This window comes from Erpetoichthys calabaricus, chromosome 1 (assembly GCF_900747795.2).
Source record: "Erpetoichthys calabaricus chromosome 1, fErpCal1.3, whole genome shotgun sequence".
Taxonomy (NCBI): Eukaryota; Metazoa; Chordata; class Cladistia; order Polypteriformes; family Polypteridae; genus Erpetoichthys; species Erpetoichthys calabaricus.
Genome location: NC_041394.2, coordinates 50942115 through 51076621, shown reverse-complemented (window position 1 = coordinate 51076621; position 134507 = coordinate 50942115). Strand labels below are relative to the sequence as shown.

Sequence of the window (134507 nt, the reverse complement as noted above, 5' to 3'; positions counted from 1 at the left end):
TCAAAAAAATTAAGGAAACACTTAAATCACACATTGGCTCTCGATAAAATACTGAAGTGGAAAATCTTTACTGAATAATAATGTGGAATTCATTGAGAACAAAATGATGTGAAAATGGTCAATGGAAGCCAAAATCACCAACCCTTTGAGGGCCAGATTCAACATAAAAGCAAAGTCAAAAATCAAAATCACAGGCTGATCCAACTTGTGTAAACTCCATCACGGAACCTCATCACATGACTCAGTAGTGTGTATGGCCCCCACATGACTAGATGCACTCCTGCCAACGTCTGGGCATGCTCCTGATGAGACGGTAAATGGTGTCCTAATGGATCTCCACCCACATCTGGATCAGGGCATCACTGAGCTCCTGGACAGTCTGTGGTACTACTTGGTGCCATTTGATGGACCGATACGTAACATCCCAGAAGTTCTTAATTGAAGTCAAGTCTGGGAACTGTGCAAGCCAGTCAATGTCATCAATGCCTTTGTTATCCAGGAACTGCCTACACACTTTGGCCAAATGAGGCCAGGCGATGTCCTGCACCAGCAAAAGGTCTGACATTGCCTCTGTGGATCTCGTCAGGGTGCTGTTGCCTAGCACATGGAGGTCTATGCAACCCTCCAATGTATGCCTCCTCAGACCATCACTAACCCACCACCAAACTGGTCATAATAGAAGATGTTGCATGCTGTATAACATTCGCCACTGTTGTCACTGTTGACTCTTTCACATCTGTCACTTGTGCTCTCATCTGTGAAGAGAATAGGGTGCCGATGGTGGACCTGCCAATTGTGATGTTCTCTGGTGAATACCAATGAAGCTTGATGGTGATAGATAGGCTGTGAGCACAGGTTCCACTACAGGGCATCAGGCTCTTGTGCCACCATTGTGGAGTCTGTTGCTTACAGTTTGGTCAGAAACTTGCACTGCAGTAGCCAGCTGGAGGTCATTTTGTAGTGCTGTGGCAGTGCTCTTCCTGTTCCTCCTTGCCCAAAGGAGCAGATACAGGTCCTGCAGCAGGGTTGATGTCCATCTATGGCCCAGATGGCCCTGTCCAGCTCTCCTTGTGTAACAACCTGTTTCCTGGTATCTCCTCCACTCACTTGAGACTGTGCCAGGGAGACACTGCAAACCTTCTTGAGAGGACACATATTAATGCGCCATCCTGGAGGAGCTGAACTACCTTTGCAACCTGAATTAGCTGCAGGTACCACCTCGTGCTACCAGTAGTGACAAGGATACTAGCAAAACTAGAGAAGAATCAGTCAGGAAGGATAAGAAGAAATCAATTGTCTGCGGCCACCACCTGCAAAACCATTCCCATTTTTGGGGGTGTCTTGCTGTAGCCCCTCCATTGCACCTGTTGTCAGTTTGATTTGCACCAAAGCAGGTGAAGTTGATTCCCAATTGCGTGTGCTTCCTAACTGGACAGATTAATTGACTTGGTGTTAGACTGTGATGTTGAAGTGTTCCCTTAATTTTTTTGAGCAGTGTAGTTTTATGTTACTAACATGTTGTAGTTTTTAGTAATGGTGATAAAAAAATTTAATCTTATATTTTCATACATTAATGGAGAACATTGATGGATATAACAATGTTTCTGGCATAAGGGGTTCTCTGGTGACCAATACTGGAAAACCACAAACAATGTCAAAAAGCTAACATTACTTGTGCCACCTATTCCATATGTTAGGTCATCCCGTTGTATGCTCATAAAGTCTCAAAATACTTGTATTTTACTAAAATATTGCTAGATAGATACTTTATTAATCCCAATGGGAAATTCACATTCTTCAGCAGCAGCATACTGATACAATAAATAATATTAAATTAAAGAATGATAATAATACAGGTGAAAAAACAGACAATAACTGTGTATAATGTTAAATATTAACGTTTACCCCCCCGGGTGGAATTAAAGAGTCGCATAGTTTGGGGGAGGAACGATCTCCTCAATCTGTCAGTGGAGCAGGACGGTGACAGCAGTCTGTCGCTGAAGCTGCTCTTCTGTCTGGAGATGATACTGTTCAGTGGATGCAGTGGATTCTCCATAATTGATAGGAGCCTGCTGAGCGCCTGTCGCTCTGCCACAGATGTTAAACTGTCCAGCTCCATGCCAACAATAGAGCCTGCCTTCCTCACCAGTTTGTCCAGGCATGAGGCGTCTTTCCTCTTAATGCTGCCTCCCCAGCACACCACTGCGTAGAAGAGGGCGCTCGCCACAACTGTCTGATAGAACATCAGCAGCATCTTATTGCAGATGTTGAAGGACGCCAGCCTTCTAAGGTAGTATAGTCGGCTCTGTCCTTTCTTACACAGCGCATCAGTATTGGCAGTCCAGTCTAATTTATCATCCAGCTGTACTCCCAGATATTTATAGGTCTGCACCATCTGCACACAGTCACCTTTGATGATCACTGGGTCTATGAGGGGTCTGGGCCTCCTAAAATCCACCACCAGCTCTTTGGTTTTGCTGGTGTTCAGGTGTAGGTGGTTTGAGTCACACCATTTAACAAAGTCATTGATTAGGTCCCTATACTCCTCCTCCAGCCCATTCCTGATGCAGCCCACGATAGCAGTGTCATCAGCGAACTTTTGCACATGGCAGGACTCCGAGTTGTATTGGAAGTCTGATGTATATTGGCTGAACAGGACCGGAGAGAGTACAGTCCCCTGTGGCGCTCCTGTGTTGCTGACCACAATGTCAGACGTGCAGTTCCCAAGACGCACATACTGAGGTCTGTCTTTAAGATAGTCCATGATCCATGCCACTAGGTATGAATCTACTCCCATCTCTGTCAGCTTGTCCCTAAGGAGCAGAGGTTGGATTGTGTTGAAGGCGCTAGAGAAGTCTAGAAACATAATTCTTACAGCACCACTGCCTCTGTCCAAGTGAGAGAGGGATCGGTGTAGCATATAGATGATGGCATCTTCCGCTCCCACCTTCTCCTGATATGCAAACTGCAGAGGGTCAAGGGCGTGTTGAACCTGTGGCCTAAGGTGGTGAATCAGCAGCCTCTGAAGCAGTTAAACAACCTCTAGGAGATGCTGTTGTGATGGTTTAAAAAAAATCACAGGTACAGGCCATTCTTCTTTCTCACTGCCCTACTTTCAACTACTATTTCCCATTTGGTCATATGCATTTTACATTTCAGTGTGTAAACAGAAGTTTTAAAATATTGGTGTAATATTTACACTTTACCAGTTTCCATGTGTGCTATGCATTCTTGTTAAAGAATTAATTTTGGAGTAAATCCACCATGCTAACTTGCTTCATAAAGTTTATCATGTCCGCTCTGTGCCTTTTAGCTCATAGACTACGGTTCCGAATTCAGATTATTTGTTCTTCTATTGACTTATTTAATGCTTTATGCCCTTTTTCTGATATGGAGATTATAACAAATAGTACTCTAGATGTGTCCTAACAAGTAAAATGTGCTGTTCATGTTAAGCCTAACCTCCCCTAATCTGCACAATATAACAAGACTGCTGTTAGCCTTTTGAATTACATTGGCCCCCTACAATTTGGGATGACTTTTCATAAGATATACTTTCTTCCACAGAAGCTGCCATTATGTAATTTATGGCTGTTTTTCATTACTGTGTGTAGATTTTTGTTCACAGTAAACTTCATTTGTCATAAAGTGTGTTCAGGTCTTTGTGTAGGAATTTTTTCATACCTTGATATCTTCAAGTTCATCTATACATACTGAATTAACATATTTGAATTAAAAAGGGGAAAAAGCCCAGCACTGGTACCTGCTGTGTTCCACCTCTTATCTTATTTGATCCTCACTGCTCAACTCCTTGTATTCTTCACTTAAACTAATTCTCTCCATGTCTCCACACTTTACCCCGAATTCCTAATATTTTTAGCCTAATTTGTCTGTCATGAGCACTTTAGTGTGAGATTTCTGAAAATCAAATAGGCCATAGCAAATGCCCTACTGCCACCCAATATTTCTATTGGTAATTTTGGGATAATAGCAAAACATTAAACCTCGTGTTCTGCATAAAATGTCCCTCTTTTCTTGTACAGTTTATTCATTGTTTCATTCTCCACCACTTATCTGAGACCAGGTCGCAGGGAAACAGTCAACAGCAATGAGGTCCAAATCAGTGATATCTCTCTATTATAAAAGAAACTCTTGAGACAAGACTTTTGCCAAGAGATTTTTTTTCAAGTCACATTCTCTTCTCAACCATTTACAATTAATGACCCATGCCCACGGTCCACTCACCTGTCATTCATGTGAATGTTTTTGTCAGAAACAGTTCCCGTGCTCTCGGCTCTTATAAATTTTTACATTTTCCTCACTTTAAGTTCCCAATGAAAGAAGACTTATGTCCAAAACTTATTGATGAATTTCATCCCGAAGGGTTATCAACAGAAGAAATGAGGACACGAGCAATCCTAGAAACGATGGGAGTCAAACAAATTGTTGATCGGTTACACGGCAAATTGGTTAAATACGTAGGAATAGAAATGCTGAAACAGTTGGTGGAGATTGTGTGGAAGATGAAAACATCAACTTACAATATCCTGAAGAATATCTACAACCGTTAACACCGTCCGTTCTTCCACCGCCTGAATTACTGTTGAAAGAAGGATGTACCCAAGAAAGGTAATGCAGTACATCTTCAGGGCATAACATTAGACAGCAAAGGAGATCTTGATATGCCATTTGTATTAAAACATTTTGCAGGATTTTTTTGTATAATAGAGAGAGAAGACATGAAGCAGATTTATTATGACCAGATACAAAGGTCCAATACATTAAAGATGAAATACATATCACAATTACAAAAGATATAATCATATATTTTTCCTCTGTCCATCATTTGAAATATGAATTGCATTCGCTGAAAATGTAATAATGTCAGCTGTCACATTTACAACCCCAATTCCAAAAAAACTAGAACGCTGTGTGAAATGTAAATAAAAACAGAATGCAATGATTTGCAAAGCTCATAAACAGATATTTTATTCACAATAGAATACAGAAAACATATCAAAGTCAGTTGACGGATTGGGAGAGCATGGGTTGGGGGGTCGTGAGGTCGCTGGAAAGAGGTGACTGATGTTCCCAGTATCTCTGTAAAAGGTTGAAGGTCCAAGTCTTTAAAGTTTGGGGCTTCCTGTTTTACTATATGGTTTCAAGACATGGACGCTATCCAGTGACCTGAGATGAAGACTGGACTCCTTCTGTATTGTGTCACTTCAGAGAATCCTTGGGAACCACTGGTTCAAATGAGTGATTGCTCACGGTGTCCCAAATGAGGCACATCACCTGCATTGTGAGGCAGTATCAGTTACAACATTACAGCCATGTGGTACAATTCTCTGAGGGTGATTTGGCTCGCAGGATCCTCACTGTTGACCAGGCCAAGGGGATGCCCACCTAACACCTGGCTGCAGCAGATAGATGGACATTGCTGGGTTAGACCGTGTGTCTGCCTGGGGGTTGCCAACTGGGATCTTGTGCTGTTTCATCATGCGGTGGGTGTGGCAACATGCTGTACCAGCGCATGCTCCCCAACCAGACCTGACCTGACACTGATGGTGCCAACAGTATGAACCTGTGTTGTGTCAACAGTCAAGGCTGCTGCTGTGGGTGTAATGATGGTGGGAAGGTTTGTTTTTTTTTTTGCCATACTTTGGATCTGTTGATACCAATCAATCACAGCTTGAATGCCACGGCGTGTTTGAGTGTTGTTGCAGACCATATGTGTCCCTTCATGGTTAAAATATTCCCCTTCTTCTAATCGCTACTTCCAGCATAATATCTTGTCACAAAGCAAAAGTCCTCTCAAACTGGTTTCATGAACATGGCAAGAAGTTCAGTGTTCTTCAGTGACCTACTCTGAAGCCAATAGAACAATTGTGGGATGTGGTAGAACAGGAGATTCACAGTATGAATGTGCTGCTGAGAAATCTACAAAAAAGGGTGATTCAGTCATGTCAACATGGTCCAGAATCTCAAAGGAATGCTTCCAGCATCTTGTCAAATCCATGCCATGAAGAACTGAGGCAAAAGAAGGCTCTCCCAGTATTAGGATGGTGTTCCTTTGGATTTGTTCACTGAGTGCAGCCAAAGCTCTACTTACTAGTATTGTTTTGGATTCCTTACTCCTACAGAGATGCTTTAGTAAACCTACTGTTTTGTAATTTTGGTACATTGCTACATTATCTCGACGTGTATTGATTCTCAGCTTTCCCTTTCATGTAAGATTAACCGTATTCATTTTTTTATGCATCTACTCCAAATGAAGTTCTTTTGTCAATTAAGCATTACTCCAATCCTGTACATTCCCAATACAGTTGTACAGATATGGCACTCCTCCACCGTGTGCAAATTAAGGACGACTGATTAAAGTATACGAGTGAGGAGCTGTCTGCCGTGGTATTATTCAAGATGGCTTATCTTAACTTGTATACCAGTGAGGAGCTCCCATTTGAGATAACTGATCAGGTTTATAGTGACGAGAAGCTCTTTAGTTGTTTCCCCACTAAAGACAGTTGATATGATCGGAGCTCATCTGCTGTGACCTCACTAAAGATGCATTTTTAGCTATGTGAAAGCTCCATTTAAAGATGAAGAGCTCCTAAAATGATGTTCAAATATAAGATGATTGACCTGAGCAATAGCAACAAGTTTCTCTGCTGTAGTCCCATCAAAGATGGTTGATCTAATTTATACTGGTGAAGACCTTCTCTCAGGTGTTCCCATTGAAGATGACTGAGATGAGGTTCTTCTCAAATGTGAGAGTTCAGAAACAATGAACACTCCGGCAGAAGTAATGATGCATGTAATGCAGCTAGTAGAATAATTAATGTGCGTGTTTCTGACCTCGCAACCAGAAGACAGGCTCATATGTTTGATGTTGCATTGACGGAATGGAAAAATAGAAAGAAAGGTCTGAGATTGCATCTGCACTCGCCATACCTGGAGAGCATTCATACAGCACCAACACATCCAGGCAGCACCTGACTGGCTGTCAGAAGAAGGGGCAAGCTCACAATAAATTTGAAAATGTGAAACTCTGCTGGAAAGTCATCACAAACTTGGGTTCATTTGTTACGCTCTACGATTGCTAGTCATGTAATGTGACATCCTCAGAGGACAAGATCAGCAACTGCAGTCATCCACTTCAACTCAATGTTATATAATGTGCCACCACCATAAGTTGCACAAAGGCTTTTGTAAATTGCCCATTTTTGAGATTTCCAGTCTAATTTCTTTGTAAATGTTGACCGTAGCACACTCTTGACTAAACCGTGATATCTGGCCTGACTACAACGAGACTTATTCAGGTCTGGCTTAGAAATTCTGGGCAGCTGTCCAGAAGCAGAGAAATTCCGTTTATCAGACTAATCTTAAACACTCATTACAGTTTCATGTGGCTTTGGATTAAGTCATTGTACCAGCTTGTTGATTAAGAAATGGTGGTTAAGGGTGTGCTGCTGAATCCTTGCAAGAAGTCATACTAAAGAAAATCTTCTTAGGTTCGTATTGTTTTTACTGGCAGGTCGGTATTTTAAACAGGAAGAATCAGAAACCAGGATGTCTCTAAGCAGTCAAGCGAAAGTGTGAAAGAAATCTGCACTGACAGGCGCCCCTGCAAGTATGCACACACCCAGCAGCCTCACCTCCTGCTGAGCACATCTAATGTGACAGGAGTGTGGAGCAAGTTAGCTGTGTGTCAATCACAGAGCACATTGTATCACTCCATTCCAGGAAGGCATGTGTCACCTGCCATTTTGAGGCAGCTGTGAAGCTGGCTTGACGTCTTCCATCCAAACTCTTCTCGCTTGTCTCAGATTATATGGTAATTGTAGAAGAGTCTAAACAAGCAGAAAGAGGTGGTGGTTAACGGTGACGAACAGACGTCTGACATACCTGTTTGAGAGGAGGCTGTTCAGTCCACAGTGGCATGGGGATAGCTTTGTTATTAGTTAACCAAACATCTCATGCAGTCATTTTAGGTGCCATATGGCCTACAATGTGAATGCTCTTGTCATCATCCTGCGTCTCTGTGTGTCTGTGTATCTGTCTGCGATAAACTGTTTGTTCAGAAAGTTCTGTTTTTGTTGAGAGTGCACCGTACCAGTTGTTGAACTCCCTTTTTAAAGGCAATGGAGAAATTCTGAAATTTGTAGACAGACAAGGATCCACAATACAATTAATGACATTTAAATGACAGAAGCTGTTGTCATTTTAAGTTTATCCGTCTACCTATTTTAATAGCAGCAAAATGTGCACTTTCTTATTTAAACAATTTAGAAAATATACGCAGAGTGTAATGTTTGGCTGTGGCTTAGATAACAGATTTGAAACCTGGAGCTTTTTCTGGTATTTATTTGCTTCATAAAGAAGACAGTTACCCACTTCACATCATTGCCGCTTGCGCATGTGGATTTCACTTTCACCAAACAACAAATCTTTTAATTCTCGCAGATGCGCCTCTTCATTGGGAAGAAACACTATTCCCTGATGGCAACACAAATTAGACGATCTAAAAGTCTCTGACTTATAGTTTAAATCCGAACAATATATTCGATCTCTTTTCGCTGTTCCGTTATTTCACCGAGTAATAATTTCCGTTTGTTTACGCTAATGCGATCTTTACTATCATTTTTTTGAGACTTTCGAATTTTAGTACTTTCTTTATCTCTAACTTGCTCTGTATGTGTACCACGCCAACGTTTTTGAATTCTTTACGAGGTTCTACTTTGTCATCTACTCTTTGACTTTTATTTCCACCCATGGTTAAATCTTTTGGCACAAAGTCTCATCTCGCGGGCATAAAATTATCTCTCTGAAAAAGTCACGTCTCATCCCAGGCTAAAAAGTCTCATCTCATCCCAGGATTTTTGTATTATAATAGAGAGAAATATTTTACAACAAGTGATGTGTAGTGCAGATTTGCTCAGACTACTGTACTGCTATTTGTACTAGTAAGCATAGGCAAGATGTCACTCGGGAACATGGCTAAATTTATATGGGATTAGGTCATGAATATTCAAGAAGGGTGGTTTTAAACCTATCAGGGTTAGCGGTGGGCGGTGACGAGAAGTGGCTAATAGCGCGAGAACAGAAGTTTAAGTTGATTTGAGATTTATAAAGGAACATGGCGGGTTTCGTGGTGCCCGTATTTTTATACATCCGATTTGTGTGTGTGTGTGTACACCATTTTTTCAACTTTATAGCACAATCAAAATTTTAGCATGGCATCTAAGGAAGGTTTTAAACATGTAACTGCTGGAGCTTATCAACAAATTGCATTATCAGAAAAATACTGAATCATTATAATGTGCAGGAAATCCAGCCGTGTATTTGTTTATGGTGTAAATACTCTAAAAATTGAGTATGTATTCGTTTACTTGGTGCTTATAGAACGCTTACATAATTCTTTTCCCCCATTCATTTCTAGTTAAGTAACTTTATTCTTTTTTCAAACTATTATGGTTATTTTACCTCTAGCAGCATGAGAAGTGGGCTGCGCTACCAGCGATTTATCCTGTGACTACTTGTATTGGCAAAACATTTTGCTGTCAGGAGTGACTGTCAAACGAGTAAAAAAGAAAAATATACAATTGGATGTGACGTCTCTCAAATGAAACTGATCTGTAGCTGAAGTCACACAGAATATTTCTTTTTTAAGATACAGTATGTCAAGTCAAGTCAAGTTGGAGAGCATGCACTGGTACATTGCATTGCCGCACCCACTACACATCAAAACAGCTCGGGATCCTGGTTAGCAACCCCCCAGACAGATACACGGCTCAGTCCCACCCTCCAGAAATGACCCTCTATCTGCCGCAGCCAGGTGTTACGTGGGTGACCCCTTGGCCTGGTCCAGCCACTCGGGTCCCCAACAATGAGGTCTTACGAGCTGGATCACCCTCGGGGTGCCGTAACTGATGCTCCCTCACAATGCAGGTAATTTGCCTCATTCGGGACTCCATGAGCAACCGCTCATTCAACACAAAGTCAAACCAACGGTACCCAAGGATTTTCCGGAGAGACACAGAACCAAAGGAGTCCAGTCTTCATCTCAGGTCACTGGATAGCGACCATGTCTCACAACCATATAGTAAGACGGGAAGCACCAGGACTCTAAAGACTTGGACCTTCATCCTTTTGCATAGATATCTCAACAAGAGGTTTACTTAAGATATGCTAGTTTGCAAATTCGTCAATGCTTTTCAATGAGGAAGCTTTGAAAAAAATCAAAACTTTATACAACACATTCCATTTGTCAGTCAGTCATTATCTAACCCGCTATACAGTATCCTAACACAGGGTCACGGGGGTCTGCTGGAGCCAATCCCAGCCAAATCAGGGCATAAGGCAGGAACAAAAATTCCGAGCAGTGCGCCAGCCCAATGCAGATTCCATTTGAGATATCTCAATGAAAACTGAAATTTTCAAATAAATTTCCTTAAAGAATCAGTGTGCCAAATTTTGACAAAATTGGTCACTCAGGAGTCAAGTTGTTTCATTTTGGTGGACTGGCAGACAAGGCGATCTCATTGAGTGCCTTTTTCTTTATATTCAAACGGACCTAAAAAGACTCCATCTTTAAGAACAGTTAAACTCGCTGAAGGCACCTGAATGCATGATGCATGATGGTTAGATCTATACAGAGAATATCTGTTCCTTTAAAATTTGGAGGGTGTACTTGTAGTTATTTTGCATGAAGGAAGACTAATGGGTTATGGAAAGAAAGGATTGCAGAAAAGCAATGATTTACTGGAATAAAAGAAGTGTTGTTGTTATGTCAGTCCATGATTTGGTAGGTTGTTTCAGATTTCCATAACTCTGTATAAATTCAGTGTTTCCCTTAGTGTCCACTGGTGTCCTCAAGTGGACAGCTGTTCTCTCCTCTGAATCGTCGTGACGCAGACATACTTACAGTACTCAATCCCTTTTCCAGCCTGCAGAACGTTGTATTCATATGTGTTAACAAACACTCTGCCTGTCCATTATTCAAGTCTTTTTGAATTGTTTTTGTTGCTTCCTCGTATTCCTGTTATTTTTGCTGCTTGACAAGTTTGCTCTTTGACTGTGCTTTGTGAGTCTTCACCTTAGCTTACCTGCTTGTACATCTCAGCTCAACTGACAAGTCACTCTTTGTGGTCAAAGTCTCTTCAAATTAGTGATGGGAAATTCTCAAATGATTCGATCTTTTTGAATAACTCTTTTCAGTGAAGGATACCGATTCATGAGCACACGTGAATTAATTCTGTGGAGCTCAGCAGGAGGGCTAAAGCGCACGCGTGTTCTACATGACGTCATCAGCATCTTTCGTGTGGCTGGTAGATGTTTAACGCACAGGCACCAGAACTGCCTGACTGATGAGTCTTGACTCATTGGATTCGTGACTGAGTCTAACGATTCTTATTCATTTAGTCATGAAGGAGTTATTACAAGTTCTACAATTCTCATTCACTTGATCCTGTAATGAAATGTCTTTTTTTAATTACGCTTTTTAAATGTTGGTTTGTTACGCTTTGTGTGTGGAAACAGGACTATGGCATATGAACTATCATCTCTCTATATATATAAAATTCAACGTCTGTCTGTCTGTCCGCTTTTCAGGAGAGAACTACTTAACAGATTTAGGTCGTGTTTTTTTCTATAATTTGCTTTAAGATTCTGGTTGATTTTGCGACTTCTGTCATTGCGCTATGTATCATAGTTCACTTGCGGTACCCATTTATTTGTGTGAATCCGAGAGAGACCCAGCGGGCCAAGGGGAGGGGGCTGAGGACCTCCTCACTCACTCACCAGCCTTGGGGCATGTACCTAACCTCCACTTAGCTAGCAAACAAGAGAACTACTTAATGGATTTAGATTGGGTTTTCTTCTGGAATTTGCTTGAACATTCTGGTTGATTTTGCGACTTCTCTCATTACGCTTTGTATCATAGTTTACTTGTGGTACCGATTTATTTGCACGAATCCGAGGGACAGGAAGCAGGCCGATGGGAGGGCGGCGGGGACCTCCTCACTTACATGTCAGCCTTGGGGCATGTACCTTATCTCCATTTAGCTAACGAACGAGAGAACTACTTAACAGATTTAGTTCAGGTTTCTTTCATACTAGGAGAAGGTGGGAGCGGAGGATGCCATCATCTATATGTTACACTGATCCCTCTCTCACTTGGATAGAGGCAGTGGTGCTGTAAGAATTATGTTTCTGGATTTCTCTAGTGCCTTCAACACCATCCAACCTCTGCTCCTTAGGGACAAGCTGACAGAGATGGGAGTAGATTCATACCTAGTGGCATGGATCGTGGACTATCTTACAGACAGACCTCAGTATGTGCGTCTCGGGAACTGCAGGTCTGACATTGTGGTCAGCAACATAGAAGTGCCGCAGGGGACTGTACTTTCTCCAGTCTTGTTCAGCCTATATACATATACAAGTCCTATATACATTGGACTTCCAATACAACTCGGAGTTCTGCCATGTGCAAAAGTTTACTGATGACACTGCTATCGTGGGCTGCATCAGGAGTGGGCGGGAGGAGGAGTATAGGGACCTAATCAAGGACTTTGTTAAATGGTGCGACTCAAACCACCTACAACTGAACACCAGCAAAACCAAGGAGCTGTTGGTGGATTTTAGGAGGCCCAGACCCCTCCTGGACCCCGTGATCATCAGAGGTGATTGTGTGCAGAGGGTGCAGACCTATAAATACCTGGGAGTGCAGCTGGATGATAAATTAGACTGGACTGCCAATACTGATGCTCTGTGCAAGAGAGGACAGAGCTGACTATACTTCCTTAGAAGGCTGGCGTCCTTCAACATCTGCAATAAGATGCTGCAGATGTTCTACCAAATGGTTGTGGCGTGCGCCCTCTTCTACGCGGTGGTGTGCTGGGGAGGCAGCATAAAGAAGAAGGACGCCTCACACCTGGACAAACTGGTGAGGAAGGCAGGCTCTAATGCAGGCACGGAGCTGGACAGTTTGACAACTGTGGCTGAGCGACAGGCGCTGAGCAGGCTCCTGTCAATGATGGAGAATCCACTGCATCCACTGAACAGTATCATCTCCAGACAGAGGAGCAGCTTCAGCGACAGACTGCTGTCACTGTCCTGCTCCCCCACACTATGCGACTCTTCAGTTTCACCGGGGGGGTAAACATTAATATTATACAAAGTTATTGTCTGTTATACCTGCCTCGCACTCTCCACCTTGCTTTTTTTTTTTTTTAACTTGCACTGTGTCTTTATCACTCTTTAATTAATATTGTTTTTATCAGTCAGCTGCTGCAGGAGTATGTGAATTTACTCTTGGAGATTAATAAAGTATCTATCTATCTATCTATCTATCTATCTATCTATCTATCTATCTATCTATCTATCTATCTATCTATCTATCTATCTATCTATCTATCTATCTATCTATCTATCTATCTATCTATCATTTGCTTGAAGATTCCGGTTGATTTTGCGACTTCTCTCATTGCACTAAGAATCATAGTTCTCTTACAGGAGCGATATATTCACGCTAATCTGAGACACAAGCTGCGGGCCGAGGGGAGGGGGAAGCGTGATGTCAGGAGTGGGGAGCCAGGCAGGACCCTCCTCACTGTGCTGTTTCGCTACTATGGGGCACGGCTAGTGTTAAATATATGAGTATAATTTATAATTACATGTAATAAACAATACTCCAGCAGTGCAGGCCCAGTGCAGACAGCCAACAATGACCCAATTGAGATTTGCACATTGGGGCTACGTTGGCCCCAAATCACTTGTTCAGTGCTGGCAAACAGTCAGGAAGCCCACATTTGGCCATGAACCTGAAAACAACTCTATACCTCAATAGTCCATCCATCTAGGATAGGGTTGCAGGGCATCTGGAGCCTATCCTAGCAAGCAATGGATGTAGGCAGAGTAGCCTCTGGACAGAGACACCAGCCCATCACAGGGTGAACACACTCACACACAGCACAGGGCCAATTTAGCACCAGGGCATCTAAAGGATACCAACATGGACACGGGAAAACATGCAAACTCCACGCAAGGAGGTCCAGGGATGTGAACGCCAGTCTCCTGACTGTGTGGCAGCAGCACTACTACTGTGCCACCCTTTACTGGTCCCTTCCTTGAAACTTTTTTTTAGTGTTTAGATGTTTTTTTCAATCAATTAAATGATGTGCAGTTATGAAGATTTATAAGGAAAGGAATTAAAAACACAATACTGATGTGGATCTGTATATTCTTACATAGCAAACGATGCCATTGTGTTTATTGGTACTAGTTCAGCTTTACCAATCATTTACATTAAACAAAAATGTGGAATTTTAGCCAAAATAAAAATGATACTTTTTGAAGTGGTTCAAATTGTTATTTATACTTCTACAGTTAAAGTGTTAGTCCCATTGACAATGAAAATTCACTGCGTTACTTGTTCTGCAACAACATTACAAAGTGGGAAACTCTGAGGTTCAAACCATCACTGGGCCAATGAGGGACTTACTGAACTTGTGCTGTCAGCAATCAACCCATTTTGGGCCACTAGGGGAACTTTGCTAAGGGGCTCCTTGTTTATTTGGGTTTTTCCAAGCCGACGCTGACCACAGTCTACCCACAGGGGGTCACAGTGTGCGTGTTTGCTGGGATATTTGTGATACGATCAGAAGGTACCCTCCCAACCCCAAGAGGACCTGTCATATACACCAAACTCCAAATGAGTCAGAATGTTCAATGAATTCAAAATCTGAAGTTTGAATACAAAATTGTTTTTAACAAATTGAAATTTAATAGGAAAGGAATATAATGACAGTGGATGGAGCCTCAGATTGGGGTGGCTTTGATTCAGATGATAAAACAACAAACTGCAAATGCATGCTGTTGGACTGAGAGATCTTATAATGGAGGGCATCCTATTCAGGGTTGGTTCCTGCTTTTAGAACATCAGAACACTCTAGACGAGAACAGGCCATTCAGCCCAGCAAAGCTCGCCAGTCCTATCTACTTAATTCTTTCAAAATAACATCAAGTCAAGTTTTGAAAATCCCTTAAGTCCTACTTATTCCAAGTGTCTGGTTCTCTGTATAAAGAAAAACTTCCTGTTTGTGTAAAATTTACCCTTAACAAGTTTCCAACTGTGTCCCAGTGTTCTTGATGAACTCATTTTAAAATAACAGTCTCGATCCACTGGACTAATTCCCTTCATAATTTTAAACACTTCAGTCATGTCACCTCTTAATCTTCTTTTGATTAAACTGTATAGGCTTAGCTCTTTTAATCTTTCCTCATCATTCATCCCCTGTATCCCTGGAATGAGCCTGATTGCTCTTCTCTGGACTTTTCCCAGCACTGCTATGTCCTTTTTATAGCCTGGAGACTAAAACTCCACACAGGACTCCAGATGAGGCCTCACCAGTGTGTTATAAAGATTGAGCATAACCTCCTTGTACTCCACACATCAGGGCGCTATATAACCTGACATTCTGTTAGCCTTCTTAATGGCTTCTGAACACTGTCTGGAAGTTGATAGCGTAGAGTCCACTACAACTTCTAAAACCTTCTCATACGACATAATCACAATTTTCAGACCTCCCATTGAGTATTCAAACCTAACATTTTTATTTCCTACATGGACATACATTACATTTATTTACATTACATTTCTGGCACAAATCTGTCCAAATCCAAGCTGTTCAATGGATTGTAGATTATCTGCCAATCCTCCTATCTTGGTATCATCTGCAAACTTAACCAGCTTGTTACTTATATTCCTATCCAAATCTTTTATATATATTAACAATAGCAGCGGCCCTAGCACTGACCCCTGTCAGTTGTAATAAGGTTCCTCTCAACCTCACCCTCTAATTCCTGTGTCTCAGCCAATTCCGTACCCATCCTTAGCTCCAACTTCTTTTAGTTTGATGCCCAACCTCTCATGTGGCACCTTATCATATGCTTTCTCAAAGTCCAGATAAATAATATCATATGCTCCACTTTGATTGTATCCTTTGGTTCCTTCCTCACAGAATTCCACCATGTTAGTAAAACACGACCTCCTTCTTCTCAACCCATGCTGACTTTTCAGTAACACTCCTGTTCATGCCATGTGTTGCTCAATCTTATCCTTAATAATTCCTTCCATTCATTTTCCTGTGATGCACGCTAAGCTTACTGGCCTACAGTTGCTTGGATCTGTCCGGTCAATCTCTTTTACATAACAGGATAATGTTTGCCAATTTCCAGTCTTTCAGAATTTCCCCAGTGTGCAGTGACTTCCTTCAAAAAGTCACTGTGCCCATGTTCATGTGAAAGGCTCCAACACCCTAACCCTAAATCATTAATTCGAAGTGGACAAATGGTTGAATAACACTGGCTTGAATGGAGAGACAGATAGGAGATTGTTTACCAGCTCTTAGAGGAATAGAGTGTGCCCCACCGAGTGAGCGCCATGCTGATAACACTTCAATTGGCCTCTCTGTTTCCATGGTCTAAAGTGTTTTGTTGTTGTGCTTACATTGGACTCAGAACTGAAAAACATGCCTGTTGAGGGCTTTTGAGCAATAAGGAAATAAAATACAGGTATATATATACACATTGATTGTCATTTTCTGAAGATAGGGCTATCAACAAATGATACCCATTTGTGAAACTAACAAAACAAAATAATGCTTATGGGCGGCATGGTGGCGCAGTGGTAGTGCTGCTGCCTCACAGTTAGGAGACCTGGGTTCACTTCCTGGAACTTTGCATGTTCTCCCCATGTCTGCGAGGGTTTCCTCCGGGTGCTCCAGTTTCCTCCCACAGTCCAAAAACATGCAGGTTAGGTGCATTGGTGATCCTAAGTTGTCCCTGTGTGTCCTGCCCGGGGTTTATTTACTGCCTTGTGCCCTGTGTTGGCTGGAATTGGCTCCAGCAGACCCCCGTGACCCTGTAGTTAGGATAGAGCGGGTTGGATGATGGATGATTGGATATAACTTCTTACAAATACATAAAAAATACTTTATCAAAAATATTCAAACGATATTTTATGATGAAATGCTTGATGAATAAATGAATACTGCACAATGCATGTCAAGTCAGGTCAGGTTGGGGAGCATGCCCTGGTATAGCGCATTACACTCACTGACTACACGACAAAACAGCTCGAGATCCTGGTTGGCATCCCCCCAGGGCGACATGTGGTCCAGTCCCACCGCCCTGAAATGACCATCTATCTGCCACAGCCAGGCGTTACATGGACGTGCCGTTGGTCTGGTCCAGTCGCTCGACCCTCGGGGAATCGCACCACATGGCTGTAGTGTCATAACTGACGCACAATCATGATGCATGGCAGTCAAGATTATATAAAACTGTGTAAAATACTACAGACTATAGAGAACATACGAGATTACTATTAACCATTATTTACATCAGGGGCGGGCAAAGTCATTCCTGGAGGGCCGCAGTGGCTGCGGGTTTTTGTTCCAACCCAGCTGCTTAATTAGAAAACAATCCTTGCCAATAATTACATTTCATGGCTTGTTAGTGCTTTAACTCTTGACTATGTCAAGTCATTCTCATATCCTAGATTTTTTTTTCCATTTTAAGGATATCATCCAAATACTTTGAAGTGTAAAACGGATGGGTAATTCTCAATCCTTCACTTTTTTCTCTTCTCTTTCCTTCCAAGTATTTAATTAAACCAAATAGTGCACGATAAATACACACAGGTGTAAAGGGTAACAAGCAAAATGGATAACTGCTGGTTTCTTTTGTCATTTGCATCTTATTGCTAATAAGGAGCAATTAAAAACTGAGAATGCAGCTATTTTAGACTTAAATAAGCAACAAGGGTTCAAAATCTTAATGAGGGAGAAAACTAAAATGAAGCAGAAGTGTTTCTAGAGCAATAAGTGCTTCTTATTAAGCAATTGGGTTAGAACAAAAACCTGCAGCCACTGCGGCCCTCCAGGAATGACTTTGCCCACCCCTGATTTACATAGATATTTATAATATTAATGTTTCAATATCCTGAGATGGACTGGCACCCCTTAAATTATCATTACCCTAATCATAACATCATTATTGTGATGTTCCTTTCTGGTTCAACTTCAACTCCTCAAGCACACTTTGATATGATTTTATAAGATATAAATATTTATAATATATGATTAATTTATATAAAATTTTAAGAGATTCATATAATACAAATTCATTATAAGGGAATCTAGAGCAGGTCTGTTTTTTTCTTTCTTACACATTACATTCTCATACCTACTTAATACAGATCAGGGTCACAGGGGCTGGAGGTGTAAGGCAGGAGCCACATTTGGACAGGGTCAAGTCCAATGTAATGTCCACTCATGTGTGCACCCACACTGGGCCGATATAAAATGATCAGTTATCCTGTCTTTGAGATGTGGAAGTTACACCAGGAAAAAAAAAGATCTCATGCACACATGGGACAAAGTACAAAGTGTTATCTCTAAGCGCAGTCTGGATAGCAGAATATGTTAGTAGTGCGTTGAGTGTACAACTGGCTTACTTACAGATGGGATCGACAAATATTTACCCTCAAGTGCACAGCGCACTGCCACAGCCGTGATTTCCAGGACACCATGCACTTCACACTCCTTCTTCGTAACTACAAAAGCTACAAAATACTCTGACTCTTGATTCTTAGCCAATCATTATAAGTACACATAAACACTTGTACTGTATTATATAAGGCTTGCTTAAAAACCCATAAAAAGATGGATTATCTCAGAGACAATCAGTGAATTCATTGACAGATTAATGAAACATTGTAGAGATTTGATCAAATCTCTCTATTATAAAAAAAATCCTGGAGAGAAACATTAGGGCGTCGAGACGTGATCTTCACGCTAAGATCATGGAAGACAGTTAAAAGACCCGTGAGGACCGTAAACATGAGACATTGTGCCAAGAGATTGACCCAGGACTGTCTCGCGATGATGTAGAACATGAGATTCTTGCAAGACACGCCCTACTTAAAATCAATATCAAATAAGACAACGGGGCAGCAAAACATTCAGTCTTGTGAAGGATTTGAGCACACACAGATCCAAGGTCTCAGGTCATATAAAGCGCATAAGGACAGTACGTCATAAATGAAACGTCGACGACTACGTGAAGAAGAAAGCAGTGTGGAGAAAAGAGACTCAAAAGCATTGAAGAGAAAAAAGAGCAAAAAAAGAAAAAATAATTTAGGTGCAAATTCAGAAAATAAGGAAAGTAATTATCAGCCGAGAACAAGTGGAACTGAAACAAAGCACGTCCAATCGTGCTCAGAATTAAAAGACAAAGAGTAAAAGACAAAGTAGAACTTCATAAACACATTCACAAACGTTGGCTCTATACACATGTAGAGCAGATTATGAAACAGTGGAATTCGAAAGGCTCAAAAAAAAAAAAAAAAAAACATATGCGTGATACAAATGTGGAGAAAGTTAAAGAATATGAAAGTAGGCAAATTAGAAAATAAAGTTCGCAGTAGCACAGACAAACAAATTATTACTCGAAAAAGGGAAAATAATCACCACGGACCAGGTGTCATTGAAAAAAAAGCAGGACAAAGCAAGGTCAGAAATAAAAGACAGAGTAGAAAACAAAGTAAAACGTCATAAAGAGGTTAAAAAATAAGGGAGCCAAACACATGCAGAGCAGGTTAGAGAGAATGAAAACTGGAATTCAAGAGACTCAAAAAAAACATAGGCGCGAAACACATGCAGAGCAAGATACGGAATATGAAAGCAGAAGCAAACGATAATGTCAAAAAAAGAAAGTAAAGATTGCATTAGCGCAAAAAAAGAGAAATTATTACTCTGAGAAATAACTAAAAGGTGAATAGAGATCGAATATATGGACACGAGTGATATGTCAGAAGTATGTAAATATTGTAAGGCTTTGAAGTTTAAAGCCTTACCGGGGTTTACCTCACATGCATTTATTGGTTACTTTGCAAAAAAAATTATTAATTGATGATGATGTGGATCGCTTTGTCTGTGCTGAAATTCCAAACAGAGAAACATATCCTGAATTATAGTACAAAGTCATTAAACACGTCTCACTGACCTCATTTAAAAGATTCAGCATGTTGGGACTTGAAAGATTCCAAATATTGTTTTTACAGAAGTTCAGAAATAAAAGTGAAACTAATGAAATAGCAACAATTCAAAGAAAAAAAAAAATCTTAAAAGTGTGTATCCGGAAAACCAAACACGGCGTTGGTGAGTGAAGCGAGCAGGGGGCAAAGCCCCCTAGTATTATAAAGTAAATATATTCATTTTAGAACAAAGGTTTCAATAATGCTTTTTAACATAGAACAAATGATTCAGAATGCTTTCATATTATTGTTTAGACTCCACACAGGTGACTGTCTGGGTTGAGATTTGACTCGAGAGCTCAATGGAAGTGACAAAACACTTCAAACTGCTGCGCCACAGAATGAATAAGAATTTTTTTTTTAATTATTCAGAACAATTCAGAATAATCATGGAAGACACTCTTCAATAGTTATTTTAAATAATGTTGGATATATACAGTTATGTGAAAAAGTAAGTACACCCCATGGAAATGGTTGACTTTTTCAACATATACTCTCTAACAGCAGACCTTCATACCAACAGCGCCTGCAGATGAAAATGATAACTTGAATAAAAACACAAGTACATTTTTTTTCAATCATTTATTCAAAATTTATATATATATATATATATATATATATAAACAAACACTAGCTGTATCCTGTGGCTTCGCCCACATAGCATAGTAATAAAACAGGACAAACTTTAAGAATCTTAAAGTTTTAAGAAACTTTAAGTGGGGAGAAAAGTACATGGCAATCAGCAGCTACCCTCTAAAACACATGTAGCTCTGATCTCTCTCTCAAAAACGTCAAATGTTACTCCTTAATAATCTCTAGATGATAATGTCTGTTGAACAAACAGGTATCGCTAGCTAAGCGAAGGCAAGGTGCACTCCAACACATGGTGAGATGTAGACTAACTCGAGCAGAGGCTGGCGATGGAATGAGGAAGGCCCCGCCCCCCTGCTCTCGGCCCACAGCCACTGTGTTGGATTTGCATACATACATCGGTACTGCAAGCGAACTATGGTACTTAGTGCGATGAGAGAAGTTGAGAAAAATCAACCGGAAGGTTCAAGCAAATTATAAAAAACAACCAGCTCTAAATCTGTTAAGTAATTCTCTCGTGAAAAGCGGACAGGCATACAGACAGAACACGCTTGAACCACGAAAATTTTAAAACCGTTTCTTGGTGAGCACCTATGGGCCAAGGGTAACCTACATTCCAAATTTCAAGTCCCAAGTCCTCATGGTTCGGGCGATTTCGTGATGAGTGAGTCAGTGGTATTTGGCTTATATACTGTGTGTATATATATATATATATATATATATATATATATATATACATACACTGTATATATCTATAGATATAGGGTGGTCCAGATCTAACTATGCAACTTTTAATGCAATGCAATAATTGCATAGTTATATCTGGACCACCCTGTATATATTATATATGAGAGAGAGTGATGTGGTGGTCTACAGCAGAAGAAGCAAGCACACCCTTGGTCTCAGAAGCTGGTGTTGCCACCTTTAACAGAAATGACTTCTTGTAGGCTTTTGTATGACTGCCCACCAGCCTCCGACATCAACTTGGTGAAATTTTTGACAACTCTTTTTTGATAAATTCCATTATTTACAAGATGTTTGTGGGTTTTCTTACATGTGCTGCTCATTTTCAACCCCCCCCACCCCACTGCATTTTAGGGGATTCAAATTGGGGCTTTGACTAGCCCAGTCCTTAACCCTGCATTTCTTCTTTTTGAGCCACTTCTTGGTGGATTTGTTAGCGTGCTTCAGACCATTTTAAAGGTTCCTTTTAAAAGTTTAAACTTCTTTTGAACAGGTGGTTTCCCATTCTCCCCAAGCACACTTGAATATGATGCAGAATTCATACTTGACTGGATGACTCCAAATTGTGCAAGCCATGAATCAGCAAAACATCCCCTAAAGATTTGTTACTCGCTCTTTTTCTCTTTACCGATTTAACAGACATTTTCTACTTGATTAATTCTTCCATCCATCCATCCATCCATCCATCCATCCACTTTTTACACCCATTTATCGTGGAGAAGCTGAAGACTATCCCAGCAAGCAGTAACTGCAAGGCAGGAACAATCCCTGAATGGGGCGCCATTCCACAACAGGGTGGTGAGTAGTACATAAAGGTAAAAAAATCATTCATCCATTTGCTGCACTTGATGTTTCCACTGCAGTTTCATGAGAAGGCAGATCCAATAAAAGCTTGTAACCAGAATTCAAAAATTACTATTTGCTAATTGTGATTGTGTTAAGTATACATGCAATTAAAAGTAAAGACAGTTCTTCAGGCAGGCTCATGTGATCAGGGCAGGTGCACTGTGCAAGGACAGTCAAAAGAACGAGCTGCGTTTGAGTCTTAGAACAGCACAGTCCATATACAGAACAAGATATTCAAATAGGTCAGATGGTAGTTACCCATATCTGGAAATTTTCACAAGTAACTCATTGAATATGTAAAATGTGTGGGTATTTATAATGGTCAGGGACCTTCTGAAAGCTAGAAGCCGTCTGCAAGAACAATGCCTCCTGCTGCCTCTGCTGAACCAGAGCTACAATCATCAGCATTCCCCTTTCCAGGGAGCAAGCGCCCACTACTGGACACACAGCTACACTGCACAGGAACCAACCAAAACCGGCTATTAGTCCAACAACGGAATTCCTCCAATACTCACTTTTACCAGCCCAAGTTAGACCCATCTGCATCTCTTAACTTTTGAAGTACTTGGAGAAGCTCTGAGGGTTTATGAGAGGGAAATTTTAAATAAAGAGTAGCTGAACAGGGGGCATGAGTCCATGTCTCTGGAGCTGCGAGACAGCCATGTTCATACAGGAGCACCATCAAAAGTTTGAGGAGGAAAAACAAAAGACATTTACTATGGAAAACATCAATGTCTCTGAAATGAACAGCATGACATTGTAAATTCAAGATTTCAAAAATAAAATACAGTACCTGAATTGCTTAATTCTTCAGTAATTATGAGGTAGTCTTATTCATCACAATTAAAATGAAAAATAATAAATAAACACAATGAGAATTATGACTCTGCATTGCAATATTTACCATCATAAATATAGAACATCATACTCGAGTGCCGAGGATTGGACCGCCAAGGTCCCCGCCTTCGGCCGCCACCCAGCTCACACTGCACCCGACCTCCGAGATCCTGCCCCAAGTGGAGGAGTTCAAGTATCTCGGGGTCTTGTTCACGAGTGAGGGAAGAATGGAGCGTGAGATCGACAGGCGGATCGGTGCGGCATCCGCAGTAATGCGGGCTCTGCATCAGTCTGTCGTGGTGAAAAAGGAGCTGAGCCGCAAGGCGAAGCTCTCAGTTTACCAGTCGATCTATGTTCCTACCCTCACCTATGGTCATGAGCTATGGATAGTGACCGAAAGAACGAGATCGCGAATACAAGCGGCTGAAATGAGTTTCCTCCGCAGGGTGTCTGGGCTCTCCCTTAAAGATAGGGTGAGAAGCTCAGTCATCCGGGAGGGGCTCAGAGTAGAGCCGCTGCTCCTCCGCATCGAGAGGAGTCCGATGAGGTGGCTCGGGCATCTGATCAGGATGCCTCCTGGACGCCTCCCTGGTGAGGTGTTCCGGGCACGTCTAACCGGGATGAGGCCCCGGGGAAGACCCAGGACACGTTGGAGGGACTATGTCTCTCGACTGGCCTGGGAACGCCTTGGGATTCTCCCAGAAGAGCTAGAAGAAGTGGCCGGGGAGAGGGAAGTCTGGGCATCTCTGCTCAAGCTGCTGCCCCCGCGACCCGACCTCGGATAAGCGGGAGACAATGGATGGATGGATGGATACTCGAGTGCACTTAATCTAGTTCTGGGCCACCAAGACCTGGTGGCATCAGATGCAAGACTGAAACAAACCCTGGACATGAGGAAAGTCCTTTTCTCCATGGAATTATTAAAGTTTATCTAATCTAGTTTCAGATATTGCTAAATAGCTAGAAAATAAATAAACTATAGTCTGTAGTGGCTAACAGTATACTTAGATTTAAATAACAAAAATAATACAGGGAAGCAAGATCGAAGCACTTGTCGGTGTTCGCCATTTCAACTGAAAAATGTGGTCCTTTGTGATTCCACCATATTGCAGATAGAAGAGGTTAGCAACACAAAGAGCTCCTCCATAACAAAGTGTTTATTTCAAGCATCAGTATTTTCACAAATGTGCAAATTTTGTTTTGTAACGTCAGTGTTTATCTGTAGTTAATGCTCACATCACCTTTATACGAGTCTTGAAGTGCATACAATGGATTGGATTCACATAGCCAGGGCTCCCTGCCAATCCATCCTGTATTCTGAGGCCTGCCACAATTATACATTGTAAAGACATTTTCTTTGCGTACATAATGTCTCTCTCTTTCAGTCTCTGTAGAGATGATCACACACAGTGAAGTGAGACACAGTTTGTCAAAAGGCTCCTGGTTGCTTCTGTGAAGGCCTTTGACCTTTTTTTCTGCAAGTTTTACTTCCTCAAAAAGTACAGCATATGAAACGGTTTCAGTATTACATAACAGATTTCCTTGTCTGTTTCAGCAATCTGTCTGTTAATCAAAATGAGGCCCTTAAACTGAATCCTCCCATCTTAGCTGATTGACTTTTTACGGGAGGAGTTGCAGTGTAGGGTGCTGGAGTGACAGTCTTCAATAGCTAGAGGGAAGCTCCTTTCTTTGCAACTCTTTGCAAATGGAAAAGTGGGAAGGGTGAGACGACTAACAAAGCAGGGCATTTCCTTCTTCCCCCTCAACTCTTGTCCTTTTGCCTGATAATGATACGCCACTCTGTAGTTGATCTGTGTGGCGATTTGGTTCACTTCCAAATTGCAGCCATTCTCCTCCTCCAAAATGTCACACAATGTCTGCAGAAATACCGAACCTGTGAGGTTCAGAAAAGCAGCGCAGCCTGAAAGAAACAAAGGGACAAAAGTGTCACTTATCTTTTTACTAATCCACTGAAAAATCCATCATGTTGTCTACTGCTTCACGGAACACTTGCAGTAACATAGAGCCCCAGGAAACAAAACAATAAGTTTACACAACTAACATTATTATTATTATTATTATTATTATTAAACAGAAATTCATGTGTTTGTTTTCCATATCTGCTTATTACAACTCATAGCTAGAGGCCAAAGCTGAGCAGAGCATCATAACATCTATACTACTTGTTTTTTCTTTGTTATTAACATTACATTCTCAGTCTTTCTTAATACAATTGAGGGTTATAAGGGTTGTTTATCCTAGCAGGAATGGGCATGGAGCGTAGGTTCTAAAACTACGGGATGCAACACATTTTGGGGTCACTTGTTGTTTGAATTTGAGCTGTGCAGTGTTGTGATGTTCCTTTTAATAGGACAGGGATGTGTACGGTTTGTGGAGTGTCTTGTGATGTGTCGTCCTGGGCAGGTTAAGGAAACACCATTGATCTGCTATGCTCTGTTTCAGCCATTCTCCAAGGAGAACCAATCCCCAACCCAACCCCTATGGTGACGTTTGGCAGCGATTCTGGGTCTCTAAAACTTAAAAAAGGGCAAAACTGGGTCACGAGATAAAAAAAAGTTTAAGAAGAACTGGCACAGAGCATCATGGTCTGCTGGTAGAAACCTGCTATAAGGGTTTATTGTTACTGTACATGACTGCCATGCCACACCTTTGCATAATCTGAAGTTTCATCATAATAAAATGTATACGATCGTTTGGGCCATAAACATTGGGGGAAATAATGTGGATGACAAACACCTAATAAAATCCCATACTTTGAATTTACTTTGGGAAAACAAGAGGTAATTGAAAGAGCATGTTAAAGTGAAATATATTAAACAGGAAGAACGGTTAATTAGATATTTCGTTAATCAAATAACCACTAAGGTTTATTAATGTCAAACTTGAATTCATTAACGGGATGTATTCCCAAACCCTTTAACCAAAACATTCATTGCAAGAAACTAGAATCTAAACAAATAAAAGTCTCCATTATTATTAAATTACTGAAAATTAGATTGCGAACAAAAATCATCCAAAACCTTAATAGCAGAACAAAAACTATACATTTAAATATAATAACCATAATTGTAATTAATGTTGAATCACCTTGAAGGTAAACCTTTCCCAAAAATATAAGTAACAAGACGACATCAGGAAAGCAACTAATTAGTAACATAAAGAACTGCAGTGTAATATTTGAGTGCCTAATCATCTTTGAGTGCCTATTGCCCCCAGTATATCGATACTCTCACTAGTTAGGTAGTTTCCCTATAATGAAAATAATAAAAACGCTCATGAACGTTAGTAGTAGTAGAAGTAGTTATAATATAATTGTCATATTTCTTCTTCTTTTGGCTGCTTCTGTTCGGGGTCACCACAGCAGATCATCTTCTTCCATATCTTCCTGACCTCTGCATCTCGCTCTGTTACACCCATTACCTGCATGTCCTCTCTTACCACGTCCAAAAAACCTTCTCTTAGGTCTTCCTCTTTTCTTCTTACCTGGCGCTCTATTCTTAACATCCTTCTCCCAATATACCCAGCATCTCTCCTCTGCACATGTCCAATCCAACGCAATCTCGCCTCTCTGACTTCGTCTCCCAACTGTCCAACCTGAGCTGACCCTCTAATGTACTCATTTCTAATCCTGTTCCTTGCATATCTGACCCACATACACATTGCCACTTTCTGACACTATGATAAACTCAGGTTGGGATTAAAATATACCAGAAAATAATAATCCCAATTAGGCTTTGGCTAACACAAAGTAAAAACAAGACAAATGGGAATTAATCATGGATATGGCATCAGTCCATCACATGGAACATTCACATGCATATCAATACTCTGCCAAAGTACACTCATCCATAACTCAAACATGCATGTTTTTGAAATGTGGAAGGAGAACCATTGTACGTGAAAAAGTTTTTAATACTGACATGAGAGGAACCTGCAAACTCTACACGGAACATAACTAGGTGATGGATACAAACTTAGAATGTTTGATCTAGAGGCAGCACTCAGAACTAAATCATTATGCTACCATTGTACTTTAGTTTTATTCTAGCTGTGCTACCAGTTTAAGATGGGTTGAAGTCTAAGTATTTAACATAGACCTCAGTACTAATATTTGCAGTCCATCTATTGGAAAGTCTTTTGTAATGCATGTAGTAATAAAATGCATTGCATTTGTCATTCCCTCAGATGACACATCACAAACATTTGCATAATAAAATGCATTACTATAAACGTTTGTGGTGTTCCATCTGTTGGAATGACAAATGCAATGCATCCGTCTCTATTATATGCCATTCAGTATAGGATTCTTAAAAGCAGTGTTAATGTTCGTGATATGCCATTTGTTGGAATGACAAATGCAATACATTTTATTACTACAAATGTTTCTGATGTACATTTGTTGGAATGACAGAGACATTGCAAGTGGAAGGACACAGAGATACACAGACGCTTATCCTTTTATTAAGGTGGATAGCAGCTCGTAGTCATATTCCCACTTAAGTGACTTTCCATGAATAACACTACAGAACTTGCAAGACAGTGTGGCAGAACACAGGACTATAAAGTACAAGCATGTTAGTTCAGTCTCCCCACTTACTGTGCGACCCCAAGCAAGTCACCAAATTAGCCAAATGTACTTGTGATTTATTGGTCACTTTATCTAAAATGGTTCGTTAGAATGTTAAGTCTTTTTATTCTTTATTCATTCTTTTCCAATTTGTTGGTCCTACTTTTGCTACTGAGCTCACCTGGAGCTGTGGCAAAACAAACTGCAGACTCATTTGGGATTGAGAGATAGGTAGAGAAGCTACAGTCTTCCTCCTCCTCTGGAGACATCGCGGAGTCAACCTCAATGCCACCATCCAAGTTTTGACCACGACAAGCCTGAAAGAAAAGAATTCACCTTTTGATATAACACATAAAAAAAAAATTCAAACTGCTTAAAGATGAACAACTGGCATATCTAGCATCTTTAAATGACCCACCAGATACTTTTATAACTCTTGGGCATGTCAGGGAATAATAATAATTGTCTGTAAACCTCTTTCCAATTCTACTGAGTAATGAAGCAAAAAAAAAAAAAAGAAAAAGAACGTTTGTTGTTAGAAGACCTTCTAAAGCAGGTAAAAGCTGTGTAGACTATAGTCATGCTGTTGTCTTGTTGATTTTTCTCCAGCATATTGTGACAATATTTGTTCAAATACAAAGCATGTTTTTCTATTTACATTTTCTCCATTACGTATCATGTTTACATTATATTTCATTATCATATGATATTTGCTTCACATGCCCCATCAACCTCTGAGTGAAGTCTGCATAGTCTTCAACATGGTGGGGAATTTCTTCCAGGTACTCCAAATGTGTGTGTGTGTGTGTGTGTGTGTGTGTGCGCATGCATGAGTGGGGCCTGTGATAGACCGGCATCCTTTCCAGGGCCACTTAGAGCTTTAAACCTGATGGTGCAGGGATAGACTGTGGCCCCCTACAACTCTGAATTGAAAATGGGAGAATCAAAAAGAAAAGGCAACTTTAATATTGGTAACTGTAAACAGATGAACATAACGATTATAGCACTTCTCCACATAGTCTCTCTCTGAAAGTTGATACAGTTCTTGTATCGTTCCACTAACTTCTTTGGTCCTTGGTAGAAGAAGCCTTTTGGGTGCTTCTGAATCCATATCTGAACCACATCCTTAAGCTCATCATCAGAGGCGAACCTGCAACTGCATAGAGACACTAAGTCTCTAGTCACAGGGGGATGTGGAAGATGATCAAACTGCATCTGTTGCATTACCTCCACCATTATGGCCATTACATGGGGATGTGTTTTGTCATGGAGTAGCAAGACTGCTTTAGACAGCATCCCTCCTCTTTTGCTGTGCATTGCAGGTTTCAGGTTCCCTCTAAGCACAGCACAGTATGTTGTACTGGTCACTGATTGTCAGAGTTCCTGAAAATGCACCACAATAGAACCTTTCATGTCCCAAAAGAATATCAACATGATTTTATTAGTGGAGAGCTGTAGTTTGAGTTTTTTTTTTTTTTTTTTTTTTTACTAGAGAAGATGGGCATTTTTCCACTGCATGCTTTGTCTCTTGCTTTTCAGGCCATAGTGATGGGCCCATGTCTCATCTCAATTGAAAATCCGCTCCAAAATATTTGGATCTTCTTCATAATGTTTCAGTAATTGGTGTGTAACATTCACACGCTGTTGCTTGTGCAGATCAGTAAGATGTTTGGATATCCATCTTGCGCAAACTTTACGGTACCCCACATCATCATTCACTATGACACATGCAGATTCATAGATGATATCCAAATATGCAGCAACAGCAGAAAACTGGCAGTCTTCTCTGATGAAGGCATTTGCTATGTTGAGATGGGTTTGTGTGTGTGTAATGTTGATGGTCGACAAGATCAAGCTTCATCGAATATGCTGTTCTTCCCACTTTAGACCTTTATACACATTCATAAACTTTTCATTGAGTTGTGCCATTTTCATTTCTGCATTGAGCCTTACAAATGTGAATTTCAGCAGCTTTCACTCCCTCTGCTCAAAGAAATTTCACTACAGCTTGTTGTTCGACAAGGTGCAATACTACATCAATGTATCCATGTTCATTAGACCTTCGAATAAGAACAGAGTGCTGTGCTGTTCATATTGAAACTACCTATAAGCCATTGTGAACATGTTGTATTGCATCAACTTCTATCCTTTGTGGTTACCGCATGATTTTCATATACTCTTTACTTTTGCAAAATACATGCAATTATTGTGTAATACACTAGGTTTACAAGTACACTTAAGAAAAAAATTTTAAGACACTGACATTTCTGTCAATGTCTGTGTGGGTTTCTCCCCTACCATATAGAAGACTATGTTAAGTTGATTTGTGATTCTAAATTGACATTGAAGGATGACTATGGGTGAATGAGCGTGTAAGTGTAGCCAATTCAAAACGGAGTCCTGCATTGCACCAGATACAACTGTAATAGGCTTCAGTGGCTTTGACAATGGATGGATTGGTTTTTAGCCACTGCTCAAGATAAAAGGTGATATATACAAAATGGTGAAGAATTTACTGCTATGAAAGGATTGACCTCCTACCTGGACAAAGAACAATTTGGGTATTGATTTTGTTGCGGGGCCATCGAAAAAGCTGAAGATGTCTGCCAGCTTCACTGGTTTGCAATCTGCTCCATACACTGTGCCCTCCTCACCGTGGCTTGATATGACAGCAAGAAAACACTCCCCTAATGGCTCACGACTGGCTGGGTGAGAGGAGGAAAAAAAAAATACAAATTAGAAATTAAAGTGGATATGCACATCACCTAACAGAGGGACAGAGATGTTTCCACTCTTTGAAGAAAACTCTTACTTTGTCTCTGCCTTGTTGAGTTATCACATGTCTTTTAAAAATTCTGATTGTATATTTAGGAACTATGTTATATATATATCTTGTCACGCTTGGGTCACAGATTTGCACAGAGACACAGGAGTAGAAAAAAAGGAACTTTATTCAAAGCACTGCAAACAAAAATTTGTCTCTTTTCAAAAGTTTAAACGTGCTCCATGACAAGTCAGAGATGACAGTTCCGCCAAGAGCAGAGAATGTCTGAGAGTGAGAAGGAGAAGCAAACAATCTATTTAACAAACTGATAGAAGCCCGTACAGGCTTTTTAAGTAGGCGGAGCATATTATATATATATATATATATATATATATATATATATACACACACTAAAAGTTACTTTTCCTACAATGACAAACTTTTTATGTATTTTTTGAGACAAAGATGACAAATAGTATGGAAAATTGTATTCTTAAAATTAGTAATCTCTATGTACAGTATTAGAAAAGTATAAGCACATGAAAAAATTAGACACTATATTTAACTAAGCATTAAGATGTAAGAGATAGAATTAAAAAGACTTATGCCTACATATTTTTATATTATTCTGTATGAGCTAGAAACCAACAATAGTTTATTAAGCCAAAGGTTAGACGTGCAGGAGAGCTGGGGAAAGATGATCACTTAGAGAGAGAATGTGAACTCTTTAGCTATAAATTATAGTAGCAAACAAGAATAGTCCTTATCAAACAGATAAGATAGTTAAAGGGGTGTCAAATCACGCTCTATCTAAGAGTTATTGGTGGAATCAATTAGAGGCAGGACTCGAGCAATGGAATGTTAGGAGTCAGATGAGGATGAATAATAACTTGTGTGATAAGATTGTAATAAATGTAAGAGTTGCTTTTAGTTGTTTGCTCATTGTTCCATCTTAAGTGAGTCTGTATGCACGCCATACAATAAAGCTTAATTCTGCTGTCAGTTCTGAAGTCTCCGAGTGCCTTCATTGGGGCAGAGGGCACCTGTGCCCTGTCAGCCTGCTCCAACAATAGGAACCCCTTCTAGAAGAGACGCCATTTCACCTCACCAAAACCAACTCTGAAAGAAGATCCCCATCTACGATAAGAGCATCAGCCTCCCCCCTCTTGTTCCTAGGTTCAGTTTACATTCAAGATGCATGAGAGATGAACAATTTATAAAAGGAAATTAAGAGAAACACATAAAACACTCCCCACATCATGGTCCCTAAGGTTCATTCTCCAATACTGTATTGAATACGGTAAAGGAAATTACAATTCTGTGTATACTGCTTTTGATGTAAACCCTCCAAAACCTTTGTAATGATACAAGATTACTGGAGATGACTGAAGCTGCCGCATTTTTAGGCTTCACTACAGGGTGAAATGATTTTTATACCCAAAATTTCCATTATTCCTACCAATTACTTGTTTGAATTTTAAAGAACACACTTTTACACTAAAATTGTGTTTTGCAATAACCATCAATAAAAGCCAAGTCACCAGGAAAAGCAAGAATATAATGGGAGAAAAAAAAAAAAGGTAAAAGAAAAATTAAATATTGTATACAGAAAAGTTCTCAGTTACTTACATAGTACTCCTGATACATCTTATCAACCCAAACAAGTGTAAATGAGGCCTGCCATCTTAGAAAATTTTGCAGGCAAAGTTGGGTAATACAAAACTAGTTTACTCTTAATAAGAAAATGGATGGATGAAGCACATACCACAGCAAGTGCAACCACAATTGGAGTACTGAATACTTGTACTCTAAACACTTCAAGATAATTGGGAATGACCAATCAAGAACAAATTGGGTCCTATTTGGAAATAAAACCTCTAAATGCAAAGGAAGCCCTAGACTATGGGGAACTGTAGTGTCACTTAGAGTATGGAGATACAAGCATTGTCTTTCAATTCCCGATGGGCATGCAGAACCTAAAATAAAGGGTTTCAATGTATTCTTCATTAATATGAAGGAGGCATCAGAGGATGAACAAAAGGAAAAGCAGATTTAGGAATGAAGAGTAGACCAAACATTTCAAAATAAGGACTCCTAAATTTTGATTTATGTTCTGGATCTGTTTAATCCGATTCAGAATCAAGGTGAAGGGGTACAGCAACTATAATGACAGTATCTTCCTAAAGGCTAGAATTAGTCTTAGATGGGATACCAGTCCATCATTGGACAAATATGTGCACACAATCACACTTACTTATACAAGGCCAATTAACAATTGCACAACACCCAAAATTCACTTCAATGTGTTCTTCTATAGCACCCTTCCATTTACAAGCTCAGAACACTACATACTGTACATTTAGACAGAAGTGGCCCAGCTGCTTCTCCGGATTTCCAAATCCATTTCATTTATTGAATATTCAGTTGCTTCACATCCAACAGAACATCACTTCTATTCTAAGGCATTACATAAAGGGGGGACGGAGTTCTTTCCTTTCCAGTAAGTAGTGATTACACCTAGTCAGTGGCCTGACTGAAGGTTGCTCTCCTTATCTCATCACGAGCCAGGTGCCATTATGTCACATATCCAGTAAGCGCGTGACAACATGGGAATGGTAAAGTGGAGTTGAATCATATGCTGAAGAAAAAAACAACCAGATATGCCCCCAGCCATACCAACTGATGATGAGATGCTACTAGCCTAAATATGCAAAAGATTAAACATTTCAACAATGATTTCCACATACTGCAGGCTTTGTCAATATATAATTCACATACACACAAAGACGCTGCAGCACAGCTTATATCTTTTTCCTTTTATACATACCATTCTGAAATTCTTCATAAATTTCTTCTGCTGTCAGGTCATTTAACAAAGTGACTTTGAACCCCAGTTTCGTTAGGATTTTATGAAGTCTCTTGGTATCTCTTTTGGAGCCGCTTCGAGGTGGCAGGTCAGGCTTGTGAAATGTTCCCACTGACACAATCAAGGCCTTCTTCGTCCCACTGTTCATACCTTTACGAAGCAATGGCATGTTTGAAAACATTTGATTGAGCAAGCTGCCAAATCGTAGAACTTCAGGAGATAACAAAAATCTAAAAAATAAAATTAGTTGGAAATCACTTAGCACAAAAATGTAGCAAAGCAAAAATCTCACTTTGACAAGTGCCAATTTCCAGAGAAATATTGTCAAAACCGCAAAATCAAGTAAACTTTACATATAAGAAGTTCAGTCACGAGGCATCAGACAGTGAGAACTCTGCAGCTCACAAGGGAACTTATATATGACAGCTCATTCACCTGAAGTGGCCCCACCTCTGGAGCGTAAAGACAGATTCATTTGTTAGGAAAATCCAAGGAGTGCCAAGGTCATGCAGGCTGTGGCTGTCAGCATTTGTTACAACTCCATAGGAGCTAATATGAGTCAACAGCTAAGTCGGGGTGAAATTAACAACCTTGCTGCTCCGTGAAAGCGTAACCAGACACACCTAATTCAGGTAAATTATAAGAAGCAGGCAGCTAAAGTACGTGCCTCATTTCATTAACCAAGTGGAAATGATTTTCGAAAGATGGTCATATTGTACCCAGGGTCTGAAAACCCATAGAAAATGACGCCAAAATCATCTGTGAAGCATCGCGCAATTTGTGCGGTTACCTGCTGGGGTGACGGTCTCTGTATTACTAAGGAATTGGTTCATTAGATCATAAATGATCACCTGACTTTTAAAACAATTAGTTTGACTGTTCGCTGGGGGTTTCTGTGTGTACTGTACTTTCCTTCCACACTCCAAAATCGCTCTCTTTCAGGTTAAATGGCGAGTGTAGACAAGCCTGCGTGAATGTTCCTTGCAAAGAGCTTGCGCCAGGTGTTGCTAGGAATAAAATAAATACACGAGAAAAATGTGTTTGGATAGGCAAATGTATCTGCAAACTAAAATCTCTTGAGATAAACTGGAATAAATGAATTACACATGTATAACTTAAAAAAAAACCTGAACATAACAAAAGATGGTTTTGTCAGGATAATTTACAATGACCCAAAACAGTCATTTTGCATACTAAGTGGAACCATATTTTATAAATGGATCTTTTAGTATGTGATCGCGAGAAGTAAACGGGTGTATTTTTTCTCAGTACGAAGTGCATTTTGATAAACTGCGTCTTTTCTTTTTCAATGCTTGATGTATTATTTTAAACACAACTGGTTTTGTCTTAGTGGTTAGCGCACCCGCTTCAGGCGCCAGAATCCTGACTTTGCGGGTGTTGGAGTCTGCCCCAGCACCGTGATCACCCAATAGGACTAATAAATAAATAAAACGATTTCATTAAAAGAAGGTTAAATTCGTGTTGCCTTTCTGTGTACAAAAATAGCTTGCCAAACAAGAATCTAAAGAATATGGTTACCTGCGCACGCAGAGCATGCGTTAGTACAGAACACACTAATCTAAAGGCCTTTGATTTGTACGACAGGAAAGAAAAAAAAGAGGATTGGTGTACTGTATATAACAACGCTTTTACAGCTCGTTAACTTCATTTTTAATAATTACGCCTCGGCTGAAAGGAATTTATGTTTTGTGAAAGTAAAAAATACAATCATGGTTTAGACGATTCTTTTTAAATCCATCCATCCATCCATCCATTATACAACCCGCTGAATCCGAACACAGGGTCACGGGGGTCTGCTGGAGCCAATCCCAGCCAACACAGGGCACAAGGCAGGAACCAATCCCGGGCAGGGTGCCAACCCACCGCAGGACACACACAAACACACCCATACACCAAGCACACACTAGGGCCAATCTAGAATCGCCAATCCACCTAACCTGCATGTCTTTGGACTGTGAGAGGAAACCGGAGCGCCCGGAGGAAACCCACGCAGACACGGGGAGAACATGCAAACTCCACGCAGGGAGGACCCGGGAAGCGAACCCAGGTCCCCAGGTCCCACTGCGCCACCGTGCTGCCCCTCTTTTAAAATCCACTAGTCAAAACGGAACAAATGCTTAAGAAATGTAACAATAATGGGCGTATAGATTTCCCAATTTTAACTTGTGATAGTTAAGTGCATTTCATCCATTTCACAGAAAATCGGTGAAAATAAAGTTGATTGATTATTTGGGCAGTATATGTTCTACCAACTCCGAGCACTGAAAACGCCCCTAATGTGTAAGTGATCTGAACAACCAATTGCGGAGGTTTAAAGATTAATCATCTGCTGAGGATGCAACACATTTTGCGCTACACACTCTTAAAAATAAAAGTGCCATAACGGTTATTCAGAGCGATTTCAGGAACCATATTTAGTTCCCAAAAGACCCATCCAACATGAAGGTTCCAGAATGAATCTTTAGGCTTCATACAGAAAATAAAAATGATGGTAACAGATTTGTAGAATACCAATTGATCATAATTTTAAAAAGACTTTTGCTGCGTACTGCAACACAGGCTAAGTCCAGGTTTCCTAAGTGGGTTCGCTTCTCGGTTCCTCCCTGTGTGGATAGCGCTTTGAGTACTGAGAAAAGCGCTATATAAATGTAATGAATTATTATTATTATTATTAATCTGTCAGTGTCCTGCTGCATTCCATACCAAATATTGAAGATTTCTTTTTAAAGTACAAAGAACCAAGTTCCTATGCAAAGAACCGTTTCCAGAATGAAAATGTTCATTGTGAAGCAATTGTTCTAAAAAAATACCCAGTGAAGAACCATAAAATGCCACTGGATACATTATTTTTAAGAGAGCAAATAACTCTGACGACTGAATATTTGGCACTGAATGGTTGAACAGGTCGCGAACATCGATGTCAACTTCAGCCACTGTGATCACAGAATTAATAAACATATCAATAACAAAGATGTTGGAATATCATTCATAAATCAGAGTTCCGTTTCATTGCACTTAGTCGAACGGATTTAATTCAGCCTCTTTTCTCTAAAGCCTGCTATACAAATTCTTGACGCGCAATGACACGCCGTATAGCAGAATGACATGCATAGGCATACCTGTATATTTTACAGTTCAGGGATTGTAAGTATTTTAACTGAAACAATCTTTTTGTTGTTAGAAGGACCGATTTTTTTAATTGTCAAAAACTTTCTCTGGCGTTTTCTCTGACCATAAATAAAAGAAAAAAGCAGCAAATGCGCTGGTCCAATCAACTCTTAGTGAGCTAATGACAACAGAATTGTAATATGTACATAAAAGAAGAAGTTGAAATTGGCTTCACATTTACAGAGCTCAATTATATATGGAAAAAATAAACAGTTAATTGCATTTTAGTCTAAGAAATTGTACTTTACATACACCATGCCTATTTTTATCAATATTGTTATTTATTAATTGCTGTAAATTTCTCCAATGCGAGTCCTTGAGATGGACTGCCTCCAGTCCATGGTTGCATGCCGGCCCGATCACCTTAACGCAACACTGTAATAACTATGATTGTAAATTTACACTAAATTACTGGCTACTAATTGCATTATTTTCATAATATTTTATTTTATCATATAACATTACAACAGTACTATACAGGGACTTCACAGTAAACTGGACCACAAAATTATGATGTAGCAGTACGGTTCTGTTGAATTACAGTAATTTCCTGATTTTTTACACTTTAACTACTGTAATTCAAGGTACTGCAATTTTTCTAATATTATAATTTAGTTAAAAAACGTATCTGTCACCTAACAGTTCAATGACTTGCATCATTTTGCCATCAAACACACAGACATTTTCATCTACAACAACAACAACATTTATTTCTATAGCACATTTTCATACAAACAATGTATAGCTCAAAGTGCTTTACATGATGAAGAAAGAGAAACAAGACAAAATAAATAATTAAAAATAGGGAACACTAATTAACATAGAATAAAAGTAAGGTCCGATGGCCAGGGAGGACAGAAAAAACAAACAAACAAAAAAAAAAAATTCCAGACAGCTGGAGAAAAAAAATAAAATCTGCAGGGGTTCCAAGGCCACGAGACCACCCAGCCCCTTCTAGGCATTATACCTAACATAAATGACCTCAGTCAGTCCTCATTGTATTCAGTGTTCACATGGAAGAGTTGATGATGACGGTCATGTGGATTTCTGGCCTTTAATCCATCAATACTGTATTGGGACATCACGGTGCTTTGATGAGGTGATGGTGGCGCAGATCACCACCACAGAAAACCGGAATCTACTGAAATTTGTAACGTTTGACAGAATTATTTCATGTTCTTGGTCGACAGGGAAAGGCCACTTTTCTGCTGCAGGATTTGTTCAACAGTTAATCGAAAAACTTAAGCACATACATTAAAATCAGTTTACTTACCATCTTTAAGTTTTTGTTTCTCACAGTGCAAAAGTATTGCTGCAAAGTGGGCGTTCTTTATGCAAATTTAACTATGTAAATTTAGTTTTCATTGCGTGACATTACAGTAATACAATTATTCATAAAAATAGTCCTACACATTGACACAATTAATTGATACCGACAACTATAACACTGCTGAAATGTAATTTTAAATGCATTTGTGTATTTAAAATAATCTAACCCTTTATTGTATTACAGCTTTTTCACAATAAAAACACACAGTAATATACTTTTAACGGAATTTTTAAACGTGTATTCACCAATTTCCCTCAAATTTCACATCAGGCGGAGTTCTGGAGTTCCCTAAAGTTCTTCTCCTGTCCACTTCACAATTTGGTCATTTAATCCTTGTGCCCCTGCTTATACGATATATAAAGAATCCCTGCAGGCCCGGCCTTAGGCATAGGCGAAGTAGGCGACCGCCTAGGGCCCCGGCGTCTGGGGGGCCCCGGATCGACTCCTTGGTCTAATTTTCACGCATTTCACAGAGCTTCCAGGGGGGCTCCGCCCCCCTCAGGGGGCCCCTGGACCCCCCTTTTGCCTAGGGCCCCATAATACCTAAGACCGGGCCTGATCCCTGGAGCCAGGATTTAGCTTTTACCTGTAATCTTACAACACAAATAAGAGAAACGCAATGAAAATACACGAACTGAAAATGTCCCACAATGCAATGCGGACCAGTCCAAACACAATTCTTCAATAATTTGCTGTTTTATGACGGAAGATGGCTTAGCTTGCTGTATGCGCTATTCATCACAGTGTTTTATTGTGAAATACTGCAGTTAATTCCCATGTTATTAGTGTTCCCTCAGCTGGATCAAGTTGAGAATATAAGCTGTGATTAATTTGTGCTTTTTAAAATATAAAACATTTCGTGGTTAATTTTAATCGATTACAATGAGCTTTATTAGCTGCTGCTTCATCATCTTACTTTTAAATTGTATCTTTATCACCAACCTTCACGTACAAACACATTTCAGCTGATGAATCTTCATGGAGCGCTACATAATATCATAACAGATGTGCTAGCTCTTCGATTTAACCTTGAGTCAGGAACACATTTGCTCTTTTGTTCCTTTTCTACCGACATCTCGAACGTCTAGTTTAACTGGCAACTCCAAAATGTGCACTACGTGGACTGACACCATTTATAGTGTTAGTTCAAAAAAGAAGACGAAGAATGGCAAGAGCAAGATGCATGACACCGATAGCCTGTTATGGAATACAGTGAAATTACTTCGTTTAAAAATATTACATTCAAACAAACCTTGAACCTTTAAGCCAGAATAGCTCATTGACGACTTTATCTTATTGTGCTGCTTTATCTCATTGCTACAGGCGACTAACACCTTGAAAAAATATTTTTTGTAGTGGCATATAATGTTCAACAGAATTTTACTTTCGCGAACTTCCTATCGTATTATATAGCTATATTATATCGCGTCTAAAACATATAAATCTGCTTATATTTTTCAATACGTCAAAAAAGTTTAAGCGAATAAAACTTAATATTTTTCAAATGGAATGAACCATTTACATCTAGGGATTGACGTGCTATGTTGGGATAAATTACTTTTCTCGTCAAAAGTATACAGTATTCTTAAACGTGTACCAGATTTACTATATAGCACTTCATATTGCATTGCATAACCGCCAGTCATTCTGTCTGCGGTTCAGTTTAACTATAAAAATGCACATTCCATTTAATACCTATAATGCTTTGACAAGTGTATACACGCGTATACACTCTTAAAACTAATGGTTCTTTAATTACATTTTAGGTTTTGGATCCCGAAATATTGCTTGAGAAAACATCGTTTCATTCTGTGTAGGTTTCTTTGCACATGAAGTTGTTTTTTATGCTTTGAAAAACTTCCTGATATGTAGGGGAAACACCTGAAATCTTTAATGTATGTTAGGCTACCAGCAGAACACTAACATATTAAGAAAACTTGGACTTTTATATTATAAGAGTCCCTTTAAAATCACGACCCATTATTTCTCAGCTCTGTTACAGTATTCACTTACTACCAACCTGATATTTATCTAAATAGCTAAATGTTGCTTTTGAAAGGAAGCCATTTATGACATCTTTATTTTTAAGAGTGTAGATTGTCAAAAATCTGAGGGTGCAGTATCAACGCCTATATGTCACAAAGAGTCGAGATGAATATCAATTAGTTTACTAATTTTATTTCTGTTCAATGAAATTAAGAAATCCTAATAGGATTGTAAATATAAAGTACAGCGACTTTGTATTAAAATGTTATTGTCATTTTTGACAAATTATTTATACATTTGGTTTTTGAACTAATGGTTTGACATCAAGTCATTCTGAGTAAAGGATATGGAAAGAAGGTGTTCAATCCACACTTTCACAATGTTAAATAACAGGACACGTTTCGTCATCGTGTACTCTTCTGGTAATCTCCACTCCTCCTTCTGTTCGCCGCCCACGGAACATTGCGCGCGCAGTCTCCTGTACTTCCTACTGACAAATGAGTTAAGGCAGACGCCGGGGAGTGGCAGGGTGAATGTGACACATCAGGGATTCCCGCACTCACTCAGGTGACTGGATATTTCAGGACAAACCGGACTTGCACAATGTTAATCAACCGAGTATCCCCTCCGGCTCCCACATCTGCAATCTGCACGTTTTCAAATAAGCGACATCTGCCTTCTAGCCACCATCTACCATTTTTTAAAATTTTCACTTGAAAGAAAAAAATGACCGTGAAACTGATGGTATTTTTTTTAAGCATACACATTTATACAGTCAATTTTTGAACCACTGGGTCGCGACTAACTTTTGTGTCTCGGGCTGGCACCTGTGGTTCACGAGTTGCAATTGATATTATTGGCTATTGATATTATCTAACAATCGCGCTAGATTCATTGGGGTTGGGGAAGGGGATTGGAGACGCCCCCCAGTTCTGATGATGGGGGTCTCCCCTGGCAAATTGAACCCTTTCTTCTTTTAGTGGGTCACGAAGACATTTAAATGGGGAAAATGGCACATGACACCGAAACGGTTGAGAATCAATGCTATACAGCAGTGGTTCCTGAATTCGATCCTGGGGACCCACTGTGGCTGCAGGTTTTTGTTCCAACCAGATTCGCAATTGGTGATAATAATCGATAACAATTGATCTCATTTAATTAGCTGGTCTTTTTTTACTCTTTTCATTATTCTGCATTCAGAAAAACACAACAGTATGGTTTTTACATTTATGAGACATTTATAAATATTTCTATTTTTTTCTAAAGCTAGTGAGAAGTCAAGCAAAATGACACCTTTTATTGGCTAACTAAAAATATTACAATATGCAAGCTTTCGAGGCAACTCAGGCCCCTTCTTCAGGCAAGATCTAAAATGCTTAACAGTCTTTTGTTGTTTTCCTATTATTTTCCCCCTTTTCCTGTGTAGTTTGTTCCCTTCATTTAACCATAATAGTGACAATTAAAAACAAACAGACACCCAGGATGATGAAAGCTGCAATGACTTCAGTGTCAGACTCACTAATCAGTGAATAATCAATTAAATAATCAGAACACCATGGAAAAGCAGAATGAAAATTAGGTTGAAATACTGAAAAAAAAACTACATATTCCCCATATAACAACTTCTCCAAATAACTGCATATTACATTTTAATAAAAATCGACCAAATTTAGTTTGTAATTTCTACATTGGCTCCAAAACACAGAAACTGGGAAATAATGACTCACTTAATTAGGCTAAGAGTCCAATGAAAAATAGAAGTAAAAACCTGCAGCCACAGTGGGTCCCCAGGATCCAATTTGGGAACCACTGCAGTCTTTATTTAAATAATACATTTTGCTCACATACACAGTATCGGTCCTTTCTTGAACCTTGTCCCTATAAATAACATAAAGTTTAAAGAAAGTTATGATTCATCTTGGACTTCCATTAATCCATTTCTTTTTTCCCTCAGGTATATTATCGCAGCAATAACAATGGCCGCAAGGCAGTTGTTACTAATGTACAACTCCGTGTCAGGGGACAGTCATGTCACCTCCTCACTCACTCATACTGAACCCGTTCCGATTTAGCAATGAACCCAACAGTACATATTTTAGTTACTGACCAGCAGAGTCTTTGGCGTCCGTAGGCTATAGCTTAGAGGTGGTGACATTTTCATTCTGTTGCCCTGTTAGTATTCTGCTGTCAATTAAATAATATCAGCTTGAGTGCTTCTTGATGAGAGTTTTAACTAAACAAAACAGATGTCACATGTAGATCTAGTTCTTGATGTTTTGTGTGAAACTGCCATACAAACACAAACCAATAATAAACAAGAGGATGAACAGGATCAGGGGAGTCTGAGAATGTAACTGCATGTTTATCTTGCATCCACACAAAAGAAAACCCTGTTTCACAAATGCATAAGAATAAACTTAGACTAATAGTACAGAAGTTAAATATGACAATTGTATATTTATATGCCACCACACACTTTGCAAATACAGTACATATAGTATTTTACTATACATTATTTAGCATTTTATGAATTCAAAATAAGTTTTTTATGTGGAAACTCTGCCAAATTTATGGAGAAAACAAAAGTTACAAAGCAAGTACCTTTTAACAGTGATATTGCTGAGCCTAAAAGAATACTATCTTTAGCATATTTGTTTAAATATTTGCTTTAGAGGTGCAACATCTCTTTATATATTGGGAAATGGCAGTGTATCTACCACTGTATATTTCATTCACTGTTGACTTTTCACCTAGGTTTATTTTTTTTAAAGCTTCCTCTTTCTTATCATGTGCTTGAGGTGTGTCTTTTCATTCAGTCTTATTTCAGTCAGAATAAAAGAAGGATTTGATTTGTTTTTTTCTATAATCAATCAAGTTCTGATTTATGCTAAATAACGTTCAGCATGTTTAGTTTCCCAGAACAGGAACTAAGTATAATCAGTAAATGGATAGAGACATTTTTAAAATTTCAGTTTGCTCTTTCCAAGTAATAGTATTGTGAGCAGTATCATTTTAGTGTGTTTATGCTCATATTCAAATGGTGTGACAAATCATAAGTGTATAATTTTATTACATATATGTTCCATAATGTAAGCACTCTATAAAAAACTTGCTTAGCGTAATTGAGGATCAATTGAATTTGTACCATTACCAATTACAGTTGTAAATTTTAACATGTGGCCCCTTTTACTGCGTATACCTCAAACCTTTGCAAGGATTTTTAAAAAATATATATCATTAGTCTTTTAGCAAGTAAAACAAAGCAACACTTATTTGATATATGATGGAAAGTACTGTGCATAACCCAGCCACAGGGGATGCACAAGCCAGTGTGTTTCTTCGTGCCGGTCCCAAGCCCGGATAAATGGGGAGGGATACATCAGGAAGGGCATTCGGTGTAAAATTTTGCCAAATCAATATGCAGACAACAATACAAATTTCCATACCGGATCGGTCGAGCCCTGGGTTAACAAAGACCACCACCAGTACTGTTAGCCAACAGGATGCTGGCGGAAATTGGGCTACTGTTGGCAGAAGAAGGAGAAGACGTGTCCAGAGGCAGGAGGAGAGGAGGAGGAAAGTAAAGAGAGTGGAACTGAGGGTAGAAACTTTGAATGTTGGCAGTATGACTGGTAAGGGGACAGAGTTAGCAGATATAATGGAGAGAAGGAAGGTTGATACAGTCATATGAAAAAGATTGGGAACGCCTCTTAATTCTTTGGATTTTTGTTTATCATTGGCTGTAGGTAGCAGGTGTTTTTCTTGGAATGCGGTGTTCTTCTTCCACCATGCAAATCACTTTTTGTTATGACCAAATAACTCAATTATTGTCTCATAAGTCCAAAGCACTTTGTTCCAAAATGAATCTGGCTTGTCTAAATGAGCATTTGCATACAACAAGCAACTCTGTTTGTGGCGTGAGTGCAGAAAGGGCTTCTTTGTCATCACCCTGCCATACAGATGTTCTTTGTGCAAATTGCACTGAATTGTAGAATGATGTACAGATACACCATCTGCAGCAAGATGTTCTTGCAGGTCTTTGGAGGTGATCTGTGGGTTGTCTGTAACCATTCTCACAATCCTGCGCATATGCCGCTCCTGTATTTTTCTTGGCCTGCCAGACCTGCTGGGTTTAACAGCAACTGTGCCTGTGCCCTTCCATTTCCTGATTACATTCCTTACAGTTGAAACTGACAGTTTAAACATCTGAGATAGCTTTTTGTAGCCTTCCCCTAAACCAGTGGTTCTCAAACTGTGGGGCGCGAAGTAACATTGGGGGGGGGGGGGGGATGTTCGGGTGCAAAGATCTGAAAAAAAGAAAACAAGAATTGAAAATATCTATTGAAACCAAAACAAATTAACTTAAACTACATTCTGATACTAGAAAAATAAATATAGAGTTAGACAAATGTCGATAAAAGTTAAGTAGGTATAATAAAATATGCATCTATGATATATCATTAATTAAAAAAGAACAAATTGGTATTAGTGGGCTCTTTTCAAAAAAACGTTAGGGGGCATGATTAAAACTGTTATGAAAACTCAGGTCGCAAATACTTAAAGGATGAGAAATGCTGCCCTAAACCATGATATTGAACAATCTTTGTTTTCAGATCTTTTGAGAGTTGCTTTGAGGATCCCATGCAGTCACTCTTCAGAGGAGAGTCAAAGGGAAGCACAACTTGCAATTGACCACCTTAAATACCTTTTCTCATGATTGGACACACCTGTCTATGAAGTCCAAGGCTAAATGAGCTAATCCAACTATATTCACTTTACATGAAAAAGTATGGTCCAACCAATAAAGATAATACATTTATCTTAACACCTGTCAACCGTCATGTCAACACTGATACAGCATGTTATGTGTTTGTGATCAAAAGATGTGGCATTCTATACTCTGTGTGTTACTGAGTACAGAGTACAGAACATCTTGCAACTAAAACATCACTTTGTGCAGCAGCTCCTTGGCTTAGTGGCACCTGAGATTGTAGTTCATAAATCAACAGAAGTGCAGATGATATGCTAATCCAACTTCTCCTTACCATCTGTACTCCTGGTTAACTTAATGACATGGGCCTGCTGTAAAATCAGTGTTAGAGACACAGATTCAGTGGACACAGCCTGGAAGCGGAGACTTGACAACACAGACAAACCTGGACATGCCAAGACTGACATCTATGAGTCTGACATGGAAAGTAGAGGCACAAATGAACTTTAGTTTGACACGGGCAGATACATACTGCATACATATAGGTCACACACACACATACCCCAACCAAGTTCACCAGCAGAGTTGCCATATTATTAGAAATCAGCCAAGAGACACAGTGTTAAATATAACTTCTCACTGTGTTAACATTAACTTTCATACTGCTACTACAAATTAAGCTACTGACTAGGCACTTCTTTACATTGTAGGGTGTTGCTTTTGATTCATTATTTAAGAATTTATTTACCACTACGTTTTTATGGGAGGAATTTTTTGCAAAAAGGAAGTGCAAATTAAAGTTATAAAATGAAAATTCGGTCTCTCTGTTGTCATTTGTTTTTCAGAGTCAATGCGCAAGGATGCTGCATAAATTAAAAATAAAATAAAATGGTACCATTGGGGTTTCATTTTCTAAACACATAAGAGTCATTTGTTAAAATTATATAAGTAAAAGTTAAATAACCCTTTTGTCGTTTCGTTTTATATACCCGTCTGGTTGTGTCAGTGTCATAATTAAAATGAAAATGCAATCTCCGCTTTAGATTATCTTTTTCTTCATGACATGCATAACAACTGCTGAAATGAAAAAGTCAATATTTTCTACATATATTGTTTTCCATTGGGTTTGCAGTACATACATGACAAACCAGATCTCAAAATGGACTAATCAATTCGCAAAGTCCCCGTTCGGTCATTCTTTCATTTTCAGCCTGTACAGCAATGAAGCTACAAAAATGGAAAGCAAACGTAAATAAGAACTGGCGCCACCTGCTGCTCATTGAATCTTCATTTTTCATTTTACATGTACTGTATTTTCATTTTCAAATTCTCAAAATGCAATGTTTTAATTAGGTCCATCGGCAAGGCTCTGACTAGACGTACAGTTTCGATTTGCGGTCTCTTGATCACTTTGTCTCTCGTAATCCTTCAAGCATCGATTAACCATAATGCTTTGCACCTCAATTTCACACAATTCTGTCCTTTGTAGCTGTAGCCAATTCGATAAACAGAATACTTATCACTTCGATTGCGTGTTTAACTCACTTGATTTTGATCATACCACTTCTCAGCGAAACTGTCGCACAAAATCCGAAGACCACTCATACAATCAGCCTTTATTACGTCATAATTTATATTAATTTAACGGGACGCTTTTATTTGTAGTTTAGAAACATAAGTTTATACCGTCTACAGTTTTCACGGCTTCTTCCTATGCTTATGTGCCATTCCCACATAGTACAAGGCACTTAAGATTGATCGACGAGGGGTCAATTTATTGTTACAACTTTTTAAAATAAGGGCATAATAATTATTACTGTATTTTTTACTTTTATTTCATTATTACTTTTCCAAATAAGGTAAGACGGCAGTGGTTATTTTGTTCACTATATGAAGACCGTCCATAATCCGTAATTTTCGTTTAATTCATGCTTCTTTTCTACAATGTATGAGTTTTATTTTTTTTTTAATACACCTAGGAAATTTATGAGTAACAAATAAGAACCGTATCCTTTAATTTCACATTTATAAACAAAAAGTATGAAGGAAATTTAAATATATACTGGAATCAATTGCCGGACAATTTTAGAAAGTATTAAACATGTCATTCCAAAATATACTTGAAAAGGTGCAAAAGTATTATTTTTGTGTCGTTGTTTCATATTACCTTTGTATGTGATCAGGTAATTGTTTATATAAAAATTGCCTTCATCGTGATGAACATGCCTGTTAGTTAATAATGTAAAATAAAATTAACTCTGGTCACTTTTTCTAGGTAAAACATTCATTAAGGCACCACAAGAAGCAGGGCCGGAATAACACCTTTAGAGGCCCTATAAGCACTTAAAAGATTTTGGAGCCCTCATATATATGAGCTGCACTCACTCTTAATGGACCACTGAACGGGACGGCCGACATGACCAAGACAAGAACGTCCACATGAACATCGGTGAACCCTGTGGGCAATTATCAGATTTTAATTTTGTTGTATTCCCAAGATTAATATATATCATTGACCTCTATTATTACTACTTTAATATTTGTATTATTGTATATATATATATATATATCCATCCATCCATTTTCCAACCCGCTGAATCCGAACACAGGGTCACGGGAGTCTGCTGGAGCCAATCCCAGCCAACACAGGGCACAAGGCAGGAACCAATCCTGGGCAGGGTGCCAACCCACCGCAGGACACACACAAACACACCCACACACCAAGCACACACTAGGGCCAATTTAGAATCGCCAATCCACCTAACCTGCATGTCTTTGGACTGTGGGAGGAAACCGGAGCGCCCGGAGGAAACCCACGCAGACACGGGGAGAACATGCAAACTCCACGCAGGGAGGACCCGGGAAGCGAACCCAGGTCCCCAGATCACCCAACTGCGAGGCAGCAGCGCTACCCACTGCGCCACCGTACCGCCCATATATATATATATATATATATATATATATATATATATATATAATTTTTCCATTTAATGTGACAGTTCGTTTTGTAAAACCTGGTTTAGATGCACCATTCGCAGCTTTGCACCTTATGTTCCATGGTAAATGCGGAAATGAAAAATTGCTGTGGTTCCTCCCCCTTCCCTGCCCCGCCCTCCTTAAGGGTGTGCTTATTTTACTTAATGGTTAATCCAGAGTTGACAAAAAGATTGGAACCCCCTTTATTACCTCAACAATTGTAAGATTCCCCCATTGTAAATACATGTTTATAGCAAAACGTTACATTTCACACTCTTCATTATTGTCTCACTTTCATAAACAATCAAGTCAGTTAAACAAAAACGCGTTAGTCACACGTTGACGTCTTAACACCTACCATTGACCAACGGTAATTAAAATATTTTTGCATGTTAAGTAAGAACTTGAAAATGAAAATACAAAGTGGAAAATGAAAATTCAATAAGCAGCAGGTGGCGCAAGTGCTTATTTGTGTTTGGCTTTTTATTTTTGACTTCATTGCTGTTTCGGCTGAAATTGAAATACCCAAACGGGGACCTGGGGATTGATTTATCCATTTTCAATTTTTGTTTTGTCACATATGTACTGCAAATCCGAAAACGAAGGAAATATTGACTTTTTGACGATGCATTTTAAATTGTTGCGTGTGATGTCCTGTTTAAGAAAGAGGAAAGGTCCGTGTACTTTTTTGGTATTTGGAATTTCGTTTCAGAAAATAAAATTTAAAAAAGAAAAAGAGGCACTTATTTGATTTTCAAATTAAAAGGGAAAAATGAAAAACGCAAAACAATTACTTTTCCCCTTTTGTTCTTTTGCACATCAGAAAAGAAAAATGCAAGAAACGAGAACGAGAAAACGTTGTTTAAGAATAAAATGATGCAATTCAGAAGACCGAACCTTAAAAAAACAAACCAGTTTAAACCAAAGGTAACTTAAGTTAATTAGCAGCAAAAACTGGTCACTAATTAAGAAAGGGTTAGAATGAAAACCTACCGCCCCCATAGCATTCAAGAACTGAAGTTAGGACCATTGTCTAAAACCATCTACTTTTTGCAATGCACCAGGCTGCAGTAGATTTACTTCCAGGAGGACACGCAACTTGATAAAATCACAGAAAAATAAACTTCTACAGTTACTTAAACAGTTTCAGGAATAGCTTTACCAAGTCAAAGCTAAAAAAAATAAAAAATAAAAAAAAAATGCTAAACGTGCCACAGCCTCTCCTATAGGAAGACCAGTCTGCAGTTTATGTGCCATATACCTAAGGTGTTAGCTCCTGCAGTAGTTTTATTAATTCTCAGAATTTTAAACACAGAAGCAAAACAATACTGGCTAGATTGAATTCAGTATTTCGGGTAGGTGCATTTCATTTTGGAATGTGTCCTTCGACTTAGTCAGTGATATCATTCAATATACAATTGTTGTTTTAGTTTTCGAAACATGTTGGCCTATATATTATCATACACAGTCCACACTATAATGTTACTACAATCTTGTTTTACCTTTGGGTAAATTGAAGCGGGTTTTCACCATCTTTGCTTCAGACTCCACTGCAACAGGTGGCGGTAAAGCCTCTTCTGCGAACCTGGCAGTCACCGCTCTTCAAATCAGTTGTTTCCACAATCAAAGATGGCGACGAAACTATCGCCGCCTTCAACCAACGCTACTACGCATGTGTGATATCATTTCCGAGTGCGTGCGTGTCTCTGTTGGAGGCCTGCGTGTTGCTTTGCTGGTTGAAATAGTATGGTTAGCTATCCATGTGTTCGTAAGTATTATAGAATCTTCTGTTTGCCGAAGCGTTCGTTTTTAACGGGCTGACGAGGGAATTAAGTAATTTTTTGTGACTGTTCAATTTGTAGGTTACGGAGCCATCTTATCTGCTTCTTTATTGGCCTAAAATTGCCGGTGCCGAAAGGCAGACTGTTTTATTGGCCGGTTTAGAATTGCAGAGAAGTAGGATATTGAAGAGGCAGAAAGCAACGAAATGAAGGGCAAGAAGAATCAGCCACCAGACAGGTATGCTTTTAGAATAACACATTGTGTGGTCCAATACGGTTGCTTTCCTCATAGTTCTCACACTGTACCTGATCATCTGGTGTGTAGCTGGTTGAGTAGCCAGCTCAGTGTTGCCTTTGGCCGACTGACCAGCGGCGTGAAAGAGGGACTGATTCCGGAAAAAAAAACTATACTGCCTGCCATTTCGTAAGCAAGTTGGTATTTGGTTTATTTTTTTCAGTGATCGCGGCTGACGTTTAGGTTGTAGAGTTTCTTGGGGGAAAACGCACGATTACCAAAGTATAGCCCATTTCTTATTCTGAATAAGGTATTTGGCATACATTAATGTCTAATCATGCCCCGTCTCAAACACTGCAACTCATCCTTTCACCATCAAATAACGAATGTGTGGAGAGGGTACTAGCGCAAGAATGGCTGTTGTCGCACAACACAGGAGAAATGTGCACACTGTTGGTTGAAGTAGTTCCACACTGTATGTAAAGTGCTTTGCGTATGTTAAAAAGTATCGCTATATAACAATAGCTAATTTTTTTAATTGAGTTAACAATTAATAGCTAATTTTTTTTAATTGAGTCTTTTTTCTGTTTACGTGTCATTCCGGGGCGTGTTTCCCGAAAGATTTGCATTACTAAGTAATTGGGATGTATCAACCTGCAGAGCCACAGCACCATACCTCATATCGGGTCTTTGCCTGCAGTTTCACGGCGGAAGTGACATCACAACATGGCTAGACAAGTAGTTTGGTAATAAACGATTCTAGGCTGTCACAAATCAAATTGATTGACACTCTAACCCTACTTTACCCTAACAAAACTAACCAATAACATTAACTAACCCCAAACCTTAACCATTTATCTTACACACTAACCACATTAACCCCATACTAACCCCTAACCTTAACTTCGTTCCCAGAACTGCTGGTGTAGACTGAGGTGATATGTGGTGCTCTGGCTCTGCAGTTGGATATTATTGAAATAATTGGTTATCTCATACTTAAAATTATATATTAATACATTTTCCCAAATTCCCATGTGATTAAAGTAGTACTTAATCTCATTCAGAAATTAATGATTGAATCGCCCATTACTTCTTTAGTCTTTTTTTTATTTGGATTTCTGTCCGATTTTTCCTCAGCATGACAAAGGTCACCCAAAGTAGATCACAAAACACACGCTGATGCATTTATTTGGACAATATAATACAGTGTCTAGCATGATGCTAAAATTTGTCTGCATGCCATTGCAGTCGTACCTGCCATTGTAGGAAACCTTGGATGGAATGCTTATTCCTGTTCATAGTCCCAGTCTCTTGTATGCCATCCATACCTGCTGAAAAGGGTTCTCTGCGCTAAATGTTTAGGTGGTAAGTGGCCGACCATCAGGGACTTTTTTACAAAGATTGTGGCCTAGCGATCTGGTAGAACACATGATGCTTATTTCTAGTTCACTTTTTTCATGGCAAAGGATAGTGTTTGCAGGTAGCATAGTAAACTTTATTAGTCCCCATGGGGAGATTTGGTGTTTTACAGAAGCTCAATATATTCTCAAACAAATAAGTATACAGTGGAACCTCGGTTCACGATCATAATTCGTTCCAAAACTCTGGTTGTAAACCGAGTTGGTCGTGAACCGAAGCAAATTCTCCCTTAAACTAAATGTAAAAACATTGAATAACACTGAGAAAACCTTGAACAACAGAGAAAACTAACACTGCAATAGTTTGCGCTATAGTGCTAGGAACCGCTCACTAAAAAACACTTTTTTTAATGAGTTTTAAGCACAGGGGAAAAAAATGAACATTTGAAAAATCCGTAGTTTAATAAACAACCAAGAAAAGTAACATTGCAACAATGCAGGCTACAAACCGATCACTACCCACATTTCAAAAGCACAGTCTCTTTATGAAAAAGTTACCTGCAGACTGGGTATCCTGTTTGCCAATACCTGTTAACTCCAGTGTTCAGAGGAGAGGTAGAACACCGCACACCAAAGCGCACACGCTGTTGTAAAGTGCACTCAGTTTATGTGTGAGATGCAATATATTTTATGAGCCCTGGAAAACAACACCTGAATTTTTTGCCACAAGCACTATAAGAAACTTTTTTGTGAAATGTTCCTTTCTTTTCCTATCGCCACTTACCACTGTTCTTTTTTGCAAGGAAACCTTGTTGCATTTTGTGCCCTTTAATAGATTTTTGAATGATTGGTAAATTAATGTTATCTATTGGTGGACATTTTAATTTGTATTGTGTGCATTTTTGCATGTTTTAATCTTATTTTTTTCTAAACAATTGCACGTCAGCTGTGACAGTGTAACATGTATTTGACCATTTAAATATGCGAGACAGATGTTCCTGTTATCAAGACTGTGCTTTTCTGACTAGATGTTGGGTAGGAGCCAACAAACATGTACTTTAACATTGAAAGATAAATGTCAGATAATGAATGGTTTTGGGAAAAGCTTGCAAAACTCAACTTGTTTATCTTTGATGTTTGTTATTCACAAAGATCATTCCTTTTAAGGAAAAGCACCCTAGTTTGATTGAATATTATACTGATTTACTTCATTATCATTTTACTATAAAAGATTTAGTTCAGATTATTTTTAATGTAAGAAAATCGCCAGAGAAGAGTCTCACATATCCTGATCTTATTTTTCTTTCAATATTTTAATATTAATGCTTGCTTTCTATTTAACACAGTGAAATAAAATGGCACAACATTTGATAGCCTTTGTCGCCTTTGTGTTCATTTTAGTTTTTCTATATGCAGTATCTCACAAAAGTGAGTACATCCCTCACATTTTTGTAATTTTATTATATGTTTTCATGGGACAACACTGAAGATATGACACTTTGATACAATGTAAAGTAGTTCGTGTACAGCTTGAATAACAGTGTAAATTTGCTGTCCCCTCAAAATAACTCAACACACAGCCATTAATGTCTAAAACGCTGGCAACAAAAGTGAGTACACCCCTAAGTGACAAATGTCCAAATTGTGCCCAGTTAGCCATTTTCCTTCCTCGGTGTCATGTGACTCGTTAGTGTTACAAGGTGTCAGGGGTGAATGGGGAGGAGGTGTGTTAAATTTGGTGATAGCGCTCTCTCACTGTATCATACTGGTCACTGGAAGCTCAATATGGCATCTCATGGCAAAGAACTCTCTGAGGATCTGAAAAAAAGAATTGTTGCTCTACATAAAGATGGCCTAGGCTGTAAGAAGATTGCCAACACCCTGAAACTGAGCTGCAGCATGGTGGCCAAGACCATACAGCGGTTTAACAGGACGGGTTCCACTCGGAATAGGCCTCGCCATGGTTGATCAAAGAAGTTGAGTGCACGTGCTCAGTGTCATATCCAGAGGTTGCCTTTTGAAAATAGACGTATGAGTGCTGCCAGCATTGCTGCAGAGGTGGAAGGGGGGCGGGGGGTTTGTGGGCTGGTTTGTCAGCCTGTCAGTGCTCAGACCATACACCACACACTGCATCAAATTGGTCTGCATGGCTGTCGTCCCAGAAGGAAGCCTCTTCTAAAGATGATGCACAAGAAAGGCCGCAATTTGCTGAAGACAAGCAGACTAAGGACATGGATTAATGTGTGGCGGCAACCAGGTGAGGAGTACAAAGACACGTGTGTCTTGCCTACAATCAAGCATGGTGGTGGGAGTGTCATGGTTTGGGGCTGCATGAGTGCTGCCGGCACTGGGGAGCTACAGTTCATTGAGGGAACCATGAATGCCAACATGTACTGTGACATACTGAAGCAGAGCATGATCCCCTTCCTTTGGAAACTGGGACGCAGGGCAGTATTCCAACATAACGACCTCCAAGACAACCACTGCCTTGGTAAAGAAACTGAGGGTAAAGGTGCTGGACTGGCCAAGCATGTCTCCAGACTCAAACCCTATTGAGCATCTGTTGGGCATCCTTGCACTCCTCCACCTTCCGTTGAAGGTCTCTAACATCCACCAGCTCCGTGATGTCGTCATGGAGGAGTGGAAGAGGATTCCAGTGGCAACCTGTGAAGCTCTAGTGAAATCCATGCCCAAGAGAGTTAAGGCAGTGCTGGAAAATAATGGTGGCCACACAAAATATTGACACTTTGGGCACAATTTGGACATTTTTCATGTAGGGATGTACTCACTTTTTCTGCCAGCGGTTTAGACATTAATGGCTGTGTGTTGAGTTATTTTGAGGGGACAGCAAATTTACACTGTTATACAAGCTGTACACTGACTGCATTGTATCAAAGTGTCATATCTTCAATGTTGTCCCATGAAAAAATGTAATAAAATATTTACAAAAATGTGAGGGGTGTACTCACTTTTGTGAGATACTGTAACAAAATAAACAATAAAGTAATTCCTGGATAACAAGTTAAGTAAAATCATACAAGAAATGTATATGTGGAGGTAAGACACGGGCATTGTACTTTAAGTATACCCTAAATTATTGTGGGTAGAATTGTAGCTGTAATTGATAGACTCTCTAGGCAGTTTACCTGTCATTTGTGAGCAACTGGCAAGCCCACTTACAAGAACTGCTAATTTCTCAAAGCTGGGAGTAGGAAATCGGGTATTCCAATTGATGCGTGTCAAATTTTGTGCTGTGTTCACCCACATATTACTGAATTTGTGAGTGGCAAGGCTAAGTGTTGCTGTATGCACCTTTGACAGTTATAAGTGAGGTGTAATTCATGTTTGAACTACCTTATTGAAAAAATAGGTCTCTGTTTTAATCTTTGTACCAAATTTTCCTATGACATGTTTTATGCATTCCACGTCTGGAACAGTCTTAATAGTAGAAAATGCAGTCAAGCAGTATGGGAGCTAAGTAATCCAGTCTCGTATAAACTGATAGTAGACAGTGGACAATAACGTGTTCTCCTTTGTAAAGTAATCCAATCTTGAACAAATAGTTAATGTAAATAGATAATCTCCATTATTTCTTCATTAAATGAGTTTAGGTCATTTCAAGTAGTAGTTTGGATGAAATTGTTACAACTGATTGTTATTCTGCTTTCACAAGGGGGATCCGCCCCCTGCTCGCTTCGCTCGCCTACCCCTGGCGTTGGGTATCCTGAAATACATTAGTCGACCCAAGCAGCACATTATTCCTAACTTCACTCCGCAGTAGTGCCACTCACAATATGGCGGTGACGCCTGTGTCTTCACTCCGCAGTAGTGCCACTCACAATATGGCGCTGACGCCTGCGCCTCCCGTACTTTATGAACCCGTGGGGCCTCCGTAGCCTCTTCCGTTTGAATCTGGGCTGCAGTGCAGAGTCCTCTTTTTTGTGTGGCTATCGGTAGTCATTAGCCATGGGCGCGTTGTTGCTTCATTTCTCATTCACGTCAGTTGAGCTGTTTCGTTTTTGGGTCGTGACTCCTTCGTGTGCAGTGGATACAACTTCGCGTGCAGTTTATGAGATGCGCGCTGGACGCGCCTGCGCAGTACGTCTCATGGCCCCATCGCCGTGTACCTGCGTCCATGCCATCCGGTTTACCATTCTCCGTTAGTAATATGGATGTTGTCCTAAAGGTAAGGGTGATGTAATAAATGAGTTAAGTTTTCTGGTGGTCGATATAGATCACACTAAAATATCAACATACGTTTTCTGATTAAACACCCCTTTTGTATTTATTATAAGCTCTTCTGGTAGCATCCAGTTTCAAGCAAAAACTATTCCTGGAGGGGGTGGTGTGTCATCACAAAGTACTCGTAAAAAAACAACACACTTCGTTTGTAACACTATGTTTTGGAGTTGCCTGTTATCATTACCTGTGTTACACTGCAATGTGGAGCAAATGTTGAGAGTACTAGGAGAAACACCCAAAGGTAAAATATGCAAAATCCACTTGGGCAATGAGAGGGCAAGGAATTTGACCCTGAAACAGTAGCACGTCTTGGTAGTATGCTGTAATGTATAATCTAGGTACTACAGTGCATCTGGAAAGTATTCACAGCGCATCACTTTTTCTACATTTTGTTATGTTACAGCCGTATTCCAAAATGGATTAAATTCATTTTTTTCCTCAGAATTCTACACACGCAACACCCCATAATGACAACGTGAAAAAAGTTTACTTGAGGTTTTTGCAAATTTATTAAAAAATAAAAAAAAAAAACCTGAGAAATCACATGTACATAAGTATTCACAGCCTTTGCTCAATACTTTGTCGATGCACCTTTGGCAGCAATTACAGCCTCAAGTCTTTTTGAATATGATGCCACAAGCTTGGCACACCTATCCTTGGCCAGTTTCTCCCATTCCTCTTTGCAGCACCTCTCAAGCTCCATCGGGTTGGATGGGAAGCGTCGGTGCACAGCCATTTTAAGATCTCTCCAGAGATGTTCAATCGGATTCAAGTCTGGGCTCTGGCTGGGCCACTCAAGGACATTCACAGAGTTGTCCTGAAGCCACTCCTTTGATATCTTGGCTGTGTGCTTAGGGTCGTTGTCCTGCTGAAAGATGAACTGTCACCCCAGTCTGAGGTCAAGAGCGCTCTGGAGCAGGTTTTCATCCAGGATGTCTCTGTACATTGCTGCAGTCATCTTTCCCTTTATCCTGACTAGTCTCCCAGTTCCTGCCGCTGAAAAACATCCCCACAGCATGATGCTGCCACCACCATGCTTCACTGTAGGGATGGTATTGGCCTGGTGATGAACGGTGCCTGGTTTCCTCCAAACGTGACGCCTGGCATTCACACCAAAGAGTTCAATCTTTGTCTCATCAGACCAGAGAATTTTCTTTCTCATGGTCTGAGAGACCTTCAGGTGCCTTTTGGCAAACTCCAGGCAGGCTGCCATGTGCCTTTTACTAAGGAGTGGCTTCCATCTGGCCACTTTACCATACAGGCCTGATTGGTGGATTGCTGCAGAGATGGTTGTCCTTCTGGAAGGTTCTCCTCTCTCCACAGAGGACCTCTGGAGCTCTGACAGAGTGACCATCAGGTTCTTGGTCACCTCCCTGACTAAGGCCCTTCTCCCCCGATCGCTCAGTTTAGATGACCGGCCAGCTCTAGGAAGAGTCCTGGTGGTTTCGAACTTCTTCCACTTACAGATGATGGAGGCCACTGTGCTCATTGGGACCTTCAAAGCAGCAGAATTTTTTCTGCAACCTTCCCCAGATTTGTGCCTTGAGACAATCCTATCTCGGAGGTGTACAGACAATTCCTTTGACTTCATGCTTGGTTTGTGCTCTGACATGAACTGTCAACTGTGGGACCTTATATAGACAGGTGTGTGCCTTTCCAAATCATGTCCAGTCAACTGAATTTACTACAGGTGGACTCCAATTAAGCTGCAGAAACATCTCAAAGATAATCAGGGGAAACAGGATGCACCTGAGCTCAATTTTGAGCTTCATAGCAAAGGCTGTGAATACTTATGTACATGTGCTTTCTCTTTTTTTTTTTTTTTTTTTTTTAATAAATTTGCAAAAACCTCAAGTAAACTTTTTTCACGTTGTCATTATGGGGTGTTGTGTGTAGAATTCTGAGGAAAAAAATGAGTTTAATCCATTTTGGAATAAGGCTGTAACATAACAAAATGTGGAAAAAGTGATGCACTGTGAATACTTTCCGGATGCACTGTATAAAGCATAGTGTAGAAAAGTGAAAGTAATTAATGGGATTTGTCCATTTGGGTACTGCATGTTTTCATCTTGGAGTACAAGTATTAAGAGTATTTTTGTATATCATAATTCTGAAGATGGAAGGGCATTGGAAAAGAAAAATAACACATTCATTAGTTTGTTGGTTTTGTTGGAAATTTTTATATTTAACATTTTGTGTTTTGTAGGCACATTTAATTTCAGAATATCCAAATTACACTTTTCATTGAGCCATGATACATCTACTAGACATTTGCCTTTGCCCTTAATTATAGGATTTATGTTTGTCTTGCGATATGGACAAAAATATTAGTTATATTATTTCCTGGAGCAATGAGAATATATACAGCAGAGGAGTCCAACTCTGAAACTGGAGGGCTATGATGGCTGCAGGTTTTCATTCTAACTTTTTTGTGAGCTTTTGCTGCTAATTAACTTCTTTTCTCTTAATTGTAATTGACTTGCTATTTAAAACTCAGACCCCTTAATTTATTTTTCCTTAATTAGCAGCCAAACAATAGTGTGCTACAAAACAAGCCAACACTTATCCAGCTAATCACTGTCCATTATACAATATCTAAAAATAAAAAGATAAAAGTCTTAGAAATGTTAATCTTCTCAGGTGTATGAAATATTTTGATGATGCACTGGGGGATAAAAGAAAATCAACTGTTTTGGAAATGTCTGCTGTGGCAGAGTAAGAGCACCAACAAGCCATGGAATTAAAAAACAGGTTTATTAACCACGCAAATCAGCTTTTAATTAACCTGGTTGGATTGAAATTGGTTGTAGTTTGAGGTCTCAGCTTAGCTGGTCGTCACATCTCATTTTTGTTTTGCTATCATTTAGGGGGGAAAAAGTCAATTCAGAGGAATGAGTGTTAAAATACACTACAATTAAAATAAGGGGTAAAGAAGTTAATTAGCAGAAGGAGGTCACTGATTAAGAAAGTGCCAGGAAGAAAAACCTACAGCCACAGTAGCCCTCCAGGATGGGAGTTGGGCACACCTGATATAGAGAATTCATACCTCCCCACAGTTCCACATTTATAGCTATTTTACTTGTATGGTGGTGGTACAGTATTTGGTAATCAAAAAAAGCATAGTAATATGACCAAAGCCAGCTAGGTGCATTTGTTTCACTCTTTGCTAAAGTGAAACTTGTATTATAAATGGTGTCCAGTCACATAAGTTCATGCTCCTTCAAGCCTATGGTAATAATGCAACTCCCTTTAATAGTCTTATAAAGTATTATTGCATACAGTGTACTGGTTATGTGCATCTTATTCAACCTTTATTAATAGAACAGGTGGTTTGCTGCTACATTATCAATAATTTAAAAGTTTTAATACAAAGACATGTGGTCCTGGGTAAGTGTCTGGAGCTGGTTATTCTCTTTGTCTTTATTCGAAAAGTACCTTTGAGTTTCAGATCATGATCATACAAAAATGTGCCCTGGTTCACTGCAAAAATGCTTGGGGGAGGTGGGAGCTGATTTTGAAAATGCTGGAAATTGTTTAAAAATCTAAAACGTTTTGGCTTTTCCTTTTAAAGAGGTGTTGGGAGTTTCTGTTTCTCTAAGCATCTTGCTGTTTTGGGTGCAGGTGGACAGAATACTTGGCTGTTGGGAAGAGAATACCTGGCACAAGATTTGTGGCTTTTAAAGTTCCTTTGAAGCAGGTAAGTAACCATGGATAGTACTGTAATGTAGTTATAACTTAAAAGCATCAAATTATGTGAAATTATCTTTTTTTTTTTTTTTTGCCATTCTGCTTTTGTAGAAATTTGAGAGGTACTTGTCCCCAAATGAGCACTTCTCAGTTTTGGATCTTGTACAAACACTGAAAGAAGGCAAGGAGGATCTGGGTCTAATCATTGATCTTACTTTTACATCTCGATATTACAACCCTCAGGTGATTGGTCATTGAGATTTTAAATAAATGTTCTGGTTATCTTGATATAAATTGCCATGAAGAGAATACACACAGATTTTATACGTGTGTGTGTGTGTGTATGTGCGCGCGCGCGCGTGTGTGTTTGTGTAGGGAGAAAATGAGTCACATATCTTAAAACACTGTTTTACTCCTAAGTTTTCGACAATCTCCCAGATGTCATCATCAGTGGAAAATGATTAGAAATACAGGAACCAAAGGAAATATATAGCTGGTGGAGATGGAGGGGGAGGTTGTAATCAAGTGTCTGTTAATGGTGTTTTCATTAGAGAGCCACGATTCAGCCAGATCCCTGGCACTCTTACTGTTGGCCCTGAATTTTACTTTCAGTGTCCCAGTTAAACATATGTCTGGTGGAACTTCTGTGTGTGTAAATCAGAGACACTGGGTTTTTCCTTCTGACGGCATTGTCATGTTCCTGTATATGTGTTGTCAGTCTTTTAGATGTTTGTCTCACATATACCTCTGGGCATGCTCTGCATGGAGTGCTGTAAACTTGCATTTCTTGTCCCTTTGGTTAACTTTTTGTTTTTGGCATTGAAAAGGGCAGTCCATAAAGTGTCAGCCAGTTTGTGCTCTATCTTGATCCCAGATCTGGACAAGGATGCATGCTGTACTTTCTGACATGCCACAGTGATAAAGGAGGGGGTGGTGAGTTGCGACGGGGAACAGAATTGGAGTTGGATGTTTGCTGAGGTCTGTGGCGTTTCCTATAAAGGCATTGTTTAATAAATGTCTTGGGGTAGCCATTTGATGTGAACAGACAAAAGGATAATGTCTTTCGCTCTTTTATGTGCCCATTTTGTTATAATAGGTGTTGATCCTTTTGACCAAAGTCCTATCACAGCTCTGTTTATGTGTTGAAAGGTTATTGCTGGAAAAGTATAGTACTTCTTCAGCATAACAATCCTTGGCGATAAACACTTGTAATTAAACCATTGTGGTTACCTCTTTCAATAGAAATGTCAAGGAAATTGATGCATATTTTTTTTCCTCCATCATGAATTAGACTGAAGGGAATACTGAGTTAATGTGCATGTAGAATTCATTCACTGGTTACTTTTTAATATGACGAATGTGTCGTCCAGAGTTTAAGTTTGAACTTGGTTAGAGCCGCACTTTGGCTGCATAACCAATTCAGCTAAAAGTCATGATAACAGGGATCCCATTGGCATGCCTTCTTTCTGTCTATAGTGTTTTCTGTTAAAATGGAAGTGGGTATTTTGGCAAAGTGATTTTAGATGCATTATGTCCTTGGTGGTCAGCTTCATTTGTGCCATTATGGTGAGGTTGTTATTTAGTATTGTCAGTAAAGTCTCTGTGGTCAGATGAATTGGGATCTTAGTATATAATGACATGATATTGATAGAAACTATGATCTCATCATCAGCAATGGATACATTCTTCAGGCACTGTAATGCCATCTCAGCACTATTAACAGAATAATTTTGAGTCATATGTTAAATGTTTGAGCATTTAAAAAAGTCTTTTGGATAAGTTGTTCCACCTGTTAGGCTGACCATAGGTCTGAATTTTAAAGGGGTCTTGTGGATTTTTAGGAGGACATAGGGCTGCTGTATTTTAGATTATCCTCTTGCTTTTAAACTTCATGACCATAGTCTGATTTGGAACTCTATTGTGTAGCTTTGTCCACTTTTGAATAAAGTAACCTAACATAAAGTTAGAATCTATTTGTACCATCTGGTCTGTTTAGTTAGCTAAAAGTTTTTTTTATCACAGGCTACATACTTTGAAGAGATGCTATCTGTTTACAACTGAAACATTTTAGTTAGTAGCATGGATTATTCTGATGGATATAATTATTTATTGCAGCTACTACACATGTATATTTTTTTAAGCACATAGTGAGAGGTACTTGAGCAAACTCTCTTGCTGTAAAGAGAAACGCGTCAGCCAGCTGTCACACAATGAGAATTAGTTTCTGCTTAAAGTTTCTTCTTGCTTTAAATATACGTATATATGTAGGTATACAGTATGTTAAGATAACGCAAAGGCAGAAAGATTTAGGGCATCAGCCAGTAAACACTGTATACTATAGAGAGGGAAAAAAGTGTTTTATGATACAAGAAATGAGTAGTGCCTTTCCAGATGTGAGTCCTTTAGTGAGACTTCCATTTTATTGTAGTAATGGCCTTTAAGTATGACAAGACCTGGAAGGGGTGGATCATTTTTTGGGAGCGGAAGGTAGGCCACTGGCCTTCTGGTCTCGTAAATGCAAATCTGGGCACACAAAGGGAGAAGATGTGAATAGCAGCACATGTTCTCAGAACTGAATGGAATTACAAGAGAGATACAAGCCCCCATTCACACATGTGTGACAATGTGTATATACTGTGATCCCAAAGGTTATTGGCATCCTTTATGAGACTGAAAAAAAGGAATATATAAATTAAGGAAAACACACAGTGTCATATTTTGGATTCAAACATGACTAAACTGTTTTTACTTTTATTTTAACACATTTTTTTCAAACACAAACCTTTTATGGAATAATAGTTTTTTTTTTTTTTTTCTCGTTGCAAAATTATTGGTACCCTTACGGTTAATATTTTGTGACGCCTTCCTCAGAAAGGATAACAGCACTTGAGTCTACATCCAGTAAAGTGTGATGAGGCTGGGCCACCATTTGGAGAATTTTTGATCACCACTTAATGCAGAACACTTCATGATCTTTGATAGTCTTAGGTTTACACTTGTGGACTGCCCACTCCAATTTAGACCCCATGTTTTCTCAAGTCCAGAGTCTGATATGGCCATTGAAGAGCGGGGGGGAAAAGAAAGAAATAAATAAACTTGTATGTTCATATATTTTTATTGATTTTAATTTACAGTACTACTAAGTTTCAGGAGTATGTTTGTCTTTTTGTTAATAGAATAGACTTTTTGGAAGTCTTTTAATTGTCATTTAGAGTCACCTGCAAGTTGTATAGCAATTTAAATTATGATTTGCATTAGCTAAGAAATGTTAAACTATTTTTTTTATTATTGTACAACTTGACATGTGTAGGACCTGCCAGAAAATATTTCCTACGTGAAGATCTACACAGCAGGACATGAAGTGCCTAACGATTCTACCATCCTTCAGTTTAAGCAAGCTGTGACTAATTTTCTCAAAGAAAATGCTGAAAATGGTAGGAGGCTTTATGTGAGATTTTTTTGAACAGTGCTGTTTATATGATCTTATACTTACACTTGCAATATAGAATGAATCTCAAATATGGGCTGTCTTTTTTTGTTTTTTGTTTTTTTCCCCCCCAGACATGTTGATTGGTGTTCACTGCACTCATGGACTCAACCGAACAGGCTATTTAATATGCAGGTATGTTATTTTGCATAAATCATTGCCTGAGATGCACATTTATAGTCTTACCTACTTTTTACATTTTATGTTATGGGGGCTAGAACCTCTCCTAACCTTTAACTATAAAGTAAAAGGCAGAATCTAAAATTTTGATTAGTTGAAAATTTTATAATCCTAGCATATGCAAAAATTCTTACACAAGTTAAAATAGTTTTCAACATGGTTTTACTTTTTTATAGTTTTGCTTTCAATGGCTGTTCATGGGTCTGGAATCCCTTTATGATGCAAATGTTTTATTCTTATTCCTTTACAAATATTTCAATTTATTTTGCATATGGGTTTATGTTATGGATATTGAAATTTGTTTTCTATGTAAGCTTGGCAATAAACCTTTTTACTTTTTTTAGCTGTCTTATTTGTTAGTATGTTATTTACTTTTTTCCACTCGTATTAAGCTTTCTTTCTTTACTGAAGGTATCTCATCGATGTAGAGGACATGAATCCACAGCGTGCAATAGACCGTAAGTAGTTTTTTTACATATTTCTGTCACTTGCAAACCAGAGTAGTCCCAAACCAATTTAATACTTAAAAAGCACATGGCATTGAGACATTTACATACTCGTTATTAATTAATTTTTATACTTAAAGAAAAAAAAATTCCCAGAGTGGGGTGAGTTTCAAACTAGTTGTTAATATGTAATGTTCCCTCAGTAGGCTGGAGAGCAGCAGAACCTCGACAGGAGTATTCAGCCTTCTCTCAGTGTAATAGGACATGTTGTCATGTTTCAATTATTCTTTCATGTATGCCGGAAATTTGTAAAACATTTCATTGTTTGGTCACAGGAGGACTCTGTGTGTTGTTTGTACCATTTATATCTTTAAAGAGTATAGTCCATATGCCTTACATAAAAGTAACATATGGTCACATGAGCAATAAACAAGCCGCTGAACACATGCTTAGTTAGAAAAGTTATCAGCTACAGTACATGCCTATGAACACATTAATTTTAAATGAGTGAAAACCTTTTTCTTGCAAATGACACTCATTTAGAAGGCTGCCTCTTAAGCAATTTAACATGTAATTATGTGGGCATCCCTTGATTTTTGTTATGCCAAAAAAAAGAAATATTCAGTGTGCTTTATTCATGTTTACTTAAAAAAAAAGTGCAAAAAGTCCAAATTGCAGCTATAATGCTACACCAAGCATCTTTCCCCCCCAATTATTGTTCATTCTGGTGGTCCAGTATCGGTAAAATTACTCCATTTTTCTAAAAGCGCAGACTGTAAGCCTGTAATTGAACAGATTGATTTGTAGTGATGCCTATGCCAGGACTTGATAGATTTGAAATACACATAGTTGGGAATAAATAAAAGACCTGACCATGGTTTCTCCTCTTAGTTCCTCTGAATCCACATTCTGCAACTTCCAAAAACATGTTGAATTTTAAATAAACTAGGGGGCTTCGCCCCAGTGCTCACTTCGCTCGTTCACCCTCGGTTTAGTTTACTGGATATACAATTAAAAGTATTTTCATGGGAATTGTTACATATGCATTATTTTCACTTTTACTTTAAAACTTTTGTAAAAACAATACTTGTCCTTTATTTCTGGCCCCGGGCGTGGTTACATCTCTTTCTTGCAGGATGTATAACGCTGCTCGCGTTGTGAAGGGGGTGCGGCTGAACGCACGCTAAGGAGATGCCGTCGGATCATCTGCTGACTTTCAGCTGCTGGCAAGCTGCCTGTTCTGCTTGTCTCACTGCCGATCATTTCAAAGCCTGTACAGCAGCTGCTCTTTTGCCACTTCGAGTCTCTGCCCACTCATGTTGTGGGTGGGGGGGGGGGGTTGGGTGTTAGGATGGCTGATCACACACTAAGGAGAAGTGGTCAGATCATCTGCTGGCTTTCTACTGCTGGCGAGCTGCGTGTTTTGCTTGTCGTTGTTTTAAGAGCTGGGAGCAAGTTAAAGTGTCTCTCGCGGAACTTCAAATTGTCTTCCGAGAAGATCACGTCTCGTCACCCTAATCTCCCTCCCCAAGATTTTTTTTTTTTATAATAGAGAGATGACAATTATCATTTGTGACTTGCAGTTGACAGACACTTCATCACTGAAACTGATGTTTTAAATAGTGAAATTGAAATTTTTTTTTTATTTTTATTGACTAAAACTTTGGCTGTTTTTCAGTTTTTAATAGTTCTCGGGGCCATTCCATAGAAAGGCAAAATTACATTGAAGATCTACAGAATGGACCCAAGCGAAGGTAAGGGTGTTACTGCATTATCTAATTAATTTCCTTAGACCTGAATCATCTTTGTTTAGTGCCTCCAATTCAATATAGTTGTAAAGTAGCTTCAAAAATTGAAGTGTCTGGTCATCTTCATTATATTCCTGTCTGAGGGGCCAAGACCTCATCATAGTGTATCATAAGTGTTAAGTCCTGGGAATATGGAGCGGCTGTAAAGGCTGTTAAGAGAGTAAGCAAGAGTTGTTGCGCTTCCTGGTCATTGACCTTCTGATTAGAAAGGAAGAGCACAAACATGCGAGTTGCAGTGCACCCTTCAGATCTTACCCCATATGCCTCCAGCAAATCATGCCATATAAGGCATATAACATTATGATGTGAAGAGACATGCTGTATATGCCACAACAGACTGATTGGCCATTGAATAGTGATGCCTCACTGGTTGTTGTGACAAACTGCTTTTCTAGAGAGTGGTAAGGCTTAATTAAAAAAGTGAGACATGTAAGGGGAAATAATTTATTAAGGTATGAACATAGTGTATTCATAAAAACATGCACAATGAGACAGGCCTGATATCAGTGTTAATAATTAGTCTTGACCTGGGTTCATCTTGGAGTGAAGTGATACTTTTTACAGTGAACAATGCTACTCTGAATTAATCCATGCTACTCACAAATTGATAAGTTAGTGGACTGCACTTTATTACCTAAAAATCTGCTTGATAGATGCTATTTCTTATACTGCCTCAGGTTATCTAGGTGTGCATTTTTTGCGAAAGCTGGTAAGGTTTTCAAATACTACTGACAATATGACTTCAGCATTTCTGGATTGCATAGTTTCTTTTGTAGGTAATGAGTGAAGTGCAGGAAATTCAACCAAAAATCTTCTAGGAAAGACTAGCTTGTATATAGTAAAAGAAATCTATGTGTATATTGAGGAGGAATGCCATCATTTCAACTCCTCAGCTCCTTCAGTTATGTATGAATTAACACTAAAATAGGATTTTTTTTTCTTTCTGAGTGAACAGAATTTTTCTCTCTTTATTAATTTAAATTATGCAAGATATGGAAGAAGATGGTCCACTGTGGCAACCCCTAATGGGAGTAGCCAAAAGAAGAAGATTAATTTAAACTATGCAGGATTGTTAAATAACTGATTTCCCCACAAAGAATTTCACCTTTTATGAATTGTTTTAGAAATTTTAAAATTATACCAAAATGAGTGAATAATCTGAAAATGATGTATATGGACTTTTGTCTTTTTCTGTTGCGGAATTTACCCTTACTTATATTTTTCCCCTTTTGTTAATCTACGCCTATTGATCACTTTTTTTTAGTTCAGCCTGTCTAGTATTTGGCAGAGCCATCTTTTGCTTCTGGAGCAGCCTGAATTCAAGCTAAAGGTTCAACAAGGTGCTGGAAGCATTGCATGAGGATAGTAATCCTGGTTCAGTCAATAGAATTGCACCATTTATGTAGATTTTTCAGACGCAAGGTGCTCAATTGGATTGAGCTCTAGAAACTCTGGAGGCCATTGGACTAAATGGAAGTCACTGTTGTGTTTGTGGCACTAGCTTGAAATCATGCATGGTTTGACATGTTCCATTTGAATAAGAGTAGACCGTAGCCATAAAGGAGTATGGTTAGTAATTATGCTTAAGTACAGTGGCATTCAAAGGTTATCTTGAGCCCTAATATGAACCAAGAAGCCATACTTTACACTAGTGTACAACTATAGCTTTCCTGTACCATTACTACAAGGCTGGATTGATTCATAGTAATAGGTTACAGATGCCAATTTTTGTGTAATTGTGATCTGCACAAACACAGAGTAAATAGTAATTTGATGTTAAAAACTTTATTTTTTTAATCTTTGACATAATTTATAGTATAAATTTATTTCTAGCAGTAAAGGAATGGACAAATCAGACCTGCAGCTTCCCAGCACAAGGGTTATCCACAAATAGTTTTCAGTTAAATTCAGTTTCACCCATATACCAAAATTGAAATGGGTTTATTCATACCACCACGATTACCAATATAAATGTGAATGTTGCTGTTTTTGTAGATATCTAAAAAGTACACAAAGGATTCGGTAAGCCTGCCTAAGTGTTGAGTACCTAACCAATGCCCCCCCCAATCTTTCCTATCTGTCTTTTCTCTGTGTTTTAATGGTTTAAATGAGAGTCTTAGCACTTGTGCAGTACTGAAACTTTTGTTAAATGCTAGGGGGTAAAAATAATAGAACAAAAATGTATATTTGGACTTGTAAATAGCCATATTTGCAAGTTATACCATAATCTGAAGACCAAAAGTGAACTGAGAACAAGAACTTCTAAAACTTGCATATCTAATTGTATTTTTAACCAATTCAGTTTGTTTTGAAAAAAATATTTTCTTTTATAGCAATGAGGAGATGGGCAAGTCACAATCAGACCACAATCGGCTTCTTCGGGACTTTGGTAGAACAAGACACCCCAATGGGAGCAGCTTTTACTCTGATCACAGTAACCACTTTTACCGGTACAAATGCCTTTATAGCAGTTCATTGTCAACCTGCATGAAAAAGCATTGTTTTCTTGTTAGGGCTTTTTATTTTTAAATTGGTTTTGTGGGTACATTTTTAAATTTAGGGCAAAGTTGGCTTTTCTATATGTACCACATGAAGACTTCAGGCAATGAGATGACTACGGTCTGCAAAATGAAATAAGTAATTATCATTACAAATATTGAGAAGCTGTTATTACTTTTAAGGGATAAACAGAAAGCCTATAAATATTAGAACAGAATTATGTTTAAACCTCTGTTACCTACTGTTTTATAAGAAATACAGTACAGGGAAACTATCAACAAACCTTGGTTTCTATAAGGCTACTTTAACACAGTATATTGTGTACGTATTTTCAATAACTGAATGGAACTGAAAATCTAATTTTTTTTTCTTTTCTATTTTATTTTGCAGTCCCCCACACTTAAGGAGCTATACGGCTGGAAGAGAGCCTTGTATACAAATGGGTTCACACAGTGCTGATTGGAGACGACGCCCACAACCCTATCCTCCATTACCCCACTATATCCCTGGAGCTGACTACACCCCAGCCCCACACTATACAAGTTCCACTTACAACTACTACAATGGACAGGACTATTTCTGGAATGGGCAATACAGTGCCCCTCCCCCACCAAATCTGCACCAAACATGGGAGTCCACTTATAGAAGAGAACAACAAAATAAATATCATTGGAGGTCTAATCACCAAGACCAGAAGCAAAAAAGGACTTGAAGGACTAGACCTAACTGAATTGTAGTAAACTGACAAAAACATTTGGGCAGGCTTTCAATTTAAATATTCTTCTGTTTGCTTAAAAAAACTATTTTATAGCTTTTATTTTACAAACTGTTTTGGATATTGGTTGAATAAAATCCCCTATCAGACATTGGATGCAGTACATTTATCATTGGACTGATGTAGTTATAGTAAATCACTAAACAGATTTAAGACTTTGATCTTCCACATCATATTTTGGAGCATGTTTTAATAAAGACATTTTAAAGTGCAAAAATTAACCTTACACTATTTTATTATTTCATGCTTTATCCTTGGTCAGCTTCAAGTTTATTCAGTGTATGCTTTATTATGCTTTCAGGTTAGTAAAAGTAGAACAAGGTTTGACATTTTTACTTCCCTTTTCATCTAACCAAGTTTGTAAACCTTTTGCCAGATTAATTTAGCAGGAGCTATGGGTTTCATGTTACCTGGAAAAATCTGAAAGGCTTACCATTAACTGATTCACCAAAGTGAGATAAGGTCTGCTGTTCATGTGAGCCAGCCATATCGCTTAATATTTTGCTGAAACATGGGTGCATCATTATGATCGGCAAAGGTAACTTTGTCAATTAAAACAAATTTGTTTGATTTTAATTTTTCATATCAATAATGGTATTACTTTAGTTGTCCCTAATTACTCTGTACATACCATGTAATTACTTGTATAATTACAGAGTTAACTAGGTGTTACAACCTTGTATTTACTGTGTAACACAATGTAATGCTGTGGTTAAGCACTCAATTGTAATTGTTACTGCACAATTTATATACAAATGTAATTGTTGTTCCACAGTTTTTATAAGTGTAACTGAGTACTTAATAGTGCAACGCTACAATTTTACATAGTAATTACAAGATAATACCTAGTTATTCAGTAATTACATGGTAAGTGCAATGTATAAGGGACATCTAATCTAAAGTGATGCATCAATATGTATGTAAATGTACATTCTACCTGAAATGTAAGTAATCCATGACCTCAGTGTTAACATTTGCAGTGCATAAACTATTGGAATGTAATTTGTAATGCATGTAGTAATAAAATACATCACATTTGTCATTCCAACAGATGGTACATCACAAGCATTAACACTGTTTTTAGAAGTCTGGTACCAAATGGCATATAACAGAGACATACACTTGTCCTTTTATTAAGGTAGATATCATATATATTTCTTGTTGGACTTTCATAAGAGTTACCCATAATTTCTTGGGATAAAAACGTTGATTCCTGCCTGAATAGTTAGTTAAACTCCAGTTAGACCACTGGGCTAGCAGTTCAATTTGGGGCTGGTTTATAATAAGCATAATGTTGGCTATTGGATTAAAACTGTGCCACACACAGGTAGCAGAAGTATTTCTAAATGATGAAATGGCTATCCTGCAAGGTTGCAGGGCTTGGAGGTTCTTGCTTTAAACAATTTTTTCAATACAATCCAGTTCCTATTATTAGATTAAGTAGACTTTATTAATCCCATTAGGAAATTATTGAAGGAAAAAAAGTCTTATAACAATCATTAATACCTGAGGAGGAAAGATGTGAGTACTGATGAGGCATGGATTTAAATAACCTAATTATGAACTAGCTTCTAAATAACTGAATAGTTACAGAAAAACACCTGAATCCACTGTCACCCTCCAGGACTGAATGCACTTCCTAAAGATTTCTAACTTACAGAAGGGTGCCAGCAGAAGATAATTTTTGTTCAGAACTCTGTTTTATCCGTGGCTGAAAAAGTGTATGTGAGGAAGACCAGTAGCACCGAGACCTTGTGACTTTCTGGCACTGTTATTCTATTACCTTATATTTCAGGTGATATAATGTGCCTCTCAAAGCAGTGGTTGGTAATGTTGCATCTGCCCAGTGTAAGTGGTGGAATCAGTTGTTATATTTCCCTTGGCTACAAATCTTTTTGTAAATGCAAATATTTATGCATCATTTAGTGGTGTATAGTGCTTTAGCGTACTTAATACACGAGTGAATGTTGTGCAACTCAAAATGACTTAACAGAGAAGGCCGTTCCATTATTGATGTTTTACAGAGATTACCAACCCATGTGCTTGGGTTAGTTATTTACTGTAAAGTATTCTTACATAGAACAGTTCAGGATATGCCCAATATAATTTACACATACATTTAGAATTAAAATGTAATGGGGGGGAAAGTCTTTAAATAGAGCCAACACCAGAAACATTCAGAAGATATAGGAACTAACTTAGCTAACAATCTTAACTAGAATGCGAATACAAAAAAAATATCTAAATGCAGTCAGCATTTATTTCTCCTCTGTAAACTCAAACTATTTAAAGCAGACAAGGACCTCATGTTCTCCTTTTATCGCAGTATGATTCAGTCTATCACGTTAAGTTTCATTGCCTGGTTTAGTGGTCTAACAACCCAAAATTTTAAAAAGCTCCAGCAGATTACTAAGCGTACAGCTAAAGTCATTGGGACTGGTGTTGATCTGGCAAGTGTGTGTTAGTGGACAATGCTAAAGAAACTAGAAATAATTTCAACTGAAGACAGACATCCATTACGTGTAGAGCTTAACTTCAGTAAATCAGGAAGAATAGTCGCTTTGAAAACCCACACAAACCACTCCAGAAATTCCTTTCTTCCTAGTGCCATATGACTTTTTAATAAGGAATATTGGAGAAAATGATTATGGTTTATTTATCCTGTAACATTTTTTGTTTAGATAGGCATTATCAAACTGCCTTACCTTAAACTGTTTTCTCTATTTGTTTCATTTCATTTCTTTCTGTCTTGTTATTAGTTGCAACTGAGAAGGCAAATTTCATGTTTTCTTGTGTAAACATGCCTAGATAAAGCAACCTTGAGCCTGGGAGATAATAATTTAACAGAACAATGAAAGCATACACAGTATTAAAATCTTTATTTTTATGTTTTATTCGGTGCATGCGTCAAGGGCAGTCGATATCTATTCATTCATCAGTAATAGTACCACAGGAACACTCCCGGGTCGGAACGCCAGTCGTCCATTGTAGGCAACTCTTATTAATATTTCTCGTTCCAATTAACATTTGCACTTACCCATCAGCATACATACGATCTATGGCAAGCCAAATTATCGATTCATTGAACAATCTGAATCATTTTATGAGACTGGATGAAATCCTGACGGCAAAATGACAGGAATAAATCTGCGAAAAATAGTACATTTGGGCAAGGCAGACACCAGAATAGATTTGGCACTCGACCTGATTGAAAATATGTAGACAATTTTAGAACATTTTAATGTAGACATAATACGTTTAAAAATGACGAGGAACTTAAGTGCATTTTCATTCCTCCTTTCTTTGTAAGGAGTTAATGTGCGTTCGATCTTTGCTCCGCGTAACTGACATACAGTACTCCTCAACGGGTTTTGAAAAGAAGCTTTTAGGAATATTGTACTTCCTGTGGAATCGTCGCTGCCTGTAGGGCACAAGGAAGGGATTGTGCAGCGTCGACGTCGATAAGGAGGAGAAACAGAAGGAAGTCGCCGGTGTGTGTCTCACTAAATAACTTGCGTTTGTCGGCTTGTGAACACGGCAGGCGGAAGACTATCGATTCATTTATTTTCTTCCGAGGTGCTGCATAAGCGTTAACTTTCTACTTAAAGGTCTGTACCTTTTTGATGTTTTATTTCTCTTCAGTTTCCCTTTAAGGGGCGTGGCGCAGAGGTTTTATGTTAAGGCTTATATTTGATGGTAAAAGGCGCCTTCGTGTTGCGAAAGAGTTGCGAGCAGGTTTGTGTTTGAAAGAATGGACCTTTGATATTTGTATCTGGATAAAATCAATACAGGATAAGTTTGTTTATAAAAGGAAATTAATTTAGTTTGCATGCCATTATCATAAAATATGTTTCTAATATCTCAAGAAAGAGGGTTTAGCGCGAAGAGTGCATCGTTGGTATTGATAGCTTTATTTAATTAACTACGAATTTTATTGGAAAAGCTTTCGGCCTGAAAGACGCGATACGTCCTTGGTCTCGAGTTTCTCCTATGACGGATTTAGCGAGTGCGAGAACGGCTATGCCAACTACGGAAGGACCGATTTTGTTCTAAAAGGTAAATGCAGCTAAACCAACTTGTCGGGGAATTACATACGAACTCGTTTTATGTTGTGTCTAAATATTGTTATCACCTACAAATCTGCCTTTATTTGATAGTGACCACAACTTGTAAGAAGGCTTTTATTGAAACGCGTTATTTTACCTCTCAGTAGAGACTGGACCTGCACTTTGTTTTAATTACTTTGTTGAGTTTAGCGGAATTGTTAATCGCCGCATTGCAAAACAATATTTTTCAGATGTAAATATTGGAAAATACATCCTCTATGAAGAAAAACCGGCGAAGACTGAACTTGCATCTTAACTAAGTTTCGTAAACGAAGTGGGACGAGAATCTAATAAATCCGTTTTGGAACCCAACGGTATCCAGTACCAGGTTGCAGAGGACTGGAGGCCGAGCAGCACTGGGTGCAGAACAGTAACCACCTTGGCATGGCACACTGACACACACCTCCACTTAGTCATGCTGGCCAGTGCTGGATCGGCAATTAACACGACACACCTTTGGCCACATCCTTGTCGACCTTTACAGATTCCATCTCGGGTTACCAGAAGTTGCGAATTTGATACCAATATCAGTAAAATTTCTCGCTACTCGACTCGATGACAAAGCACAAACTGGAATCTTTTTTTTTTCTATAAGATACCTCCATTATTCTGCTGAGTAATATTGTGCCTTTTTCTGTAATGGAATATAAAATACATAAACCGTGGTAATCGCAGTTGGTATATCCATCATATAGCTACCCAGCTCTTTTGTAATTAAACTAATAAAGGCTTTCATAAATATCAAAATACAAAGCAGGGCTTGAATTTTAATGTGTGATGGATCTGGTGATTCCTCCAGTACAACAACAAATGAGAGGAATTTTATCATCGTCATGGTATTTCAGCATAGGGTTTATAAAGGGTGATATCATCACGGACTAACAGATTCCAGTAATTGGAAAATACTTTTTAAAGTCAATACTAAAAGTAACAATTCAAATATTATCTGTGCTGTTGAACGAGTGAATTCCAAAATAATTAAGAATATTTTAATTTAAATTGCTTCAAGCTGCATTTGTAACAACATTCTTTTAAAATCTGGTTTGTAGGAGAATCTCTCTGTTAGGTTGTAAATTTATATTGACATCATTAGCTGGTTAGAAAAATCTTACTAAAGGGTCATTTTTAATAGATGAGACATTGATTCAATTTATAAATGAGTTTTCAACCCAGTGATTCCAAGGCTTATCATATGGAGAGGAGTAACACAAAGTGCCACAACAAGAAATACTGAGAAGAGAAACAGAATACAGGAGGCTTAGTAACAGTTTATAGTTACTGTAAATTACTTACTTTTGTACAGATTGCTAACAAATGCATTATGCACAGCTAATCAGTAACTCAAATCAAGATATACAATTACAGTATACTAAAGTAGCATGTGTTTAGATTGAAAAGTTAAGACCAAAGGGGCATGTCTTATATGAGCAGGCGGATCGATTCACAGCTTTTTATTTTATTAATCCTTGGAATCTTTAGCAGGTTTGTGTTACAGACCACCTGCACGAGCAGCTGTACTGCTTATATAGTAAGTTACACAAAAAAACAGTGCTTGAGATGGCAAGCTGTGGTTAAAAGAAGTCATTGATTATTACAACCGTCTGTTAAAATATTTACAGCTGGTGTAAAAATATGTACAGTGAAAAAGGGGAAGAAGAAAAAAATATAAAGTTCAATCATAAAAATGAAAAAAACAAAGGTGCAAAATCCCACTATTAAAGCAAAAAGGCTCTTACCCTTCTTAAAGGATACAATAGCAATAGACCCCCTTTTAAAATATTTACCAAAAAAAAAAAAATCAGATGCTGAATTCAGTCTCAGAACAACAATAATGCCCCTGAGACAAAAAATGAAACACAACAGGGGCCTGCCCTGTCTCATAGGAGTAAATATGTACAGTGAAAAAGGGGAAGAAGAAAAAAATATAAAGTTCAATCATAAAAATGAAAAAAACAAAGGTGCAAAATCCCACTATTAAAGCAAAAAGGCTCTTACCCTTCTTAAAGGATACAATAGCAATAGACCCCCTTTTAAAATATTTACCAAAAAAAAAAAAATCAGATGCTGAATTCAGTCTCAGAACAACAATAATGCCCCTGAGACAAAAAATGAAACACAACAGGGGCCTGCCCTGTCTCATAGGAGTATAAAAAGCTTATGTTAAACAGGTAGCCGCTGAGTCACGCAGCCTCTCCCTCTGTACTGTTTGCTTCAATCCACTATAACCTCTTCGAGGTCAGGTCAGCTGACCCCAGTCATTTTAAAAGACTGTCAACAATAACTCTTAAATTGAGTGCTGTTTTGGTAAAACTAACAGTTATTCCAGCTGAGTTAAAATGTGACAGAATATTGTTGAAGTCTACACTTTGTACCCTGATAAATAATGTTTTTGTTTTTTCTGCATTCTGAGATAGTAAGTCTCATCCATCCACTCCTTTATCTCACTGACACAATTAATTAAATACAAAATCCTTATGCAATGAAGAAGAGATTTTCCATTGTTCCAAGGTTAAATTTGCATTGTTCCTGTTTGCATCTGAGGTTCGGTAGCAGGTTGCAGTCTCTGCAGAGTTGGATGACATTCTGCCTACCCTTCTTTATTTACTGAATGACTTGACCGAGCCTTTGTGGGGCCATTTGAAAGGTGCTTTTCTGGACCTCACTTAAGTATTCCATGTATGGTCCTTTGTTTTAGCCACCAATCCGGCATCTGTCATTATGACTTAACTATCCACAGAGGTGGCACAGTAGTAGTGCTACCCCCTCGCAGTAAGGAGATCATGGGTTTGTGTCCCTGGTCCTCCCTGTGTGGTAGTGCTTTGAGTAGTGAGAAAATCGCTATATAAATGTAATAAATTATTATTATTACCTGAATCTCTGATTGAGTCTCGAGTCCCTCTTGGGAGACGTCTTTAACCAGATTTCTTCTGTTAACCATGGACTTTCATTTGCTGTTCTTGTGAGTTGCTTTAATTTGAAACACCATCTATATTTCAGCTATACCTCCTTGCAGCAAGCTTCACCATTGAGGTCCTGAACAGAGTTCACACTTTTACCACCTATGAGATGTTGGAGAATTTGTATTAATGGAGAGAGTTGAACTTCTTCAATTTGGAGACTCTCCCCGAACACTCGGACTGCCCCTTTGGTTTTCATAAGTTTGTTCAGTCTACACTCCTGCTGTTCTGTGCTCTGAGATCAAATGACACAACTAAAAAGTCAGACTCTGACCTTTGACCTTAGATATATATGTCACAGAAGCAAATAAGGAACTTTGCATTTGAACCTGGCGTTTATTGTAAGTAAGTGTCTTGAAATTCAACAGCTAATTTGCTTTTGGATTAGGTAAGCACTGCCTTTCATTTTTCATTTGCCCTTATATAGTCCATTTTATCAATAAGCCCACAAAACTGTCAAAATATAAAATTGCACAAAAAAGCTAAACACAACCATCATGCAATGCATAGCTATAGACTCGCATTTGAATAGGTTTGACTTTGCCTAGATATTTATAGTTTAAATAGATAGATACTTTATTAATCCCAAGGGGAAATTCACATACTCCAGCTGCAGCATACTGATAAAAAACAACATTAATTAAAGAGTGATAAAAATGTAGGTAAAAACAGACAATAACTTTGTATAATGTTAGCGTGTAACCCCCCGGGTGGAATTGAAGAGTCGCATAGTGTGGGGGAGGAACGATCTCCTCAGTCTGTCAGTGGAGCAGGACAGTGACAGCAGTCTGTCGCTGAAGCTGCTCCTCTGTCTGGAGATGATACTGTTCAGTGGATGCAGTGGATTTTCCATGATTGACAGGAGCCTGCTCAGCACCCGTCACTTGTGCTAATCTCTGGAGATTTTAATCATGTGATGCTGGACAAAATATTACCTGCCTTCTCCCAGTATGTGGATTGTAACACCCGGGGAAATAGGACTATTGACCTACTGTATGCAAACATCAAAGACGCATACAGCGCCACCCCGCTGCCTGCGCTTGGGAAAGCAGATCATAACCTGGTTCTGCTTCAACCTCACTACAAACCAAGAGTGAGAGAGCTACCTACAACCACACACTCATTCAGGAAGTCGTGTCCTGAGGCAGAGCAGGCTCTGAGTGACTGCTTTGGAAGTACGGACTGGGATATCCTGCAGGGATCATATAGTGAGAACATTGAGGAGGTTGTTGACTGCACTACTGACTACATCAACTTCTGTATGGACATTGTAGTTTCAGTAAGAGCAGTATGAACAGATCAATGTGCAACTATATCATATTAAGACAAGCTGGTAGCAGAAAAGTGAAGTACAAAAGTACACTCCAGCAGACATTTCATTATAAATGCTGACTTTTCCATATAGGATTGTGGTGTCAGTAGGCATTGCTGTTTTTAGCCCCAAGCCCAGTATATTTTGAATATTTTTTATGAGCATAAGCAGAGTCGGTCACATTTTTCCTATTTGCTGTTTGAATGGAGGTAACCCCATCATCAGCTGTCCACAAGGAATTTGCCTTTGCCCACCACTACCAACAGGGCTGTACACCATGGCTATGTTCTTGTTTTTAATGTGAGCATTTTAGGAGCATATTTCTGAAACATTCTGTTTGCTGTATCCTTTCAGAATAACTGATTCTGGGTAACCCTCACAAGAATTCCTTAGGCACATTAGCTCCTTCACAATAACAGGTTCTCAGTCTTGGGTTCCTTAAATCCCCCTTTTGTCTTTATATCAAGTATAAAAGTTTGTAAACATTTTAAATGAGACCAGTTCAGGGTCGCAGGGGACTTGAGCCTCTCTCAGCAGCTGAACAGGGCACCAGTGCATTGTATGACTCACTCACTCAAAGCCAATTTAAAACTGCCTTTTAACTTAATATACTGTCTTTTTAGATGTGAAAGGGAAATTCATGCATACATGGAGCGAACATGCAAGTTCTTCATAGACAGCGAGTGGCTGCAATATTTGAATTGGGGATCTTGTATTAGGCATTACTCAGACTTGCAAGTTATTATACCAACAAACCACTAACGCATCTTACTGTTTAATAAGTTTTACCACACAGAAGTGTTTTATTTATTTCACTTAAGCCTGTGGTTCTCAAGTCCAGTCCTAGCCCCACTGTGGCTGCAAGTTTTTGTTCCAACCAGTTTCCCAATCATTAAGTCACTTTTACCTTTAATTAATCAGATTCTTTAATTATATGTTGTTTTTATTTCCTCTCTCATTTTGCACTTTGTAAATTTAACACGTAATTTGCATAAGAAATTAAGGATTTTTTGTGTTTTTTCCATATTTTTAGATGCTTAACACATTAGGTAATTTTCTTTAAAATTCCTTTTTTTATTGTGGAATTTGCTCTCTTAATTGTATTGAAGTACTGACAGTCCATGATAAGCAGAGCAAAAAAGGAGCATTTGTTTTAATGCTAGTTAAACCCTGTATCATATCAGACTGCAGGATAATAAGCCATTGGTTTGGTTAGCGTTGTTGACTTACAGATGTAGCTTTCTGGGTTTGAGTCCCATTTGTTGGGTTTTTTTCTGGGTACCATGGTTTTAATCCTGTAGCCTAAAGGTGTGCGTTTAGAATGTTGGAAAGTTCTAAATTGTGGGAATGGTGTCTGCATTGGACTGGCACTCCGTTCATGACTGAGTTTTGCTACTTAGCTCATACTGCTTGGAGATGCAGTGGTCAATGCAAGCGTCTATTGAACTGAGTGGGTTTCTAAATATTATGTACTGTTTGTTCCTGAAAAAAATATTATTGTAAACTACATACAGTTTTATTAAATACAGATACCAAATGTGCATGTGAACAGAACACATTTCCTCTGTGCTAAGTAGCCAGTTTAACATTTCAAACAATAATAGGGATAGGTTTGACATAAAGTTGCTTAATCTTTTGCTATAAACAGTATCTAGCAATTCGCTAGCATGATATCCTGGATTTATGTGTCTGCATGTGTATTTTTGTTTTATTTATTTATTTATTTTTTTATTTAGCGCCTAAAAGCACACTGCTTTTAAGAGTAATCATACTGCCTGATGTATTACAGCAGCAAAAAGTTTGAACCAGGCCATATAATACAAAGCACCAGAAATTGTCCTCTAATATTTCTGGCCTAAATGCATAATTTACATATATTTAAACGAGGAACGTTCAAAATGTTTCCACACTTTTATATTTTCATTGGAAACGGTAAAGGCGGGAAGAGTAGTAATTGGGCATTAAAAATTTGGTTCGATGCTGGGAAAATTGCATCGCAAACAAAGGTGACTATGTAGAAAAGTAACGTAATTTTTTTTTTTTTAATTATTGATAAATATAGTTAAAAAAGGTTCGGAAATGTGTTGAATGTCCCTCGTATTTACTGTATTTCTGAAATATTCAGACCATTGTTTATACCGATTGGCCACAACATTAAAACTACTGACAGGTGAAGTGGATGACTTTGATTATCTCGTTACAATGGCACCCGACAAGGGTAGGATATATTAGGCTGCAAATGAACAGTCAGTTCATAAAGGTGATATGTTGGAAGCAGGAGAAATGGGCATGTGATAGAATCTGAGTGACTTTCAAAAGGACCAAATTGTGATGACGACTGAGTTAGTGTATTTCCAAAAAGAGATGGAAACAGGATGGATAGGAAGAATGCAAGTTGACGGAAACAGTGTGATGCTCTGGTCAATATTCTTCTGGGAATCCTAGGGTCTCTGCATTGTTGTGTATGTTACTTTGACATACACCACCTACATTTCTCCATGGAAGTGGTATTCCTTGATGGCAGTGGCCTCTTTCAGCAGGATAATGCACCATGCCAATCTGCAAAAATTGTTCAGGAATGGTTTGAGAATCGTGACAGAGAGTTCAGGGTGTTGACTTGGCTTCCATATTCCCCATATCTTAATCCGATCAAGGATCTGTAGGATGTGCTGGAAAAATAAGTCTGAACCATGGAGGCCCCTCCTCAGCAACTTACAGTGCATACAGTATATCATCTGCTGTTAATGTTTTGGTGCCAGATATCACTGGACATGTTCAGAGATCTTGTGGAGTCCAAGCCTTGGCTTGTCAGCTGTTTTGGTGACACAAAGAGTACCTACACAGTATTGGGCAGGTTATTTTAATGTTGTGGCTGATCAATATATATTTACTAAACTTATTTTTATTTTAAACATTTTTCTGATGGTTTGTTTAGTGTCCTATTTTAAAATGATACTTTTTTGATTTCAATTCAAGAAAGTGTGATTATAAGGTGGCAAGGAGCAGTCCTCCGTATCAATGATAACTCCAAGTATATCAAAGCATAGCAAAATTGTCCATTTTTGAAGGAACATTCAAATACAAGTATAACCAGAGCAAAATAACGGAACCATCTCCTTGGGCCTATTCGTGCCCATCTTTCAGGTGGGGTAGCCAGTCAAGTTACGCTTTGCTTGACTATTAAAAAAAATCCCTGTTTCTCTCCATCATGTTCTGTTAACAATGGCCTGACTTACTTCTACTAGTAAAGCTATCATCAGTACTCATTTCCTAGCTTTACTTTTTTGAGGTCATGGCTGTCCCACTTTTGCTTCTAAGAAAACACTGTAGAAAACTCTTCTGTTATCCCTTGGCTTCCTTCCCTGTACGCTGGAGCTTTCAAATACTTCAGAATGTTTACAGCTTCAAAGCTGCACACTGGCTAAGCACAGTTTCATACTTTTGTATGTGAATGTGCCTTCTTTGTTTGGTTTCTCTGTCTTATCTTTGTCTGTAAGGAGCTGGTCAGACTTCCCAGACATCCTTTCAATCTAGCTTTCTGGGATAAAATTGATCTCTTATGTAGTAAATACAGGGTGACACAAAAAAACGGGAACTTTTTTACAATCCAATAAAACTAGAAGTGATAAAAGAAATAAATTTTATTCATAGTAATTGAAACCTTAAAATTTGCCATTTACGAAAAATTGATAGAATTTATGATTTTTTAAAAATTACGTCTTTTAGATGGCGTCCTCCTGTACGAATACATTCTTGAAATCTGCTGTTGAGATTCTTCATTGACCGCTGCAACATCTCAGCTGGGATACTGCGAATTTCATCCCGAATTCTCTGTTTTAACTCATCCAGGGTTCTTGGTCGAGTCGTGTACACTTTATTCTTGAGGTAGCCCCACAAGAAAAAATCACAAATGGATAAATCTGGCGATCTAGGGGGCCAGGGAATGTTACCGAATCTTGAGATGACACGGTTACCGAACAATTCTCGCACAGCTTCCATTGATTGCCGTGCAGTGTGTGATGTCGCTCCAACCTGTTGAAACCAGGTTTCTTGAACGTGTGAAAAGTTGTTCAATTCAGGTGTAACGAAAGTTTGTAACATCTCCACGTAACGATCCGCATTGACAGTTATTGTGTTTCCCTGTTCATTTTCGAAAAAATGCGGTCCGATAATCCCATGTGATGAAACACCACACCATACGAGCACTTCTTGGTCGTCCTGTTGGTTTTTTTCTTTAGGGCAGATCCAGTCTCTTCAAACTTATTAATCCAACCTTTTATCGCGTGTTTTGACGGAACGACACCATGACGTCCTAAATTATAAAAACGTCGAAACTCCCTCTGCGCAGCTTCCAAACTATCATTGTTTTTATAAAACATTTTTATGGCTAACGCACGCTGTTGCCCGTTCCACTGATCCATGATTACTAAAATGGCAGAGTGTTTACTTGCTAAATGTCACTAACCCGCAGTGCTACCACCTGCTAATGGCTACCAATACGCATTTCAAAAATTCCCGTTATTCTGTGTCACCCTGTATAAGGTTGAACACCCACATAATTAATATAATTGCAGGAATTTTTACATGTATGTTTCATATTGTTATTTTCATCATTAGAATAGTGACATTACTGTGTTATTTCACAGTGATATTTGCAGCCATATTGTATATAGCAGTGATGTCCATAGCTAGATACTTTGCCTTAGTAGCAAAGTGCTTCTCACACTGTCTGTTCTTTTGGCTCTAACTTCAGTTCCTGTTTTATGATTTTCTGTTGAAAGTTGGTTTTGTTTGATCTTTTTGTTTTACGATCCCAGCCTGACACCTCTTTGCCAGCCCAGTTTTTTGTGATTTTATTTTCATCACAAAAATCTTTCCAATTTGCATGGTTGGATGCTCTTTAAAGGTGAGATCATAACAACGTACGTTCCAGAGTGTCATTCTGTTTTCAATACTGGTGCCTTTGCTTGTTGTCCTTTCAGAGCACACAGTACACATGCAGGACATGCCAGTTCCTAACAGCCTCCAATGGCATATGTAGCTCCTCCTCTCCTGCACTCTCTTCTTCTCCTATTGATGAGTGAGTGGTGCAGGACTTTCCACAGCACTTTGTAAGGCTATCATTCATATCTGAATTTTGAATACATTTAAATGTATATTACATTTTGAATATGCACAATTCATATAGTCTAACTGTAGAATGAAGAACATCAAATTTTACGGGAAAGGCCATATACCCAGGGTAATAAGTATTGACAAGTGCTTGATTAAAACTGTCGCATATGTTTTTTTTTTCCATGGCATGGTGTGACCACAAACCTTAATGTTCTAGACTGAATTGCTGAAAGTTTGGATTTTTATATCCAAGAAGAAACACTTCAAAATGACTTGGTTAGCAGCACCTGGCTCTGGTTACCTTCTGATATAGAAGCAGTAAGGGTGTACTAACTTTTTCACCCATGTCATATGTGTATTTAATGTTTTTTTGTTGTTGTATTAGGAGTAAAAAAGAAAATTTGTAATGTATTTTATTAGGGATGCACGATAATATCGGATTTATATTTGTATCGGCAGATAATGGGTTAAAATAATTTTATCGGCATCGGACCGATGACTAAATTGGACCGATAATTCGAACCGATATTGATGACGCATTCACTGTGTTCCGGATGTGCCGGACGTTTAGGCGACGCTGGGCTACTGTGCGAAAATGTCTGCGGTGTGGAAGTTTTTCAAAGTGAGTGAGAGTGACATAAAATATGCCATTTGCAACACTTGTTTGACTAATGTTTTGCGTGGAGGGACCAAAGTGCGAAATTTCAATACCATCAACTTAATTACACACTTGAAGACACGCCATCCCGACAAATATACAGAATTCCTCAGAGCAAAAGAGGAGAATCCTGTGCCACCACGCACAAAATCAAAAACTGCTGTTAATCAACGTGTTGATCAGTTACTTGAAAAATCAAAGAAATTTGATAAAGACAACCCTAAAGCTAAAACAATTACTGCAAAGGTGATGGAATTTATTGCTCTGGACGATCAGCCATTTTCTGTTGTCGAAGATACAGGATTTCGAAGGCTGCTTGAGTATCTCGAGCCCCGTTACCAGATACCCAGTCGCCGTTATTTTTCGGACATAGCGCTTCCAGAGTCGCATAAAATTGTGGAAAGTCATGTGCACACACTCCTTGCTGAAGATGTCACAGCCATAAGCTTTACCACTGATATATGGACATCTGATATGAGTGCTATTAGTATGCTTAGTTTAACAGCTCAGTGGATCGACCGCAAGTTTGAATTGCAGAAAGCAATCTTGCACGCCCAAGAATGCTCCGGATCACACACGTGTGCTGCACTCTCTGTAGCTTTTAAAAGAATGTTTGAAACATGGAAAATACCCAAAGAGAATGTTCATGTAGTATTACGAGACAATGCACGCAACATTGCAAAGGCTATGGAGGAATGCGGGATCCCAAGTTTGCCATGTATGGCTCATACTTTACAGCTTGCCGTGAACGATGGCGTACTATCCCAGCGCAGTGTCTCTGATACAATAGCGATCGGCAGAAAAATAGTCGGTCACTTTAAGCATTCACAATTAGCCAACTCGCGTCTCAAAACTATACAAACTGAACTTGGTATGCAGCCGAAAATGCTTCAGCAAGATGTTTCGACTAGATGGAGCAGCACATTCTATATGCTGCAAAGCTTGCTGGAGCTGAAAAGAGCCCTTGGGGCTTATGCCTCCGATTTTGAGTTACCTGCAACTCTAACGCCTAATCAGTGGGGTTTGATCGAGAACATAATCACACTCCTTGCTCCATTTGAACAACTGACAAAAGAAATTTGCCAGTCTGAAGCCTTGGCTTCTAACATTATTCCCTCAATTAATGCCTTAAAACGACTGTTGACTAAAAGTGCTCATACTGACTTCGGAGTCAAAACCAGTAAAAGCGCTCTCTTGGAGGCTGTAAACAATCGTTTCATTGAGATTTACAAAGAATCCACGTACTGTGTTGCCACTATTGTAGACCCGAGATACAAAGACCGCTATTTCGATGCAGATGTAAAATCACTGCCATTCAAAATGTTGCAAGCTCAGGTGGAACTTGCATCGAACGAAATGCAGACGACTGAATCACAGATAGATGGTCCACAAAAGAAAAGGGCCAAGAGAAATGACGAAGTGGCTTGCACGCTCTTCGAAATGTACAACGAAATTCTTGAAGAGAACACATTGATGCCTCGGGAAAACAGCCAGATGACAACAGAGGTGAGTTAAAAAAAAAAAGCTCTGTGGAGATCTTTACAACATTGTTTTAAGTAAATAACATGGGCTGTCGGATATAATATCACTATTCTAACATAATTCGAATGTATACAAAATCTTGGAAGGCAAGAAAGAAAAACGGCAATCGAATGTAAAAAGAGCAGTTGTTGGTTTTACCTCGCACTAACTTTGGCTTCATGTTACTTAAGACGTGCTGGACACTTTTGTGGGATTTACAGATCTGTTTTTGCACGTAAGTTTTTAGGATCAGTCTATGCGTATTTCTAAATTGTTAACCCATATTGTTATTAGTCATTAGTTAAACGGTCGGCATCTTCTGTGTTAAACACAACCATTTTAAAGATTGCTAGTTTTCATCAAGCGACTGAGCCAACTATAGCCTATGCTTCTTTGCTTCATATTGTTGTTCGGTGCGTGTTAACTAAATAGTTTCATAAATAAACAAACTCGTTTTACATTTTTTTGTTACTTTGAAAAATGCTGTCTGCTAATAATTGATTATAATACTTTGTTGAGGTCTTTCAAGTATTTTGTGTAACATTTAATACACTTGTTTCATTTGTAAAACACTTAAAGGGTCACAATGCTTCAGTTTATTTACTATAAAAAATAGACAAAGGGATATAAGGTCCTCTGGCCTCTAGGAAAAAAAGAAAAAAAATGACTGCATTTACTTTGTTTGAGCAATCACTGACAATTTTGTTTGTTTTTCTTTTGAACGTTGTCTTTAGAAAGTGCCAGTGCGGTTTGTGTCTTACTTCTCTTTGCGTTGCTTTTTGTGGGACAGCCAATCACATTCATGGAAGACACTGTTTTCAACTGAGTCTCTTAAGCAATAATGAGCAACTTGTAAGCAGATCATGATCATGCCCAATGCGTCGATCGTGTTGCATTAAAAAAAAAAATTTTTTTTAAACGTTAGTCTATCATATATCCTCCCTATGGCATCTGCCACTTGATTGACATACAGGGCGGCCAGTCTGAGATCTCTTTTCTTCTAACACACTAGTCATCCCGCACTCACGATCAAACGCGCGAGCTACTGCAAAACTCCGGCTGTTGATCTAGTTAGCCTTCCAATTTATATCGACTAAAGAAGGGATTTTTAAAAAAAAAATTTGTTTGGGCAGGGTATGGGCTGGATGTGGAATTGGAAGAGGATTTTTTACTCACAATGTCACAATCGAAGTGCGTTTGTCTGATATGTCAATCTATCATTGCTATTCCAAACAAGGAAAATGTGGAAAGGCACTTTCGGACTGTTCATAAAAACTACGAAACTGACTTCCTTCCGAAAAGCGATCCGAGAAAGAGAAAGGAGAGGGAACTAAAATCGCCGTTAATCGGACAGCCGTCATTTTTCACATTCAGCTGAAGTCTGAGGCTCATGGACAGTTTTGGAACTTACTCACAGAGAAAAAGTTCCCAAAAATGAGGAAATGTGCTGCCTCCTTGACTGTATTATTCGGCTCTACTTATTTATGCGAGTCAGCCTTTTCCCATGTGAATATTATTAAATCCAAGTACTGTAGTGACCATAAATGTATTGAATTGTTATTGTGCCATAAGGGTTATTCAGTTATGCAAGGTATGACAACATATATTTTATGTATAATGTATACTCAGTATATATATATATATATATATATATATATATATATATATATATATATAATTTTTAATGTAGGTAGATCATTTCGATCTGGTCATTTTAAAAGTAGCTCGCAAGCCGAAAAAGTGTGGACACCCCTGATCTACAGTGAAAAGCAAAAATATTAATAATAAAATGTTTCAAAAAACAGCAAATACAATACAGACATGCATTCAATTCAAATGCCATATACTTTTTTTTATTGTAAGGATTCTAATCTTAATCTGACAGCCCTGGTAAAAGCCAAAATGCAGATCTATCTTTTAGATATGAAAGATGACACAGAATATAATATTGTATATGTATGCATGCTACTTGGCAGGTGCAGGGATTTCTTTCTGAAGCACCAATCCCGAGGAATGAAAATCCACTGAAATATTGGAACAACAACTGGAGTCGGTTTCCTACCATTGCCAAAGTAGCACGCAAGTTCCTGTTAGCCCCATGTACTAGCGTGGATAGCGAGAGATTATTCAGTTTGGCTTCTAATGTGATCAACGAAAAGAGAAACAGAATTTCCTGTGGCAAGGTAGAGATGCTCTTGTTCGTTAAGAAAAACCTCCCCATCATGCTTAAAAAATAGAAAAGAATGATAAGCCTCCAGAAAAAAAAAGTTACTTATTTCTTTACTGTTGTACGCTTTTCTGATTTTTAAAATTATAGATTGGTTAGATTTATTCCATCAAAAAAGAAAGAAAAAATGTTACGTGGTAAACTATTTAATACTGCAGACTGTAAAACAAAGGATCAGATAGCCAGTCAAATGTGATTGAGCAGAAGCCATTTTAATGATTGTAAATAATCTGCAAAAGTTGTTATTCTTAAGTTGTATTGCTTATTTCATTGAAATTGTACATTTTACCATTTTTTTTCAGTTTTCATTTTTTCGATTATTGTTGAATTTGTTGTATTTGTTCCATCAAAAAGAAAGAGAAAAGTTATTTAAAGCAAAAACCTGTAGAACTGTTACCCATATAACCAACAGGTAGCCAGCTAAATGTGGCAGATATCATTTGTTTTTAATGATTGAATGTGGTGTGCAAAATTGTTATACAAATAAATGTTCACTTTGTCTGTAATTCTTGTCCAGACAGATCAAGTCTAATTTTTCTCTGTATCTTATAAATATGTATATCGGCAGCAGTATCGGCATCGGCAGATAAGTACATAGACATTATCGGATATCGGCATCGGCCCAAAATTCCCATATCGGTGCATCCCTATATTTTATTTTTGTCACCTGAAGTAGGATTTACCTTACATCCCACACAGGATGACAGTAAGTTACATGCTGATATGCAAAACCATAGAAATATGAGGGTGTACTTACTTTTACAAAAGACTGTAGTTCCATGTTTCAGGGAAAAACTAGCAACTTATAGAAACATCAGTTAGTTGACTGTTCTTAGGATAAACACAGTTGTATATTTAGGAAGAGAGCAGGAGGTAGAAATCTCTAGCATTCCTAGTTGGCTTTGTGAAGGACTGTGCTTTTAAAAAGTATTTACCACATTCATCCAAGACCTGCAGTATGCCTAACTTCACATAGGTTCTTAAAGTGAGTATATTAATACTGCTTTATACTGTGCTGTGCTCATACTTGGTCAAATGCAAAGCACGCGTTAGCTCTTTAGTATTACATAAATACTATTAGGGAAAAAAATAAATGAATAGAAATGTGACGTTTTGCTTAACACAGTGTTTCCCAACCTCAGTCCTGGGGGCACACTGTGGCTGCAGGGTTTTGTTCCAACCAGATTCCTAATTAGTGAAAACACCTGATAACACTGAATTCAATTAATTAGCTGATATTAGTTTTCTTTTATTCTTCATTCAGAAAAGCACAGCAGCATGATTTTTACATTTATAAGACATTTAAAAATATTTCTGCTTTTGCTATAGATTTAAATGCTTAACTCTCTTTTGATGGTTTCATTATATTTTGCCCTTTCTCTGTGCAGTGTTTCCCCTTCGTTGTATCTTATTAATGACAATTAAAAATGAGTAGAGCATACACGCTGACAAACACTGAACAATCAAAGGCTGCAACTACTTTAGCATCAGACCCACTAATTAGTACATAATGGATTAATTAAACAATTAGAACACCTAGAAAAGTAGAATGAAATTCAAGATGAAAATATTGTTAAAAAGAAAAAATATATATTATTCCCATATAACTGCTTGGTACATTTTAATATATATATATTTTTACCAAACTTAGTTTTCTAATTTCTGTATTGTTCCCAAAACACAGAAGTTGGGAAATAACACATCACTTAATTAGCCCAGGAGTCCAATAAAAACAGAAGCTGGTTGGAACAAAAACCTGCAGCCACAGTGTGCCCCTAGGACCGAGTTTGGGAAACACAGGTTTAACATTAGTTACATGACCTGAACATGTAATAACTTTTAGTCTGTGTACACAAGATGCAGGCCTCTCAAACAGGAATATACAGTACATTGAGCCACCATAATTCTTATCCCACAGTTGAATACCCATCCATCCATCCATTTTCCAACCCGCTGAATCCGAACACAGGGTCACGGGGGTCTGCTGGAGCCAATCCCAGCCAACACAGGGCACAAGGCAGGGAACCAATCCCGGGCAGGGTGCCAACCCACCACAGGACACACACAAACACACCCACACACCAAGCACACACTAGGGCCAATTTAGAATCGCCAATCCACCTAACCTGCATGTCTTTGGACTGTGGGAGGAAACCGGAGCGCCCGGAGGAAACCCACGCAGACACGGGGAGAACATGCAAACTCCACGCAGGGAGGACCCGGGGAGTGAACCCGGGTCCCCAGATCTCCCAACTGCGAGGCAGCAGCGCTACCCACTGCGCCACCGTGCCACAGTTGAATACAATATATTTAAATACATTTCATACTTGAGATTTGAATATGAAACGCTGAAAGGTCAAGTATAGACTAAAGTAACAGGATCTTAGAGCAGCACCCAGGTGGCAAAGGGCTATCTTCTTGCTCCTGGCAGCCTTTTTCCAGGTGGGCACTCTTTACAAGAGAATAAACTTTGTCTGATTGCTTGATTTAAATGGTTTGGTAATTAAACCTTACGTTTAATGTTAGGTTCATTTTATTTTATATGTATGGTTTTACCTTCCAGATCATTCTGTGGAACTGCTAGAAGATACTAATGTACTTTTTACCAAGAAAGATGCAGAATTGATCTGAATTTGCAAAATTAGTAGACACTGTTTCTTTTATCTGCAGTAACTAACCATTCAAAGTCTTGCCAGCTAAAATTTTAAAAAGGTGTTGTCTGTACAGTTTTTCTCAAACAGTGCAGCCATCTTTCTTGGTTAGACAATGTAAATTTTTCAGATAGAGAAAAAGAGAGCAAGCATTTGAGAAGTCTTGTAACAAATTGTGGGAAATTGTAGTGGCTGAATTAATATATGACCATATTAGTTATATATGTCATCCCATTAAAGATGGGATGTCAAGAGAACCCCTAATATCTTCTCCACAAAATGATAGGATATAACTGGAACCACAAAAATACCTGAAAGGGAAAGTAAAAAGTGAGGAACTTGAGCTGCTAAGGGAGCAAGAAAAATGAATAGAAATTGGTATTCATGCAAAGCAGTTAACTGAGGAGATAGAATACATCAGCCAGAAAGAACATGTCTTACTCAAATACACTGAGGAATGCAGCTCACGAAGAGCCATTATAATTTGAACTATGGAAACGAAACTACGGAATAAAACGAGAAAGAAACATTTGAATAGTTAAAACATTGGTAATTGTGGCAAATGCTTCCAGTAAATGCTTTTTTTTTTCATTTTAAAGTGTATCTCTTGAAAATACTTTAGGGATGCTGCAGATATAGTCTGAAGTTGCTATTCTGCATTTTAAATGGTCTTTTTTAAAGCGTTGCCTTATTTTATAGTTTATTAGTTAACACTAGAATTACCAGAGCCTACAAAAAAACTTGTAGATCTGGCCCACCTTAAATCCCATCGCACCTCTCTGTCAGCGTCTTTTGTCCTGTAAATGTGCCGATAAAGACAAGCAGCAAGCAGCCTGCTATTCCATCCCCCAACCGCCGCAGATTGTGCACAAAGTTCTCCCAGCCCATGCCTTGATTATCTGGGAGTGAAGTGCTGGAGTTTTAGAGTGGAAATAATAGATCGTTATTTGGAACAAATTAATTTCATGTGTGTTCCGTTTCTATAATAATCTATGTAAACACATTGTTAAAACAAAAACATTTTTCATATTTTAGTAGTAAATGACAAAATGTTGGCATAAACTATATAATGTGTGAAGCCTGAAGTCCAAAGATCACATAAACACTTTCACATAAGGTTCACGGACGATACAACAGCTTCTGTGGCATAGTGGTAAGGTCTGCTGACTTGTAATCAAGAGTTCCCGGTTCGATCCCGACTGACTCCTATATTTACCGTTTTCAGTAGTGAGCTGCTCTTATTGTTAATATTATACAGTACACACATACACTTGGTTTGCGTCTGTAGTAGACGGTGTACATTTATAGTACTTGTAAAAGTTACCTTTTTTTCTTCACTTTTATTCTCTCAGTCACAATCACTACCACCCCCCCAGAGATCTGACACTGTTAGTTTTTATTTGAAACTGGGAATAACTGTAGATGTGAGTGGTGTTTTGAGGCAATGGAACTGGACATTCTCTGATCTGGAGGGATAAAAGCTGACACACAAACGCTGGTGAATCTGCCTTCTTTGTATCTCACCGTCACTTGATTTTTTTTTATTCACTTTGAGTGTTCCTGCTCATGCTGAATTGAGGCACAAATCTGGGGAAGGTTACAGAAAAATTTCTGCTGCTTTGAAGGTCCCAATGAACACAGTGGCCTCCATCATGCGTAAGTGGAAGAAGTTCAAAACCACCAGGAGTCTTCCTAGAGCTGGCCGGCCATCTAAACTGAGCAATCTGGGGAGAAGGGCCTTAGTCATGGAGGTGACCAAGAACCTGATGGTCACTCTGTCAGAGCTCCAGAGGTCCTCTGTGGAGAGAGGAGAACCTTCCAGAAGGACAACCATCTCTGCAGCAATCCACCAATCAAGCCTGTATGGTAGAGTGGCCAGACGGAAGCCACTCCTTAGTAAAAGGCACATGGCAGCCCGCCTGGAGTTTGCCAAAAGACACCTGAAGGACTCTCAGACCATGAGAAAGAAAATTCTCTGGTCTGATGAGACAAAGATTGAACTCTTTGGTGTGAATTCCAGGCGTCACGTTTGGAGTTAACCAGGCACTGCTCATCACCAGGCCAATACCATCCCTATAGTGTAGCATGGTGGTGGCAGCATCATGCTGTGGGGATGTTTTTCAGCGGCAGGGACTGGGAGACTAGTCAGGATAAAGGGAAAGATGACTGCAGCAATGTACAGAGACATGCTCCAGAGCGCTCTTGACCTCAGACTGGTGCGATGGTTCGTCTTTCAGCAGGACAACTACCCTACGCACACAGCCAAGATATCAAAGGAGTGGCTTCAGGACAACTCTGTGAATGTCCTTGAGTGGCCCAGCCAGAGCCCAGACTTGAATCCGATTGAACATCTCTGGAGGGATCTTAAAATGGCTGTGCACCGACACTTCCCATCCAACCTGGAGCTTGAGAGGTGCTGCAAAGCGGAATGGGTGAAACTGGCCAAGGATAGGTGTGCCAAGCTCGTGGCATCATATTCAAAAAGACTTGAGGCTGTAATTGCTGCCAAAGGTGCATCGACAAAGTGTTGAGCAAAGGCTGTGAATACTTATGTACATGTGATTTCTCAGTTTTTTTTATTTTTAATAAATTTGCAAAAACCTCAAGTAAACTTTTTTCACGTTGTTATTATGGGGTGTTGTGTGTAGAATTCTGAGGGGAAAATAATGAATTTAATTCATTTTGGAATAAGGCTGTAACATAACAAAATGTGGAAAAAGTGATGCGCTGTGAATACTTTCTGGATGCACTGTATATTGTTCTTAATCTCAGACACTGTCTCTGTTGTTTTATGACTGTCCGTACTCCCATTACCTGCGCTTACTCTGCTCATTATGGGTTTACTGTCCTCTATGGTGGGCTGTTCAAGTCTCACTGCCCATAACCTTGATACTACATGCTTGTTTTTCTTTGTTTCCCTCAATACAGCGAGGGAAGTCTAAGAGCCCTGTTCTTCCTAAACCCCCGTGATTTTCGTGAGAAAATATTTTAAAAATGATAAAATTGTGTAAAATTGTTCATATTCAGTATCTAGTTTTGATTATGCTTGTTTTTATCAGATAAAAACAAAACCAGATTGTAAACCATGTAGTGTAATAAGCTTCCACTAACATTAAACTCATATCCAAATCTGTTAAGTGTATAGTTCTGATTGTGACACAAAACTAACTCCATAGAAGCTCCATGCCATAATTACTAAAACTAAAACTGAAACTAATATATATATATAAATAAAATGTCTTTGTGAAATAAAAACTAAACTAAAACTAAAAATACACAATGAAGGAAAACTAAAACTAAACTGAATTTCCAAGTAAGGTCAGAAAAAATATAGAAAAAAAAGCTAATATAAAAAGGCAAAACTATAATAACCTTGGGGTGTACTCACTTTTGTGAGATACTGTATACAGTAAATTGTCAGTTCTCTTCAACTACATGACTTTTCTTAAGATTGACATGCTTTATACATTTGTAAAGTGTTAGATTAATGGTATCAGACTTTGCAAGGAATACCTTTTCATCCAGATAATGCAAAATTTCTAGCCTTCTTAGAGTTAAATGGCTTTAATCAAAGACTTTTGTTCATAAATAAAGATTTATCACATGGAAATAACAGGTACAGTTTGTGTTGCTCATGAACACCTAATTCAGTTTTATTCATCCCTCTGTGTTTTCACTGTAAATAGCTAGCGTTTTGAAAGCTATTTTGATTTAAAAAAACAAAAAAAGTACAGCAGGTTAGTCTTATTGACTGTGAAGACATGTATTTTTATATCAAAATATGTGACACTGTTGTGCACCTTACTATATTTTATATTCTAGTTTTATTCTGTAGCTATTGCCAGTAAGAAAATAAAGACAAATATGAATTCTATTAAATACTTTGATTCAGAGCCCAAATTAGACCCTTATTTAATGATTGTTTATAATAAATCAATCTGCTTGACATGACTTGGTCAATAATGTAAAGTTTGTGCTTACACTGTTGGAAATTATTCATTTTTATGAATATTTTTCCTTTTTGTTGCAGGTTGTGAAAGAAAAAGATCTTTTGACAATGCCAGAGTACAGTGATGTTAGCCTGACCCCTGAGGACCGGGTACGTGCTCTTACTAAAATGGGGAGTTCTGTGGATGTAAATGAAGATGTGCCTCCACGACGATACTTCCGTTCAGGTGTTGAAATGATTCGCATGGCCCGTGTCTATGCCGAGGAGGGTAACACAGAGAATGCCTTTATTTTGTACAACAAGTATATCACGTGAGTAGATTTCAAAGTTTTAATTTCTGCTTGCCCTATTTTGTATCATTCATTATTTCCTTTTGGTTAGAAATAACTGGGAAATGTGTTTGTAATGTAATATTTTAAGTAAAACATGAATAATGTCTAAGAAAGATGCATGTAAGATTTTAAGTAAATTTGTGACGTAGGATGAGCTTTTAGACATTAGTGTTTTAATGATAAGCAGAAGTATACAAGTTAGAAGAATTGTAGTTCATGATGACATGACTGAGATAATGCATGGATTGAATAGATCTGAATTGTTCCAGTTAAATGTAGAATGATCTGAATTGAGGTTTTATGCAAAAATATCCTTTATAAAATTCCTTTATAAAATGATAATTGGCTCCCTGTACATTAACTGTTATTTGAATTAAGCCAGTAAAACGGCCATTAACCTGATTTTGATTACAACAGTGCCTTGTACACCTCAGCCTACAGCACATCACATAGTTTTGTGTGCAACTAGAATGTTTTGTAGCTTCTGTCTTTATATTACACACACAAAACAGTGATGTGACACTGAAAAGTAAGTGGTTTATCAATAATTCACTGTTCTTTTCACTGTTTAGGCTTTTTATTGAGAAGCTTCCCAAACATCGCGATTATAAAATGAATATTCCAGAGAAGAAGGAAACTATGAAGGTATTTCTTTCATTCTGAAACAGTTTGGTCTGTACATTAAATGTCTGTTTATTAGCTTGACCTGCTCTTGTGTAATTGATTACTTGATTAGTGAGAACATCCCATGTGCAAGTAGTACTATTTCAGGAATTATAATAGGGTGCCAATAGATTAGGTATGTGCAATATAGTAGTAGAGTGGCCAAGACTAAATATTTATGTGGCTTTGAATAAAATCATGGTATTGGTCACCAGAATTGATAATAACCTTTTTGTGGTTTCCATCTGCACACGTGTATTCAGTACATTTTATGCTTAATAGAAACAAATCATTAATATTTCTTTATGCTTTTTGTCTTGTGTAGAAGCTGAAAGAGATTGCCTTTCCCCAGGCTGAAGAACTGAAGAAGGCACTGTTGAAAAGATACATGAAAGAGTATGAGGAATATATGGAAAGAAAGGTGAGAATTTATTGACAGAAAGCAGTATACCACCAAACCAGTTTGACACTTTTGATTCTTAAGTGGTTCCAACTTTTAAAAAGGCTACCTGCATTTTGACTGCTTACATCTTTTCGCATGACCTTTGGATGACAGTGCAGGGTCAACCATTGTACACCACCCTGGGGTAATTTTCAGGCTATGGGCTTTGCTCAAGGGCACAACATTTTAGGATACCTTCTGACAGTAACCAGATTTAAACCGACAACCTTCCAGATACCAGCGCAGATCCTTAGTCTCGGAGCCAGCCACTCTCTCCTGCATTGACAAAGTTGCACTGCATTGTGCTGCATTTAAATGTTGAGGGGATATTGGCTTAGCTAATGGTGAAGTGCATCATAGCTCATTTGGAGTACATAGGTTTGTTTTTACTATGTGCTATTTATGTAAATAGGAAACCACATTTCTATTTTTTTTTAACTAATGATTTCTCTTTGCTCTGAATCTTTAATCTTTTTCATAATTACTGTAGTCTTCACTGTCCTAAACAGTTCAATCACAATCTTAATTTAAACTACCACATTTTTCCAAGGACCAGTATTTTTAATGACTACAGTCTCAGCCATTTATGTCTACTTACCTTTCTCTTTGTTATCTTTTGAACCAGATAGCACTGTTGACTACATGTGCTATGTCTCCACTAGGCCTGGGTAAAAATATTGATTCTCCCGATTTATTGTTATTTTTTGTTTAAGCGAGTTAATATCGATTCTCAAAGTCTCATGATCAATCTTTCGTATCTCTACCCTGCTCAATTACTATATGTAGATTTTTGCTCATCTTTGTTTTAGGCATCCAATCTAGTAGATGTCGCTAATGTGCCTGTTAAGGCTTTCTATGGGGAAAGCACTTTACTGCCACACATAAAATCTTGTGTCCTTCTCAACTGAAATTAGAGCCTGCACTTAAATCAGACTGGACTTTCAATAGATTCAACCAGTTCATCAGTAAAGAACAACTGAATAAAAGCAAAGCCATATATAAGCTGTGCATCTCAGAGTTAAGTATTGTTGTAACACAACAAATCTGAGAAATCATGTATCCTGGCGTCATCCATAAACGTAATCTCAGTCGACATCCAAACGAGTAGAGCCTCCGTGCTTCTGTTTAATTTGCTTTGTGACCAAAAAATAACAGAATCTATAGAAGTTTTTATCTCTGTAAAAATATGAGACCATACACTGTTGTTGAAAACAAGTGCTTTCAACAAATGATACAGGTTTTGGAACTGCATTGTGCTATACCAACCAAAAAGCAAATGAGTGAAGTTATACTGTAGTAACTAGGCTTTATGAAGATTTTAAGCAAAGCATCACCAAGTTTCTCATGTCACTACATTAAAAACTGTGGAGGATGTGTTGCAGACAAAAGCGCTGAATGCCAGTCTGCTGTGATGGCTGTCTATTGTTCCAAAACTTGTCTCGCATTTTCAAGCTGCTGTTCTATCATGTGACTGCAACAATCCCAAGTTTGTTTGTTGGCAAATCCAATAAAGGTTTCTTCTCTTTACGCATGTGGTTAGCTGTACTGCTATGGTAGAAAAAGTTTGCAACGTGCCTCCCCTAGCTAAGCAAGCGTGCAATAGCTGGAATTTTCAGAGTTCCCTGTGATGCCAAAGTGAACATTTGTGCAAAGCAGCCAACATGAAGTAGCTGCATAAGCTGTACCACACGGATCATAATAGTGGCATTGTCAGTCATGATGGCTGGTTGTTTGTCTTTTATGTTCCATTCATCCAGTGATGCTGTCAACATGCATCAGATCTAGATCCTCATTTTAAAATGCTTCCTTTTTGTCTGAGGAGAAACTGTGAGGACACATTTTCGAGACTGATTAATTTAACTGCTACAAGTGAGCAACTGAAGATATGTATAACGTATGGAATTATAGAAAGACACAAGTCTTCCCACTGTATGTTTAATATTGAGTCATTTATGATTATTTTAAATGTCCATTAGGGGAATAAATTTATCTAACAGTTTAGATGAATGGGTGTCTACATGGAGAGTCGTAACACATGAATAAGTTACTGAATAACAGTTTTTATTTAAGAAACAATATTTGATTAATTTATAATAATATTTACAAGATGATATAAATGTTTTATAAAGTAGATATTATTGCATTGAAACAAGGAGATCCCAAAATATATATGGACTCTGATGTGGCAATACATATGTTAGTTAAATTATGGTGAATTTTGAATGAGTGCAGTGCTATGAAAAAATTGTTTTGTTTTTTTTTAAAGATCTTCTAAATATTGATGTTAACTATTTATTACTAATCAAGTATTGCTTCTTAAATATCATTCCATGCTTATGCATATGTTATGAAGTCTCTGTGTAGACACACTTTAATTAAAGTGTTACTGAAATTGATCACATTATAATTAATATTCTCTATGCATGGTTAAGTAATCTGTAAAAAAGCTAGCACTTCAAATACATCCGTGCACACAAATTCAACCAAGATAACTTCAATACTAAATCGAGACATCATTGCTGATACCCAGCCATAGTCACCTAATAGTTAGGAGTAAAGATGAAATTCTTAGTTCATGTAATCTTCAAATTATTTTGTGCATTGTGAGTGAAAGAATATTCTCATGTAGCAGTTGTCAGTTCTGTTTTTGGAATGGGCTTAAATATTGTTGACATTTGACATAGAATATCTATTATGACAAAACTAACTGTATAAGTTGTATTTTTTTTTAAAGCTTCAACCAAAATTTCCTCTAGAACAAAATATATTTACTGGCAGAAGTGACTTTTATTTTAAAGTTAATTTTGCAACTAAATGTCATTTAGTGTCCACAGGATGTACTGGTTGAACATACAGTTTAGGACATAACAATTTCTTTGTATTTTCTTAATTAGAGGGGAGAAGAGGAGGCCCTGTCTCGTGAGACAGCAAAACAGAAGGAGTTGGAAACAGAACGCCAACGAGTTGATGAAATGCGCCGCCGACAGCAGGAGCAGGAACAGTTCAATGCATTTGAGGAAATGATACGTCGTAAAGAGCTGGAGAAAGAAAGACTCCAGATCGTACAGGATTTCAGCAGTCCCAGCGCTCCACCTTTAGATGATCTCCTAATTCCAGGGGTCCAGGAGCCACCTCAACCCACCCTTCCTCAGAGTCCAACAGCTAAACAGTCCCCTCAGACACCATCCCATATAGCTGGTGTTCCACCCACAATTGATCGTTCTCTGAAGCCAGGGTCTATCATCCCAAATGACAGTGAGTCTATGGACAGTTGTATTCTTATAGTTTCATTCTTTAATGAAGGTGTAGTATGGTTTAAAAATTCTAGGTAATTCTGGGTTTTGTTAAAAATAAATATACTGTCAAGTACACCACCCAGAGTCTGACTTGGGCTTTACTGTATTTACATAGAATTATTTTTTAAACTCTGAGTTAACACCAAGGAAGTTAATTTAATTGTATTGGAGTGTATTTTATTTAATAGTCACAATATATGTTATTCTAGTTTAATTATTAACTCCAGCTTCAGGACCCTTTAAAGCAGTAGTTCTCTAAGTTACTGGATTACTTGATTTAAGGTGGGTTGCCTAAGTGATCGCCAGCACTGTGCAGTGCATTTTCCTGTTTCTAATTGAACTCATTTCACTAAAGGGGAGGATTTTTGCATTTGCTGCTAGTGGGTTGTCAGTGAACCTAAAGAGGCAAAACTGGGGTGTGGGATGATAAAGGTTGAGATACACTGGTGTAAAGAATGTGGTGCGGGCTGAATACATAAGAATTAGTGCTGATCAAATCAAACCTTAAAGTGCTTTCCAAGAGTCAGAAAATGTATGAGTCCCTGTGAAATAATAATAATGAAAGATGTATTACTAAGATTGGTTTTGGCAATTTCTATAACACTATTACTTTATTGTTTTCCTATGGCCCTAGACCCTAATTCCGAATCGCATCAACTATGTAGGCCATAAATCGACGCATGACTGTATCATCAGCCTATAAATTAATATTATAACCACTTCATCTTAAAAGCAATGCATTTGTATAGAGGGGAACATAGGATCAAAAGTAGAATCCAGTAGGGTACCTTTTATTATTTGCAGGAAGTTTAGTGATACCCTTCACACACAGAAATCTATAGAAAATTTATATACAGAAATGTGAAAGAAATTAGTATTGTTTCTCTGCTTCAGAATTTTTTAACAAGTTATATTCTTTTCAAAATGTTTGAATTTTATTTTTAGTTAGACATATTAAAAGTAACAATGAGGTGAAATAGGCTAGTTCCATTTTTTAACGTTTCTTGGGTATAAGCACATTTCTCAATTGTAGTATATGTCTGTTTCTCTCATCAGGTTGTCTGGTGGATGGTCTTCGACAAATGATGATCCCCCAAGACTTGTGTATGAAATTTTTGAAGTTGGCTGAAGGTAACACAGAGCGTGCTGTGGAGACTTGTGGCATCCTGTGTGGTAAACTGGTAAGCTGACTTAATGAGTTGACTTCATTATGCCTCAATAAGTTATATTACTTAAAATTCCAACAATATCTTTTAGTGAGCGACATTTTGAGAATAGGCCAAGAAAGATAGATCAGTTTCCAGGTACTCTTAGTGTGGTGTTCCAAAGCCAGCAAAGAAGTACAATCACTCTTACATTTCCTAGGCTTGTCCTTGGATCTCATCCTACCAGGATGTTGTTTGTACACCTTTTGTCAAAGCTCTCTGGTAGCACCTTTTCTAGATGCCCAAAGCCCTTCATTTGGGCTGTATTGATAATGAGTAGCAAGAACTCTTAAGTAATGATCCTCCCAGATCATTAGATTCCTTATTCTGTCATTGACAGTAAGCTCTGCAACTCTGTACAGGATCATAATTTTGGCATTTTATACTTAAAATCATTCTATTGGCAGATACCAAAACCATAGATTAGAATAATTAAACAGAACCGCTAATAAATTGACCATTCTTGCAAGATTGTGTCACCATTTCTCCAGCTCTCGTTCAATGTTAGATAGGTCAGGCTACAATTACTTCTACATGTGGTCATGAAGAAGACCCAGAGGAACATAACCTCTACATCTCTGCTCTGATGCTCACCAGTCATCTAATATTTAATGTCAAGTAGACAACATTACCCACAAACTGTGGAGGTGTAACTCTTAGGTGCCTAATTGAATACTTTACAAGCCTTGGCTATGTTTTGGAGTCTTACCCATGAAAATAATACATGGGAGGGGAGGCAGGATCCACTTTTAGAAATGTATTCTTGGTTTAAACAATTTTCATTGAATGCAAAATCCAGTTCTCATGCTGCCATGCAGCAGCAGTTTTGGGATGACATCCATTTAGAGAAACCCTCAGACTGTGTATGTGGCCATATCACCTATTTGGTAGATTTCTACAATACCTGAAATATCTGTTTAAAAAAAAAAAAAAGTTTATTTGCTTTCCCATGATGAGAGTAGAATATTTATTTTTGGCTTAAGTATTCCTTTAAATATCCTGGCATAGGCTCCCACAGAAAAAAATTAAGAATGTAATTTTCTGTAACAGTCTTTTGTCCACATTTTAAAAAACAAGGACCATCACTCTTGTTTGCTAATTTTAGGTCTCTACCTTAGTTTTTACATAATATCTATTTCCTGACAATATGTCAATCTCCTGGCAGCCTAACAACTGAGAAGCTGTTCAATCAATTGAGTTTCATTAGTCAGTGAAATTGATCTAATCCTATAAATTGCCCTTGGAAAGGCAAATTCAGAGAGAGAGAGAGAGACTCCCTTCCGGGTAGGTTGTTCATGTAGTGGGTTAAAAAATGGGGTAAATACAATACAAAAAACATTGAGGTAATTTCCTCAGACTAAAAATACATCTTGGGGACCACTCTGTCTACCTTTTCTAAGAAGTCTGTTTCACACTGGGGCCTAGTTATGCTTCTTTTTAAAAGTTGAGACATTCAAAATGCCTTAATACAGCTTTGAATGATCAAGACTCTTAATCTTCTCAGAATGGAAATTCCTTGATTTATTTCTTTAAACCATATCTGCTGAAATTGGAATTATTTGGTAGAAGTGTCCAACACTAAATCTTTATCAGTTTTTTAGTCATATTTAGGAATGTTTGCATTGTTCCTCAGATTAATAACTTTTTACAGATACTATGGCTTTAGATCAGTTTGCATTTGCTCACCTTGTCTTTGCATGTTGTCATTAATAATCTCATTTAGAAATAACATTTTTCTTTTCTTTTCCTTAAGACACGAAATCAGTTTACAGTGACTCATGTCCTTATTCCAAAACAATGTGGTGGACCTGACCACTGTGATACAGAGAATGAAGAGGAGCTCTTCCTGATCCAGGACCAGTATGACCTCATCACATTAGGATGGATCCATGTAAGTCATTCAGTCATTCTGACATGTACTGTATACTGTGATAACTACTGCAGTTTGACCATCATTCTTTTTTTCATTTTATCTTAGTTTTAAAAGTTTAAAGTTTGTGTATATCCATTAGACAAGCTGCAGTGTTAAGTATTGATTTTACTAATCCTTCTCACAATCAAATGTATGAATTATTTTCTAGTTGCAATAAAATCTAAATGATATCTTGAAATTGTGGTAGTTTTTTTTTCTTCTTCTTCTTTCTTCAAAAATCAGTTTCGAAATTACAATGATGTTGAATCCATGTACGGTCTAGCTGTGCCTATTTAATGAACAATCTACCTAACTTACTATGTGCTGTTAGCATGCTGTTTTTATCTTGCTTAGCTGGAAAAATCTCAACTCGCCTACCATAATATAATGGAGAAAGGATATTGTATTTTATTTAAAAATATAAACTGAGCTTGCTAGACAATTTTATATCTCAGTATTTGTGACAGATTTATTTTAAATATTTTCTTTATGGTTCTCTTATGTGGGGAAGGAGGCTATCTGTTTACATTTTTACTAAGATGTTGTATATCTACTGATTTTGTAATTATTTTTTATTATTGGATCTTTTAAAAATTAATAAAATTAGAAAAGAAAGTAACATTAATCAGCATAATATCAACCGTGTATTTACAAGTGCATATGAAGCCTGAAAAATATCAGTTTTAGAGAATATTACAGAGAGTTGGCCATTGTGTGTAGATAACAACCTACCTTAATGAAGTTCACAATAGACCTATTGATTCCATAATTATAGTCATCTCAAAGTGTTTGAGTCAAAGTTGATCTGTTTTTGTGTTTGAGATCAGACTTTGTGACCTTCCTACATTTCCCCAAATTAATTAACATTAAAAGAGTTTAACATTCCATAGTTTGTACATCTTCTAAAAAATATTTACCTTGCCATGACTTTTGGATCAATTTTTGACCCACAGTTGACATTAATGTATTTTCTGTTGTGTTAAGGATAATTTGTTTTTTCACAATCCATAAAAACAGTGTCAATTTCATCTTTTCAGCTCAGAATTGGGAAGACATTTAGTAAAGCTCCCTGACTTTACAAAAAGCAAGATAAAAAAAAAAATCAAATGTCTCATTTTTGTTTCATTTTTGCTGTCTCTCATTTTGAACAATGTGATGTCCTTTGGCTCACCATTGACTGTAATGGATTTTCTATTGCATTTAGGGTAGTTTGTTCACAACCCATAGACACCTAAAAGGGTGTGTCAGAATTGGGTCAAAAAGGATCTGGAAGGCACAGCACTTGAAGATGTTGAATGTGTGGAGTGTTATTGACCACATAGTTAAACTTATTTTGTTTCTGGGCTGCTAAATCCTTCTAGAATAAGGGGATGCTTTCATTGAATTGCTTGTATTGATGGGTGACTTCATCTGAACTTGTAAATGTTTCAGCCTGTTTTTAAATTTTGAACCCATCATTGGATGATGCAAATGATATCTCTTAATATGGGGGAGAGGATGCTACATTCAGGTCATGTATGTTGCATGTATCACAATTTTGACACCAGAGCTTCTTAATGTATGATATGCGTTAATGCGTTAATTTTAAACCATTTATGTGATTACTTTTTAGAAGCAGCAAAATGTGATGACCAAATACCAAAAGAATAAGTCTGATACTGATATTTTTATCTTCCAGACCCACCCAACACAGACTGCTTTTCTGTCCAGTGTGGATCTACATACTCACTGTTCCTATCAAATTATGCTCCAAGAGTCCATTGCAATTGTGTGCTCCCCAAAGTTCAATGAGTGAGTACTTGAAAGCAACAACCAAAACTTCTGTTAACACATTTTAAGACTACTGAAGAATAATAAAGATTGAAGTAGGGCTGCTTCCATGATTATTGGTATTAAGGCACTGTCTGTATTAGTGATTGAAAATGTCAGTCCTCTAACAGTAGTAGAAGTAGCTTCATTTCAGCATGTCTTGTTAAATCAGTGACTTTATTTGTGCTTCTGAAATTCTTGTTTAACTAGGCTTCCCATTTTCCAGTTCCTTCATTGTCACTGAGGAGTCTGAATGAGCTAAATGGGTTAGAGTTTCTTTTTCTGTGAAATGTATTGAATTTGAGTTCTGTTTAAGGAATATAGCTCACAAAGTGTAGTCTGTCTCTTTGATCATTTAATATTGAAAGTTCAGTTCTAGTAATCTAGTACAGCAGAAAGTAAATAACAGAGGGTAAGCCTTCTTATTGCCATTTACACCCAAACTTTTCCATTCATTTTATTTTCATTCAATACATATAGTAAAATAATAATAAAACTGCTAGTTCATGTATCCAAGTAAGTGAACAGCTGATAGATAAAAATGCAGAAATAGGGAAACAGAAGTCATGCTAACAGCAGAGTCATTACAATCAAGAATGAGCTTCTAGTTAGAAATACTTTTTAAAGTAAAAACTTGCATCCACTAAAGCCTTCCATATACTAAAACGAGTAGCCCTAAAGCTTTGCATGCTTTACTTTTTCAAGTAATTTTATAAACGCATTTTACTACTTTATAACGTTTTAACTTAAAAATACAACATTCCATTCAGCTGTTTTGAAGTGAGCAGTTCTATATCATTCACCAAAGGGTATGTAATTATGAAACTTAGCCACAGGTTCAAAAAAAGGATTGCAGGTGAGTTATTTATTTTAAGTTGCCAACTTATAAAATCACCTAGGGAAAAATAGAAAAAAAAAAAACTGCAAGTTAATATAAGAATGTAAAGTTCACAATGAAAAGAAGAGTCACTATGCTACTTGGTAGTAACTAAATTGCCTGACTATCCCTTTAGTTCTCTTCAGTTGGTCAATCTTTATTTTTTTATCTTTTTCTTCTTCATCTGGGCTTGTATCCCTTTGCTAGGGGTCTGCCACCTTGACGAGCTGCCTTCATCTTTGCCTATATCCACATCCACCTCCCTCAACCCCATCTTCCTCATACCCATTCCTACACTCTCCGCCATCTGAATCTCCAGTGGAGAGCAGAGATTCTTGAGGTTTCATTGGTCTTCTGTCCCTTATTTTTCTTTACCAATTGCCCTTAGTCGCACCTCATGCCATTTCTTGCATGCTGCCTTTATTTTTTCCTATTTGCAAGACCCACTCAACCCCCAATCCCCTCCCCCTTAACTGACCCCCACACATTTAAATTTCACTATCAAACTGCCACTAACTATGACCACCAGCTTTTCTTCCAGCAGTTACTTTAAGTCCTCCCTGTCCTGTTCCAAGCCATTCAAATACCCTTTTCTGCAGTTCTGCCTCTCACTATGCTATGATGTCAAGATCATCAGCATGTAATTCCCAGAGTTCACCATCCCTGATACCCTTAACAAAGCACATCCAACAGAATGTCAAAGGGGAAAGGGCTAAGATCAAAACCCTGATATAAAACTACAAATACATTAACTTATGCAGTTGACACTGCCATCATATCCCTCATACATAAATTATAAACAGGTTGACCAGCATTTGAAGAACATTCATCATCTTTAGCCAATAACAATACTTAATCTGTTATGTTCCTTTGTAGGACTTTTCCAAATCTACAAATGCATAAGTTTAGCTTTTCATCTCTCTAGACTCTTCTCCTGAAGTTACCGCACAATATACATTGCATATACATTCCTTTTCCTTAATGAACCTGTCCATCCTCTCAGTTGCTCTTAATGCAGTGTGTATTGCTAGTTCTGAATTTTTAATCATTTTTACATTAAAGTAACACTGTTATAGTTCCTACAGTCTAGTACATCTCCCTTGTCTTTACACAGAAGAACCAGCTCAGTCTTTCTCCAGTCATCTGGAATCTTTCACCTATCCCATACCTCTCTTTAGTTTCAGTGGCCTGTCCTCCTGTGCTTTTGCATTTCACACTGCACCATGGATGAATCCGCTGCATTACCTGCCTTCATCTTATATAGTGCCTTCTTAATTTTTAATCTTCTTATCTCCATCACTGGTCTTTCTACCTTTCTAACTGTTTATAGTTGCCCCCCTTTTCAGTAGTTGCTCATAGTATTCCCCCAATGTACTCTTAATATCTCTCTTATTTTGCAGGACATTTCATTTTAATCCTTAATTACATTTCTCCTTCACCTGTTTTACACTTCCAGTATACATCCTCCTCCACCTCATTTGCTCTTAGTAAGCTCACTGCTTTCTTTGCCTTCCTATTTTGCTGCTTAACTAACTTCAAACTACTCCAGTTATCAGATGTTGTTTACATTTTGGAAAAAGATGGTCACACACACCAGTCAAAATCTGTCATTTTCCAAATGTATTCTTCCTCTTTGTTTCTTCTTTCAAATCCAAATCTATTATGGTCATCCTCATATAAATCACTCCCTTTTCTCTCTCCCATTTATATGTGTGCCATGGAAATTATCTCTCCATCCCTCCCCCACTTAGACTTCCAGCTCCTCTTCTGTGTATGCTGATATTACATTCATGATTCAGTTGTCCAATAATAATCTTACAGTTCTTAAAGTAATCCATCACAAACCATTCAAACTTTTATCTGCTTATGCCTCCATTTTTTCACTTTAATTCCTACACCTATTGTTCCATTCTGTTATCTACAATAATATAATTCAATAACATTTCCTTTCTCCATAGCATGTGTTCCCTTCCTCCTTGTTTCCTACACACCTCGTAAATTTATTCCCCTATTTTCTAACACATCAATATTTCCCTTGCTCTACCTGTCATGGATACTACCTTCCAAGTACCAACCACAAAAACTCCACTATTTGTCTCTTTTCTTTAACAACACTCGTGTCCTCTGTGCTACCCCAGTCCATTTCTCATACCAGTAGAGGGATGCTGACCCACTTGGAAAGCGCTAGCATTTCTAACATTCCTGTACTAATCAGACGTGCTTATTAATTTGGCATCAAGTTTGCACCGCGTTAACTTGCTGACATCAGCCACCATTTTCATCAGTTCACCTCGCCTAAGTAGTTTAGCTGCACAGCAGTAGCTTTCTGCCTCCCCTTTAATCCTCTTTTACTTACTTTAGCAGAGATATTCAGGTTTTCCGGCCCTCTCCACCTTCTACCATTTGAAAATACAACAGTGCACGTGTATGAAGATGCGGTAGTAGGTTTTACTGAATGGATGATTGACCAGGTAAATTTTTTACTGGTCATTTTCAAGTTTGTGATGGGAGCACATGATGGCAATCCCAATAGAGCCTTTACCAGCATTCATGAGCATTTACACTCCTGCAACCTTCATTTTATAATGTTACACAAATAACATGCATCATCACAGAGCAAATAACATTATCACAAGTAGCAGCAGTATGTAACTACAATGGAAAATATGGAGCAATAGCAATAGGTAAACTGAATTGCAGGATAAGTTGATTCATTTTTGGGTGAAACTCTCAAAGACCTCTAACTAACTAGGATAGAATATAGTGTGGTAATGACAATAATATCTAAGGCTACGTCCACACTACGTTTTCATTTATAAATGACATTTTAAACCAGAATGATTTCCATCCATAGTAGTATTTTCATATAATTTAAGAACATATCTCTGTTCACACTAAAATGTCCCAAAACCTATATGTTGTAGATGTTCTCCTGCACGTGGTATGCTTGCACTGGTGGAAAAATTCTTCAGGGAGTGATGTATGACTAGTGAACAGTAAATAATTTGCCTTTTATGTTTGAATGTATGCAATATTCAAATTGTACAAAATACAATTTAGATGTATGTAGTTAAGCAACACTACAAGCAACATGGAAAGTAATTCTTCTGTGTCTACTGTGTTGGAATATGGTTTGTTTCTGTGAAGGTGGATCAATTGGGGAATAAAAAACTGTAATGAGTAGGACCCAGTCAGAGAAGGGCCACATAATACGTGTGAACCAATCACAGTGTGATTAAAGTCTGAGTTTTCAACAACTGCCTTTTCACTATTTAACACTGAAACACTGAGGCCAGCGTTTTCAGAGGTATTCGACTTTGGAGAGTGTTTTCAAAAGTATCCATGTTGAAAAATGTCTGCATATTGAAACTAAAAATTAGTAGTCCGGACAAAGTCAGAAACTGTTGAAAGTCTTAATTGAAAAAAAAAAAGCTGTTAATGATTCAAAGAGAAAATGTGTCACTTCTGGTGTGGGATTGAGCAGTCTGCTGATAACTTCTATCACTAGCAGTGTAAAGACGTGCTTCTTGGTTACAGTTTGCTCTGAGTGTCTATCTTTGTCCTTGAGTGTCTGTTTCACACAGCTGAAAAAAATCTGCTCAAATCCTTTAAAGACAATTAAGAATTGAGATGACGTAGGCCTACAGTAATCCACACTAACATGGTTACATTTGAAAATGCAGCATTTTCTTTTTATTTGTTGTGGCCTTCCATCTACACTGAAACCTCATTTTTGACCATCAAAAGCTAGTCTTTTCTAAAATGTTCACCAATGCTTATAAATTTTGAAAATTCAGGGTCTCATGTGGCAATGGATGGGGAAAACAAATTGTCATGTGTTTTAAATTAAATAGTGAATTCAATTTTCTTGTGATTTGATTTTCACTGTAGATCGACCTTTCCTAACTTGTGTGCTTCAGTTGACGTGAAATATGCCTTGAAACACACCAATACTTTGCCATATTCATTTTGGTAATCTGTATTTTCCATGGCTTTCACTACCTTTATACTTGTTTTTACCCTTTAAAGCAAACTACGAAATTTAGTTTAGTGTTGTATTCATACTTGCATCACTTGATTAATTTAGAGTTTGCTCTGTAAACAAACACCTCTCTTGGCTGAAAAATTGTGTATGTCCAGTAGGAAAGAGTCACCCATTTTGGCATATCTGAAACAATCTGAAAACGTTAGTGTAGACATAAAAAAGCATTTACATACAGTGGTGTGAAAAACTATTTGCCCCCTTCCTGATTTCTTATTCTTTTGCATGTTTGTCACACAAAATGTTTCTGATCATCAGACACATGTAACCATTAGTCAAATATAACACAAGTAAACACAAAATGCAGTTTTTAAATGATGGTGTTTATTATTTAGGGAGAAAAAAAATCCAAACCTACATGGCCCTGTGTGAAAAAGTAATTGCCCCCTTGTTAAAAAATAACCTAACTGTGGTGTATCACACCTGAGTTCAATTTCCGTAGCCACCCCCAGGCCTGATTACTGCCACACCTGTTTCAATCAAGAAATCACTTAAATAGGAGCTGCCTGACACAGAGAAGTAGACCAAAAGCACCTCAAAAGCTAGGCATCATGCCAAGATCCAAAGAAATTCAGGAACAAATGAGAACAGAAGTAATTGAGATCTATCAGTCTGGTAAAGGTTATAAAGCCATTTCTAAAGCTTTGGGACTCCAGCGAACCACAGTGAGAGCCATTATCCACAAATGGCAAAAACATGGAACAGCGGTGAACCTTCCCAGGAGTGGCCGGCCGACCAAAATTACCCTAAGAGCGCAGAGACGACTCATCCGAGAGGTCACAAAAGACCCCAGGACAACGTCTAAAGAACTGCAGGCCTCACTTGCCTCAATTAAGGTCAGTGTGTTCACGACTCCACAATAAGAAAGAGACTGGGCAAAAACGGCCTGCATGGCAGATTTCCAAGACGCAAACCACTGTTAAGCAAAAAGAACATTAGGGCTCGTCTCAATTTTGCTAAGAAACACCTCAATGATTGCCAAGACTTTTGGGAAAATACCTTGTGGACTGATGAGTCAAAAGTTGGACTTTTTGGAAGGCAAATGTCCCGTTACATCTGGCGTAAAAGGAACACAGCATTTCAGAAAAAGAACATCATACCAACAGTAAAATATGGTGGTGGTAGTGTGATGGTCTGGGGTTGTTTTGCTGCTTCAGGACCTGGAAGGCTTGCTGTGATAGATGGAACCATGAATTCTACTGTCTACCAAAAAATCCTGAAGGAGAATGTCCAGCCATCTGTTCGTCAACTCAAGCTGAAGCGATCTTGGGTGCTGCAACAGGACAATGACCCAAAACACACCAGCAAATCCACCTCTGAATGGCTGAAGAAAAACAAAATGAAGACTTTGGAGTGGCCTAGTCAAAGTCCTGACCTGAATCCAATTGAGATGCTATGGCATGACCTTAAAAAGGCAGTTCATGCTAGAAAACCCTCAAATAAAGCTGAATTACAACAATTTTGCAAAGATGAGTGGGCCAAAATTCCTCCAGAGCGCTGTAAAAGACTCATTGCAAGTTATCGCAAACGCTTGATTGCAGTTATTGCTGCTAAGGGTGGCCCAACCAGTTATTAGGTTCAGGGGGCAATTACTTTTTCACACAGGGCCATGTAGGTTTGGATTTTTTTTTCTCCCTAAATAATAAAAACCACCATTTACAAACTGCATTTTCTGTTTACTTGTGTTATATTTGACTAATGGTTAAATGTGTTTGATGATCAGAAACATTTTGTGTGACAAACATGCAAAAGAATAAGAAATCAGGAAGGGGGCAAATAGTTTTTCACACCACTGTACATTGGTTTTTGTTCTAAGCCTTAGTCTTCAAGATTTAAGATTAAACTGTTGTAGCGCAGCATTCACATTCGTAATGCCCTAGTCTCTTGTCTACATCTTTGCTATGCTTTCACTTGTAGGATAAATCTGAACTCGAAAGCTGAGGCGTACATTAGCCAGATAAAATGCTTTGAGCAGGTCACCGTCATTGGCCCCTAGGAAAAGCAGAAAAGATGTTAATTTTGTAACACTTAATTTGGCTTAGTTAAATAAAACAGTGTGTGATGTAAGTGCATGTTTTACTTTTATTTAGGACTGGTTATTTCAGACTAACAGATTATGGAATGGAAGAGATCTCCTCGTGTAAGCAAAAAGGTTTTCATCCACATCCTCGGGAACCCCCACTATTTGCGGTAGGTTTACTCGTTAGTCTTTCTCTATTCAGTATGTTTGCTTTTTGTGCCACAAGGTGAAACTATTGACCCCAGTATTTGTATTTTAATATCCTCTGAATAGGCAGTCTTGTTTGTTCTATAAACCCTCACTTGACGTCACGTCACTGAGTCCTTCGCACATGCTTAATTAAACCTCTTTTGTCAACAGACATGTGGACACATAACAATCGGTGAAAGCAGTCTTACTGTTATGGATCTGCGATGACACCTGCCGTCTCAGTGAAGAGTATTGCCAATCTTTGGGAGAAGCAAGAAATGGGCGCCCTAAATGAAGTGCAGCCGTAACATCAGGTTGAACCTTTTGAAGTTAAAAGTTCAGTTGCCTTGGTTGACAAACAAGTGGTCATGTTACCAGGGACCAGTGCAACTCACCCACTGAAGATTATTCTGGAAACCACTGTTGTGTGTTTTTAATATGTAATGCACTTCAAGAGGCACCCTTTAACTTTGCAGTGACGCACTTTTAAGAAGAATGCACTCAAAATTCAGGTTCATTTGAGACAATACTTTCTCACGCTCAGGGCTTTAGCTTTGATTTCCATTTGGAATGCTGCCCTTACCACGGTATCACCGAGTAGTTTGTCATGTATTTATTATTTATGGTCCTCTCAGATAGGACACAAATCCATTTATATGTGAGACTTGTGAAAGAGTGATTGCAGAGCAAACACAAGAAGTTAAGTCATTACTTCCAAATAAATCTTTGTTAGTGATTCTCTAAATGTATTAAGTTTGTGTTTTTTATTTATCTTGATCTTCTTTTAATTAACTTGATGTTTTGTATTTTATGTAGCACTTTTTATAGCAATCACCTTCACAGAGTAGATTGATAGATAGATCCTTTATTAATCCCAAGGGGAAATTCACACAGTATATCCCACTCAAGATAAAAAACACTGGTCAGCAAAGGTTTTGCTTCCTGAGCACTTTTGGGTATATCCTATGGATTTTGTTCTGTTGATTGAAGGACAACATGAAGCATTTGCTCAAGGCGTGCTCCATTACACATAGGCAGCTTGCTGGGAACCATGAAATTTGGAGACTGACCACGTTCAAAGGAGTCTGTCACTTGGAACGACAACAGATTCATTACCAAGAGAAGAGTGTCCCAAGATCTCTGTGTCGACGCCAATCTACTGTGCATGTTGTGTAGTTTGTCTTACAATCTTGCCCCAGGGCCTGCCTTTCCCGAATTGGGCTGTTCTATAACCAGTGTACACACAAAAGGAGCATTGTCAGAGATGCACAAATGGATGGACAGCATCATCGTCAGATTGATGGACAGCCATGTCTGTCTGTCGTGCTGATCAGGAAAATCCCCTTTAATATTTTTTTTTTTTTTTTTGCAATTGCCTATTTTTATGGTTTCCTCTCATAAGTATACAAATACAGTCCAACTGCTACATCTGGAACATCTCAAGTGATCTAAGAAGAGCGGCGCCACCACTAGAAAGGCAGATTGGATATACCAAGTACTACAAATGGGACAGCAGTGCTGAATAGTCTCATTACATTAAAGAGAACTGGCTGCTCCAGGGCATCATCTAAAAGTTGGACTGATGAAAAATTTTGTAAATGTAAAGAACAAGGAGAGTAAAGGATTTCAATACATGAGACAGATTTTTTTTCACAAATAACTGATGCCAAGGTTAAGGAATTACAAGCAGCTTGAAGATCTGCAAGTGGGGAGTTTATAAAGGGTAGACATTGTCCACAAGTGTAATCGGGTGAGAGTGGTTTGAAGTTGACTGTATCTCTGATCGTAAGCACGTGCCATGGAAATCATAGCAGGATGGACGTTTGAGCCCGTTGAATTCTAGTGACACTTTGTGCAGGTAGAATAATGAGAAGAGCATTGAAACAGTCTGACCAAGGTGTAATAGGGCTGAGTATTTTTATTTGCAAAATGGAGTTCATTCTGTCATCCAAGAAAATAAAATCGCCACAATGAAGTTTTGAATGCAGCTATGCTGTGCAATTCACAGTTCAGAGAAATGTCGAGCATATGTTCAAGACTAATTACTAACAAGATGGCAGAAGATGGTAGGATGTGAGATTCTGGGTAAATGAGTTAATCTTTTGAGTTGTGTGACAAAGCAGTTCTGTTTTGTTTGCCTTTAAGAATGTATTTTGTCATATTTAATGTAAGACAAATGGATACATTTTGCTTTGGATTATGTTTCAGATTACAGCTTCATCTTTTTCATTTTATCCCTGTAGAGATTATTGATAAAAATGTCAAATGCATTACTAAAACAATTTTAAAATTCTGCTGTAGTGTGCATAAGTAAAGAGTGCAACAAAGCACAGCTTATCTTAATTGGAATTGAGCCTGGCAAAAAGAATAAATGCACTTTGCATCACTGTAGGAGACGACACAGTCATGGCTTTGTGTGCTGTGAGGAACCTTGTGCCATTTTTGACTTTTCTTTTTCCTATATAACATACATAAAGGAATCTTTCTCGCACCTCCATAACCTTTTGTGTATCCACTGCTCTGTGCTTTTACCCGATCCCAGACTGACGTACGCTTGGACAGGCACCCCTTCTCTTCTGTTTCCCTAACTGCTAGAGTCCTTATTCTTACCCACAGTAATTCTCATGTATGCATGTCCTTAGCTAATAATTTGGACCATCTTTCTATTAGGATTTGTGTTTTGCTTTAAACTCTCTTGGTGTTACTGGTTTTTCCATTAACATTTACATTTGTTTGCTTAGCAGGCACTTTTATCAAAACAACTTAAAACGGAAGTCAATATAATCGAGTAAAGATCAGTCTGAGGTCTGTTTGGGAACAAGTGCTACAGGACAAGGTTAGAAAACGGATCATCACACGTGAAGAACCCGGATCAGAATGCAAGTGAGTTACAATTCCTGAGTATTAAGGGAGTCAGCAGTTTGTATGGTGGTGGGCAGCTCGTTCCCTCAGTTAGGAGGTTCACACGAGAAGAGTCTGTATTGAGGTCACCAGATGCCATTCATCAACAGATCTGATTGGTTGAGAAGGAGCACATGACCTCATAAGTGTCTGCATATACACTGCTCAAAAAAAAAAAACACACTTAAATCACAGCTCGGATCTCGATGAACGAAATATTCAAGTGGAAAATCTTTACTGAGTAATACTATGTAATTTTTTTAAGAACACAATGATATAACAAGGATCGATGGAAACCAACATCACCAACCCTTTCAGGACTGAATTCAACATCACACCGAAAATCAAAGTCAAAAATTTAAATCACAGGCTGATACAACTTGCGTGAATCTCATAACAGCAATTCATCATGGGATTCAGTAGTGTGTATGGCCCCCATGTGCCTGTATACGCTCCTGACGGCATCTGGGCATGCTCCTCATGAGATGGTGGATAGTAATCTGGGGGATCTCTTCCCAGATGTGGATCAGGGCATTAGTGAGCTCCTGGACAGTCTGTGGTGCTACTTGGCAGTGTAGGATGCACCGATGCATAATGGCCACATGTTCTCAATTGGATTCGGGTCTGGGGAATGTGGGGCCAATCAATGGCATCAGTGCATTCATCATCCAAGAAAGTGCCTACACACTCTGGCCACATGAGGCCGGGCATTGTCCTGCACCAGCGTGAGGTCTGACAGTGGCTCTGAGGATTTCATCCCAGTATCTAACAGCAGTCAGGGTACCATTGCCTAGCAGGTGGAGGTCTATGTGACCCTCCAAGGATATGCCTCCCCAGACCCTCACTGACCCACCACCAAACTGGTCCTACTGACTGATGTTGCAGACTACATAATGTCCACCACGGTGGCTCCAGACTCTTTCACGTCTGTTACTTGTGCTCTCATCTGTGAAGGGAAACGGGGCACCTATGGCGGAGCTGCCAATTGTGGTATTCTGTGTAGAATGCCAATTGAGCTGCACGGTGATAAGCTGTGAGCACAAGTCTCACTAGAGGATGTCTGGCCCTCATGCTACCCTCATGGAGTCTGTTTCTGACAGTTTGATCAGAAACATACATGCCAGTGGCCATCTGGAGGTCATTTTGTAGGGCTCTGGCAGTGCTTCTCCTCTTCCTCTTCTCACAAAGGAGCAGATAACCAGTCCTGCTATTGAGTTGATGTCCATTTATGGCCCTGTCCAGCTCCCCTTGTGTAATGGCCTGTCTCCTGGTATCTCCTCGAGTCTGTTTCTGACAGTTTGATCAGAAACATACATGCCAGTAACCACCTGGAGGTCATTTTGTAGGGCTCTGGCAGTGCTTCTCCTCTTCCTCTTCTCACAAAGGAGCAGATAACCAGTCCTGCTATTGAGTTGATGTCCATTTATGGCCCTGTCCAGCTCACCTTGGGTAATGGCCTGTCTCCTGGTATCTCCTCCATGCTCTTGACACTGTGCTGGGAGACACTGAAAACCTTCTTGTGAAGGCACATATGGATGAGCTGGACAACCTGTGCAACCTGAATTGGCTGCAGGTACCATCTCATGCTACCAGTAGTGACAAGGACACTAACAAAATAAGGAGAGAGCAATTGTCTGTGGCTGCCACCTGCAAAACCATCCCCTTTTTGGGGGTGTCTTGCTGTTGCCCTCCAGTGCACCTGTTGTCACTTTCATTTGCACCAAAGCAGAAGTTGATTCACAATTACGCATGCTTCCTAACTGGACAGACTGATATCCCTGAAGCTTAATGGACTTGGTGTTAGACTACTATGATGATTAACTGTGTGTGTGTATAATATATATAATTATAGGTACTGACTCATTCACTATTCTATAGGCAAGCATCAAGGACTGAACTTAATACACATAGTCGGTGAAAGACGGCCACCCCACGGCTGTGTACACACTTGGTAGCTGTTAGTGATAATGAACCAAGCTGAACAAAGATGGAGTAACAAGAAGATCCGCCTTGGCCAGATTGAGCTGGAGATGATGCTTCTTCGTCCAGGTTTCAGTATCAGTGAGACATGCAGAGATGCTGGCTGATACAATACAATACAGTTTATTTTTGTATAGCTCAAAATCACACAAGAAGTGCCGCAATGGGCTTTAACAGGCCCTGCCTCTTGACAGCCCCCCCTGCCTTGACTCTAAGAAGTCAAGGAAAAACTCCCAAAAAAACCCTTGTAGGGAAAAAATGGAAGAAACCTTGGGGAAAGGCAGCTCAAAAAGAAACCCCTTTCCAGGTAGGCTGGGCATGCAGTGGGTGTCAAAAAGAAGGGGGTCAATACAACACAATACACAGAACAGAACAAATCCTCAATACAGTATAAAAATAAAACCAAATACGGACCAGACTTTAACAGTAGATGATATCACATAATATGATTTGGATTTGTTTAGAGTCCTAGAGACCTCAGCCATCAAGCTGCCTCCCCCATTTGGCCATTCCTTAGCTGAAACAGCGCTGGGCAAGCCAATCCGATGAAAGGACCCCTCTACCCCACAATTCCTGCGATCCTCCAGCAGGGATGACTTTACCTTAGGCAGGCAAAACAACTTGGCAGGTGAGCCGTGGCACCAAGAGCCACATTTGAGTACCGAATTGTGATAGAAGGTGCTTCACTGGAGGGAATGCCATGAACCATAGGGTATCATCAAAAATATAATGATATGAGAAGAGACAGGCCATTATAACATACTGGTGAGGCCTCATCTTGAGTACTGTGTGCAGTTTTGGTCTCCAGGCTACAAAAAGGACATAGCAGCACTAGAAAAAGGTCCAGAGAAGAGCGACTAGGCTGATTCCAGGGCTACAGGGGGTGAATTATGAAGAAAGATTAAAAGAACTGAGCCTTTTCAGTTCAAGCAAAAGATTAAGAGGTGACATGACTCAAATGTTTAAAATTATGAAGGGAATTAGTACAGTGGATCGAGACTGTTATTTTAAAATGAGTTCATGAGAAACACGGGGACACAGATGGAAACTTGTTAATGGTAAACTTTGCAGAAACATAAGGAAGTTTTTCTTTACACAAAGAGCCATAGACACATGGAATAAGCTACCAAGCAGTGTGGTAGACAGTGGACTGTAGGAACTTTAAAAAATCGACTTATTTTTTAATTAAGTGCATTGTACTGGTGGGCTTTGTTGGGCTAAATAACCCGTTCTCGTGCAGATTGTTCTAATGTTCTAATTAATTAAAACAGTTTGTTCACATTAAGTACTACAAGTTCACAAGTACCCAGTTTCCTCTTGACTCGAGGACAAAGGCTTTCAACATTTTCCAAACTACAGGCCGGTCAAGCAAACAGCCCTTAATGACATTTTGTAAATTACAAAGTCCAGGGGGCCGACATAGCCACAGTGTCCGAGGTATAAACTATCAATGAATATTCACACCATGTCCATCAGGCTTACATGTATTTTTGGGAATGTACCCCTTCATCAGAGCCAGACAAACAGGGAACTAAAGATAAATAAAGTACACATCTGTTCCAGACATTACATAATCCATGAGTACGTGCTATGGAAGGCGTACGCACAATAAAACCTTACCAACTGTACAAGACTTTGAACTACTTCTCATTATTAACAGACATCTCAACTATACTGTATAAGGAGCACTCCAATAGTTAATAAGGTCTAGTGTGCCCATGTCTCCTATATATTAACCTGATTAAATTAGGGGCTTGTTAAGGCCACCTAGCCTGAGGAGTGCAGTACAATATTGTATAGTAAACAAATTCCCAACAGAGCATAAAAAAAACATACTTAAAGCTTTTGGACTTTTACAACACATCATTAAGGATTATTTGCCTAAGCTGCCTGTATTTTAGAAAGTGTTTTGCATGTTTTTACAAAAATCAGAGAATGGGGATAGGTGAACGTGTAGTACTTTTGATAAATGGCTTGGCTGGTCTTTTAGTTTGTATAACTGTGGCTGGTTTGACATAATTTGATTTTGTTTTTCACTTACTGATAAGAGCAACCATTGGACAGGATGATAGGGCCTAACAAGGAGCTGTATAGAGAGACGAGGAGAGCACCCAGAACTGATCCATGGGACACCCCTGTCACCTCTCCTCGCTAGGATCTGCCCATGTGGTAAAGACTCAAACCACCTGAGAGTGGTCCCAGTGATGCCAGTGTCAGAGAAGGTCGTATTTGAATATTTGTTTTCCCCAATGGAAGAACACACAAGAAACAGGTCTTTTCTGCAGGAATTTCCTTTTCTAATTAGAGATGAGACAGAAAGGTAACCACTTTGGTGCCAACCCCAATGGCTGTTAAGAACAGATACAGCAGCAAGGGATGCCAAGCAGATTATATTTACTGATAAAGGCTTCCAAGAATCAGCATCAGCAACTGAGACAGAAGGGAAGCCCCCACCCTGGTAAAATGCAAAGATGGCTTTGAAGCCCCCAAAGTCCTATGTATGTCTTGGCGGTGTCGTTATGTAGCCTGTAAGAGCTGCCCTGAGAATGTGAATGGATGTGTAGATGTGAACATTCGGGTCTGTCAAGTGGTGCCTTTGGGTTTGTCTTTGGTTTTTCACTACAGTTTGTTTGTTCACCTTCATACAGTGTTGTATCAGGTTGTCTTGTCTTGTGGAGCAGTGGTTAAAGCTTTGGACTTCACACCATGAGGCTGTGGGTTCAAATCCTAGCACTAACACTGAGTGACCCTGCCTGTGCTCCAATTGGAAAAACAAAAGAAATGTAACCAATTGTATCATAAATGTTGCAATTCACTTTGGATAAAAGTGTCAGCTAAATAAGTAAATGCCTTTGCGTTCTGCCAGCTTGTTGTTGTACTTTTAAGTTTGTATCTGTTGCCAGTGTTTAGAAGTGCCTTCTATGTGTTAGCAGGATCTAAAGTTAAATGACTTTGATCATTTAATAAAGTTTGAATGCCACTCTGCCAGCTAAATCGATTTACATTTAACTTCTCTGTGTGTTTAGCAACAAATTATGTGCCATCCCATCCAGAGCTGGTGCCAGCCTTGACACTGTTGCTGTTGTGATAGGGCAGACAAATGGCTCCTTGCTAATGTGTGCCTGACGTGCTCTATGTGCTTCACTACGCCTCACCAGTTTATATCATAATGATCTTTCTCCCCCACATCGCCCCCTTTATGGCTAGCTTCCATCAGCTTAGTGGAATGACCATTTGACCTTCTCAGTCCAGATAACTAAAAGTGACAATGTCTTCTGAGGTCCCTGCTCCGTCCGTCTCTAAATGTGATGGCAAAGGTGAAGAAACCTCTAAGAATGAGAACGGAGTGAATTCAGTTATACCCTGAAGAAAGAAGTCACCATGTGGCTGTTTTACAAGCACATCTATTTTTATTCCAAAAGCACATAAAAGAACAGTGGAGTACACAGACAGACGAGGGAAGGAGGGTTGGAAAAGGGTGGAAGTGGTTTTAGAAGCACTTCCTGTGGACGATGGAGGGGCCTGCTTCATCGTATTCCTGCTTGCTGATCCACATCTGCTGGAAGGTAGACAGAGAGGCCAGGATGGAGCCACCGATCCAAACAGAGTACTTCCTCTCAGGAGGAGCAATGATCTGGAAAAGAATAGGAGAGGTATGTGAGGTGTGTGAACATAGAGTGAAAAGCTCCAACCTCCTTTGTCATGATAATTCAGTTAAATGTGAAAAGATGCTGAGTCAAGGCTGAACAGAGCTCTACTCTGGTTTACCTCACATTCTCTAGCATATTTTTTAATAAGTATTGCTCGGTGGTTGGAAATGCAAGTAAGAATTTTCCTGTACTCTTTAACCTGCACATTATTGCTACTGGTATATGTGAAGGTCACTCCTGCCTGAAATGGTTACGTTAAAAGCACCAAGCCACTTTCAAAGAACACAGTCAAGGATGTAAAGCTCGAGATGGGGATATTTGGGTGAATTGTGGCTAATCCTGATGTCCGCACAATGACTACTTCTTCAAATGGTCATCCTTTTAATACTTGTGCCCTCTTCATCTCTTACCTTGATCTTCATGGTGCTGGGGGCCAGGGCAGTGATTTCCTTCTGCATACGGTCAGCAATACCAGGGTACATTGTGGTTCCACCAGACAGTACATTGTTGGCATACAGGTCCTTACGGATGTCAATATCGCACTTCATGATGGAGTTGTAGGTGGTCTCATGGATGCCGGCAGATTCCATGCCTATAGAAGAAATAATTGGAAGTGTTTATCATTCTGATCCCAAAGAGCAGTTCTGTGGCAAAAAGGCCATGTAAGAATGCCAGCCAGAAAGCCTCTAGTAGGCTAGCGTGTTCTGATCTTATGGCATAAGTCAAAGAAAAATACTGCGCTAAATTTTCCTCTCCTGAAACATCTTTTTTTGCTCTGAGCATGCTGACATATTTTTGCTATCTAACCTAGTCATCCTGAAGCAGGCCTTTGTTTCAGAGAGGTATGTAGCCTTAAGTTTTATTCCAAATAATTTGTGTATTGAGCGAAGGTTAAAGCAAAAACTTACCAATGAAAGAAGGCTGGAAGAGGGTCTCAGGGCAGCGGAAACGCTCATTGCCAATGGTGATAACCTGACCATCAGGAAGCTCATAGCTCTTCTCCAGAGAGGAAGAGGAAGCAGCAGTGGCCATCTCATTCTCAAAGTCCAGAGCCACATAGCACAACTTCTCCTTGATATCACGGACAATCTCACGCTCAGCTGGAGAAGAAAGTAAGTTAAAGTTGTTAGTACAATCCACAGTAATGCTGCTTTTGGGTAACAGCAAGAAATAAGTGGGGAGCTGGTGGGACCTTCCTGATGGATATTCAGGTCTTAAAGCCTTTGATATTCTATTGGAACATCCCGACATCCAGCTCTGCCCTGTATACCCATGGAGTAACCTTCCCCTTCTTAGCCACTGTAAAAGGTTTCCCACAGCTTGATAGGTACACATTACTATTTCTCCCACTACACCTCACAAATCATTAGCTAGTCTTTCCGTTGCCCTTATGTGTCCTTTCATTTAAGGATTTGCTTAACCTACTTCCATGGTAATAGCTCACCAGTGGTTACAAAGGAGTAGCCTCTTTCTGTCAGGATCTTCATCAGATAGTCAGTGAGATCTCTACCAGCCAGGTCCAGACGCATGATGGCATGGGGAAGGGCATAGCCTTCATAGATGGGGACATTGTGGGTAACACCATCTCCAGAGTCCAGCACAATACCTATGGAAACAAATTTTGCAGTCAGTATAATGTATAAATGAAATGACAAGCAATAAGACAATACATCTGGCTGTTTTCTTCTCCAGACGTCTTGTCATGTTATTAGGTTATCAACTACACAGCTTCCATAACATGGACATCTTTAACTGTACATATGTCTCTCAGAGGGGTAGGACATTTGACGTATGAGAAAGATCATACACATTTCAACTGTCATAATGCTACCAACTTTGTTTCTCCATATCAGTTGTGTGTTGTCCCTAGAGAAGTTGTAGTTTGATGCATGTGTGTGTGTTACACCTCCATTCTGTCCTGACTGCTAACGGGCATAGATTGGCTTTTCCACCATTCATGAACAAGCCTAACTTACTCCAGTTCTGGAATTTCTATCCTGTAGCTTTGCACTTTCAGATTTGAATCTGCATTTGGAGTAACCTGCCTGTGAAGTTTACAGATTGTGGCGTTTCCACAAGCCTTACAAAGACAGGCTTTCAGGTGGATTGATGGCGCTTCATCCACATTCATGCAAGCATTTGGCCCTGTGCATGCGCTTTGTGACTCAACACCTGGTGTCTGTCCACAGACTTCCAACCCTGTCACCCAGGCTCCAATTCATGTATCCTTAAATGGAAAATGGCAAGTGCATGGATGTGGTCAGTTGGTATAAACCCTAAAGTGCTTCATGACTGACTTCCTTTTTGGATCTCCGAAGGGGACAACCAAGTTACTTATTTGTGTTATTTAATATTTTTAATATGAAGCACAATGGTTGTCCAAAGTATCTGATGATACAGAAATGGACAGTGTCACCATCATAAATAATTCTAAGGCATGTAATAGTTCACCTATGGTGAGAAAGGAGTGCTGTGATTGGTGCTGCTGCCTCACAGATCCAGTGTCCTCAGTTTGACTCTTGCCCTCATTCATTCTCTGTGTAGAGTTTGCATGGTCTCCTAATGTATGCATGAATTTTTCATTAGGTATTCTGGGGTTCATAGGTTCATTGGGGATGTGGGAGCAAAAACCTAAGACAAACTAGCTATGTTAATTGGTAATTTCAAAATGTCCCTTTGTAAATGCAAATGTGAGTATATACATGAATGAACTGCCAGCTTTCCAAAGCTGGTTCCTGCCTTACCCCCTATTCTGCATAGATAAGCTCTGCAATCACCCACAACTCTGAATTGAACCAAGCACTTCTGAGAGTGCTAAGGTATCTGCCTGCTTAGCACACACTGATTCACACTACTGCATCTGTCATACTCACCGGTTGTACGACCAGAAGCATAAAGGGACAGCACGGCCTGGATGGCGACATACATGGCAGGAACATTAAAGGTCTCAAACATAATCTGAAAGAAAAGCCAAAAGTAAAGCTTAAAATGGTAAATTTGTTCCAGCACTGACTTTCAAGATGCTCAAAAGTTCATCTCTGATTTGCTATCAATAATAAAGGGATTAATTGCCCAATACCAATCAAATGATAAAATTATAACTTGAGGGGACTGTTACAGACCAAAATATCTGTAGGGTGGTGAGAAAAACAAACACAAGTTTAGAAGCATGCCACTGGCATCCATGCCCAGAGGTCTAGCCAGCTGCATAAACACCTGGGTTCCTAACTGATTGTACAGAATGAATTATGCAGTAAGTAATTCTGAAGCAGATGTCTGTCTGCCACTTTGGGCCTAGCAACACAGCTCATTTCTGTGTCATCCCTTAAAGGCAGAAGAGAACTGTTATAATAATTATACATCAGCTCTTCCCTTTTATATCTTTACAGTGTGTGCATTCTCACGTTGAAACAATAAGGATCCATGTTCCAGTGTAACAATGTGCCATTTAGCTTGAGTGTTCCCCTCATTTCTTACCTGGGTCATCTTCTCACGGTTAGCCTTGGGGTTGAGGGGGGCCTCAGTCAGCAGGGTGGGGTGTTCCTCGGGGGCCACTCTAAGTTCGTTGTAGAAGGTGTGGTGCCAGATCTGCAGAAATTAAGAGGAACACCATGAGGACTGGGTTCAGAGAAATAGACAGGAATGACCTTTGTGACGTGATGAGAAGTCTGGGGGTACACGCATGCTTTGGAATGTGAGAGAAAATGTGGAAAAAGCTCACACAAACATGGGATAACTGTGTAAACTTCAAACAGGCTGTAACCAGGCCCATGTTTGAACAGAGGTCCCTGAAGCTATAAGGCAGCAGTAATAACTGCTACACCACCATGGTACCACACTATACACTATATAATTGAAAGCAAATTATATTATAGCTCACTGTCCCTAAGCAAAAGATATTGTATAACTGAAGAAAAGAAAGGTTTCTAATCCTTTAATGTATGTGACTGCTCTAATGTTAAATAATGATGTAACTCGTAGGGCCAGAGCCCACTATGTGTCCATAATGTTACAAGTGTTTTCTTTCATGAGCATACCTTTGTAAGCACATTGTGAATTTCCCCATGGGATTAATAAAGTTATCTATCTATCTATCTGAATATGCAGCTAATGAAACCTTTGTTTTTATGTGTAGCCTTTGCAAGATCTGATCTATGTTTATGTATGAAATGTGTTACAATAATACATAATACTAAACAGTTTTTCTAATAAGCTAGTTTAATTTTCATTGATGATTTTGTAAAATATGCAGGGTGAACTGCAGGACTTATGTAAGCACACAGCTATCACATTCACTATAACAATGTATTTCTAAGAAGGTCTCCCTCAAAATTTCATTTCTACATTGTATCATACCATTTTCTAAGCCCACTTAATTCTGAGCAGGGCCATGGGGGGCTGGAGACTATCCAAGCAAGCAGGGCAGCAGTCTATTGCAGAGGAACACAGTCACACACACCCACATGGGCCAGTCTAGTGTAACCATTCCACCTAACCTATATATCTTTGGACAGTGAAAGGAAACCGGAGCACCCAGAGGAATCTCACGGGGAGAACTCAGGACGCAAACACAGGTCTCCTTGTTACAAAGCAGTGGTGCTATGACTGCTCCACCCTGTTGTGTTTAATTTGCAAAGTATAGTAATGTTTAGACCAGAAACCATCTCAGAGAATCTATGATTCAATCTCCATGAAAAGATCAACAAGATAAATATGTGCAACAACCCCAACTGAACACATCTTTGTAGTCCCCTGCTTGTTTTAATGCTATGTTTGAAAAAATCTGTAGAACTAAACATGCCTTTCTCTAGCTCACTTCTAGTTCTGACACTCCCAGTTGTAATTTTGCCTGCTTTTTGATCAAAGGGAGACCATTTGGCACACTTACCTTCTCCATGTCGTCCCAGTTGGTGATGATGCCGTGCTCAATGGGGTACTTCAGAGTCAGGATACCTCTCTTGCTCTGGGCTTCATCTCCTACGTAGCTGTCTTTCTGACCCATACCCACCATCACACCCTGAAAAGGGACAATAATTAGGTGGAATTCTAGAAACCATACATTATTGTAAACTCTTTCATTTTGTTATGGCAAACACTATTCTCAAGGATTTGTTTAAAGCATGCAAATTTTAGCTGTTCCCTAGCCCCTAATTGAAAAAAATTAAATACAACATTACAAGTAACACAGTCATTTCCTTGATGTGGACCTAATTACAACCCAATTGTGGTGACTTGATATTCTAATAATCTTGTATATACTTGTCAAGACCCAGCCTGTGGCCCCCCATCGTGGTCTCAGATATTGATTAATCCTAGTTATAGGTTGAAAATTCAGGCAAAGCAAATGTATGCTTTAATTACAGCCAAGCTGATATTCAGATTAGCTGGAATAAAAGCAGCAGACATACGTAAATCATTGCTTTAAAGGATGTCCTTATGTTGTCACACTTGGTAATGCATACTGTTTATGTTACTTTAGGCTTTTTGTTGCTGAGGCCGATAATGCAATTTAAAACTTTTTTTTCCCTCTGTTGCATTTGTGACAGCTGCTTGGGGTTTTAAATGACAGCTGACAGCAGGAAGGCTTAAAAAAGTAATAAATATAAATGAGCCTTCTAGCTAAATAAACAACAGCATGTTACCTGGGGAGGAACTGACCAGTTGTCATACAGTTGTCAGTGATCCCAAAACTTTATAAAACGTTTAGTGGAGTTTACAACACCAACAACAACTAAGAACATACTCTGGATGCTGAGAGGCTCATGAAAGTAGTCCATCCCATCACACAGCAGCAACCCTTAATGAGAATCTGACTAAATCTCATTGGTTTAATGGCACATTAGTATGAATGCACAGCACAGACAACAGAGCACTCCTTAAAAAACAAGTTTATCTATGTACTTAATATATAAAATGTTGTTAAATGACAAACTTGGCAATGCAATTTAAAAATATTTATGATCTTCCATTCTTCAAACATCCATCCATTGCGTGGCATACTGAAGCACATACCCACAATTCTAGGGCAACTTTATATTTTAGAGTCCTTATGTATGTGTGTGTGTTATAATTATAGTTGTTTTTTAGCTTACTTGTATGTTGTGCAATAATTTAATATGAAATGGCACAGTGATATAAAATGTATTCTAAAATATCCACATCATTTCCATGCCAAGTTAATTTAGAATCACCAATGCAAGTCTTTGGATGTGAGAGAAAATCAGAGATTCAGAGAAAACTTGTTCATAGATGAGGAGAGCACACAAAGTACACCTAGTGACCAATGAGGGAACTGAATTCAGATCTTCAGAGCTCAGAAGCCTCAGCACTAACCACTGTGCCACCCATCATATCAAATCACTGCCCCTTCAATTCAGAAGTAGTCTGAGCCTACTTTGGCAGCTTTGGACACAAGGCAGGCTACAACTGTAGGTTGATCCTTGCATTGACAATCAACCTCAACAATTTGACAAATGGCTTTTTCTAAGTCAGAGTTTAAGCAAAGAAATGATAGCTGATTTTTAAAAACAAATGAATTTCTACAAATTTGATAACCACATCCCCCGCTGCCACATGGTTCACTATGCCAGGTTGGACCAAAGTGAGATTCAGCAATGTCCTAACTAAGAAGCAACTTTTTTAAAGGTGACCGTCAGCCTGAAAGCTGGTGCTGTTGTTTTTATAAATCCACACTGCTCCTTGTGATTATTCATGCACTAAGATAACAATATGTTTTCAACTTTTGGATATTTTTATAACTCCATATGTGCTTAACTTAACACATACCAGCTATACTCAGCATCCAAAGCTTTTTATACAACCACTGTGAATTATAGCTTTATAAAGCAAGGTGTTATATTTTAATTACCTGGTGGCGAGGTCGGCCCACGATGGAAGGGAAGACAGCTCGGGGAGCATCATCTCCGGCAAAGCCAGCCTTGACCAGCCCGGAGCCATTGTCACACACAAGAGCGGTGGTCTCCTCGTCGTCACACATGGTTGGTCAGTTGAGGGGGGTTGGTCTGCAAGCAAAGAGAAAGAGAGAGATAAGCCATTTGCTATAGTGGTATAGTCTGCCAGCATTCATGAATCAAGAACCAGTATGTAATTAAGTGCCCCATAATTCAACCTGCCCACCACCCCTAAAACAGAGAATTACTAAAAGAACTGTGCTAACTTAATTTGTAAAATCTTTAAATACCAAAGTCAAAGTAAAGAAGCTGTACATGTCTCTCATATTAACTCATATTTGTTTAGAATAAAACAGAAAAAATACAAAATGGTGCCCAAATCGTTTCTTTCCAAATCTTGATTTTTTTAGAACTTCCTCAGAAAAAAAAAGCCAATAAAACTTCGACAGACAGCTTCTGCAACTTAGACATGTGGGTTATAGTACCACAAAGTTTGGAGTTATGACAAAAAGGGTAAGACCTCAATCCTTCCAAAAAATTACAATAGGCAAGAAAAAAAATCTGGCCATCAGGTGTTTGCTGGCTTCCATTGAAGATGACAAAAGAGCCTCTGACTCTTGGGTACAGCCTGCCTGGGTGTTTTTTCAGTGCCAGACGTCTGTGTTTCTCAGGCAGCCCAGGATATCCCTGAAAACCCAATTAGACTCCTAGAATGCTGAAGAGTTCCAAAGACCAAGACACTCACCAATTCAGACACTTAGAGAGATGCTTCCACTGGGACAGAGTTGAGGGTGCAGGGCTGCTTTAAATACCCGGCCTGAGAGAGGAGGAGGCCGGTGTGATGGGCCGTCCAGCCCCCCCCCCCCCCCCCCCCACTTCCAAACACACTCCTCTCCAAGCCCTAAAAAGAGTGGAGAGCGCAGCTGTGATCGCAGCAGAATCCCTATCCCATATAAGGTGTTGAGTTGTCTGCTTGTGACCTTGTGAAGCAGCTAAGAAAAGGCCGGGCTGGGGAGAGATTTTTAAAACACCCAAAAAAAAAAAAAACAAGAAGATGAGCACGCCTAACACTGCAGAGCTGTTCCTCTGCGGGTTGAGGTCCTTATAAGTTAAACTTTGGGTGAGAATATTCAAACAAAACGTTTCTGGTGACGTGTGGATGGAAGGGAGCTGAGGCAGTGTGGCTTCACAAGCCAAGTATTGCCTGGTAGGTTAAGACCTAGGAGATAATTACGCCAGGCGGCACCTAGCATCATGAAAGTAAGCAAGCAAACATTGGAGTTTTGTCTATGACTGAGTTATACTGAGTAAGAATCAGCCAGACCCAAGGTGTGATTGAAATGCTAAGCAAGTCAGTTACAGACTGAAGTTTCATTCAGTAGTAGCTGAAACTAAAATGCCACACAGTTCCAGAATTGTCAAGTTGTAGTCAAGATAAACTTTACTTCAGACAAACAAAATGCTACCCCAAGTACATATCACTAGAATGCCACCTTCTCTCATTTACATCTAATGCCAATCAATGCTAGTTGTGACTGAAATCATTACTAGTCCATGTTTTGTTGTAAATGCCACTAATATGGCCGCAGTGCCAGTGAGCCCTAGATGTCACTGAAGTGCCCAACCAGTGTTAAGTAACATAAATCTCACTTGAAACTGAAATGACACTCAACTTATCTTTGATGTGAATGCCAGCAAATCTCCTTCCACTTTTTCCAATTCAGGGTCATGGAGAGTTAGGGCCTATCCCAGCACCATTGAGAACAACATAGGAATCAACTTTGGACTGGCCATCACTTCTCTAAAAAACAGTCTTATGAGTAAGATAATCCTATTTAAGAGTACCATCCGGGTATTATTTAAACATAGTCCAAGGAAAAACATAAATGCCACTTAGTTCAAGTTATGATGAAAGTGCCGTTCAATCTTAGGTGTGAAATGCAGTTAGACTGACTGAGCTGCCATCTACTGTTATCTTAGTTGAGACTGAGATGCCAACAAGCCTATAGTTTCACAGCAATGCCAGAGGGTTTGAAATTTGAGACTTAAATTTTGCCTGATTTCTTTCTAAGGCTGAAATTGCATCTAGTGGCAGGATTGAAGCTGAAATGACACTGAGGCTGTTGTGAGTCCCTGCTAAGGAGCAATAAGAGCTTAAGCAGTGCTTTGTGACTCAGGAAGATACAGACATGAACAGTGTCAGGATGCACTTCAAGGCTTGTGAAACATGGGAATCACAATCTGCTTTCAGAAAGTGTGTGAAACATGAATTGAGTACAGTCACCATGCTGCTTGGTTCAGTTGCCAGTTCTTCCTGTAACTTTCAAGTTATCTTGATTGATTGACTGGTTTGATGTGTTTTCTATTTTGTGCAGAGTTTTGTAAGTCTCTAATGGCTGTTAAATTTTGCAAAGACTTAGTTGCACACTGTTCAATGGTACCCTTTTTTCACATTTGGAGGATGTGGGGCAACCTGTGGTTCTGCAAATTTCTGCTCCATGTCAGGAGGCAAATGATTTCCGTCATCAATGCCCGCTTCATTCTTCCATTTCCAGTATAGGGGCATTGAGTAGGTGGTTGACAGGGTGAAATCTATCCTAGCAGCATCTAACCCAAGCCAAGCAACAACTTCTTTGATGCCAGGTTGGCCCCAGGCACTCTCACTCCCATACTTACAGTGCTTTTAAGCATAATTTTAACCATACCAGATGCACTTCAGAACAGGTCATCCACCTAAAGTTAATAATGTTCAGTCCTGGCCAGTACTTAGGACCATTTAGGAAATGCTTGGGTTGCCGGTGGAAGAAGTGTTGGTGGTCTGAATGTGAATCCCAATGCCCCAGTAAAGTGATCAGACACTGTGCTGTAAAAATTACACTGTCCTTCAGATGAGCAATAAAACCAAGGTCCTGACTCTCTGTGGTCATAAAAGATCCCTCTCTGGTCATCCGTTGTAAAGAGTAGTGTGTTTCCTGATGTCCAAGCTAAATTGCCCACCATAGCTTAGTCATTCTGGCTCCCTAATCAACCCCTGTCTCTAATTGTCCCTTTCTCACCATTACACCACCTAACAGCTAATGTGTGGTTAGCATACCGGTGCAAAAATGGCTGCATCATCCAGGTGCATGCTACACATTAGTGGTGGTTGAAGTGGCTTGCCATTCACTGAAGTGCATGGTGGCGCAGTGGTAGCGCTGCTGCCTCGCAGTTAGGAGACCCGGGTTTGCTTCCCGGGGTCCTCCCTGCGTGGAATTTGCATGTTCTCCCCGTGTCTGCGCGGGTTTCCTCCCATAGTCCAAGACATGCAGATTAGGTGCATTGGCGATTCTAAATTGTCCCTAGTGTGTATTTGGTCTGTGCATGTGTATGTGTGCCCTGCAGTGGGGTGGTGCCCTGCCCGGGGTTTGTTTCCTGCTTTGCACCTTGTGTTAGCTGGGATTGGCTCCAGCAGACCCCTGTGACCCTCTAGTTAGGATATAGCGGGTTGGATAATGGATGAATGGATAAATATTATAATAAGGAAAAAAGAGTAAAAGCAGGAAACCTAAAATAACACAGGAGGACATATAAACTCCACCCAGAACAATTAAAGTTCCACTTTTACCTGGATAACCAAGTGCTTTGAGACTGCAATGATACCCGTTTTTTTTGGGTTTTTTTCAAATTTTTCCCCAATTTGCCCTACATGATCTAACTATTGGCATTTTAAATTTGCTCAATGATAATTTCAGATTGAACTCTGTTTCTTGATTAATTTAGACAGAGAGTCTATTTTACAAATGGCTAGGGCGTGGGGTGTGGGGGAGGGAGGGTAGTATGGTGATCACTGGGTTTACACTTTTTGTTTGGAATGCCACCACCAGCAGCCCTGATACCTTATCAGACGGACTTTGTATCTGCTGTGAACGTGGGAGTGTGAGGCAGCATGAAAGGTTACAGCTCATTTCTCTGCCACTAGCTGTTTATAGGGTTGTTTTTGATTTTATTTTATATAATACACAGCCTGCTGTTTAGAAAAGGCTACCTGGACCATGCTGTGTATTTAGCCTATACATGGAAGTCAACCCGTTGGGAGTCCTGTGATTGGGGCAGCCAAGCGAACAATGGTGTAGAAAAGACTGACAGTGCGGGGACATCTGCCAAGACAGCTGCAGTGGTGCAAGGCAGGCTGTGTGCCTAAGGAGGAGGGGAGCAGCTGTCCAACACCCCTGGGCGTCCATCATGCCGTCGAAGTGCTCCACTTAGCAGTGTTTCTCAGCCTCATAGCTGGGATTCCTGTGGAAGGGGGCTGAAGAGCCACCAGTGTAAAAAATGAAATATGAAATGAATGAAGCTTTGTACTATAGAAATGTGTCACCAATAGCCTGTTTTGAAAGAGAGGAAGGGGGTAGGATCTATCCTGCCAATGCCAAATCTGTCCTTAAAGGGACAAGTGATCGGCATCTTAACTGGAATTCTTTGTCTCCCGTTCCTTTAAAAACAGAAATTATTAAAAGACGCACTGACCCATTCGTTAGGAACTGGTTCCACAATAAGTGATTAAAAGCAAAATTATGTTGGAGGGTGTTTTGCTCCTCATTCCATAGAACATATTTACTGAATGTAAGGCAAAGTAATGCTACTCAGCCACTCTCACTATTGAATACATGCTAAATGGCCTCAACGTTAAGTCGATTCTATTTCTGAACTCTCCTTTGTGAGATGCCTGGGGACATGCAGCACATGTAAGGCAGAAACCATCCCAGAACTAGATACCAGTTTATCAAATGGTACACTGACACACAAACCCATACTTAATCAACACACATACTAAATCTGGGTTTTATTAGCCTAACAGGTAGTGCTGGCAACCCACGGAGGTTTGGACCCCAATTTATTCTTAGCTACGGTTCTTTCTTTGTGACAGTTCAGTGTTTTCACCATATTCACATCTTCTTCGTTCACCTTTCTAAATACACGCCTCAGGTAACTGTAAATTGGTTCAGTGTGAGTCAGTGGGTACTGTGATGGTTTGGCATTCCATCCACCTCCTATGACAAAATAATGAAATAAAGTGTTCAGAAAACTAATAATGGAGAAAAGGAGTAAAATGTAGATTATGTTATACTGCTCTGGAAAATAATACTAACATTTAACAAAGAACACTACTTCTGACAATGAGCTTCCTGCTCTCAGAAAATATCGTTCATTACCAAAGCAGTGTTCATGGGGAGTGATTTAATTTATTCTCCATATGCATTAGTGAACCCGTGTATTCCACTTCACACTTGAGTAACCTTCAGCTATTTTAGCAACCCCAGACTAGGTGCTAATAATCCATTGCAGTGCACACTCTCACTGAGCCAATTTGGAATCACCGATTAATGCTCAAGTCTTAGGGGTCTTGAAAGAAAAGCAATGGGAACATGAAGAGAACATGCACATTCTACCTTTGCAGAGATTAAGCCCAGGACTCAAACAAGGAATTTGAAACTATGAGGCACCAAGGGCAACTATTAAGATACCTTCATATTACATTGGTTAAATTACTTAAGTACATCCATTAAAATAAAGCACAATTCTGGAAAATGCAATCATTCAATTAAAAGAGGTGGCGTGCTTTCTCTAGTGAAGTTAAATGATGGGGCTTCCCTATTGTTCATTATGACAACAGGATGTGGTCTCCATCCTCAAGATAGATAGATAGATAGATAGATAGATAGATAGATAGATAGATAGATAGATAGATAGATAGATAGATAGATAGATAGATAGATAGATAGATAGATAGATACTTTATTAATCCCAAGAGGAAATTCACATACTCCAGCAGCAGCATACTGATAAAGAACAATATTAAATTAAAGATTGATAACAATGCAGGTAAAAACAGACAATAACTTTATATAATGTTAACGTTTACCACCCCCGGGTGGAATTGAAGAGTCGCATAGTTTGGGGGGAGGAACGATCTTCTCAGTCTGTCAGTGGAGCAGGACAGTGACAGCAGTCTGTCGCTGAAGCTGCTCCTCTGTCTGGAGATGACACTGTTTAGTGGATGCAGTGGATTTTCCATAATTGATAGGAGTCTGCTGAGCGCCCGTCGCTCTGCCACAGATGTCAAGCTGTCCAGCTCCATGCCAACAATAGAGCCTGCCTTCCTCACCAGTTTGTCCAGGCGTGAGGCGTCTTTCTTCTTAATACTGCCTCCCCAGCACACCACCGCGTAGAAGAGGGTGCTCGCCACAACCGTCTGATAGACCATCTGCAGGATCTTATTGCAGATGTTGAAGGACGTCAGCCTTCTAAGGAAGTATAACCGGCTCTGTCCTTTCTTACACAGAGCATCAGTATTGGCAGACCAGTCTAATTTATCATCCAGCTGCACTCCCAGGTATTTATAGGTCTGCACTATCTGCACACAGTCACCTCTGATGATCACGGGGTCCATGAGGGGTCTGGGCCTCCTAAAATCCACCACTAGCTCCTTGGTTTTGCTGGTGTTCAGGTGTAGGTGGTTTGAGTCGCACCATTTAACAAAGTCATTGATTAGGTCCCTATACTCCTCCTCCAGCCCACTCCTGATGCAGCCCACGATAGCAGTGTCGTCAGTGAACTTTTGCACGTCAATACATTAATATCAAATTCTTCTCTAGGCACTGATTATACACTAATGCAAAACAAATAATGTTAGTGTTCCCCTTCCATGACTTAGAAAATTACAAAGTTCAAGTTCAAATCATCTACCAATTCATTTTTGCTTGCTTTTTCTAATAGAGTATCATAGGAAGCTGGCACTCATCTTGGAAGCACTGGACACAAGGGAGGAACCAGTGATGAATGGGACTGGACTCCATCACAATATATATTCAAACATACAACCAATGGCACAATTTGTATGGTCGATCGGGTCATTACTATCGTGTGTACTGATTACAGTGAAATTCTTACCTGGATGTGCTAAACAATATGGAACATGTCATTAGTCTTTGGCACCATGATTTGTCAAAATAACAGCCTTATCTTGTAACATCTATCTTACTAACCTGAAAATCTCAGAACACAATTTACAACCCTATCAACCATTTGGAGGCATATTACAATACACTTATCAATAAGACTGATTAAAACTATCATAACTAGTGTGAAGTAAGACAACTTAGACTTGCCAGTTAATTTAACATGCCTGTCCTTTAGAGTAACCCTAAGAAAACACAAGGGAACACATGAAGGATGTCCATAATCCACAGAGAGAAGATAAAAATTGAACCCAGGTCCCTTGTTCTGTGAGGCAGTTAACCACTTACCCAATAACCCTGTAAAGGTCATTTGTGCATCCATTTTCTGAAGTTGTCTCGATGCATGCTCAATAATCCAGGTAAGGAAATTCTAGAAAGCTGATTCAGTTCACCTGGACATAGTTATTTTCCAGGGAAATACGTTACATCACTCATCCAAGTGACTTCCTCAGTCTCAGTTGACTGCAGGTTTCTCCAACCTTATAAACAGTACCCTTTGCATAATGACCAGAACTAGCACCATTGACTAACAATGGGCCGTGTGATCAATGATATGCAAATTGTCCATTGATCACTGGACATGAGTACCATTCCCAGAAAGTTGGGGAATGGCTGCAATCACAGCATTGCAAATGGCCTCCCAAGGACCGGGTGCCACAGCACAGACAGAGTAATATAGTTTACACAGTTAAGTGCCAAGAGGATTGCCGTGAATTATACATCGGGGAAACCAAACAACCACTGGTGAAGCAGATGGCACAACACAGAAGAGCTACCTCCTCAGGCCAGGACTCCACAGTCTATTTACACCTACAGGACAGTGGTCACTCTTTCAGTGATGAAGATGTGCACATCCTGGACAGGGAAGAACGCTGGTTTGAGCGAGGAGTCAAGGAGGCCATTTATGTGAAAAAGGAACGGCCATCTCTGAACCGAGGAGGGGGCCTAAGGGTACATCTTTCACCATCTCACAATGCTGTGATTGCAGCCATTCCCCAACTCTATGTGAATGGTACTCATGGCCATTGATCAATGGACAATTTGAATATCATTAATCACACGGCCCATTGTTAGTCAATGGTGCTAGTTTCGGTCATTATGCAAAGGTACTGTTTATAAGGTTGGAGAAACCTGCAGTCAACTGAGACTGAGGAAGTCACTTGGATGAGTGATGAAACGTATCTCCCTGGAAAATAACTATGTCCAGGTGAACTGAATCAACTTTCTAGAATTTTCTGAAGTTGTTTTTCTAATGCAGGGTCTCAGTCCACCATTGTCAGCTTCCAGTATACTTTCCATTTCCATATCATCCTCAAGCAAGGGAAAAAGAAAATTTGGAGATAGCAGACACCTATACTTCAACACCTTATCAGCACTCTTGTGATTTATTTTTATTTCAAAAACATGTACCCCTAGAGTTTCAGGATAAAAAGCTCTTTTTTTGTAAAACTCATTTTTTTCTGATTCTAAAGTTTTGTTTTTGTCTTGCTCATTGGTAACTTTTTTACAATGCATTGCACATTTTTTCATTCAAAGAAGTTCTTTCTTTAAAATAAGATTTTTTGGTGCTTTTCTTATCATACTTTTTACTAGGTTTTACCCATTAATGATAAATGTTTGTAATGTGTTGTTAATCTGCTCTAAAACCTCCTTACAGAATGTTAAATGAATCCTGTTTTCAGAAACGTTTGTGACTCTTCTGACCTCAAACACAACCAAATCAGTAAATGACTGTGGAACCTTTGTACATGTACCCAAAATATACTCCATGTAACATCGGGGGCCTATAATGGGACACCGTTCCTGCATGGGACAACAGTCCACTGGATGGTGAAATGATTAAAAGATCCCAGAAAAGTATAGCAAATACTTCTAGTCCTATTTTTAAATCTTCACTCTACCCTTCAAGACTGCAGTTTGCTTTATCAAGTGAGATAGCACCATCTCCCCAGACTAACCCAGTTCTGCTAAATGTATAAAGTACTGTCTTCTATTTGCCTACTCTTTTGCAAAGAGGGGCTACCTAATGTGAAACTCTATAATGTACATGGCACTCCAGCACAATGCGTAAATTTTTAAATTTGATGTTGTATACAGATATTTGAGTATGAAAAAAATTAAAAGAACAGTAGGGCAAAGCCCAGTGTCTGCGGTGCATGTCAGGGGCAGCAGCAGCGCCGCACTTGAGCATTATCTGACATTCCACTGTGTTATTAATAACACCGGCGCAGTTTTTAGGTGAGGGCCTGTTTCTGTTGGGAGGCCGTCGTTTTCTATCTTCACGGCTATAGAAGGAAGCCCCCCTTCCTGGGCTGGCCTTATAAGGAGGTGGCCAGCTGAGCCACTGCAGCCCTCTGGTAAATCCCATCATTCCCTAGGATGTAGGGCAGCCTGGCAGGGTGGCTCAGTTTACATTCCTCTCATCCCCACATTACTTATGATCATTTATTTAGATGTTCAGCTTTTGTGGTGCTTGTGCAAGATTAGCCTGTTGACTCGGAGAATATGGTATGGACACAGTGGTGGGTGGCTCCCATTGGCACTCTGAACATTAGGCTGAATGGCTGAGAATAAATCCAGCGTTTGATGACAAGAGCTGTGACCACAGCTTTAAGGAATTTAATCTCTTTGTGCCTGAGACAAGGCAGGTGGAAAGGGATGTGTCTCAGTCTGATGCTTTAAATAATTTAAACTCAAAGGTCTATTTATACCTCAGGTGAGAGTGTTACTGCCATTTGGGCAACCCCAGCAGGGAACATT

At 38.9% G+C, this 134507-nt stretch overlaps 4 protein-coding genes and 1 long non-coding RNA gene across 6 annotated transcripts; 3 read left to right on the top strand and 2 right to left on the bottom strand.

Annotated features, from left to right (window-relative positions):
• Window positions 1-23933: 23933 nt before the first annotated feature.
• LOC114649895 (caspase-7-like) lies at window positions 23934-33696 on the bottom strand. Its single transcript, XM_028799270.2, has 4 exons — window positions 33296-33696; window positions 30246-30409; window positions 27886-28021; window positions 23934-25037 (listed from the first exon to the last, which is right to left on the bottom strand). The coding sequence occupies exons 1-4, from the start codon at window positions 33513-33515 to the stop codon at window positions 24721-24723; spliced, it is 837 nt and encodes a 278-aa protein (XP_028655103.1). The 5' UTR covers window positions 33516-33696; the 3' UTR covers window positions 23934-24720.
• Window positions 33697-49178: 15482 nt separating this feature from the next.
• On the top strand, window positions 49179-68241 carry dusp11 (dual specificity phosphatase 11 (RNA/RNP complex 1-interacting)). The gene is made up of 10 exons (XM_028799258.2): window positions 49179-49294; window positions 49389-49545; window positions 58764-58839; window positions 58941-59072; window positions 62140-62263; window positions 62391-62451; window positions 62908-62954; window positions 64621-64696; window positions 67084-67200; window positions 67640-68241. The coding sequence occupies exons 2-10, from the start codon at window positions 49514-49516 to the stop codon at window positions 67959-67961; spliced, it is 987 nt and encodes a 328-aa protein (XP_028655091.1). The 5' UTR covers window positions 49179-49294; window positions 49389-49513; the 3' UTR covers window positions 67962-68241.
• A 3214-nt stretch (window positions 68242-71455) lies between these two features.
• Window positions 71456-110052, top strand: stambpb (STAM binding protein b). Of its 2 annotated transcripts, none has more exons than XM_028799232.2 (10): window positions 71456-71632; window positions 92602-92831; window positions 93425-93497; window positions 93841-93936; window positions 96852-97212; window positions 98310-98434; window positions 100212-100349; window positions 102049-102161; window positions 109189-109288; window positions 109479-110052. In XM_028799232.2, the coding sequence occupies exons 2-10, from the start codon at window positions 92629-92631 to the stop codon at window positions 109533-109535; spliced, it is 1266 nt and encodes a 421-aa protein (XP_028655065.1). In that variant the 5' UTR covers window positions 71456-71632; window positions 92602-92628; the 3' UTR covers window positions 109536-110052. The 2 variants fall into 2 exon arrangements, with proteins under 2 accessions (XP_028655065.1, XP_028655073.1); XM_028799240.2 differs by lacking the exon at window positions 71456-71632 and adding an exon at window positions 71807-72080.
• Window positions 110053-117576: 7524 nt separating this feature from the next.
• On the bottom strand, window positions 117577-125607 carry LOC114649837 (actin, alpha cardiac muscle 1). Its single transcript, XM_028799191.2, has 9 exons — window positions 125495-125607; window positions 124707-124860; window positions 122727-122855; window positions 121316-121426; window positions 120712-120796; window positions 119283-119444; window positions 118747-118938; window positions 118249-118430; window positions 117577-117822 (listed from the first exon to the last, which is right to left on the bottom strand). The coding sequence occupies exons 2-9, from the start codon at window positions 124833-124835 to the stop codon at window positions 117679-117681; spliced, it is 1134 nt and encodes a 377-aa protein (XP_028655024.1). The 5' UTR covers window positions 124836-124860; window positions 125495-125607; the 3' UTR covers window positions 117577-117678.
• On the top strand, window positions 117829-118378 carry LOC127527007 (uncharacterized). The gene is made up of 2 exons (XR_007934363.1): window positions 117829-118092; window positions 118147-118378. It is a non-coding gene; the product is annotated as an uncharacterized LOC127527007 (long non-coding RNA).
• Window positions 125608-134507: the final 8900 nt, after the last annotated feature.

Excerpts from the sequence above, each read along its gene's own strand:
- LOC114649837 (XM_028799191.2), bottom strand. The coding sequence starts at position 124,835 with ATGTGTGACGACGAGGAGACCACCGCTCTTGTGTGTGACAATGGCTCC. Across the intron at positions 118,939-119,282 it reads CTACTCCTTTGTAACCACTG|CTGAGCGTGAGATTGTCCGT; the intron begins GTGAGCTATTAC and ends TTTCTTCTCCAG. Across the intron at positions 118,431-118,746 it reads CTTCCAGCCTTCTTTCATTG|GCATGGAATCTGCCGGCATC; the intron begins GTAAGTTTTTGC and ends TTTCTTCTATAG.
- stambpb (XM_028799232.2), top strand. The coding sequence starts at position 92,629 with ATGCCAGAGTACAGTGATGTTAGCCTGACCCCTGAGGACCGGGTACGT. Across the intron at positions 93,937-96,851 it reads AGGAATATATGGAAAGAAAG|AGGGGAGAAGAGGAGGCCCT; the intron begins GTGAGAATTTAT and ends TTTCTTAATTAG. Across the intron at positions 100,350-102,048 it reads TCACATTAGGATGGATCCAT|ACCCACCCAACACAGACTGC; the intron begins GTAAGTCATTCA and ends TTTATCTTCCAG.
- LOC114649895 (XM_028799270.2), bottom strand. The coding sequence starts at position 33,515 with ATGTTTTCAAACATGCCATTGCTTCGTAAAGGTATGAACAGTGGGACG. Across the intron at positions 30,410-33,295 it reads TTATGAAGAATTTCAGAATG|CCAGTCGTGAGCCATTAGGG; the intron begins GTATGTATAAAA and ends CCTCTCACCCAG. Across the intron at positions 25,038-27,885 it reads TTGTTTTGCCACAGCTCCAG|GCTGCGCTGCTTTTCTGAAC; the intron begins GTGAGCTCAGTA and ends TGTTTCTTTCAG.
- dusp11 (XM_028799258.2), top strand. The coding sequence starts at position 49,514 with ATGAAGGGCAAGAAGAATCAGCCACCAGACAG. Across the intron at positions 58,840-58,940 it reads TTAAAGTTCCTTTGAAGCAG|AAATTTGAGAGGTACTTGTC; the intron begins GTAAGTAACCAT and ends CTGCTTTTGTAG. Across the intron at positions 62,264-62,390 it reads CAAAGAAAATGCTGAAAATG|ACATGTTGATTGGTGTTCAC; the intron begins GTAGGAGGCTTT and ends TTTCCCCCCCAG.